Source organism: Lithobates pipiens, unplaced genomic scaffold, assembly GCF_037356315.1.
Source record: "Lithobates pipiens isolate NorthernLeopardFrog02 unplaced genomic scaffold, aLitPip1_a1.2 Scaffold_28, whole genome shotgun sequence".
Classification (NCBI taxonomy): domain Eukaryota; kingdom Metazoa; phylum Chordata; class Amphibia; order Anura; family Ranidae; genus Lithobates; species Lithobates pipiens.
The window spans coordinates 120,441,484-120,585,662 of record NW_027507789.1 but is presented as its reverse complement, the minus strand read 5'-3'; positions in this window follow the sequence as shown (position 1 = coordinate 120,585,662).

The following is a 144,179-nucleotide window of genomic DNA, read 5'->3' as shown; positions in this document are numbered from 1 at the left end:
ACTTAAAACATGTAACCTGTAGAATTTTTTAAATGTCGCCTATAGAGATTTTTAAGGGTAAAAGTTTGTCGCCATTCCACGAGCGGGCACAATTTTGAAGCGTGACATGTTGGGTAACAATATCATTATCTTTCACAATATAAAAAAAATTTGGTTAACTTACCGTTGTCTTATTTTTTAATTTAAAAAAGTGTATTTTTTCCAAGAAAAGTGCGCTTGTAAGACCGCTGAGCAAATACGGTGTGGCAGAAAGTATTGCAGCGACCATCATTTTATTCTCTAGGGTGTTAGAAAAAAAATGTATAATGTTTGGGGGTTCTAAGTAATTTTCTAGCAGAAAACCTGTTTTTAACTTGTAAACAACAAATCTCAGAAAGAAGCCTGGTCCCTAAGTGGTTAAAGTCCATTTAATAGGGTTGTAAACCCTCATGGGCTTTCACCTTAATGCATTCTATGCATTAAGGTGAAAAACCTCCTGTGGTGCTGCATCCCCCCCAAGCCCCCGTTTTACTTACCTGACCCCGAACCTTCACTCGTGTTCTGTCGAAGTGCCTGCTATTGAGAAGTGCCTGGGATGTACTACGCATGCGCCGCACGGAACAGCACAACAGCTGATTTGCCGATCAGCTGGGCTGACGTAACCAGGGAGCATGAGCACATTGTAGGAGGTATCTCTCAATGGGTGATACCATTTCAAATTTAACCACTTGCTTACTGGGCACTTAAACCCCCCTCCTGCCCAGACCAATTTTCAGCTTTCAGCGCTGATGCACTTTGAATGACAATTGCGCGGTCATACAACACTGTACCCAAAAAAAATTTTTTTTTCCCACAAATAGAGCTTTCTTTTGGTGGTATTTAATTACAGCTGGGAGTTTTATTTTTTGCTAAACAAACAAAAAAAATAAAAAATCATGTTTAATAGTTTGTTATAAAATTTTGCAAACAGGTAATTTTTCTCCTTCATTGAAGTGCACTGATGAGGCGGCACTGATAGGCTGCACTGGTGGGCACTGATAGGCTACACTGGTGGGCACTGATAGGCATAGTTAAGGCGGCACTAATAGGCACAGATAAGGTGGCACCGATAGGCACAGATAAGGCAGTACTGATGGGCACAGATAAGGCGGCACTGATGGGCAAAGATGGGCACAGATAAGATGGCACGGATGGGTGGCACGGATGGGGGGCACGGATGGGTGGCACTAAGGGGCACTGATAGGTACCACTGATAGATGGGACTGATGGGCACTGATAGGTGGCTCTGATAGGTGGCACTGCTGGGCACTGATGGGCGGCACTGATGGGCACTGATGGGCACTGGTAGATGACACTGATGGGGACAGATATGTGGCACTAGGGTGCAGCACTGTTGTTGAGGCAGATTGTGGGTGGCACTGTGGGCACTGATGGGTGGCACTGTGGGCACTGATGTGTGGCACTGTGGGCACTGCTGGGTGGCACTGTGGGCACTGCTGGGTGGCACTTACGGGGGGCACTTATTTATTCCTGAGGGGGGCAGGTGGGCACTGGTAAGCTGGCCGTGATCGGGACTGATGTCCCGATCACGGCCGCCGGTGATCGGCTCATTTTTTTCTCCTCGCGCTGTTAGCGCGAGGAGGAATAATAGCCGATAACCGGCTCCGTTGTATCACATGATCAGCTGTCATTGGCTGACAGCTGATCACGTGGTAAGGGGTCAGGATCGACCCCTTGCTCGGATCTGTGATCAGGCGAGTCTCATAGACTCGCCGATCACAGAGCGCGCCTCGCGCGCCCCTCAGGGGGCGCACAGGCCGCTCAAGCACGGGACGATGTCAATAGACGTAGTCCCGGCAAAGGAGGTCCGCGCTGTAGCTGTCATTTGGCTATAGCGCGGATCTCAAGTGGTTAAACCTATACAAACAGCAGGGGGAGACCGTAGTTCTCATATTGTGCATCGCTGCTGCTGGGGGGCGGCTAATGGCTGTGTTGAAGGGCTGGTTTTGTCTGTGTTGTAACTCGCTCTTTGACACAGGCAAAACCGACAGTTTAACACAGAAAACCCACCCTGTAACACAGACAAAACTGGACCATCAGCACACTGTAAAGCCGCCCCGCAACAGCGAGGCACAATGTGAGAACCACGGTCTCTCCCCGCTGTTTGTATAGGTTTCAATTGTGGCTGTGAAATGGTATTTCCCATCGAGAGATACCTTCTACGCCCTGGTCATGTCACTCCGGCTGATCGGCAACTCAGCTGGAGTGCGGTTCGTCCTGCGCATGCGTGGGCACTATTCGATGGGGGGCACTTCTCAACAGAACACCGATAGGAAACGAGCAGACCAGCTCTAGCTGGTGTCTCGTGTCCTGATTAGGTAGATTCATAGCAGCACAGCCATTGGCTCCAGCTGCTGTCAATCAAATCCATGACTAGTGTATAACCTATACTCCACTTACCTCCCCATTATATAATAAATAAGACCATACCACTTTTGGAGTAAAATAGGCCGTAGCAGCCATTAATTTATTAAACTGTATAAAATGTCCAAAAATATATAACTCTTTAACCACTTGCTTACTAGGCACTTAAACACCCTTCCTGACCAGACCAATTTTCAGCTTTTGGTGCTCTCACACTTTGAATGACAATTACTCAGTGATGCAACACTGTACCCAAATGAATTTTGTGTCCTTTTTTTCCCACAAATAGAACTTTCTTTTGGTGGTATTTGATCACCTCTGGGGTTTTTATTTTTTGCGCTATAAATGAAAAAAGACCGAAAATTTTGAAAAAAAACGCATATTTCTTTGTTTCTGTGACAGAATTATGCAAATTATTAATTTTTCTTCATAAATTTTGGCCACAATTTATACTGCTACATATCTTTGGTAAAAATAACCCAAATTAGTGGATATTATTTGGTCTTTGTGAAAGTTATAGAGTCTACAAGCTGGATCACATCTGATGTACTGGTGGCCTATCTCGCTTCTTGTGACCCGAACAAGCCAGGAAAGTACAAATACCCCCCAAATGACCCCTTTTTGGAAAGTAGACATTTCAAGGTATTTAGTAAGAGGCATAGTGAGCTTTTTGATGTTGTCATTTTTTTCCCACAATTCTTTGCAAAATTAAGATTTTTCATTTTTTTTATTTTTCTCCACAAAATTGGCATTGTAATAGGTTATTTCTCTCACATGGCATGTGTATACCCCAAATGACACCCCCGAAAAAATTCTGCTACTCCTCCTGAGTATAAAAATACCACATGTGTGTGACTTTTTCACAGCCTGGCCACATAGAGAGGCCCAACATGCAGGGAGCGCCATCACGTGTTCTAGGAGCATAAATTACACATCTAACTTGTTGACTACTTATTACACTTTTGAAATACCAGGACAATGACACGTGACACTGATGACAGATGGCACTGATACGTGGCAATGATGACACTTATACGTGGCACTGATGACACGTGGCACTGATGACAGATGGCACTAATATGTGGCACTGATGACAGATGACACTAATATGTGGCACTGATGACACGTGGCACTAATACGTGGCACTGATGACACGTGGCACTAATACATGGCACTGATGACACGTGGCACTAATACGTGGCACTAATACGTGCCACCGATGACAGATGGCACTAATACGTGGCACCGATGACGCGTGACACTGATGACAGATGGCACTGATAAGTGGCATTGATGACACGTGACACTGACAACAGATGGCACGCGACACTGACAGGTGGCACTGATGACAAATGGCACTGGTACGTGGCACTGATGACAGATGGCACTAATACGTGGCACTGATGACAGATGGCACTATGTGGCACTAATGACACGTGGCACTGATGACAGATGCCACTTATACGTGGCACTGATGACAGATGGCACTGGGGACAAATGGCACTGACAACAGGTGGCACTGGGGACAGATAGCACTGGGGGCAGGTGGCACTGGGGTGGGGTGGATTGCACTGGGGTGGATTGCACTGGGGTGGATGGCACTGGGGCGGATGGCACTGGGGCAGGATAGCACTGGGGCAGGATGGCACTGGGGCGGATGGCACTGGGGCAGGATGGCACTGGGGCAGGATGGCACTGGGGGAGGATGGCACTTTTTTTTTTACACTTTTTTTTTTTTCTGTGCACTGATGGCTGCTGCAGCCGTTCATCTCTCCCCTCTCACACGCTGTCTGTGTGAGGAGGGAGAGCGGCGCTGAGAGATGATCTCCTATGTTTACATATGAGATCATCTCCCATTGGACACGCCGATCACGCTGTAAACGGCCGCTGTGATTGGCCGTTTACAGCGATCTGTGTTTGCCTGTCCCCGGGGGACACGGCGAACACAGAACTTCCGTGATGCACGCCCGCGGCGGCGCGCATTGCGGAAGTAAACAATAGGACGTCCAGGGACGGCAAATTGCAGGAAAGCGCCTGCTCTAAGGCCGTAAATCGGCTATAGGGCGGGCGCGAGGTGGTTAAATAACATAAACCATAATAAAAACAGTAACAAAACAATAACATCAGTTATGACGAAAACATCAGCTCCCCCTAGTGTTGGTCTTTGCAGGTACACCAATAATCCTCAGGTTATATCCAAAAATGATGACACTGCGGTCCCTCTGACGTGTGTTTATTGGGCCTCAAGCCGACAGGCTGACTCAGAGACACCCACCTACCGCAATGCCCCCATAACCAATTACCAGATAACCTCCGTTAACTGGAGTACCACCCACAGGACCCGTACCACCGACAGATCCTGACTCTTCATTCAGAACTCTCTTCCTCACCCACAAAGACCAAACACCAGCCACTGCCACGACAGTCCACGTTCTAGTCCTGAAAGAGAAAAACACAAACACACAACACAGAAAAAAAAAAACACACCTCGACATATACAACCCAAGCTTAGGGAGGGGGGGTGGGAAACTTTTTTCTTGGATGCTGCCTCGTGGAGGGGGCAGGATCAATTTCTCTGCACTGAGTAACTCCCACCCTACTCCCCTCGGCCAATCCCCCGCCCCCTATCATGCAGGGCTGACATGCACTGTTCACACAGTCATGCCAGCCCTCTGCCTACGGGGTTTTGTTAACCCCTGCGGCGCCGGGCTTTTCTATGTTGCAGTCCGGCATTCTGTGAATGGACACAGATGCAGGACGCGGGAGAGCGCCCGCACAGGTGTCCACCGTAGGAAAGAGCTTCTCCAACGTGGACACTCGATGTGGGGAGGAGCCAGGAGCGCCGCTGAGGGACCCCAGAAGTGGATGTTCGGGGCCACTCTGTGCAGAATGAACTGCACAGTGGAGATAAGTATGACATGTTTTATTTTTTTTTAAACAACAAAGCTTTACAATCCCTTTAAAGTCACAGATATGTAAGGTAGTGTGGTGTTTCTTTCAGAGTCTTGGGCACTGGGAACAGGAGACCTGAGGAAACAGCAGCTCCTTTGAGGGGGGGGGGGGGGCACTACAGAAATAACTATCTATTGCTGTATGCAGTTGCACAGTACACAAGGCCTTTTGCACTCTGCTGATCAATAACCTTCTTTCTGCTTTATTGTATGTTTCAGTACATTGTGATGTTTGCTTAGGGCAGTGAATTTTATGTTAATTTGTGTCAAGACCTCTGCTTGCATGTCTGTGTACATAACTAAATGCAAACAGTGTACATCTGGGAGCACAATGGGGCTATGTGACACTTGGCCAAATGGAATGCACAGATTTATAAACAGTATTTAGTGCCTACCACAAAGTGCACTAAAAGTATTACAGTGGGGACGGAAAGTATTCAGACCCCCTTACATTTTTCATTCTTTGTTATATTGCAGCCATTTGCTAAAATCATTTAAGTTCATTTTTTTCCTCATTAACCACTTTCAGACCGGACCATTTTGCTGGTAAATGACCAGAGGTCTTTTTACACTTTGGCACTGCGCTGCTTTAACTGGTAATTGCGCGGTCATGCAATGTTGTACCCAAACAAAATTTGCGTCCTTTTCTTCCCACAAATAGAGCTTTCTTTTGATGGTATTTGATTGCCTCTGCGATTTTTATTTTTTGCGATATAAACGTAAAAAGACCGCAAATTTTGAAAAAAAATGATATTTTCTACTTTTTGTTATTAGAAAAATCCAATAAACTCAATTTTAGTCATACATTTAGGCCAAAATGTATTCAGCCACATGTCTTTGGTAAAAAAAAAAGTCAATAATTGTATATTTATTGCTTTGCGCAAAAGTTGTCACATCTACAAACTAAGGTACGTTTTCTGGAATTTACGCAGCTTTTAGTTTACGACTGCCTATCTCATTTCTTGAGGTGCTAAAATGGCAGGGCAGTACAAAACCCCCCCAAATGACCCCATTTTGGAAAGTAGACCCCCTAAGGAAATTGATAAGAGGCATGTTGAGCCCATTGAATATTTTATTTTTTTGCCTCAAGCGATTGAATAATGACAAAAAAAATAATTTTTTTTTTTTTTTACACAAAGTTGTCACTAAATGATATATTGCTCACACATGCTATGGGCGTATGTGAAATGACACCCCAAAATAAATTCTGCTGCTTCTCCTGAGTATGGGGATACCACATATGTGGGACTTTTTGGGAGCCTAGCCGCGTACGGGGCCCCGAAAACCAAGCACCGCCTTCAGGCTTTCTAAGGGCGTAAATTTTTGAGTTCACTTCTCACTACCTATTACAGTTTTGAAGGCCATAAAATGCCAAGATGGCACAAAACCCCCACAAATGACCCCATTTTAGAAAGTAGACACCCCAAGCTATTTGCTGAGAGGCATGTTGAGTTCATGGAATATTTTATATTTTGCCACAAGTTGCGGGAAAATTACAAACTTTTTTTTTTTTTTTTTTTTTAAACAAAGTTGTCACTAAATGATATATTGCTCATGCATGCCATGGGCATATGTGAAATGACACCCCAAAATAAATTCTGCTGCTTCTCCTGAGTACGAGGATACCACATATGTGGGACTTTTTGGGAGCCTAGCCGCGTACGGGGCCCCGAAAACCAAGCACCGCCTTCAGGCTTTCTAAGTGCGTAAATTTTTGAGTTCACTTCTCACTACCTATTACAGTTTTGAAGGCCATAAAATGCCAAGATGGCACAAAACCCCCACAAATGACCCCATTTTAGAAAGTAGACACCCCAAGCTATTTGCTGAGAGGCATGTTGAGTCCATGGAATATTTTATATTTTGCCACAAGTTGCGTGAAAATTACAAACTTTTTTTTTTTTTTTTTTTTTTTTTCACAAAGTTGTCACTAAATGATATATTGCTCACGCATGCCATGGGCATATGTGAAATGACACCCCAAAATAAATTCTGCTGCTTCTCCTGAGTATGGGGATACCACATATGTGGGACTTTTTGGGAGCCTAGCCGCGTACGGGGCCCCGAAAACCAAGCACCGCCTTCAGGCTTTCTAAGGGCGTTACAGTTTTGAAGGCCATAAAATGCCAAGATGGCACAAACCCCCCCCAAATGACCCCATTTTGGAAAGTAGACACCCCTAAATTTAGGGGTACACTAGTGAGACTAGGTAATAAATGGCGGGTGCCCTGAAACTATAAAAAAATAACTAACCAACCAGCGTCACCTGTAACAGTTATATGGTGATCACTGGTGAAAGGGTTAACTAGGGGGCAATTAGGGGGCTTTATGCGGTAGTATATGGGGGTCCCTGGCGCTATAAAAAGCTGCAGCGAACCTAAATACCTACCTGCCTAACTAGCGTCACCTGTGACACTAATACAGCGATCAGAAAAACGATCGCTTTTTAGGCTGGGTTCACACTGGAGCGATGCGGGAACGCCACGAATGCGCGGCGGGTTCCCGCATCGCATGCCTCCCGGCGGCAGTTCACACTGCCCTATGCGAACTGCTGGGAGTGTCAGTGAAATGTTACTGACACCCCCAGATCAGTTCGCATATCGCAGTGCGATCTGCAAACTCGGATCGCATGGTGTGAACACCCATGCGATCCGATTCTGCTGCGGGCCAAAAAAAGGGTCCCGTGCGAATTTGCGGCGGGTGCGGCGGGTGCGGCGAATGGCTGAACTCGAATCGCACAGAGATCGGATGTGCTTTGCACTGCAGTGCGGTGCGAATCACATCCGTTCTCATAAACCGCTGCAATGTGAACCCAGCCTTAGTGACACTGGCGACGGGGGGTGATCACGGGGTTAAACCTTTATTGGGGGGGTTAGGGGGGTACCTTAGAACTAAAGGGGGCTAACCCTAACTGCCCTAACAGTTATTAGTCACAAATGACACCCGCCGGGTGATCAGGGGGTTAAACCTTTATTAGGTAATAAATGGCGGGTGCCCTGAAACTATAAAAAAATAACTAACCAACCAGCGTCACCTGTAACAGTTATATGGTGATCACTGGTGAAAGGGTTAACTAGGGGGCAATCAGGGGGCTTTATGCGGTAGTATATGGGGGTCCCTGGCGCTATAAAAAGCTGCGGCGAACCTAAATACCTACCTGCCTAACTAGCGTCACCTGTGACACTAATACGGCGATCAGAAAAATGATCGCTTATTAGGCTGGGTTCACACTGGAGCGATGCGGAAACGCCGCGAATCCGCGGCGGGTTCCCGCATCGCATGCCTCCCGGCGGCAGTTCACACTGCCCTATGCGAACTGCTGGGAGTGTCAGTGAAATGTTACTGACACCCCCAGATCAGTTCGCATATCGCAGTGCGATCTGCAAACTCGGATCGCATGGTGTGAACACCCATGCGATCCGATTCTGCTGCGGGCCAAAAAAAGGGTCCCGTGCGAATTTGCGGCGGGTGCGGCGGGTGTGGCGGGTGCGGCGGGTGCGGCGAATGGCTGAACTCGAATCGCACAGAGATCGGATGTGATTTGCACTGCAGTGCGGTGCGAATCACATTCGTTCTCATAAACCGCTGCAATGTGAACCCAGCCTTAGTGACACTGGCGACGGGGGGTGATCACGGGGTTAAACCTTTATTGGGGGGGTTAGGGGGGTACATTAGAACTAAAGGGGGCTAACTCTAACTGCCCTAACAGTTATTACAGTCACAAATGACACCAATGCAAAAAAAAATTTTGGGGGGGTGATCGGGGGGTAAAGGGGGGGTGTGAGTGTGCCTGGCATGTTCTACTGTGTGTGTAGAGTGTTGGTGCAACTTACTGATCCGCTCTCCTCCGTGTCGGAACGAAAAATACCGACACGGAGGAGAGAATACATCACTTCCTCTCCTGTGTTTACATTACAGGAGAGGAAGTGATGTCACCGGGGATTTCTATTCGTCGGGAGCGATCGCGAGGGGGTGGCCATGAATGAATGGCCGTCCCCTCGTCCGGGATCGCTCCCGTACGAATACCGACCGCCGCAGGCACCGGGCGGGGGCCCGATCGGGCCCCCGACCCGCGGGAGGCAAGGGACGTACATGTATGTCCTTATGCCTGCCCGTGCCATTGTACCGACGTACATCGGCGTGCGGCGGTCGGCAACTGGTTAATGTACACACAGCACCGCATATTGACAGAAAAACACAGAATTGTAGTACAAGTGGTATAAAAAAAATTCAATTTATTTCTTTAATTTGGCCCATTTCTTCTGATCATCCTTGAGAAAAAAAAGGGGGGGGGGAGTTTGGGACTTTAACCACCTCCCGCCCGCCCTATAGCCGAATGACGGCCTTAGGGCAGGCGGGTTCCTTCGCCTGGCCGTCCCTGGACGGCCTGGTGTTTACTTCCGCAATGCGCGCCGCCGGGGGCGCGCATCGCGGAAGTTTTGTATTCGCCGTGTCTCCCGGAGAGACAGAGACAGCGTGTGAGGAGAGAGAGGAACTGTGAGTTGAAACATTGTTTCAGTGTCAGCCCCAGTGCCAATTGTCAGCCCCAGTGCCATCTGTCAGCCCCAGTGCCATCTGTTAGCCGCAGTGCCAGTGCCATCTGTCAGCCCAGTGCCATCTGCCAGTAGTGCCAGTGCCGCCAGTGCCACCTGCCAGCGCCAGTGCCACCTGCCAGTGCCACCTGCCAATGCCAGTGCCACCTGCCAGCGCCAGTGCCATCCGTCAGCCCCAGTGCCATCAGCCCCAGTGCCGTCAGCGCCAGTGCCGTCAGCCCCAGTGCCGTCAGCCCCAGTGCCACCAGTGCCACCTGCCAGTGCCACCTGCCAGTGCCAGTGCCACCTGCCAGCGCCAGTGCCACCTGCCAGCGCCAGTGCCATCCGTCAGCCCCAGTGCCGTCAGCCCCAGTGCCGTCAGTGCCAGTGCCGCCAGTGCCACCTGCCAGTGCCACCTGCCAGTGCCACCTGCCAGTGCCAGTGCCACCTGCCAGAACCATCTGCCAGCCCCATTTGCCAGAGCAATTAACCATCTGCCAGTGCCATCTGCCAGTGCCAGCCCCAGTGCCATCTGTCAGCGACATCTGCCAGCGACATCTGTCAGCGACATCTGCCAGCAACATCTGTCAGCGACATCTGCCAGCGACATCTGTCAGCCCCATCTGCAGCCCCATCTGTCAGCCCCATCTGTCAGCCCCATCTGCCTCCAGTGCCATCTGCCTCCAGTGCCATTTGTCAGTGCCACGTGTTGTCAGTGTCACGTGTTGTCAGTGCCACGTGTCGTCAGTGCCACCTGCCACGTCAGTGTCACCTGTGATCAGCGTCACCTGTCAGTGTCACCTGCCACATCAGCGTCACCTGTCAGTGTCATCTGCCAATTCAGCGTCACCTGTCAGTGTCATCTGCAAGATCAGCGTCACCTGTCAGTGCCATTTGTGATCAATAAAAATGTCACAAAGATTGTATTCAGCTGAGGAGGCATATGATATCCTTGCAGCCGACGAGAGCAACGGGGAGGCTTCCGCTTCGGATTCCTCCTCATATTCAGATTGTGACTCTGACGTGGACTACGAGCCTGTCCTCAGCAGCGGTACCATGACAGCCTCAGAGGAGGAAGATGATAGTCCGCCCGTCAGACGAAGGCGCACTGGTGAGGAGGCGGTACCATCCACCAGCACCGCAGAGCCATCCACCAGCAACCCAGTGCCATCCACCGGCACCACAGTACCTCGGCAAAGGCCACGTACAAGTGGGGTGTCAACTCGGCCCCAAAGGGTTAGGTCCCATGCCAGCCTTCCCTATTCCCTCCAGAACCCCTTGTGGCTTCCTCCTAACTCAGGAGAAGCTAACATTCCCCCTTTCACTGCCAACCCAGGAGTCCAGGTGGACACAGACAATTTTTCCCTGATGGACTTTTTCCACCTAATTTTTACAGAGGACATGCTTGAATCCATTGTGGTCCAGTCCAACCTATATGCCCAACAATTTATTGAAAGGAACCCAACGTCCTCTTATGCCCGTCCCTACAAGTGGAGAGCCCTAACAGTGGAGGAGTTTAAAAATTTTTTGGGCCTCACATTTTGTATGGGACTAAACAATAAAAATTAAATATGTGCATATTGGTCATCCCGCCCCATCTATCACATGCCCATCTTTTCCTCAATAATGTCCCGGACCAGATATCTAACAATAATGAGATTCCTACACTTTAATGACAATACCCAGTGCCTTCCCCGGAATGACCCAAATTTTGATAAACTTTACAAAATTTGGCCGCTAATAAATTATTTTTCTCAGATTTTCCCCAAGTTGTTTACCCCAGACCAACACATGTTCATGGGGGGTGTCGACTTGAACGACCAGATGCTCGAACCCTATCTTGCCACGAGAAGAACATACAAGTGGTATAAAAAAATTTCAATTTATTTCTTTAATTTGGCCCATTTCTTCTGATCATCCTTGAGAAAAAAAAAGGGGGAGGGGAGTTTGGGACTTTAACCACCTCCCGCCCGCCCTATAGCCGAATGACGGCCTTAGGGCAGGCGGGTTCCTTCACCTGGCCGTCCCTGGACGGCCTGGTGTTTACTTCCGCAATGCACGCCGCCGGGGGCGCGCATCGCGGAAGTTTTGTATTCGCCGTGTCTCCCGGAGACAGGCAAATACAGATCGCCGTGAACGGCCAATCAAAGCGGCCGTTCACAGCGCGATCGCAGCTGCCAATGGCAGATGATCTCAAATGTAAACATATGAGATCATCTCCCATTTCCGTGTCTCTCCCTCCTCACACAGAGACAGCGTGTGAGGAGAGAGAGGAACTGTGAGTTGAAACATTGTTTCAGTGTCAGCCCCAGTGCCAATTGTCAGCCCCAGTGCCATCTGTCAGCCCCAGTGCCATCTGTCAGTAGTGCCAGTGCCGCCAGTGCCATCTGTCAGCCCAGTGCCATCTGTCAGCCCAGTGCCATCTGCCAGTAGTGCCAGTGCCGCCAGTGCCACCTGCCAGCGCCAGTACCACCTGCCAGTGCCACCTGCCAGCGCCAGTGCCATCCGTCAGCCCCAGTGCCGTCAGCGCCAGTGCCGTCAGCGCCAGTGCCGCCAGTGCCAGTGCCACCTGCCAGCGCCAGTGCCACCTGCCAGCGCCAGTGCCACCTGCCACCGCCAGTGCCGTCAGCCCCAGTGCCGCCAGTGCCACGTGCCAGTGCCACCTGCCAGTGCCACCTGCCAGTGCCAGTGCCACCTGCCAGTGCCACCTGCCAGCGCCAGTGCCATCCGTCAGCCCCAGTGCCGTCAGCCCCAGACGTTCACCAGGGACAATTTTTCCCTGATGGACTTTTTCCACCTTATTTTTACAGAGGACATGCTTGAATCCATTGTGGTCCAGTCCAACCTATATGCCCAACAATTTATTGAAAGCAACCCAACGTCCTCTTATGCCCGTCCCTACAAGTGGAGAGCCCTAACAGTGGAGGAGTTTAAAAAAATTTTGGGCCTCACATTTTGTATGGGACTAAACAATAAAAATGAAATATGTGCATATTGGTCATCCCGCCCCATCTATCACATGCCCATCTTTTCCTCAATAATGTCCCGGACCAGATATCTAACGATAATGAGATTCCTACACTTTAATGACAATACCCAGTGCCTTCCCCGGAATGACCCAAATTTTGATAAACTTTACAATTCGGCCACTAATAAATTATTTTTCTCAGATTTTCCCCCAGTTGTTTACCCCAGACCAACACATATGTGTGGATGAGTCCCTGATCAAATTTTCTGGCAGGCTGGGCCTAAAGCAATTTATTCCCTCCAAAAAGGCCCGCTATGGGGTGAAAATGTATAAATTATGTGATCGAGCCACAGCGTATACATATTCCTTCATGGTATACGAAGGGAAGGACACCCAGCTACATCCCCCTAATTGCCTCGAATACATCGGATCGAGTGGAAAAGTTGTTTGGGAACTCATAAACCCACTCCTGGAGAAAGGCTACCATCTGTATGTGGAAATTTTTTTATACCAGTTTACCCCTGTTCCGCAACCTCCATAGAAAGCAAACTCCAGCATGTGGCACCGTAAGAACGAACCGGAAGGGCTTTCCTCAAAGCCTCGTCAACAAAAGGCTAAGAAAAGGCGAAGCGGCGAGTTAACGGAACGAGGAAATTTTGGCTGTGAAGTGGAGGGACAGAAGGGATGTCTACATGCTTTCTTCGATCCACAACAACACTTTTGTTGAGATCACCAGGAGGGATGGCCCAATACAAAAACCCACTTGTATCCATGAGTACAACATGTTCATGGGGGGTGTCGACTTGAACGACCAGATGCTCGAACCCTATCTTGCCACGAGAAGAACATACAAGTGGTATAAAAAAAATTCAATTTATTTCTTTAATTTGGCCATATACAACACATATGTAATTTATCGTAAGTCCACAGAAAGACCCATACCCTTCCTTGGCTACCAGGAGGAAATCACCACTGCCCTTATATACCCCAACGGCCCACCACAAAACATTCGATCCGATGTAATTAGCAGACTCTCTGAACGCCATTTTCCTGATAAAATCCCTCCCAGACCAACAGGCCGAAGACATCAGAAAAAATGTCGGGTGTGCAGCAAACGAGGAGTGAGAAGAGACACCACTTATCATTGTGCCCAATGCCCTTCCCAACCAGGCCTCTGCATAGGTGACTGTTTCCGCCGTTACCATACTTCAGTGAATTATTAGTGAAGTATGGTAACCATAACCCTCACTTCCTGCCATTTACCTTCAAACCCCTTATGCCTCTGCTTGCTCTGTAACTGACCCTGGCTTGTTATTCGACCACGCTTCTGCCTACTGATTCTGTTTATGCCTCTGCCTGATCTGGAACTGACCCTGGACTATTATTCGACCACGCTTCTGCCTACTGATTCTGTACATACCTCTGCCTGATCTGGAACTGACCCTGGACTGTTTGACCATGCCTTTTGCCTGCCTCTTGGACTGATCTTGTACCCTCTGTGGACTAGTGGGATTCATAACAGGAGTCTCACATATGTGAGGGGCTCCAGAATAGTTTTTTTGCATGAAGAAGACAATTTCCTTTGTTTTCTCATTCCTAGATTAGGGTCTGGAGACTCGGAGGCTTCAAAGAGATTTGGGTGGGAGAAGCCTCTACCCCTATCCCCATTCTGTCCTGAACAAGGCCCTACTTCTGCCTGCTGCCTGTAGGACCTATACCATCATGCCTCTGCCTGTCGCATGAACTGACCACACCACATGGATGGACCATGTTCCTGCCTACTACCAGGACCAATATTTTGGCAATGCTGACGATCTCTGCCTGCACTGACCTTGGACTGTATATGGACAGTATCCCTGCCTGCTGCCAATATTGACTATGGACAGTATACCTGCCTGTTGCCTGGAAAATTGTGTTCACTTTTGCTGACCAAGTCCCTGCCTGCTGCCTGGACCAGTGCTATCATCCTGTGGACAACTGCACTGCTAAAACCACAGGTAATCTTTTGTTTACTCTTTTCTCAGTAGAATGTATTTTGTGGTGTAATTCTTGGTATGTGCATGCTATGTGTCCCTGGAACACCTGATGGTGTTCCTTGCATGTTGGGCCTCTGTATGTGGCCAAGCTGTGTAAAAGTCTCACATATTTGGTATCGTTATACTCAGGAGGAGTAGTAGAACGTATTTTGGGGTGTCATTTTTGCTATGTACATGCTATGTGTTGGAAATATCTTATAAATGGACAACTTTGCGTAAAAAAATGCGTTTTCATTTTTTTTCCACATTTTTCCAAAACTTCTGGAAAAAAAATGAACCATTCAAACGACTCAATATGCCTCATAGATTATACGTTGGGGTGTTAGCTTTCCAAAATGGGGTCACTTTGTGGGCATTTCCATTGTCCTGGTGCTCCAGGGCCTTCAAAAATGTAATAGGTGGTTGAGAAATGAGATGTGTAATTTATGCCCCTAGAACGCCTAATGGTGCTATTTCAATATTGGGCCTCTGTATGTGGACAGGCTGTGTAAAAGTCTCACACATTTGGTATCGTTATACTAAGGAGGAGTAGTAGAACGTATTTTGGGGTGTCATTTTTGCTATGTACATGCTATGTGTTGGAAATATCTTATAAATGGACAACTTTGCGTAAAAAAAATGCGTTTTCATTTTTTTTCCACATTTTCCCAAAACTTCTGGAAAAAAAATGAACCATTCAAACGACTCAATATGCTTCATAGATTATACGTTGGGGTGTTAGCTTTCCAAAATGGGGTCACTTTGTGGGCATTTCCATTGTCCTGGTGCTCCAGGGCCTTCAAAACTGTAATAGGTGGTTGAGAAATGAAATGTGTAATTTATGCTCCTAGAACGCCTGATGGTGCTATTTCAATATTGGGCCTCTGTATGTGGCCAGGCTGTGTAAAAGTCTCACACATTTGGTATCGTAATACTCAGAAGGAGTAGCAGAACGTATTTTGGGGTGTCATTTGTGGTATACACATGCCATGTGAGAGAAATAACCTATTACATTGAAAATTTTGTGAGAAAAAAAAAAAAATCTTCATTTTGCAAAGAATTGTGGGAAAAAGATGACAAGATCAAAAACCTCACCATTCATCTTAGTAAATACCTTGGAATGTCTACTTTCAAAAAAGGGGTCATTTGGGGGGTATTTGTACTTTCCTGACTTGTTCCGGTCGCAAGAAATGTGACCAGTAGGCCATCAGTTGTGATAAATTTTTTATGATTCGCACCACAGCTTGTAGACTCTCTAACTTTCACAAAGACCAAATAATATCCACTAATTTGGGTTATTTTTACCAAAGATATGTAGCAGTATAAATTGTGGCCAAAATGTATGAAAAAAAAATTATAATTTGCTAAATTTTATCACAGAAACAAAGAAATATGCGTTTTTTTCAAAATTTTCGGTCTTTTTTAATTTATAGCGCAAAAAATAAAAATCCCAGAGGTGATCAAATACCACCAAAAGAAAGCTCTATTTGTGGGAAAAAAAGGACACAAAATTCATTTGGGTACAGTGTTGCATGACTGAGTAATTGTCATTCAAATTGTGAGAGCACCAAAAGCTGAAAATTGGTCTGGTCAGGAAGGGTGTTTAAGTGCCCAGTAAGCAAGTGGTTAAATGAGGTATAATTAAGTGGCTCCATCCCGATAATAGGTAAATATAAAGGGAAGATTGGGACTTTAGATGAAGCGATTTGGATAGTGGAGGTAAATAACATCATGTTTAAATTTCACCATTAAATGTTTAATTGTCAGCATAAATATATAGACAGAAAAGAATATCAATTTCATACACATAAAAATAACGTAGACATGGCAAAAGCATAGTAAAAAAGTATATATATATATATATATATAACAGCACATCATTTTGGTGGTAAATAGATAAATAGCATAGCACAGAGTTACCAACAACAATATGCCTAGCACAGACAAGTGCATCCACACAGTAAATATGCATCCACCAAATGAGAAACAAAATAGTATTTTCGGGTACATAAGATAGTTCAATAAGTATGATTCCATATGAGAAGTAGCTGGGGCATCAAAACAAATCTCGACACGTTTCGTGGATAATGTTTCCACTCATCAGGAGCTGATGCACCCAAAATTCCTATGGAATATATATATGAAGATATAATGAATCATACTAATATTGCAGAAGAGATAAAAAGATAAGTGGACATTTATAGATAGATAATTGACCAAGCGCACTCACCAACCCAGACAGAGAGTGCAGTGGGTCATGGTGGGCGCAAGGTGGACCAGGAACAAAACGGGCATATCGGGCAGAGTGAGGGGGTACACAATGGCAGAGGTAACCACAAGCAAGAATAGCAGGGCTCAACGCATGGGAACGGGGTTCCTGTACTTTTTCTACAACAGGAACTCAGTTCCCGTTAGAAGCCACGTCCTGCAACACTTTGAAGTATGCGAGCTGTATGGCAGGTGCTACACCAGCAGCCACCGACACAGCTCGCAATAGTAAGTGCCGCACACCTGACCATTCAGGCATTGCCAGTAGGGGGCCCCATGACAGCTTCAGCTTTGATCTACCTGTCAATCACAGCTAGCTGACTTGTAGATCAGGTCTAGGTCTAGCTGAAGGGCAGACCAGATATTCTGCTCACAGGACATGCAGGGAGAGAGGTGAGCTGAGGGAGGAACATCAATTTGGGGTGGTAAGCTGAGCACAATACCTGGCAAAGTTTAATGCCAGGAGGGAAGTTTATGTGGAAATATGTGAAGGGTTGGAATAGCAGCCAGTGTGTGTTGGAGCCCTGCAGAGTTTGCAGCCCCCCAAGCTAACATATATCTCCTAAGCAGGAACACATCACTATCTCCCTAAGCATTCTGTCCAGATAATGTGCAGTTCATTTATGACTTTTCCTTTTAACCCTGTGTTATCCAAACTCTGTTCAATGAAAAGTGTAAACTCAGCACATAAACGCTCTATATCCAAATTAAAATTCCCCAATAAAGATCAGAACACAATGTTCACATTTGCATGGAAGCACAATTGAATGAATGCTGATTATTCGTATTTATGTTTATTGAGGATTGTTTTTTTTATGTACAAAGAGTTAAGCTTCATACACACAATACGAAAATTGGATGAAAAATACCACTTTTGAGCGTGTCATTTTTTTTTTGGTGGGGGAGTGGATCTTGGGTGGGAGTTCCCACACTGTTTTCCCCAGGACTTGACCCCTGAAGAGTAGGGTGTACTTGTTGAAACAAGCACATCTGGGAACAAGACATTAAATATGTATCTAATTTATAATTGTAATATTTAGTAGGAAATAATAATTTTATATATATATATATATATATATATATATATATATATATATATATATAATAAAAATGCCATAAACTATCACCTATTTTGTAAACACTATAACTTTTGCGCAAACCAATCAATAATCGCTTATTGAGATTTTTTTTTACCAAAAATATGTAGAAGAATACGTATCGGCCTAAACTGAGGAAAAAATTTTTTTTTTATATATTTTTGGGGGATATTTATTATAGCAAAAAATAATGTGTTTTTTTCCAAAATTGTTGCGTTTTTTTGTTTATAGCGCAAAAAATAAAAACCACAAAGGTGATCAAATACCACCAAAAGAAAGCTCTATTTGTGGGGAAAAAATGATGTCAATTTTGTTTGGGAACCATGTCGCATGACCGCGCAATTGTCAGTTAAAGCGATGCAGTGCCAAATCGCAAAAAGTGCTATGGTCAGGAAAGGGGTAAATTCTTCCGGGGCTGAAGTGGTTAACAACAAAAGTAAATTGAACAAACGTAGTCAAAAAATAGTCAAAGTTCGGTAACTGGAATGGATAGTCAGACAAGCCAGAAAGCCAGAGATCAGCGTAGTAGAATAGCAAGTGGATTCTGAAGCCAGGAGGAATGTCAGCCATGTAAGTCTTTAACAGGAACGCAGGAGATAGTCTCTGTGATGTTGACCAAGTCGAAGGCAGAGATCCTCTGGGCTGAATGGCATAAGTAGTCAGGACTGACGAGCAGGATATCATCCACAGGTGAGTCACTGTGGAGAGATAGGAGCTGGCAATTGGCAAAGTTTGAACATTTTTACTGGGTTTAAAAAAGTTGCACACCCTGAAAATGTATGTGAAATAAGATGTAAAGTCACTCCCCATGGGATTTTTTAGCATCAAATTGAGAGACGTCAATAAAAAATTCCAAAATATTTTATTATTTGTTGGACACTAAGTGACAAATATATCACAATAAATAAACATAATTGGATTAAAATATGAGCTTTGGTGTAACAATAAAGATCCACAAACCTCTATATAATGATATTGAGTTTACAATTTTCTCCCAACTGTATGTCTCAATCAAAGATCTCTACTTGTGGGTTCCCAAATTTTCTTTGCATGTTTTAAAGAGACCACTTCGTATAGGGAAATACCCCAATGCATTTCGACTTGGAACTTATTTCTACCAATATAACAAGTGGATAATTAACATTCAATACAATATAATTAAATAGGCACCTATACAGATATCTCCATATATTTACCCTTTCCGTAAGTTACGTATATGCAAATCATAAGCTCTCACAAAAACATCCAATTCCGCTGGAGGCAAATCCGGACTGTCTCCACCCCGCTATCCATGTCCACAAGGTCTTCATGGGAGGAAAACGGGAGAAGGTAGTTTTCTACATGAACAGGGGGCCCTTTGGGACCTACAAGCCATCACAAAACTTTTGAGGCTTCCACCATCCAAACAGAGGAACGGAGAATTTCACCTAAGGGCGGTTTTGTTTAAAAAAAAAAAAAAAAAAAAAAATATATATATATATATATATATATATATATATGTATTATCTACAAGTATGGCATATTCATTATCTAATGTGTAAGGAGGAGGAAGGAGCAGACTATAGAAAAAGCAGAAAAATATATATATGTATATTTCGTGTGGCCTGTGTGTTCGATTCTAATACATTATTTAAGAATAAATAAATAAAATATTTTGTATCCATTTATAATGTGAAGTGATGTAAGTGTGTGTGTATGTGTGAGGAGCTGGCAATTAGCCGACAGCTGAGTGGCTAGCTCAGAGGAAGGAAGGGCTAAGCCCAGCTCTGACAGCTCCTTAATACAAGTTGGGCATCCCATAAATCGCTTCACCCCATCCAAGTTGTTACCCCTAATGAAAACCAAGGGACTGACTTCTTGTGTTTGGATGCAAGCGGAGAATGTGTGTTACCTGGCTGTCCAGGAGTAGGGGAGCCAGTTACCATCAGCCACTGCAGGTGTAGTGCTACAAAAGGTTCAGCTTTTTTTTTTAAATAACAAACATGATATATTTACCTGCTCCATGGTTTTGGACAGAGCTGCCCTGATCCTTCTTTTCTTGGGTCCCCTGCTGGCTCTCCTGGCTCTTTCCCCTTGACTAGTGTCCCTCAATAGCAAGCCGCTTGATGTGGGGGCACTGGTGCATGCTCGCTCCTGAGCCTTGCTCTATGCATCCATAAGACACATAGAGCCATGGTTCAGCCCACCCCCTGCTCTCTGCAGGACAGCTGAGGCTCTTGTGCACAACGCTGAATCGAGAGGGGCCCAGGTAATTATTAGGGGGGCTGTACGGGGGAGAGAAACGTAAGCCTTTACAACCACTCTAATTAATACATTTGTTAAATAGAGAGTGGATACTTACCACAGGTAATTACTACATTTGAGATATTTACCACAAATGTGATTGGTTACCGGTAGTGAATGTTACAGCTGAATATAATATTGCATGGAATATATTGCATAAAACAAAAATATGTCATGCGATAAGCGTTAGTGAATTGACCCTTGGATGTCAAACATATGGGAAGTTTCTGGTGTGGAAATTTAAAGGTATGAGGCTGGGTTCACACTGCAGCGGTGATGAGATCGGATGTGATTCGCACCGCACTGCAGTGCAAATCACATCCAATTTCTGTGCGATGCGAGTTCAGCCATACAGATAGTATGGCTGAATTCACATCGCATCCGGCTCAAACTCGCACAGGACCCTTTTTTTGGTCTGCAGCAGAATCGGATCGCATGGGAGTTCCTGTCCGAGTTTGCAGATCGCACTGCGATATGCAAACTGATCTGGGGGTGTCATTAACGTTTCACTGACACTCCCAGCAGTTCGCATAGGGCAGTGCCGGGAGGCATGCGATGCGGGAACCCGCAGCAGATTCGCATCGTTCCCGCATCGCTGCAGTGTGAACCCAGCCTTAAGGTATTAAGAGTTTGTGTATCTGACAATTTTTCTCCTCATAATCACAATAACAGACCTACAGGTGTACAGGAGCTGTCCATGGAGCACGTTAAAGTGATTGTAAAGGTATGTGTTTTTTTAATAATAAAGATGTTATACTTACCTGCTCAGAGCGACCCCAAACCTCCACCCGTCAGTCACGGCACTTGCCAGTAAAGAAATGGCACGGAGGGCCTGTTTCTTCACAGCTCATGCGCCGATGACATCTGCACAAGCGTATATGGTAAATATCTTCTAAACCATGCAGGTTTAGGAGATATTTACAGTACCTACAGGCAATTATATTATATTTTATATAATTATGTAATTATAGGCTTACCTGTAGGTACAAGTGGTGTAACTAGGTTTACAACCATGTTAAGCTCCATTTACACAGGAAACTTTTTCAATTTACTGCCACATCATTACCTGGCTGATGTCCTCTGTATAACCCCAACAAGATCATTTACGCAACTCCCTATCAGATTGCACATTTCCCCAATGACATTTTTCCATGTACACGCTTCACAATGAATATCCAAATTAATAAAGTGTGACATATTTTAGTAGCAGGTTTTTCTGATTTTCCATGACATTCCATATAAGAAAAACCAGTGATCTGAAAAAATTCGATAGCACCGCAGATTTTAACCCTTTCATGACTAAACCCCGTACACATGATCGGAAATTCGGCTAGCAAAAGACTGATGAGAGCTTTTGGTTGGAAAATGTGACCATGCATATGCTCCATCAGACTTTTGCTGGCCGAATTCCCGCCAGCAAAAGATTGAGAGCTTGTTCTCAATTTTTCAGTCAGAAAAAGTTCCGATCGGAAATTCCGATCGTCAATACCAATTTAACACACAAAATTCCTACGCATGCTCGGAAACAATTCAACGCATGCTCGGAAGCATTGAACTTAATTTTCTCGGCTCGCTGTAGTGTTGTACGTCACCGCGTTCTTGGCGGTCGAAAGTTCAGCAAACTTTTGTGTGACTGTGTGTATGCAAGCCAAGCTTGAGTGGAATTCCGTTGGAAAAACCATCCAGGATTTTTCCGACGGAAATTCTGCTTGTATGTATGGGGCATTAGCCTATTTCTGACATTTGGTGTTTACAAGTTAAAATCTGTATTTTTTGCTAGAAAATTACTTAGAACCCCCAAACATGATGTATATTTTTTTTAGCAGAGAATGTAGAAAATAAAATGCCGATTGTTGCAATATTTTATGTCACACGGTATTTGTGCAGCGATCTTTTAAACCAGTGGTCATCAACCCTGTCCTCAGGGCCCACTAACAGGCCAGGTTTGCAAGATAACTGAAATACATCACAGGTGATATAATTTGCTACACATTGATTGCAGTATTCTAGTCTGCATCTCCCCAAGGTAATACATAAAACCTGGCCTGTTAGTGGGCCCTGAGGACAGGGTTAATGACCACTGTTTTAAACCCAACTTTTTGGGGAAAAAGACACTTTCATGAATAAAACAAAAAAGAAACAGTAAAAAGTTAGCCCATTTGTTTTGTAAAATGTGAAAGATGATGTTACGCCGAGTAAATAGATACCAAACATGTCACGCTTTAAAATTGCGCACACTCGTGCAATGGCGACAAACTATGGTACCTAAAAATCTCCATAGGCGACAATTAAAAAAAAAAAATAATGGTTAGAGTTTCAGAGGAGATCTAGTGCTAGAATTATTGCTCTCATTCTGACGATCGTGGCGATACCTCACAGGTGTGATTTGAACACTGTTTACATATGCAGGTGCGACTTCCGTAGGAATTTTCTTTTCTGCGTCAGCTCGCGGGGACGGGGGCGCTTTAAATTTTTTTTTTTATTTCACTCATTTATATTTTTTTACATTGTGTTTTTTTAAAAAAATTATTTGATTGTTCTTATTGCTGTCACAAGGAATGTAAACATCCCTTGTAACAGTAATAGGTGGTGACAGGTACTCTTTCTGGAGGGATCGGGGGTTTAAAAGACCCCCAATCCCTCCTTTGCACTTCAAAGTATTCAGATCGCCAAAAATGGCGATTCTGAATTCTGTATATTTTTTAAAAACCGGCTCCATTGGCAGCCGAGTAAACCGCACGTGACATTGTGACGTCACTTCCGTGTTCACAGAGTGAAGACTGTCACAAAACCATTTCCGGCTTTGTGCCAGTCTGTCTCTAGCTGCCGCAAGTGGCGGATCGAAGATCGGGTCCCGGTAAGAGCGGCAGAAGGCGGCGGAAGGGTGGAAGGTCCACTCCCGCTCTCCCGGAATAACAACAGAGCGGCTTTTAGCCGCATCAGTTGTTATCCCTGGAAAGCTGACCGCCCGCTCTAAAAAACGGTACCAGGATGATGCCTGCAGCTGTGGGCATCATCCTGGTATAACCCCCTAAATCTGAGGCGGCATATATGTGTACGCTCGGCAGGAAGGAGTTACTGTAAGAAATGCATGCAGTTGTGGTTAGGGTTGGAGGTACATTTAACATTGGGGTTAGGATAAGAAGTAGGCTTAGTGTGGTTTACGCTAAGATTTGCTTAACAATGTAGGTTAGTCAAAGTACAGGATATTAAAAAAACAAAGATACATATTCAACTATGTGTGGTAGGGTTAGACTATTCTTATTAAAGCATTCTTTGAACTCCAAGAAAGTTCTGTGGACTGCAAAAAAAAATAAAAAGTGAAAAAAAAAAAAACAGCCTTGCAGCTTCTGTACTGCAGGGGGTGATGCCATTATCCTTTCGGCAAGATATAGGGAAATGTGGCATAGCCCAAATCTTGTAAAAAGATGCTTCAGCACAATCCAGGATCATGTTCTCAGTGAAATGGTGACAGCATCATTCTGACCTAGGCATCCAGGGCAAAAGCTGAAGGAAAGCTTACAATACTATATAACTTTTGTCCTCATGATTTTTTTAATAGTTTAATGCAGCATTTTAGCAAGAGGTGGAAAGTAAACCTAGACAGAGGATATAACCCCAATTTTCTTACCATCTGTGTCCTATTGGGGAGATTTTGCTTCACTTCCTGTTCCATAGCCAAAACAGGAAAACCCTCCAAAGTGAGGGAATCCTTGAACTAATGTCCCCATTGGCAGATTGTAGGGTTAATCGCCTTAATGAAGACACAGACAACAATAAAACCCAGATGAGTGCCTCTCCACTCTATCCAGAACTAAAAGATACATTTTTGCCTTTAGTTATGAGCCTGGCAGACTGGGTTCAGGGTCAACTGAAAAAAATACATTTAATACAATTAATAGTGCTAGTATGTTATAGGCCACCCAACCAGAAGGAAGAGGAGAAGCAGGACCTACTATCACAGTTAGAAATGGCAGCGAGGAAGGGAAATGTCATCATAATGGGGGACTTCAATTATCCCGATATTGACTGGGCAGAGGGGACAGCTCACTCATTAAAGGCCCATCGTTTCATGAATGTCTTACAGGACAACTTCATGTCCCAATTGGTGGATTCCCCAACTACAAAGAATGACCTGCTAGATTTATTAATTACGAACAATCCCAGTCTGATCTCAGATATGGAAATACAGGACAACTTGGGACCAAATCCTAGATACATTGAACACGGAAGAAAAATGGGAATGCTTTAGGTGCATATTAACCACTTGCCGCCCGCCCTATAGCAGGTACACGGCGGCATAGTGGTTTCAAAATCCTGACCGGACGTCATATGACGTGATCAGGATTTTGAGCCGCTGCGCTCCCCCTGGGGCACGCATCGCGGCGATCGTTGTTGCGGTGTGTCAGTCTGACACCCTGCAACTACGATCTCGGTAAAGAGTCTCTGACGGAGACTCTTTAACATGTGATCAGCCGTGTCCAATCACGGCTGATCGCAGTGTAAATAGGAAAAGCCGGTGACCAGCTTTTCATCACTCGCGTCTGTCAAACGCGAGTAGAGGAGAGCCGATCAGCTGCTCCTCTGACAGGGGGGTTTGTGCTGATCGATTATCAGCGCAGCCCCCCCAAAGATGCCCACACTGGACTGCCAGGGATGCCACCAGACCACCAGGGATGCCCAGCACAAGGTAATCCTCCTTAGACCACCAGGGATGCCAGTCAGTGCCCACAATGGATGCCAATCAGTGCCCTTAATGGATGCCAATCAGTGCCCACAATGGGCATCACTGATTGGCATGCATTATTGTTTGGCACTGATTGGCATCCATTAGTGCAGTATAATGTAATACAATGCCATCTATCAGTGCCCACCTGTGCCGCCTATCAGTGCCCATCCGTGCCACCTATCAGTGCCCATCCATGCCCATCTGTGCTGCCTATCCATGCCCATCTGTGCCGCCTATCCATGCCCATATGTACTGCCTATCCATACCCATCCATGCCGCCCATCCATGCCAATCCGTGCCAGCTATCAGTGCCCATCCGTATCGCCCATCAGTGCCACCCATCAGTGCCGCCTATCAGTGCCCATCAGTGCCACATATCAGTGTCCATCAATGCCACCTCATCAGTGCCACTTCATTGGTGCCACCTCATTGGTGCCCATCAGTGCTGCCTTATCAGTGCCCATCAGTATAGGCCCATCAGTGCCCATCAGTGAAGGAGAAAGCTTACTTATTTACAAAGTTTTGAAACTGAAACAAAAAAAACATATTCTTTTTCACAATTTTCTGTATTTTATTATTTGTTTAGCAAAAAATAAAAACAGTAGAGGTGATCACGGTGGGAAATTCAAAGTAACGTAGAGTACGTTACTTTGCCCAGCCGTGCCATTCTGCCACGTATATTTTCCGACAGCGGTCGACAAGTGGTTAATGACGGGATTTGTACCAGCTGTTTGGAGAAAAGCCAATGTGGTACCAATACTCAAAAAAGGACAGAGACAATTCCCTGGAAACTACAGGCCAGTTCAGAGACCTCAGTGCCGGATAGTCATTACAACCGCCACAATGTACCGTATATACTCGAGTATAAGCCGAGATTTTCAGCCTCTTTTTTGAGGCTGAAAGTGCCCCCCTCGGCTTATACTCGAGTCACTGCCGTCTGTCTACCCGATCAGCGCGTCGAGCAGACAGACGGCGGCCATTCAACTATTCAAAAGCCGCGCCTCCCTGTCTGTGATAGGCGGAACACTCAATTTCCCAGCAGTCAGTGGTCCGCCTATCACGGACATCCGCTCATCCTCATACTACGGACGAGGATGAGAGGATGTCCGTGATAGGCGGAACACAGACTGCTGGGAAATTGAGTGTTCCACCTATCACAGACGGAGGCGCGGCTTTTGAACAGTGGAATGGCTGCCGTCTGTCAGACGAGAAGAGCGGCGATCCTGGCATGGCCGCCGTATGTGCAGAAGCACACAGGCTCGGGACGCAGGCTCGGGACGCAGGCTCGGGACACAGGTAGGCTGGACACACAAGGCTGCACACACAGGGATGGACGGACACACAGGGATGGACGGACACACAGGGATGGACGGACATACAGGGATGGACGGACACACAGGGATGGACGGACACACAGGGCTGGACACACAGGGCTGGACACACAGGGATGGACGGACACACAGGGATGGACGGACACACAGGGATGGATGGACACACAGGGATGGACAGGCATGTCTCACCCTCGGCTTATACACGAGTCAATAAGTTTTCCCATTTTTTTGTGGTAAATTAGGGGCCTCGGCTTATATTCGGATCGACCTATGCTCGAGTATATACGGTAATCTGCAGGAGTGGACCTGGCATCCCAGCTTAGGATGTATCCGAGCATGTGGAGCGGGAAGTAGCTACAAAGAGGACGGGGTAAACTGGGATCGACTTTTGGTGCCGATCATGGACTTTCGATGGGAGAGAGCAAAGGGAGTGCAACCCAGCAGTGCTTAACCATCAGAACCTTTTCCTGAACTGATACCGGGAGGATTGCAGGAGTCAAAATAGGCAGGTGAGGCCTGGAGCTTCCAGCATCCACATACCACAATGTCTTTCAGAGCAGCATTGGTCAGTTCACTATAGGAAAGTACATGGGAACATAAATGGGAACCAGAGTTTAGAGGCAACTTATATCTCTAACAGCAATGTAACATTCACCAAGCAAGAAATAAAAGTTTTCAAAGTTTAATGTACTGCCTGCTGTTTGTGAAATTCGTGCAGGGGTGGAAGAAGGGAAGCAGTTAACAGAAAGGTATGAACACACCCAGTAGCTCCCAAGGGAGTGGTATGCTACATGTACATTAAGAATCTAATTACTGGGAGACTTTGGCAAAAGTTTTTTTGATGTCGCACCCAGGGTGGTCAGCGGTAAGGTGCATATTACTGCTGACTCATGGTCCAGCAGGCATGGACAGGGACGTTACCCATCTTTCACGGCCCATTGGGTCACTCTTCTGGCAGCTTTGAAGGATGCAGGACAAAGTGCAGTAGTGTTGGAGGTTGTTCCGCCACCACGCATCCAAAATGCTCGACTGGTTGTGACACACCTCTCTCCTCCACCCCCTCTTCTTCTTCCTCCATGGCCTCTTCCAGTGCTCTGTCCTCAGAACCAGCGGTGCTCCGTAGGCATTCAAGGGGCTACGCAAGTACGCAGGCAAAAAGATGACATGCCGTGCTTGCGCTAGTTTGTTTGGGGGACAGGAGCCACACTGGGGCAGATATTTTGTCAGCTCTGCAGGGGCAGGTCAAGAGGTGGTTGACGCCATGCCAGCTCAAGCCAGGAATGGTGGTTTGCGACAATGACACCAACCTCCTCTCCGCCCTCCGACAGGGACAACTGGCCCATGTGTACTGTGTGGCTCATGTCCTTAACCTGGTGATGCAGCGGTTCTTGGGCAGGTACCCGGGCTTACAGAATGTCCTGAGGCAGGCCAGGAAAGTCTGTGTGCATTTTCGCCGATCATTTAATGCCATTGCTCGGCTGGCTGAGCTCCAAAAGGAGTTGAACCTGCCCAAGAACTGCCTTATATGTGACATGCCCACCAGGTGGAACTCAACCTTGGCCATGCTGCAGCGGCTGCACACGCAGCAGAGGGCCATCAATGAGTACCTGTGTGACTACGGCACGAGGACAGGGTCAGGGGAGCTAGTTTTTTTTTCCCCACGCCAGTGGGGCATGATTAGGAATGCATGCACTGTCCTGTCACCATTTGAGGAGGCCACGAGGATAGTGAGCAGTGACAGTGCATGCATCAGTGACACTGTACCTCTTTTCCACCTGTTGGAGCATACGCTGCATGGAATAATGGACAGAGCACTTGAGGCAGGAAGAGGAGGACTTCTTTGCCTCTCAAGGCCCTCTTTATCCAGACAGTGTTCCTGCTGTCCCACCCATCACACAGGAAGAGGGCGAGAAGGAGGAAGAGGAGGCTTGTGTCAGCATGGAGGTGGAGCCTGGCACTCAGCAACAGCAGCAGCAGTCTTTTAGGGATGATTTACAGTCCCCAGAAACATGTGGACTTGTACGTGGCTGGGAGAAGGTGGCTGTGGATCATGTTGTCCTTAGTGACCTAGAGGACTCCGGACCGAATGCCTCAGCTAACCTATGCTGCATAGGCTCCCTGATCCTGCAATGCCTGCGGAAGGATCCTCGTATTCTTCGGATCAAGGAGAGGGACCATTACTGGCTGGCCACTCTTCTTTATCCACGGTACAAGGGTAAGGTTGCGGACCTTATCTTGCCATCGCAGAGGGAGCAGAGGATGAAATATCTCCGGGAGGCCTTGCAGAAAGGTCTGTGCAACGTGTTCCCAGAGACTGGGAGGTTACAAACTCCTGGTCCTGGACAACGTTTTGCTGAGGCTTTGGTCAGTTACAGAAGGAGCGTTTGATTTACATGGTGCAGGAATACCTAGGGGCAAGGTCAGACTTGGACATCTTTCCCACCGAAAATCCTCTGGCTTACTGGGTCTTGAGGATGGATCACTGGCCAGAGCTTGCACAGTATGCAATTGAGCTACTGGCCTGTCCTGCATCCAGCATTCTTTCGGAACGCACCTTCAGTGCTGCTGGTGGCTTTGTAACCAATCAAAGGGTGCGCCTGTCCACCGACTCGGTTGATCGACTGACCTTCATAAAGATGAATCAGTCTTGGATCACCACCAGCTACCAAGCACCTGATGCTGATGTAACCGAATAATTTTTTTTGAAATGTCACATCCCTTCAAGACTGCCTATGCTGATGCTGAGTAACTCTCCTGTTATGTTGACTGACTATCCTCTTCCTCTTCAATGATCCTTCTGATATCGTGAAGAACATTTTTGGTTCTGGGTGATGCCAACAGCCCAATTTTTCAGCCCCTGTTCAACAAGGGCGTGTAATTACAATTTTTGATGCAATGCTTTGCAGCAGGGCTCATTCCTGCACTCCAAATAGAGTATATGGGAGAGGTTGCAGTGTCGTGGCACCAGCACCAGTGCCTAAGGCCCAATTTTTTAGCCCCTGTTTAACAGGGGCATGTAATACAATTTTTGATGCAATGCTTTGCAGCAGGGCTCATTCCTGCACTCCAACTAGAGTATATCGGAGAGGTTGCAGTGTCGTGGCACCAGCACCAGTGCCTAAGGCCCAATTTTTCAGCCCCTGTTTAACAGAGGCATGTAATTACAATTCTTAATATAATATTTCATAGCAGGGCCCGTTCCTGCACCCACCGAGAGTAACTGTGAGGAGTAACTGTTGTGGCACCGGCACCACCACCACAACCACCAAAGGCCCAATTTTTCTACCGCTGTTCAACAATGGCATGTAATTACAATTCTTGATATAATCGTTCACAGCAGGGCACTCCAGCGCCCATCAAGAGTCACTTTGAGGGATTACAGTGTTGTGGCAACAGCAATACCTTAGGCCCCCATTTCTGCAGAGCATATAGGGCAGGCCCCTACTTTCAAACATCCAACTTACAAAGTCTCCTACTTGCAAACAGAAGGAGACAACGGGAAGTGAGATGAAAAAAGACGGATGGCCAAAAAAATTATACAGGGGTGATAACCCTTCCCCATGTTTTCCAAAAAGCTTAAAAATTGATTTTTTGACTGGAGCTACACTTTAAAAATGTACCAGTTCAAAATTACAAACAGATTCTACTTAACAACAAACCTACATAGTCCCTGTCTTGTTTGAATACTGTATACTGCTGTTCTGAGTATATAGGGCCTGGGGCCCCACGCCTTTCCTTTTTTTTGGGGGGTACGGGGTTCCCCTTAATACCCGTACAAGATCCACAGGGGCTGGTAATGGGCAGGGGGGGCTACCCATGCCATTTTTCTCAATGATTTTCATCCATATTGCCGGAACCAGATATTACATTAAAACCACAAGCAGTTTTAAATGATTTTTTTCTGTTAAATGTCATTTTGTGCAGGGACTGCTCTAAACACGGGAAACACGTGCCACTTCACAGGCATACTATACTTTTTTTTCCACTTTAATCGTCATTAAAATCAGTGCTCCCGAAAAAACTTCAGTTTTTAAAAATAATTTAGGCATTGACCCAAGTCCCCTGGGGCAGGAGCCAGGTCCCCAAACCCTTTTTAGGACAATATCTTGCATATTAGCCATTAAAATTAGCACTTTTTATTTTGAACGTTCGAGTCCCATAGACTTCAATGGGGTTCTAAAGTTCGCACAAATTTTCGGTCCGTTCGAAAGTTCCGGTGCGAACCGAACGGTTCATCCCTAGTCCCCATCAGTGCCAGCTTATCTGTGCCTATCAGTGACGCCTTAACTGTGCTTATTAGTGCCCATCAGTGCACCTATCAGTGTCCACCAGTGCCGCCTCATCAGTGCATATCAATGTAGCAGAATAATTACCTGTTTGCAAAATCTTATAACAAACTATTAAACATGATTTTTTTTTTAATTTTCCATCTTTTTTTTAGCAAAAAATAATAACCCCAGCTGTGATTAAATACCACCAAAAGAAAGCTCTATTATGGGAAAAAAATTTAATTTGGGTACAGTGTTGTATGACCGCGCAATTGTCATTCAAAGTGCGTCAGTGTCGAAAGCTGAAAATTGGTCTGGGCAGGAGGGGGTTTTAAGTGCCCAGTAAGCAAGTGGTTAACAAAACTCGTGGCCACTCATTAAAATTAGAAGAAAAGAGGTTTAATCTTAAACTACGTAGAGGGTTCTTTACTGTAAGAGCAGCAAGGATGTTAAATTCCCTTCCACAGGTGGTGAACTCAACAAGGGGCATCGATAGCTTCAAGAAACTATTAGATAAGTACCTGAACGACCATAACATACAGGGATATACAAGGTAATACTGACATATAATCACATACACAGGTTGGACTTGATGGACTTGTGTCTTTTTTCGACCTCACCTACTATGTAACTATGTATGTAACCTGTGTGTGTGCGCTTTTACAGTTGTGCTCATAATTTTACATACCCTGGCAGAATTTATGATTTCTTGGCCATTTTTCAGAGAATATGAATGATAACACAAAATCTTTTCTTTCACTCATGGTTAGTGTTTGGCTTAAGCCATTTATTATCAACCAACTGTGTTTACTATTTTTATATCATAATGGCAACAGAAACTACCCAAATGACCCTGATCAAAAGTTTACATACCCCAGTTCTTAATACTGTGTATTTCCCCCTTTAACATGAATGACAGCTTAAAGTCTTTTGTGGTATTTGTGGATGAGGCTCTTTATCTTCTCAGATGGTAAAACTGCCCATTCCTCTTGGCAAAAAGCCTCCAGTCCCTGTAAATTCTTGGTCTGTCTTGCATGAACTGCATGTTTGAGATCTCCCCGGAGTGGCTCAATAATATTGATGTCAGGAGACTGAAATGGCCACTCCAGAACCTTCACATTATTCTGCTGTAGCCAATGACAGGTCAAGTTGGCCTTGTGTTTTGGATCATTGTCATGTTGGAATCTCTAAGTATGTTTCATGCGCTGCTTCCTGGCTGATGAATGCAAATGTTCCTCCAGTATTTTTTGATAACATACTGTATTCATCTTGCCAACAATTTTGACCAAATTTCCTGTGCCTTTGTAGCTCACACATCCCCAAAACATCAGCAATCCACCACCGTGTTTCACCGTAGGAATGGTGTACCTTTCATCATAAAAAAAATTGTATATATAAAGTTGCGCTAAAATTACATGAAAGATGGAAGTGAGAAATCTAATACAAATCGATGAGATTACAAATCAAAAAACATCCTGTGTAAAGTTCAATCAAGAAAGAAGGAGTCTTTTGTAATAAGGGGCTCTCTGTTTCCAAGAAAACCAATGAATAGGGAAACCGATCCTTTTTACGAATTCAGTGTAATCTTCTTACAAATCCAGAGCTGAAAAAAGTTTGACTCTTACCACAATGGGTGGACTCCCAGTCAATGGAGTCGTTAGCACGAGCAGACAGCGTGTAATCCATTCCGGTGTGCTACTAGACGCATGGATAGATGTGGATCATTCGGAAGTAACCAGCCTAGATTACAACAATTCCGTACGTCCTCCTTCCCTTCTTGAACATCGTAGATAGTGGCTATCCGATCTCTCTGTACGTCTGGAGTTTGTTTATAGCTCCCCAGCGAATCGTCCAATGTCAAGGTTTTTCAATACGCAAACCTGTAGTAAAACACAAGATACTCGGGCCTCTCGGCCACGAGTAAAGGGAAGGGGAAAAAAAAGAAGAACTCCGATCGTGAACGTACCGTTAGGCAGTCAGCAATTTTATTAAAATCATTTTTTCTAACATACAGCAGACCAAAAATATGACCGAATCGGTCCGATTCTAACAAGTAAAAATAAAAATATGCATAAAAAAACGGTTAAAAATAAGAACAAATATACACCCGTGCTAGGGAATATTCTAAGCGTGGTGGTATCAGCACAAACAGCCCGACATGTTTCGTAAAAACTTACATCCTCCTGGGGCACAGGTGATATGCTGATCCATCACATTTAAATAGCGTTACGACTAAACCAAGCCTCGATTGCGTTCGAAAGAGGTGAGGGTCGGCATTCCGGCCGAACCAAGCCTCACTTCCGAACGGCTACCATTTTTTCGAAGGTTATAGAAATGAACCGAATCCCTCGTCTCACAAATCATTGGTCCCGCCCAGGTCGCCATTTTCATGGAGACCAAACGCGGTCCAGGTCTAAAACAAAGCGTTACGACTAAACCAAGCCTCGATTACGTTCGAAAGAGGTGAGGGTCGGCATTCCGGCCGAACCAAGCCTCACTTCCGAACGGTTACCATTTTTTCGAAGGTTATAGAAATGAACCGAATCCCTCGTCTCACAAACCATTGGTCCCGCCCAGGTCGCCATTTCCATGGAGACCAAACGCGGTCCGGGTCTGAAACAACGCCCAAGCTCGAGCACTCTTTTCTTATGGATTGAACCTATATCTGAACTGCACACCTCTGAGTGGAAAGCACATATCGAAAAGTGTGTGACTACTCTCATTCGAATGGCCCACGGTGTCCAATTCCCATTAGGAAACCATTTTTCAAGAATCTAAATAGAAGGAAGTGGTCTGTCCTCATTTAGTTCAAAAAATAAGAGGAGACACAAAAAGCATATGAAAAAAAGGAACAAAAATAAACAAACAAAAATAAATAAATAAAACGTTCCCCCAAACAGACACATTTATATTATATATCGACTGTAATTCATAACCCCTCACGCGTTATCTATAGATGGATAACGCGTGAGGGGTTATGAATTACAGTCGATATACAGTCGATATATAATATAAATGTGTCTGTTTGGGGGAACGTTTTATTTATTTATTTTTGTTTGTTTATTTTTGTTCCTTTTTTTCATATGCTTTTTGTGTCTCCTCTTATTTTTTGAACTAAATGAGGACAGACCACTTCCTTCTATTTAGATTCTTGAAAAATGGTTTCCTAATGGGAATTGGACACCGTGGGCCATTCGAATGAGAGTAGTCACACACTTTTCGATATGTGCTTTCCACTCAGAGGTGTGCAGTTCAGATATAGGTTCAATCCATAAGAAAAGAGTGCTCGAGCTTGGGCGTTGTTTCAGACCCGGACCGCGTTTGGTCTCCATGGAAATGGCGACCTGGGCGGGACCAATGGTTTGTGAGACGAGGGATTCGGTTCATTTCTATAACCTTCGAAAAAATGGTTACCGTTCGGAAGTGAGGCTTGGTTCGGCCGGAATGCCGACCCTCACCTCTTTCGAACGTAATCGAGGCTTGGTTTAGTCGTAACGCTTTGTTTTAGACCTGGACAGCGTTTGGTCTCCATGAAAATGGCGACCTGGGCGGGACCAATGATTTGTGAGATGAGGGATTCGGTTCATTTCTATAACCTTCGAAAAAATGGTAGCCGTTCGGAAGTGAGGCTTGGTTCGGCCAGAATGCCGACCCTCACCTCTTTCGAACGCAATCGAGGCTTGGTTTAGTCGTAACGCTATTTAAACGTGATGGATCAGCATATCACCTGTGCCCCAGGAGGATGTAAGTTTTTACGAAACATGTCGGGCTGTTTGTGCTGATACCACCACGCTTAGAATATTCCCTAGCACGGGTGTATATTTGTTCTTATTTTTAACCGTTTTTTTATGCATATTTTTATTTTTACTTGTTAGAATCGGACCGATTCGGTCATACCTTTGGTCTACTGTATATTAAAAAGTTTTCTAGAATCGGACCTATTCGGTCATATTTTTGGTCTGCTGTATGTTAGAAAAAATGATTTTAATAAAATTGCCGACTGCCTAACGGTACGTTCACGATCGGAGTCCTTCTTTGTTTTCCCTTTCCCTTTACTCGTGGCCGAGAGGCCCGAGTATCTTGTGTTTTACTACAGGTTTGCGTATTGAAAACCCTTGACATTGGACGATTCGCTGGGGAGCTATAAACAAACTCTAGACGTACAGAGAGATCGGATAGCCACTATCTACGTTGTTCGAGAAGGGAAGGAGGACGTACGGAATTGTTGTAATCTAGGCTGGTTACTTCCGAATGATCCGCATCTATCCATGCGTCTAGTAGCACACCGGAACGGATTACACGCAAAAGAACCCTGCAGAGGGCTGTCTGCTCGCGCTAACGACTCCATTGACTGGGAGTCCACCCATTGTGGTAAGAGTCAAACTTTTTTCAGCTCTGGATTTGTAAGAAGATTACACTGAATTCGTAAAAAGGATCGATTTCCCTATTCATTGGTTTTCTTGGAAACAGAGAGCCCCTTATTACAAAAGACTCCTTCTTTCTTAATTGAACTTTACACAGGATGTTTTTTGATTTGTAATCTCATCGATTTGTATTAGATTTCTCACTTCCATCTTTCATGTAATTTTAGCGCAACTTTATATATACAATTTTTTCTGAGTTTTTCCATATCTTGATATTAGATGGTTTTTAGTTGCAGCTTTTAGGTTTACCCCAAGCGCGATATTTTTGTTTTTTGTTTTTTATACCTTTCATCATAGGCCTTGTTGACTCCTCTCCAAATGTAGCGTTTATGGTTGTGGCCAAAAAGCTCAATTTTGGTCTCATCACTCCAAATGAGCTTGTGCCAGAAGGTTTGATGCTTGTCTCTGTGCTGTTTGGCATATTGTAAGCTGGATACAATGTGGCATTTGCATAGTAATGGCTTTCTTCTGGTGACTCGACCATGCAGCCCATCTTTCTTCCAGTGCCTCCTTTTTGTGCATCTTGAAACAGCCACACCACATGTTTTTAGAGAGTCCTATATTTCACTTGAAGTGATTTGCGGGTTTTTCTTTGCTTTTCGATAGGACTTTATTAAACATGTTGGGAACTTTGACCCCAGACAAGAAGCAGGATTGGGGGAATCACATAGCAGCACTAGTGCATGCCTACAATTGCACCGAGAGTGATGCCACTGGTTATTCTCCTTAACATCTTATGTTTCGGAGAAAAGCTTGACTTCCTGTTGACCTGGCTTTTGGCACCACCCTTGATGATACCCCTTTAACATCACACAAGGTATACGTAAATAGACTGCAGAAGAACTTACGACAAGACTACGAGAAAGCCATGGAACATGCTTTTACTAGAGAGTCTCGAAATAAGCTGTGACTCAAGAGTAAAGATTCAGGACTCGCAACCAGGTGATCGGGTGCTATTGAAAAATCTGGGAGTACCTGGGAAACACAAGCTGGCAGATTGGTGGAGGCCACAGCCTTATATTGTGTGCAAACAACTTCCTGGTTTACCTGTGTATCAGATCAGACCTGCTGGAGAGAAGAAACCAATGAAGATGTGGCACAGGAACAACTTGCTACCATTTCAGATGCAGTGAGGGTGCCTCAAGCACCTCTATTACCTCCCTCAAAGCCAATTGCACCTCGCACATGCTCACAGGACTTGCTGACAGTAGCTGAGGTAACAGAAGAAGAAGAAGACTGGGAATTTGGAGAATTATGTGTATTCCTGAACCTTTAGTCCAGTGTCCTCTCCAGAGGAAAAAAAAGGTTGATGAAGATGAGGAATTTGGGGAAGATTATGTGTATTCTCGAGTTCCTAGTCTGGTGTCTTCATCCTCATCAAGAAGAAGGAGGATTGAGAAGGATGATATGGTGACGGTGCCTAGCTGGTTTTGGCCTGTGGAAGAAAGTACAATAGCTAGTCTTTTGAAGAGAATACAGGAGAGAATCAAAGAAATGGAAACTATTAGAGCATTGACACCACAACCAAAAGAAACAGTCAAAATGGTACCCCAACAACCAAAAGAAGCAGTCATAGTGGTACCTCAACAACCAAAAGAAGCAGGCAATGTAGTACCTCAGTGGCAAATGGAGACACTAAACAGATGGTCCGTAGGCCCCTTGGGCCAGAATTTCAGAAAATGAACCTCGGTAGGATGTGGAAAGAACCAAGGTTGTAGAAAAAGAAACAATCCCCTGTGTGGTGGACTTTTAAGGCATGAACTGAATCAATGGAGTTTAAATAGCATATATGGGTAATTTCAAAAGGTTTATTTCGAAAAATACAAAGAATAATATGTATAAAAACATGAAATGTCAGAACATCTCTTAGAACCAATACACCGCCATACATGTGAATATACAATACAGTTTTAGGTTTCTCACACCCGACGCATTTCTGAGTATGTAATTTCCTCCTTCTTCAGGGATGAGAATAAGGAGAAACCATATATATTGTTCTTTAAGTTTTTCTAAATAAACCTTTTGAAATGACCCATATACGCTATTTTAACTCCTTTGATTCAGTTCATGCCTTAAAAGTCCACCGCATAGGGGATCCTTTCTTTTTCTTGTAATACTGGCCTAACAATCTCTTCCAGGCTGTAGAAGTTGTTCCCGAGCAAAAGACTAGAGATTTGATAGACTTCTCCAGTGAAGTGTTACCAATTCCTGATGTTAAGGAGCCATCATTAGTTCCTGAAACTGCAACTAGAGGCCCCTCCATTGAGTGTTCAGACTGATTTCAAAGAAGGAGCCAAGGACTCCACACAGCCTGCTGGGACCTATTCACCCATGTGGTTGAGGCGGGATGTGCACCCTCCCAAGAGACTCACATAGGACACACTGGGAAAGAGTTCTAAAGAGCTGATTCATACCATTCGTAGGCCAGCTCCTGAAGCTACGCCTCCGACTATTAATTGGGTATGGGACGACTCTGCCCCAACCTCTGGCACCAATGGGTGGGACATGGAAATTGCCCTGGCCTGTTCAAAGACTGATTATGAACTTACTGATAGTATGTACAAATGGTTCCAAAGAAACCCAGAAGTGTGTCAGTATTTGTTAAATTTGAAATGTGATTAGAAAGAAATCATCAATAATTTACTCTTTCTTTTCAGCAAGTTGAAGTGCTGATCTTCATGTCTTTGGGGACCAAAGAGTTTAAGTGAGGGGAGTGTGTAGCCAAGGGTTTGCTAATATAAGGCATTACAGTAGCTATGGTAGCAAATGACTTTGGCTCCCTTTAGTGCCCTTTTAATGCTGTTAGGACTTTTTTTTTAATTCCAGAGAATCAGCGTTGCAAAGCATTGGGGGAGATATGGTTTGGAGGAGGAAGTGACTTTGTTACCTGTATCAGCCCTGAACTACAATACAGACAATGCAAAGCATGCAGCACTGCATGCTGAGAGCAGTAATGAAAGGAACAGCGTGGCCATCTTTTGGCCTCTCTGGATGCCATTCAATACCTGCCAGCAGGAGGTCTGTGTGTGTGACCAGGAGACTGCGGCCTATACAGTGTGGAGCAGGATCGCCAGCCTCTGAGAAACTTCAGAGTACAGCCCTGCCAGCTTAGCAAGATGATCAGTGTGCAGTGCTGGGACATCTGTAAGTTTATTGCATCACAACCATCCAGAGGAGCGGTACAGCGTGGCAGTGCCATCTTTTCATCAGACTGAAACATCAGGAGGGGAGTTCGGATGGAGCCTCACAGAGTCTATTGTGGTGAGATGGCACTGCCCATTTCAGTAAAGTGCATTGTTTGCTAAGTGAGTTACTTACAGACTGCTGATGAGACTTGTAGTTTCACAGAAGTGATTCTACTTATTCACAGGCAACATACAGCTGAACTCTGGGGTTTGTTATTCCCTGTGCTGTAAGGTCAGTACTGTATTACACTCACAAATAAGGAGGAAGTTACAAGTGCCATTTTTATTCAGTTACACAGTTATCAACATACCATTTATTCTACAGTTTGCTTTCTCTCATTTATCCTGTTGGATTACAAATACTGCAGTTTAAACTATAGGCTAGCTGAAGATATCTGGAGTCAAAGAACTTTTATCATCTTCTGCCAAGCAAGTTTGAACATTGAATTACAATCTAGGGGGAGCCCTTGAGTATAGGTTAAATATTGTATTGCATTATTGAATATAAGTAACATTATATTGCAATTTGGTGTGTGTATTGAGGCCTCGGTGCCAAGGTGTAGAATTTTGAACACTTGTCCCATTGTACATCTGTCTACATATACTCCCTACGGTGATTATGGAATCCACAGTTCTCATATCTACACTGATTGTTATCAACTGTCATTTATTGTTTGTATTTAATCACATTGTTCATTGTGTTTAATATTTACTCTAGTAAACTTTCTGAGTGGTTCAGTGATATTGTGTGAGTTTCTCATTAATAACATCCCATTACAGAATGGAACACAAAGTGTCAGAGGTAAGAGAGGATCTGCAGAGTCAGGGTAGCCAGTGGGGTATAGAGTCAATCAGCAGCCCTCACGGGGGTACTGCTTCATAAGTACATTAGTAGAGGATTATATATGCACATGTGAATAACATGCATATAAATGATGTGTGCGCAACCCCAAAGCCACTCAAGGAGAAAGGGGAAAGGAAAGAGAAATAAAACAGGAAGGAAAAAAGAAAACGATAAAATAGAGAAAAAGGGGAGAAAGAAGGAAAAGAGAAAAAGGAAAAAGAAGGAGAAAGTAAAAAGACAGGATTGTTTCTTTAGTGTAATATCTCATACCTCATTTGGTAGATATACAGTATAAAAACCTGATAAATCCCACAAATATAGGGAACCAGAGGGTCAAAGACTAGGAAATTGTTGCTGGTTTGTCTAATCTACAAATTACAAAGACAGTAAAGTATTGGTATAAAGCGGACAACGCACATAAATATGCACATTATTGATCCACAATATCAGAATTCAACATAAAAGAATAGGGATATATAAATATATCAGCTTACTTCGGAGTAGATGTTACAGGGGGCATAGTCTCCACTGAGAGGTATATAGATATATTTGGATATTTAAAAAATATGTATATTGCTTGTCTGGAGACTAAACTTTTGTCTAAGTCCTTGTACACATGGTCGGAGATTCCGACAACAAAATCCGTCGGAGTAATTCCGACGGATTAATTCCGGAAGAGGTCCGGAAGTGATGTTGCATACACACGGTCGGACTAAGTTGTCGGAAAACATGATTGTACATAACGTGATGATGTTATTTCGTTATGACGGGACTACGTTCAGGCTAGTAGCCAATAGCTTTGGTCTAGGAATTTGATCTGAGCATGCGTGGCACTTTGTCCGTCGGAGTAGGCTACACATGATCGGAGTATGTCCGATAGGAGCATTTTGTCGGAAAATTTTACCGGCAAGTTGGAAAACTTGGTCCGTCGGATATTCCGACGGAAACAGTCCGATGCAGACCACACACAGTCAGAATATCCGACAAAACGGTCCGATAGGAAACATTCCGTCGGAATCTCCGACTGTGTGTACAAGGGCTTACTTTATGTATGCATATATTCTTTAATCATTGTTTTTCTTTATGAATTGTAGATACCATATATTACTCATACCACTTTCTCCTGATGAAGAGGAATAACACATGACCTTGAAACACATTGAGTATCACTCTGTCAATTTATACATGGGTGATGTAAGTGAGTGTTTTTTTGGATCTCTCTGTGAACAGCATGTTATGTCAATTGTAACTTTGTAGATGGTCAATGCAGCAAAGCTGTGTCTGTTTTTATATTTTGCATTATTACATTTGTAACTTTATCTATTTTGGCATATGTTTTTTTCTGGAGTAATTGCTCCTTAAAGTCCCCCCAGTGGGTTCTTTGTTGTTTTCTATGTCTTACATTAGGAATGTGGGCAATGCCTCATACAGCCCACTAGAATTTAACTAATTCATCTATATTGTGGGGCCACCAGTATGATCTTTGTACATTGAAAGCATATCCCCTCTCAAGTGTTTCTTCTCCAGAGAGAATAAGTTCAGTGCTTGTAATCTTTCCTCATAACTAAGATCCTCCAGTCCCTTTACTAGCTTTGTTGCCCTTCTCTATACTCTCTCCATTTCCAGCACATCATTTCTAAGGACTGGAACCCAGAACTGGACAGCATACCCCATATGCAGCCGGACCAGAGTCTTGTATATTGGAAGAATTATCATTTTATCTCTGGAGTTAATTCCCTTTTTAATGCATGCCAATATTCTATTGGCTTTGCTTGCAGCAGCTTGGCATTGCATGCCGTTGTTGAGCCTGTCATCTACTAGGACCCCCAGGTCCTTTTCCATCCTAGATTCCCCCCAGAGGTTCTGCCCCTAGTGAGTAGATTGCATTCATGTTTTTGCCACCTAAATGCATTAGTTTATATTTTTCCACATTAAACCTCATTTGCCATGTAGTTGCCCACCCGATTAATGTATTCCGATCTTCTTGCAAAGTTTCCACATCCTACCGAGAAGCTTTTGCCCTGCTTAGCTTTGTATTGTCTGCAAATACTGAGATTGAGCTGTTTATCCTCCAGGTCAGTTATGAATAAATTAAATAGGATTGGTCCCAGGACAGAATCCTAAGAGACCGTACTTTCCACATTGGATCATTCCCAGTAATCGCCATTTATCACTACCCTCTGAACTCGCCCTTTCCAGTTTTCAATCCAGGTGCTCACCCTTTGGTCCATGCCAACAGACTTTAGCTTGTATAGTAAACATTTTTTGGGGAACTGTATCAAATGCATTTGCAAAATCCAGATGCACTACGTCTACAGGCCTTCCTTCACCTAGATGGCAGCTCACCTCCCCATAGAAGGTTAGTAGATTTGTTTGGCAAGAATGATTTTTCATGAATCCATACTGATTACTGCTAATGATACTGTTTTCATTACTAAAATCTTGTATATAATCTCTCATCATCCCTTCAAAGAGCTTGCATACTATTGATGTTAGGCTAACTGGTCTGTAGTTCCCAGGGATATATATTTTGGTCCTTTTTATAAGATTGGTGCTACATTGGCTTTTCTCCAATCAGCTGGTACCATACCAGTCAGTAGACTGTAAAAATTTCCTTAAGGACCCTTGGGTGCAAGCCATCTGGTCCCGATGACTTATTTATGTTAAGTTTTTCAAGTCTGATTCTGATTTTATCCTCTGTTAACCATGGTGGTGCTTCCCATGATGTGTCATGAGGATAAACATTGCAGTTTTGGTTACTGAAGCCCCCTGTTTGCCTCGTGAAGACTGAGGAGAAGAATACATTCAAAACCTTCGCCATCTCACCATCCTTTGTAACCAGAATTCCTTCATCATTCTTTATGGGGCCAATATGATCTGTCCTCCCTCTTTTACTATTTATGTACTCTGCTACTGTATGTGCCTTTTGTGTACTATCTTAGCCACCCTGATTACATCCTTGCATTTCTTATTGCATTCTTTCTACAGTTGGAATGCTGATGATGTTCCCTCAGCCATGTATTTTTTGAAGGCCCTTTCCTCTGCTTTATATGAATTTTTATCAGCTCTTTTAAATGTATTACCCTTTGGGATGCACTGGCTAAGGCCCTTATTTAATATGCTCCGAAAGCACACCAATTTTTCCTCCGTGTTCTTTGTTCCTAAGATTTTATCCCATTTAGTATCTTCTAGCAAGGAGCTTAATGGGGAAAAAAATCATGCTGGATATCTATACTGATATGGACTGGGTAATGTGCTAGGAAGGAAAGGATGCCACATTGTTTGATGGAAATGAAAATGATCAACCTACAGAGGGCTAAATTCAAAGACACACCCAAAAATGAAAGTGAAAAAATTATGCAGCAGGTTAGTCCATTTTGCTGAAATTTCATTGCAGAAACTCAAAATAGTACTCAGTAGTTTGTATGGCCCCCATGTGGAATTCACGAGATCTGTGATGAAACCGGTAATGGAAACCGAAAAATGTAAATGTAAGTTGAATGTAATTTGAGTGTTTTTAAAGATTAAACATTTCTCAGATGGTATCACACTATAGTATGCCTCTATCATTTTCATTATGTGACATTTGTGAGGAGGCTGGTTGGAAGTGACCAAGAGATACTGATATCCTTTGAAAGCTGGGCTTTTATCCGGAGCAGGAGGTGACCAGTGTGGAGTAGGGATGAGCCGAACACCCCCCGGTTCGGTTCGCACCAGAACTTGCGAACGACCCCCGCGTTCGGTACGAACGTTAGAACCCCATTGAAGTCTATGGGACTCGAACGTTCGAAATGGAAAGTGCTAATTTTAACGGCTAATATGCAAGATAGTGTCCTAAAAAGGGTTTGGGGACCTGCCTCCTGCCTCAGGGGACATGGGTCACTGCAAAAAAAAGTTTTAAAAACTGCTGTTTTGGCGGGAGCACTGATTTTAATGACGATTAAAGTGAAAAAAAAAAGTGAAATATTCCTTTAAATATGGTGCCTGGGGGGTGTCTGTAGTATGCCTGTGAAGTGCCACGTGTTTCCCGTGTTTAGAACAGTCCCTGCACAAAATGACATTAAACGGAAATAACACCATTTAAAACTGCTTGCGGTTTTAATGTTATATCTGGTTCCTGCAATATGGTTGAAAATCATTGAGAAACATGGCATGGGTAGCCCTCCCTGCCCATTACCAGCCTATTTGGGTCTTGTACGCATATTAAGGGGAACCCCGTACCCATATTAAAAAAAGGAAATGCGTGTGGCCCCCAGGCCCTATATACTCAGAACAGCAGTATACAGGCGGTGCAAACAAGACAGGGACTGTGTAGGTTTGTTGTGTTAAGTTGAATCTGTTTGTCATTTTCAAAGTGTAGCTCCAGTCAAAAAAACGATTTTTAAGCTTTTTGGAAAACATAGGGAAGGGTTATCACCCCTGTATAATTTGTTTTGTCGTCCATCTTTTTTCATCTCACTTGCTGCTGTCTCCTTGCGTTTGCAAGTAGGAGATGTTTGTAAGTTGGATGTTTGAAAGTAGGGGCCTGCCCTATATTATAGCGGTATGTACTGGGTACAGAGCACGCAGATAGCACGCACTATCTCCTAACACTACTGACTGCAAGCTCTATTATTAACCACTTGACCACTGGGCACTTAAACACCCTTAATAACCAGACCAATTTTCAGCTTTCGGTGCCCTCACATTTTGAATGACAATTACTCAGTCATGCAACACTGGACCTATAGGAAATGTTTGTCCTTTTTTCACACAAATAGAGCTTTCTTTTGGTGGTATTTAATCACTGCTGGGTTTTTTATTTTTTGTGCTATAAAAGAAAAAAAGACCGAAAATTCTGCGAAAAAATGAATTTTTCTTCGTTTCTGTTATAAAATTTAGCAGATTAGTCATTTTTTCTTCATAAATTTTGGCCAAAATTCATACTACTACATATTTTTGGTAAAAATAAGTACAAATTGGTGGATATTATTTGGTCTTTGTGAAAGTTATAGAGTCCACAAGCTATGGTGCCAATATCTGAAAATTGATCACACCTGAAGTACTGACGGCCTATTTCCTTTTTTTTTTTTTTCCACAAAATTGTCATATTATCAGGTTATTTCACACACACAGCATATGCATACCACAAATTACACCCCAAAACACATTCTGCTATTACTCCCGAGTACGGCGATACCACATGTGTGAGACTTTTACACAGCGTGGCCACATACAGAGGCCCAACATGCAGGGAGCGCCATCAGGCGTTCTGGAGCACCCAGGCCAATTCTGACATTTCTCTCCTACATGTAAAAATCATCATTTATTTGCTAGAAAATTACAGAGAACCCCAAAACATTATATATATATATTTTTTTTTAGCAAAGACCCTGGAGAATACAATGGTGGTCGTTGCAAATTTTTATCTCACACGGTATTTGCACAACAATTTTTTAAACGCGTTTTTTGGGGGGAAAAAACTGTTTTGTGCTTAAAAAACAAACAAAAAAAACAGTAAAGTTAGCCCAATGTTTGCATAAAGTGAAAGATGAAGTTATGCTGAGTAAATAGATATCAAACATGTCACTCTTCAAAATTGCACATGCCCGTGGAATGGCGCCAAACGTCGCTACTTAAAAAATCCCCATAGGCGACGCTTTAAATTTTTTTTTACTGGTTACATGTTTTGAGTTGCAGAGGAGGTCTAGGACTAGAATTATTGCTCTCGCTCTAACATTCTCGGCGATACCTCACATGTGTGGCACATGCGAGCACATGGGGACATGGACGCTTTAATTTTTATTTTATTTTTTTATTGTTCATTTTACTTTATTTATTTTAGTTTGACATTTTTTTCCCCAAAAATATATTTTTGATCACTTTTATTCCTATTACAAGAAATGTAAACATCCCTTGTAATAGGAATATGGGGTGACAGGTCCTCTTTACAGTGAAATCTGGGGGGTCAATATGACCCCACATCTCACCTCTAGGCTGGGAAGCCTGAAATAAAAAATAAAAAAAAGATTCTGGCTTTGATCGTACTGGCGAGTTGGTAGAAGCACCGGAGGGCGGTGAGGGGTGGGGGGCGTCTATGGCTGGGTATTTCAGGGTATCACCGAGTATGGCTGGGTATCTCTGAGTATGGCTGGGTATGGCAATTTATGGCAGGGTATTACAGAGTATTGGCGGGGTATTGGCGGGGTACTACAGAGTAATAGCAGGGTACTGCAGAGTATTGGGGGGTACTACAGAGTAATGGCAGGGTACTGCAGAGTATTGGGGGTACTGCAGAGTAATGGCGGGTACTGCAGAGTATTGGGGGTTACTGCAGAGTAATGGGGGTTACTGCAGAGTAATGGGGGTTACTGCAGAGTAATGGGGGGTACTGCAGAGTAATGGCAGGGTACTGCAGAGTAATGGGGGGTACTGCACTGCAGAGTAATGGCAGGGTACTGCAGAGTAATGGCGGGGTACTGCACTGCAGAGTAATGGCGGGGTACTGCAGAGTAATGGCGGGGTACTGCAGAGTAATGGCAGGGTACTGCAGAGTATGCACTGGTATTGCAGAGTATTGGCAGGGAATTGAGGGGTTAAATTCGGTGAGCAGCGATGTGGGCACTGCAGATGCAGCCCACATCGCTGCTGACACCGATCTCTTTCCCCTCCGCTGTACCGATCGGTACAGAGAGGGGAGGGAGGAACCGGCGTCATAACATGACGCCGGTTTGTTTCCAAGTGATCACTCCGTCATTTGACGGAGCAATCACGTGGTAAACGGCCGCTATGAGCGGCCGTTTACCGTGATCTGTGATGTGCCGGGTCCTGTGGACCCGGCGGTCACGGATGCTCTCGAGTGCGCGCACCTCGGGGCACGCGAGAGCAGAATTCTGGGAGGCCGTTAATTAACGGCCTCTCAGAGTTAAACAACCGCCCTGAAGCCGTTAATCGGCAATGGGCAGTTGTTAAGTGGTTAAAGCTAGATCACTAGCTATATAGGTGAGGTGAATATAGTGGTGTATACTGCAGTCAGGGCACAGACAACAACCACTACACAGCAGCAAGATAGGAAATCAGCCAAAAACGATTGGTGTGTACTGTGTTGAAGGTACACAGAACACCCACTGCTTCAGATGCTAAGTAACACACTACACGAGGCCGCCTCAAAGGCGGCCTTATATAGTGTGGGGCGTGCACTACACAGCCTGAGCTAATCATGGCTCTCCTCGCTGCCGGCGCTGCGATTGGCCAAGCATGCGGGGTCACAGTGCATGCTTGGCCAATCATGGGGCAGCAATGCACTGCGCCACCGCAGTGCATTGTGGTCCGCGCGCGCGTCACTCGAATTTTGGCGCGAACGGCCCAAACGTTCGGAATTCGCCGAACGGCCGAACAGCCGAACAGCCAATGTTCGAGTCGAACGTACGTTCGACTCGAACACGAAGCTCATCCCTAGTGTGGAGCATCAGCTTACAGCAGCCAGTATATTAATAGGTGACATAAGGATGATCCCAGGTAACTGCTGATAACAACCATAGGCTTACTTAAGGTGAGGGTACAACTGAAGGGGAAGTAATGCACAGTGCCGGAAGACACCTTATCACTTTATTTATATTCATTTTTATGGACTTTATTTATCATCTTTATATCATTATGGACTGTGTGTGATTCACGGAGCATGAGCACTTTATATTTATCTTTTATTGCAAGACACTTTTTTATGTTACGCATTTATATTGTTTTATAGCACAGGTTTTATTAATTGCTGAGTATTAGTAGCACGGCACAGTATATATATTATAAGGACCTTCTATGGCCCTGTCCAGCTTTCCTAGACTGCCTGTCTCCTGGAATCTTCTCCATGCTCTTGAGACTGGGAGACAAAGCAAACCTTCTGCCAATGGCACATATTTGGGGATGATCTGGAGAAATATATCCAGAAGATTGCCGGGGGGTAAAACCATGTTGTTACCGGTCAAAAGGAAGTAAACCTCCTTCATTTAGATGTTCTCTGTCCCCAACCCCTGGAGCCTCATCCTCAAGGCAGTGGCGGCGGCCTCCCAAATCAAATACTAGGGGAAAGGTCCAAGGTCAAGGGCAAAAGAAACCTTGGGGTCCAAGATCTGGTAAACAGAACCCCAAAGCCCCCCTATGAAAGGGTGCCCCCGCTCGGCCAAGTGGGAGGAAGGCTGCTGCAGTTTGCAGGTGCCTGGCAGGAAGAGATTCAGGACAGATAAGTAGTCTCCACAGTGTCTCTAGGCTACAAGCTAGAGTTCCAGGAGCTTCCGCCATCTTGTTTCCTAAGGTCAAGAGTCTCCAAGGATCCAGAAAAAAAAGAAGGCTCTTACTTCTGGCCTTAGAATGTCTGTGGGTGATTATAGAGGTGGCCCCGGAAGAACAAGGCTCAGGGTTCTACTCAAACCTCTTTACAATTCCAAAACCAAACGGAGATGTCAGACCTATTCTGGATCTAAAAGACCTGAATCAATTTCTAGACATTCGTCCTTTCTGCATGAAGTCTATCCGCTCAGTAGTCTCCACCCTTCAGGGGGGAGAATTCCTGGCATCAATAGACATCAAGGGTACATGTTTGCATGTGCCGATATTTCCCGTTCACCAAAAATTCCTAAGGTTTGCGGTGGATCGGCGCCACTTTCAATTTGTGGCCCTTCCTTTTGGTCTTGCTACAGCTCCTTGAGTGTTCAAAAAAGTTCTGGCCCTACCCCTGGCAAATCTAAGGGCCCAGGGCATAATATCAGGGAAGTAATTTGGATCAAACTCACCATCTCCCTGTGCAAAGACGCACACAAATTCGCCATGGATCGGCGCTCCGGCCTCACGCACATTTGCGGCCCTACTGAGAGGCGTGTGCGAGTGCAAACAAGCACACGCATAACGTGAATTCCATGACCAGCCTATAAAAGGAGCCTTAGCACACAGACAAGTTGCAGGTTTGTCTCAGCTCACCTGTGTTCCTTTGCTTCCTGTTCCTGTTTGCCGATTCTCTCCTGACCTGACCCCTGGCTTGTTTAATGGACTTCCTGCTCTTAGCCTTGCTGCCTACCGGACTGATACCTGTGTTTGACCCTCGGCCTTCCTCTGGATTAACCTTTGTCTGCTGCATTTAGCCTTGCTGGCTCTCAGACTGATACCTGTGTTTGACCCTCGGCCTGCCTCTGGATTATACTCTGCTGCACTTAGCCTTGCTGGCTCCCAGACTGATACCTGTGTTTGACCCTCGGCCTGCCTCTGAATTATCCTCTGCACTCAGCCTTGCTGGCACCTGGACTGATTACTTGTGTTTGACCCTCGGCCTGTTTCTGCACTTTTCTTACCTGTTTTACAGACTTGCTTGCTACTTACCTTCTGGTCCGGTCCATCCTGCACAATCCCTCTTCCAGACCTTCACACAAGTCAGGTATCCCGCTGGAGGCTTGTGCCTCTTGGTGCAACCCACTCCCTGTATCATCTTCAGGGGTGGTGTGCGCTGAGTCGCAACAGCCACCGCTCTCTGCATCTTGGCCTCGGTGAGTACCTCTTTGCTGATACATAACTGTAACAGCTTATCTGGACGATTTGCTACTCATAGAACAGTCCATAACACGCCTAACACACAATGTGCTCTGTACTGTAAAGTACTTAGAGTACCTAGTCTGGGTCTTCAATCTAGAGAAATCCTCCTTGCAGCCCCTAAAAAGGCTGGAGTATTTGGGCATGCTCATAGACACGGTCCAAAGCAGAGTGTTCTAACCCAGATCAAAGGCCAGGGCCATAAAAGATTTGATCCAGGTAGTCTCTGCAAGGAGAAATCCCTCCATACAACTATTTATGAGACTATTGGGGAAAATGGTCACCTCTTTCGAGGCTGTCCCTTATGCTCAGTTTCACTCGAGGCCTTTACAAAGCAGCATCCTCTGTGCCTGGAACAAGAGGGTTCAGGCCTTGCATCATCCAATGAGCCTATCCCCAGGGGCACGCCAGAGCCTCAATTGGTGGTTACTAACCAAGAATCTTCTAAAAGTAAAGTCCTTTGTCCCAGTTACTTGGAAACTCATAACCACAGATGCCAGCCTAATAGGCTGGGAAGCAGGTTCTGGAAGAAGCTTCCACCCAGGGAAGATGGTCCAGATCCGAAAGGCTCTTGCCCATCACCATTCTGGAAATTCTGGAAATTCATCAAGCTCCTCAAGGTCTGGACTTTGAGACTACAGGGTCATCCTGTCCGGATACAGTCTGAGAATGCCACGGCTGTGGCTTATATCAATCACCAAGGAGGCACCAGGAGCCTGGATGCCCAAAAGGAGGTGAATCACATTTTTTTTCTGAGCAGAAAAGCATATTCCTTGCCTGTCTGCGGTCTTTATTCCAGGGGTAGTAAATTGGCAGGCGGATGTCCAGGAGACTGGTCTCTACACCCCACCATATTTCAGACCATATGCCAAAATTGGAGTACCCGGATATAGACCTGTTTGTGTCCAGGTTCAACAGAAAACTGGACAGCTTTGTGTCAAGAACAAAGGGTCTGCTAGCATAAGGTTCAGATGCCTTAAAGAGGAAGTAAACCCTGATGGGTTTACTTCCTCTTTTTTTCCCTGCAAAGGTAAAGCATAATGGACTACTATGCATCGCATAGTAGCTCATTATGTGTCACTTACCTGACACAGGAGCCAGCGAAGTCGCCGCTGATCCCTGTAGTCCGCCGCGTCCATCTTGCTGGTGGCGTCTCGCAGCTCCGACCAATGACAGCGGCGAAGCCGCGATGACGTCACTCCCGCGCATGCGCACGGGAGTCGCGTCTCGCAGCTCCGCCGCTGCCACTCGGCGAAGCCGCGATGACGTCACTCCCGCGCATGCGCACGGGAGTCGACAAATTTAGCAAATCCATTCTTGGATTTGCCGCATTTAGTGCGCATGCGCGCCGCTGTCTACGGCGCATGCGCCGTAGACAGCGGTGCCCATTTTCGGGCAAATATCTCCTAAACCATATATGTTTAGGAGATATTGCTTGGACCTACAGGTAAGCCTTAATCTAGGCTTACCTATAGGTCCAAGTTGTTTGGAAGGGTTTACTTCCTCTTTAACAATTCCATGGGATCAGTACTCTCTGATTTATGCCTTTCCTCCAATTCCACTTCTTCCGCGGTTCCTTCAGACGGTCAAAAGGGAAACAAAGTCGGCTTCTCCGCAGTTTTGGTATGCAGAGATCGTAAAGATGACAGTGGGAAGACCTAGGTTTCTTCCGCTGCACCCAGATCTACTCTCACAAGGTCCAATATTCCATCCTGCCTTATGAAGTCTGAATTTGACTGTTTGGCTGTTGAGACCCACATTCTGAAAAGCCGTGGGCTCTCGGAATCAGTCCTTTTCACTCTAATGCTAGGAAGCTGGCCTCCAGGCTCATCTACTACAGAATCAGGAAGGCATATGTTTCCTGGTGTGAACCCAGGGGTGGATACCAAAAAAGTATGCCATTAGCAGGATTCTTACTTTTCTTCAATTAGGCATTGAAATGGGACTGGCTTTGAGCATTATCAAGGTCCAGATCTCAGCCTTATCAATATTCTTTCAAAGGCCACTTGCATCACATTCTCTGGTCTGTGCCTTTGTTCAGGGAGCACTGCGCTTGAATCCGCCAGTCAAACCTCATATGTGCCCATGGGATCTGAATTTGGTTTTGTCTGTTTTGCAAGAACAACCCTTTGAACCATTGCACCATGCTTCTTTAGTTCTTATTACAAAGAAACTGGTATTTTTGGTAACCATTTCCTCGGCTAGAAGATTATCAGAATTAGCAGCTCTCTCTTGTAAGGAGCCATATTTGATTATTCACAAAGACAAGGTGGTGTTGTGTCTTCACAAGATTTTCTTAAAGCGGTAGTAAACCCGCACATTTTTATTTTTTTTTAAACCTGCAAAGCAAAAGGCATAATGAGCTAGTATACTTACCTTAGAACGAGGCCCCGACATCCGGCCCGATCCACGCCGAGGGAGCTGACATGCTCCCTCGGCGTTTCTTCCGGGTATCGCGGCTCCGGCGCTGTGAGTGGCCGGAGCCGCGATATCGTCACTCCCGCGCATGCGCGCAGGAGATTTCAGTCCGGCCGCTCGGCTGCTGCCGGATTTTGACGGCGAGAAACCCCTTGTGCGCATGCGCCGCTGCAGTCAGCGGCGCATACCGAGGGGAATATCTCCTAAACCGTACAGGTTTAGGAGATATTTTTTTTACCTACAGGTATGCCTTATTATAGGCTTTCCTGTAGGTAAAAGTTAAAAATGTGGGTATACAACCACTTTAACTAAGGTGGTTTCAGGATTCCATCTGAATCTTGAGGTGCTAAAATGGCAGGGCAGTACATCCCCCCTCCCCCACAGCACAGCACTGCACCGTCTGGAAACAGAAGGGCTGTGAAGATCTCTTCCTGGAATTTAAGGAAGGATCCTGTTCGTCCTGAAGCTTTGTATAGCACAAAAGCATTCAGCAGAGCCAATTGGAATAAATATACAGACACTTTTTTTGTACCAGTGTCCAGGCAATTAGGTACGGCACCAAGAACTGGTTGTTGAGATCCATCCCTCCCATATTAAAGTTATATTCCTGGACACAGAGGGGCTTCTCCACAACACCAATCGCCATAGGAATTTGGACCGTCGTGTCTGCGTGAAGGGAGGACAAAAAGAAAACATTCTTATTATCCCTCCACCTCACAGCGAGCAAATTATTACATCTCAAGCAGGCTCTCTCCCCCAGCCTAAGATGGGAATCTACAAGCCACTGGGGTAAGCCCCAGCAATTAGATCGCATGGTGACACATGCGTCAATTTAATGATCAAACAAGTGACTAAAATGTGTCACGCTTGTGTAATAATTGTCCACATACAAGTGGTACCCCTTTCCGAATAAAGGTGACACCAAGTCCCACACAATCTTACCAGTGCTCCCTAAGCAGTCTGGGCAGTTCTCCAGCTCTACGTAACTATCTCTTCCCTCCTAAACCATCAAACTATATGTATAGCCTGTGGCCCTGTCACAGAGCTTATACATCTTGACCCCGTATCTGGCATGCTTGCTGGGAAGATACTGTTTGAAAGACAAGCGGCCAGAAAACTTAATCAGGGACTCATCAACGCAGACAACTTGATGGGGAGTAAACAAGGCTGCAAAACGTTGGTTAAAGTGGTTTACCTGGGGCCAAATTTTGTACAGCCGATCAAATTCACCCCAAAGACAACAGAGTTCATTATCGTGGAAATGCATGAACCGCAAGATCTGCTTGCATCATGTCCTGGTCATGGATGTAGAGAACACAGGCGTATGGTGAATTGAGTCAGTTGATCAATATGACCGCAACTCACTCTTTTTGGTTACACCCATGAGAAGGGATAGGCCCCAGAAGGTCTTAAATTCGGAAACCGTAATTGGGTTGCATTCTCATGGCAAGGGTCAGCTGGGGATTAGCGGCGATGAATTGACCAGCATATAAATCGCTTTGGTCCACAATAGATCTATAGAGATCTTCGGTGAAAAACAGTGAATAAAAATCAAGTGACATAAAATCAACTGTTTCCACCTGAATTCTGGGTCTGCCAGTGAATGGGGGAAGTACAGGTGCTGCAGAAGTGGTTGGCTCCCAATTAGCGATTGATGAATGCAGCAGGAAGGGCACTTTGGGCTCAACAGGCCTGTCTTTGTCTTCTTCTTGGTGGCAGCGGGACACTACTTGTGCTTGCCACCTCGCCAGCTTGAACTGCACTTATGGGACTCGCCACGTCACCAAGTGATACTGTAGTGCTGGATGTACGACCAGGGTGTACTAGGCCGCTGGTGTTTGCCAGTTCACTAGAAGGATGAGCGGCGTTAGTACTGGCTCTCTGCTCCATATGAGGGACCTGCGGTTCTTGCACCTCAACGACAGCAGAAGAAGAATGAGGTCTGGTATGTGTGACCTTGGCAGGGACCACAACTCCATCGTCAGAGCTATCTGTGATGGTGCCGCTGCTATTTACAGGTTTGTATCCTGAGCCTGAATCAGACAGATGAATAACTTCCTCTTCACTATCTGTCATGCTGCCTAGGGCGACGCAGACCCTATCTGATGCTAAAACCTAACTTTGATCACCCGTCGGGTGATCTGGGGTTAAAACTTTATTGGGTAAAATATGGCGGGTGCCCTGATGCTATAAAAAAATCTAGCTAACCTGCGTCACGCGTGACACTTTTACAGTGATCACTGGTGGCAGGGGGTGATCAAGGGGTTAAACCTTTATTGGGGTGGGTCCCTAGACCTATCTGAGCCTACCACTAATTACCCTTTAAATAAAAACACAAATTAGTGTCACTAATGACACCAGTACAGCAATCAAAAAAAAAATCTGAATGCTGCACTGACACAGTGACAGGGGGTGTAGGGGTTAACTGGGGTGGGGGGGTGATCGGGGGATGAAATGTGTGCCTACGTAACCTGGTTCTCTCCTCGGTCTGGAATGGAAAAGACCGACACGAGGAGAGATGACTTCACTTCCCCTGTCAGTGTTTACAGTTACAGGGATCTCATTCTCCCGGAGCGATCACCGGGCCAAGGCCAGATTTCATTGGCATGTGCCTGGGGATTTATCAGTTCTGGATTAAATCCAATCATCATGGCCGCCCAAGGGGAGCGAGCGTGCACCCCCCTAGGTGGTCACTAGCCCGTTACATAACGTCGATTTGCTTGCCCCTTGCCATTCTGCCACAGTAAAACTGCAGAAGCTGGTCGGGAAGCGGTTAAGTTAACTGAAACATGTTGACGCACAGTGGTGGCCCGTAATGTAGGATGCAAAAGTGCATGGATTCCAAACAGGGTTTCTTTTTTTTAAGCACGTGATTAGAGCTTGAGGCTCTAATAGGCTTCAAAAAAGGGTGGGTCATCAAGTTGTGTGATAATAGCAAATTAATGTCATACTGATTCTCCTCCTGGCCAATAAGGAAGTGGGTCTGAGATCTGTTTCCCAATTGGCCGAAAGGAGAAGTGTTCCAATTGGCCTAGGAGGAGGAGGGAGCGAGGAGACGCATGTTGGAAGCCACCTCCAGTTGTCTGGAGGGAAGTACTGCCTGCGGCATAGATAGAGTAGGTGCCAGGTTCTTAACTGACCGATCGGCGGGGGATGAGGATGACCCGGCCGACCAGACCAGGGGGTGTCTGTGGGCGCACTGTTTACCTCCCCCCAAAAAGTATACCACCAGCCACCACTGATGATGCATCTAAATTTGGTTTGGGCTTTCAGGCTTCAATTACCTCCAGTTATGAAGGAGTTAGGAATAGAGATATACACAGTTCAGCAGCCTTAGACAATAAACCAAGTGTCTGTTGAGTTAATTATTCTAGGAGAGATCTCCTAGAATAATCTCTCCAAAGATTTAATTAAATAAGCAAGATCAAACTGAAGACTAGGAATGAGCCGAACACCCCCTGGTTGGATTTGCAGCAGAACGTGCGAACAGGCCAAAAATTTGTGTGCAAGTAAAGACAGAACATGAAAAAACTAAAGTGCTCATTTTAAAGGTTTGGGGACTCAGGTACTTTCCCAGGGGACATGTATCAATGAAAAAAAAGTTTTAAAAATGGCCTATCTCGTTAGATGCTGCCCAGCCAAGTTGGACAAAATTTGTCTCGTGTGGTTAGACTCAGGCATCACAAATGCAACACAATAGGATCTAAATCCCTTTGTTTACTTTAACAAAATGTCTTGTAGCTCTGACGACCTAATTCTGCTGATATTTGATGGTTCACCTAGATGAGTTTCCCCCAGCCTCAGCATCTTTCCCTGAAGTGGTCACATAAAGTATATGATTCATTATCTTCTCCCAATATCCCTTCCAATTGATAGCACGAACAGTTTAAGTTGTAGTTGTAACAATAGAAATATTAGAAATGATAGGACTGTTACATTGTGTGTTGTTTAAGCCGGGGTATGCCCAGAGGCTTTGTTATGTAATTAATTTTTTTCACACAAAAAATCTATAAAAAGTATTTTTTTTTAAATGCCGTTTTTAAGGAGCAGTGATTTTAATAATGCTTATAGTGAAACACTAAAACCTAAATATTCCTTTAAATATTGTGCCGGGGGGGGGTCTACTTAGTCTGCCTGTAAAGTAGCACATCTTTCCCATGTTCATAACCACAGCAAAATTACATTTCTAAAGGAAAAAATGTAATTTAAAATTGCTCACGGCTGTAATGTGTTGTTGGATCCCGGCAATATAGATAAAAATTATTTTAAAAAACCCCACGCCAAAATTGAAAAAAAAATGACGTGAGGATACCCTCAAAATCCATACCAGGCCCTTCAGATCCAGTATGGACATTAAGGGAACCCCGCTCCAAAATGTAAAAAAAATTGCATGGGGGTCCCCCCAAAATCCACACCAGACTCTTATTCAAGCACGCAACCTGGCAGGCCGAAGAAATAGGGGGGGGCGAGAGAGCCCCCCTCCTGAACTGTACCAAGCCACATGCCCTCAACATGAGCGGTGCTTTGGGGTCCCCCAAAACATCTTGTCCCCATGTTGATGGGGACAAGGGCCTCATCCCCACAACCCTTGCCCAGTGGTTGTTGGGGTCTGTGGGCGGGGGGCTTATCGGAATCTGGAAGCCCGCTTTAACAAGGGGACCCCCAGAACCTGGCCCCCCCCCCATATGAATGGATATTGGGTACATTATACATCTACTCATTCACCAAAAAAGTATCAAAAAAGTATATATAACAGGAGACAGTTTTTGACAATTCCTTTATTAAAAAAAAAAAGTGTCCTACGATGTCCATCCATCTTTAATCACAGCGCAGACAGACCGAATTTTTTTTTAACCGGGTGACCCTGCCCCCTTCTGACATCATGTGACGACACGTGATGTCAGAGGGGGTGGGGTCACCCGTTTATGTCACTGGGTGGCCCTGCCCTTGGATATATAAGAGCTGTCATCATGAAAAAGGCTGGAGTCAGTGGGACGCCTCCCATAGAGGCAGAGTTTTTCCATTTTTTATTCATCGCGCAGTGATTTAAGATGGATTTACATTGCGGGACACTTTTTTCTTTTTTTTTAATAAAGGAATTGTCCAATACTGTCTCCTGTCATTTTTACTTTTTTGACACTTTGGTGAATGAGTAGGTGTACAATGTACCCGATACCCATTGACATAGGGGGGCCGATAAGCCCCCGCACAAACCTGAAGGGCCTGGTATGGATTTTGGGGGGACACCCACAGCATTTTTTTTCTAACATTTTTTCTAACATTGTGGTGCAGGGTTCCCCTTAAAATCCATACGAAACCTGAAGGGGACCCCCAAACCATTTTTAAAAAAAATTTTGGTCGTATTTCTCAATGATTTTTATCTATATTGACACAATCTGACTATACATTACAGTTGCGAGCGGTTTTAAATGACATTTTTTCCTTTATAAATGTAATTTTGCTGCTCTCATTCATTACACTATGTACAGCCGCTATGTAAGCAGCCTTACATAGTGTGAATCGTGGACTTAGCCCCCTGAGCCATGATTGGCCAAAGGTACCCTGACCTTGGTCAATTATGGCTCTCTCAGCAGAGCGCACTGTGATTGGCCAAAGCATGCAGGTCAGGTGCATGCTTTGGCCAATTGTAGGATGCCAATTCACTGCGATCCTGCAGCGCATTATGGGGTACTCCGCAGTACTCAAATTTGCCACGAACGCCCCATAGTGTTCAGTATTTGCCAAACTTACATTCCACTCAAACATCAGGCTCATCCCTACTGAAGACGTTAGAGAAAAGTTGACGTGTGCAATAATGAATTTCAGCAGTTAAAAGGGACTTTGCTTTAAAATCCTAGATCTGCTGATTTGCCTGCACCCCCACTGTTGCCAAACCCTGCATAACAGAAAACAAAAACACATTGGGTGTCACACATACCTGTTCTATGTTCCAGCACCAGGTCTTTTCATCTGTGTGTGCTGCTAGGTTCCTGTTTCTGCTGGCACCCCAGCCAATCACAAATTGTACACTGATCTGCTCTATAGGAAGGGCCTCTATTTTTGAGGAGGCTGAGGTCTTATAACATCTGCTGGATGATGCTGAAGATATTTTATGAGTCAAATGCTGGGGAAGCAGGCTCAATATGACCGACACCAACAGACTCAACAAACTGATTCACAAGGCCAACGATGTTGTCAGATTAGAGTTTTTACAGTGTTATGCCGCGTACACACGGTCAGAGAATCCGTCGGAATGCGTCTTATCGGACCGTGTCGTCAGATAATCCGACTGTGTGTGGTATGCATCGGACTGATCCCGTCTGAATCTCCGTTGGACCCAATTTTCCAACATGTTGGAAATATTTCCCGACCAACTGGGCCGGTCGGACGTAATCCAATCATATGTAGAGAATTTTGATCGGACCAAGTGCCACGCATGCTCAGATCAAATTCCTACATCAAAGCTATTGTCTACTAGCCTGAATCTAGTCCCATCGTAACGAAATTACGTAATCACGTTCTGAAAGATCGGATTTTTCGACAACTTAGTCCGACCGTGTGTATGCAACAGTTTCAGACACAATCCGTCAGACTAAATCCGACGGACAAAATCCGACGGATTTGGTTGTGAAAATCTCCGACCGTGTGTACAGGGGCTTAGAGAGGAGAATGGAGTACCGTAAGTGGTAGATTGTTACAACCACAATGCACCACAGATCGACACAGGAAATCTTTTTGTTTGTGGACATCAAATTATATAATTCTTCTCTGTGAGCACTGGACATAAGGGTTTTCTAACTTATGATCCAGATATTTATGTAGTTTTTATATTATGTTGGTATTAGGTTAATTATGATTTTTGGGTAATGCTAGAGAAAGTGGTGTTATATTTTCATTTTGGTATTTGACTTCTGTTACTCTGTGTTATTTATTTTACATAGTATTTTAATAGGATGGTGTGGTTTATTAGAGTATAGTATAAATTTAGTTTTATTTGGTATGAATTGCTTTTATTTGTAATGTTATTGTTATCGAGTCTGGTTTCTGTTCATTATTGTAATTTTATGTTATCTTCGTTGAATGTAACTATATTGTAATAATTTTCAATTTGGGATTAATAAAGTATTCTGAATCTGATCCCCATTTCCCCCACATCCTTCCAACCTATATCCAACTCCTGTGTACCTCCAGCAATCCCCGTTGCTTCTAGCATCTGTCCTGACTTTATCCTGTTCTAACGTGGCCTTATACACTCAAGCCCATACCCTCTTTCAGTGTGACTCCCTGTGCCCTGCTTAAAGGACCCTGTGCACTCCAGCCTGTATCCTGTTCCATTGTGACCCCGTGCACACCAGCCTGCACTCTGCCCTAGTGACCCTGTGTATGCCAGCCTATATCCAGCGTTAAGACTCATCTCTGTTTTCCTGCCCTTGGCAACCCGTCCAACCATAGACTACCTACCAAAGTTCCCAGTGCTGCAAGAGACTCATCCCTGCATCTTGATACCCCAGGAACTGCCTGCTTGGGTAAGTCAGAGGGAGGCATCATCAGCAAAAAATCACTTGCAGGGTGCTTTAGTGCACTGGGGAAGACCAGATGGCTCCTTAAGCCCTACACGCTGGTCCTTCTAAAAGCTCCACCTTTGCCCAACGTGCGGCACACTGAGTGCTATATCTTCGATGCCTCTTTCTCCAAGACTCTGTGCTCCATGTGTCCTTCATGGCCTACACCACCATTGAATGAATGAAATACTTGTATAGCGCACAATGCGAACTGAATCACCTCTAGGCGCTGTGGCGAGCTTTGATCATCTGCTAAAAGAGGAAGGTCTTCAGTTTTTTCCTAAAAGCCAGGTGATTTTCTTCCAGGCGGATGTTGATTGGTAGAGCATTCCATAGCCGAGGCCCTTGGACAGCAAATCTCCGATCCCCCTTAGATTTATACCGGGCTTTGGGCACGAGGAGGAGGTTTTTGTTGGCTGATCGAAGACTGCGGTTTGGTGTGTAATGATTTATTTTCTCCATTTGGTATTGCGGAGCTTCTCTCTGCACGCATTTGTGGGTGAGGCAAAGGGTCTTGAACGTGATCCGATTTTTTACGGTTAGCCAATGTAAGCTCCTCAGCGAAGGAGAGATGGATTCCCTGTTATCAGCCTTGCCACCGTGTTTTGGATCAGTTGTAATCGCGCAAGTTGATATTGTGGTAATCCTATGTAAAGTGAATTTGCGTAGTCCAGTCGTGAATTAATGATTGTTCCAACTACCACTGCTTTGTCATTCTATGAGATAAAAGGGATGAGTCTGCGAAGCATGCGCAGCAGATGGTGAGATCCACTGACTACTGCTCCTATTTGCGCATCCATTGACATTTGTGCGTCTAAAATAACCCGAGACTCTTTGCTTTGGTCTTTGGGGAGATAGTCTGCCCAAAGACGGTTGGTGGAGACCAGGAGGTTTTGGTTGCGGGCTTATGATTTGGGTGTAAGATAAGAAGCTCTGTCTTTGATTGGTTGAGTTGGAGGGAGTTAGTGGTCATCCAGTCCAGTTTTCAAGTTGTTGTTGGTGATCTTTTTTTCCATTGATCCGGAAATAAAGTTGCGTGTCGTCAGCGTAAGAGTGGAAGCAGAGATCTGAGCATCTGATGATTTGAAGGAGTGGGCGAATGTAAATGTTGAAGCCCTAGCTGTCATACCCAAATCATGGTTAGGCAGTTTGCTCCCTATTGAAAACAGACTTCTCTCCGTGACACTGGGAGAAATTCATGAAATATACTTAAACTAGTTTAAGGCTTCCACTGGGCTCACCTAGGTGAGGTGATTTCACTGGGTTTTCTTGCAGGGTCCTAGGAAAGTTGGGGATCCCATATGGCACAATATTATACACCTGTAAGGTGCAGTGGCATTCTTTTGCAGAAATTCTGTAATGCAGTGTGTTATTAACAGGGGGTGGGAGCAGCCACAAATGCTTTAATAACAATAATTGTTATTGTTTTTTCAGTCTGAGCAGAATTTAGGCATCACTTGTCATCTTGCTGGGCAATCAAAACTTGTCCTTTCACATATTTGTGAAGAATGCAGGCAGATGGAGTCCCTGAGACCAGCCTCCCCCTTTCCTGTTGGCAGCAGGAGAATCAAAAGGTGTCTGGTGAGTTTCCATCATTGATGCGCAGTGAAATTCCAAAAGACCTCCCATAACTGGTGTACAGGGGGATTCTGAAAGTAACCCATAGCATTGGTGTTAATTCTCTTACCTCTGCATAGGCTCCATGTCCCCCACCTCTTCTTATGATGTAATGTCTGGTACTATACAAGCAGGAGGTTACTTCACCTGACACTGATTGATACACTGCTGGTTGTGCCCTAGGCACCCACTGTCACTGTGCAATCAGCAGAATACAATGGCTGGATGCTGAAGAAAAGCATCCCCACAACATGATGCATAGTAGTTAGTCAGGTTGAAAAAAGACACAAGTCCATCCAGTTCAACCATAAAAAAAAAAAATAATAATATCGTACAATCCAATATACACAATTCTATACTCACAGTTGATCCAGAGGAAGGCAAAAAACCCCAGCATAGCATGCTCCAATTTGCTACAGCAGGGGGAAAAAATTCCTTCTTGATCCCCCTCTGAGAGGCAACCGGATTTTCCCTGGATCAACTTTACCTATTTACCTATGTTAGTACCCAGTTAGATTATGTGCATTTAGGAAAGTATCCAGGCCTTTCTTAAAGCAATCTACTGAGCTAGCCAGAACCACCTCTGGCGGGAGTCTATTCCACATTTTCACAGCTCTTATTGTGAAGAAACCTTTCCGTATTTGGAGATGAAATCTCTTTTCCTCTAGACGTAAAGAGTGCCCCAGTGTCCTCTGTGTTGACCTTATTCTCCTCTTCTCAAGAGTGAATTAATTCAGTTCCTCTAATCTTTCCTCATAGCTGAGCTCCTCCATGCCTCTTATCAGTTTGGTTGCTCTTCTCTGCACTTTCTCCAGTTCCCCGATATTCTTTTTGAGAACTGGTGACCAAAACTAAACTGCAAACCACCAGTGCACTGTTCGTTTTCCATCACACATAGCATTTTGCTCTTAGGCCAAAAAGCTATATTTTGGTCTCATCTGACCAGAGCACCTTCTTCCACATGTTTGCGGTGTCCCCCACATGGCTTCTCGCAAACTGCAAACAGGATTTCTTATGGCTTTCTTTTAACAATGGCTTGTATGGGGTATTGCCCAATTTCAGTCTACTTGCCATCTACCCATTCCCCATAACCACCATTATCCAGACCAGACAAATTTGTTGGGTTTTAATGGCCATAGCGGCATTTTATTTTTAAACATAAACAGAAAAAATATTTTACAACATCTTAAAACCTCTGTAAGATCTTCAACGTGTATAGCATTTTTGAAGGCACCATTGACTGCATCTGTATCCGGCTCCACCTTGCCTCTTTCCCGGCCCCTAGCCTTGACTTACGCCAGCACAGGGACAATTGTTTGGCAAAAACACACCAGCCGATACAGCCACCTCTTACATTCGCCCTTATTAGGGCAGATCCACTCATCTGTGAGATGGGCCCAGCCTATTGTTCTCCAAATCACATCACCATCCCCGCCTTCAAAAACCCTACAGCCACTGCCACAGATGCCCGGCGTGACACCTTACGCCTGGGTGGCCCGCCACACACCAAGAGCTCGCTAGATACCATCCTGTAGGCCCAGAAACCACGTCAATCCCAATGGCATTCAAATGAACACTGTCAGCATATCATAATTAATATCCCTGCAAAGCTTCCTGGAATCCCTGAGCCCCAGATCATTACCCCCAACATGCAGAATCAGAACGTCCGGAGGCCTATCCAGCCGCGCATAATGATGCACTTCTGGGAGGACCCGGGACCACAGCATTCCAGGCACCCCAATCCATTGGATCCTGACCTGGTTCCTCCGAAAACCCAACTGCCTCTCCTCTGGCCTAACTTCAGCCCGCTTAGCCCCCAGAACACATACGATTGTCCCAGGATCCACACCAAACACTCCGAACCTGTAAAACAAAACAACAAAAACAACCTGAAAACCCATTAAACACGGAACAGAACAAACACCACAACACCCAACATAGACCACAAGCACATAGAACACACACAAAAACACACTATCAACTGAACTAAAAAGTCTCTTGCCTTAACCTAGCCCCACAAGGAGGACTACAGCCACCTAAAGTAAATGGGGTCGCACGTACAGCTGAAAACGGCGCAAATCCAAACGCCCAATTTTTTGCACTGCCCTATCCTCCAGACCCCAGCGAGCCGCCTCCGTGGCCACGCCAATCCAGAAGGAGTGGGAGGAATAGTCCTTCACCTCAAAACCAGCAGCCCGTAAGCTTTTGTGAAACACCGACCCAAATTGGAACTGAGACAATGCCAACCCGCAGAAATGCCCCGATTCCAAGCCCCTAACCCCATACCATTCTCGGACCGCCCGCACTGGACACAGAGGCGACCCCAGTACAGCACCTAAGGCCACCCACTTACCTTTGCCAACCTGATTAATTTTCGATTTCTTAATAAAGAGGGAAAGGACCTCCTCCTGTAACACCACATCCACCAAGTCCAAACCCCCACCCCCCTGTTTTGACTCGCACACCAGCTCACCAACGCGGAACGGCCCAAAAAACGCCACCCTGAATAGTGCCGCCTCGTAACCCGAAGAGCACGCTCCAGCCAGAACATCAGTAATGGCACCCAGCATTGAAAAAGATACCGGGCGAGTCCCGAAGTAGCCCTGCTATGTCCCACAAGTATTCCAGGCAAGGAACTCCGTGCTGCTCCACTTCCAGCACCAACATTCGGAATCTGTATTACTGCAGGCGAGACAACGCATCAGCCACATTGTTATGCACACTGGGCACATGGACAGCACAGACGTAACAATTCAAACTCAGACACAGAAACACCAAATGCCTAAGGAACCTCACGACCGGAGGTGAAGAAGCTGACACCTTATTGACAGCCTGCACCACCCCCAAGTTGTCACAATGAAACCGAACGCATTTGTTTTGGAAGTAATGCCGCCAAATTACAACCGCCAGTACTATTGGAAATAATTACAACAGTACCAGGTTGCCGAACAAGTCCACCTCCCGGCCATCTGCCAGCACTCCACTGCTTGCCGAAGATAGCTCCATAACCTATGGCCCCTGCTGCGTCTGTAAACAGCTCCAAATCGCAAGACGAAACCAGTTTTTCCATCCATACTGAAATGGATATTTTGATGATAGGCCATTGAATTGTTCCAAGAACAACAGCCATACTCGCAAATCGGCCTTGTGTTCCTTAGACAAACGCACAAAATGATGTGCCACTCCGACCCCTGGCGTTGAAGCCGCCAATCTCCTACAGAAAATCCTGCCCATGGGAATAATGCAGCACGCAAAGTTCAGTTTGCCCAGCAGCGACTGTACAACACGCAACTGAACCATGTTGCCAGAGCCGCTGAAACAGAAGCCTGTAGGTCCTCCACCTTGTCCAGTGGCAACCGGCACTCCATCAGCACCGCGCTGGTCATGATCCCAAGGAACTTAATCGGCGTAACTGGTCCTTCCATCTTGTCCTCCGCCAGCGGCACACCGAAGGACCGGAACACATATTGCAACGTGGTCAGAAGAGTATGGCACACCCTGCTCCCTGAAGGGCCAACCACCAGAAAGTCGTTGAGGTAGTGAAAGACACGTCCTTCACTACGCACTCCAGAAAGGAGCTAAACATCTTGAAATACTAGCAAGACACCGAAAAGCCCATGGGCATGCATAGATCTATGTAGTACTTACCTTCCCACATGTACCCCAGCAGCAGAAAGCTGCCGGGGTGAACAGGCAAAAGGCGAAAAGCCAACTCAATGTCGGTTTTGGCGAAGAGGGCCCCCCTGCCAAATCTGCGGACCCACGCCACCGCCTTAACAAAGGAAGCGTATGAAACCACACAAAACTCCCGGTCAATAGCATCATTGACTGAAAGGCCCTTAGGATAGGATAGATGGTGTATCAACCGGAAGGAATTAGGTTTCTTTTTAGGAACCACCCCCAACGGCGGCACAACCAAATCGTCCAACGGTGGTGCTCTAAAAGGCCCTGCCATCCTGCCCAACGCCTCTTTGGCCAGTTTAGCCGACACCATCTCCGGGTGCCGCTTTGTGGAAAGCAAATTTGCAGGGACTGGAGGAACGCTGGCCAACGCGCTAGGAATCACAAAACCCACCGAAAACCCCCGTACCAGCAATCCCACCGCCGCTCGATCCGGATACCTACTTAGGTAAGGAGCCAATCTTTCCACCCTCACCGGCCACCTCCCTCTTTCCAGGCTCACCGGACTTACCTTTGTTCTGTTTGAAACAATTTGTGTGCGGATGTGATCCCCCGCAGCCGCAGCACTCGTGGCAGAAACGGCATGAACTTCCGAACTTGCAGGTCCGGTCATTGATCTACCAGCAGAAACCTTTCCGTTTTCCGGCCAATGGCGACGAGGTTCCTGCACCACCACTGGCCCCCCTGGAAAGGGGTTGTTAGAAGCCTGCACCTGGGTCATCAATTTCATCCTCAAACTTATATCCTCGTGGTCCCACCAAATTGATGGCCTGACCACCTTCCGCTGCTGAATTGCTCATCATATCGCAACCAGGACACACCACCGTACACCCGATGCGCTTCTCCAATCGCGTCCGCATAGCAAAAAAGTGCAGAGCACTGCTCAGGAGCCTTCTCGCCAATCACGCTGGCAAGAATATTGAACGCTTGGAGCCAATTCCCAAACGTACGCGGAATAAGCCGATAACGCCGCTTCTCCTCCTCTTCTTTTTTGCTTTTATCTGGCTTGACCTTGTCCAGATAACATTTTTCCAAGGGCAAGAGTGAAAAAATGTCAACATACTCACCCTTCCAGATCCGCTCCCGCACTTCAGGCTTCAAATGCGCCCCCAGCGGACCTTCAAAACACACGTAAACCTCACACTTGGCAGCGTCTGCCAGTCGCACTCCATCCGCGCCCCCGTCATCTTTTTGGCCGCATCCGCTGCCTTGTCCTGGGCCAGGGACGATCCGCCACCGGAAACTTGATCCCCTGACGGTGCTTCCCGCCAAAGGATACGGGACCCCAGTGCCCCGCCCACCTGTCCCGAAGGTGCCGCCGTACCCCCCGGGCCCGTACAAAACCCCTGCGGAGCTCCAGGGTTCGGCGCTGCCATCCATGCTGCTGCCGGAGAAACGCCCCCCACGAGCCCCGCGCCCACTTCACACCCGGCCAGTGACTCGCTGAACCCGGACAAAAATTACTGCAAAAACTGGGCAACCCCCCTGCAGCAGCCGTCACCGGTACTGCCTGCTTCGGATCCCGAGCACTGTCCTCTGGCTTCTCCGGGCTCCAGGTCGTCATCTGACTCAGACAGCTCCCCCTCTGATCGGCGATTGTCCTCCAGCCTGCCGCCGACCTCTCTCCACTCTTCAGCCGCCCTGGGAACTCCCAGCCGCTGCGCTGCACACAGGCTCAGATCCTCTCCCCTGCTGCGCTCTCTGCTTATGATCCCTGACAGGAGTGGTACGCTGGTCCCGATCAGCTGCCACAGCCCCCCTGAATCTTACAGGCACCTCTCTTCTTCTTCTCCCGGCAGTCCCGGCCGCTCCAGGCATCAAGCCAGCACTGGGCGAACGTCCTCTGCCCCGCTGGGCCTCTCTAGGGGCAGGTCTGGACCCTGCACCGGCCGCATGCTCCGGTAATTCCAATGAGGGGGGGCGGGAGCGGGCAGAAGACCAGCTCTGCCCCCCAGGGGTACACCTATGATGGGGATTCCTCCCAGCCCCCCGGCCTGAGACGGCGTTCTCTTCGCCAAGGAGGCTGAAGGGTCCACAGCGTGGTGACAACCCCGTGGGGTCAACTGAGGGCTCAAACGCTTAGGAGGCCATGACCTCCAAGCACGCTGACGTGACTGCTACACCTGCCCCGACCCCGGCAAAATACCTGTCAGTTGGGCACGCAGCCAGTGCCGCCCGTTGGCAACCGCAGCCGCCCGGATATTGTTCAGCATACTCTCCAAGTCCTCCATCACAGAATCTACAATCTCCTTGCTTTGCTGTCCCCAGACGAGTGATCCTCAAATCCAACACAATTCCTAGCAACCCCTCGGGACCACCCCCACCACACCCTACCACACCCCATTATCCTCCAACAACATGACCTTCCTTAAGACCCTCCTTAACCCCACTCCTCCTCATAATGTACTTATTATTTTAACCCCCACCTTACTGTAGCCTTCCTGTACAAACCCCATCATGTAAGCCCTCCACTTAAAGCTGCACTCCTGCTACTGGCCTCTCCTTTCTTGGCTTTCTTGCAATGCAGGACTAATAGTTGTCCTGTGAACAGATTCTCCCACCTGAGCTGTGGATCTCTGCAGCTCCTCCAGAGTTACCATGGGCCTCTTGGCTGCTTCTCTGATTAATGCTCTCCTTGCCCGTTATGTCAGTTTAGGTGGACGGCCATGTCTTGGTAGGTTTGCAGTTGTGCCATACTCTTTTGATTTTCGGATGATGGATTGAATAGTGCTCCATGAGATGTTCAAAGATATTTTATTAAAACCTAACCCTGCTTTAAACGTCTCCTTAACTTTATCCTTGGCCTTTATGATGCTGTTTGTTCACTAAGGTTCTCTAGCAAACCTCTAAAGGGTTCACAGAACAGCTGTTTTTATATAGAGATTATATTGCACACAGGTGGACCATACTTACTAACTATGTGACTTCTGAAGGCAATTGGTTCCACTAGATTTTAGTTAGGGGTATAAGAGTAAAGGGGGCTGAATACAAATGCACACCACACTTTTCACATATTTATTTGAAAAAAAAAATTAAAACCATTGATCATTTTCCTTCCACTTCACAATTATGTGCCATGTGGGTGTTGGTCTATCACAAAAAAAAACAAAAAACAATAAATACATTTACGATTTTGGTTGTAACATGACAAAATGTGGAAAATGTCAAGGGGTATGAAAACTTTTTCAAGGCACTGTACACTATATTGTACGTTACAGACTCCTTCGTTATATACAGTATATATATATATATATTACATATGGCTTACCAAAATGTTTATTGTCTCAACAGTTGCTGATTGCTAAGCAGTTTCTGATTATTTTAATGAAGTTCTTCTATAAGGTAGGCTCGGATAAAGTGTTAGCTCTCTGTCTGTATTCAGTTTACAAAAAAATATATTTAATATACTGTATGTGGCAGTGTTTCATTTTTAAAAGGATTGTGCTGAGGTTTACACATGCCTGTGAGACTCTTGTCGCAGAGCAATCTAAGTATATTTTATGGGCACAGGAAGACTTTTGTTTTATGTCACCAAGCCCCTTTAAGCCCCTCCCCCTACTAACAGAATTTTGCCACACCCACTGTTCACAACAGCGCAATATGCATGCCACATTACTAATCTAATTGAGGTGCCCGAAGGTGTCCCAAGCTTTCTACACCTCTTGCAACCACCCTGGCGAAATGAAAAAACATGGAAAAAAGAGGAGGGTTAGGGACAAGGATAGTCCCAAAAGAGGTTCGTACCGCAAAAGAGGAGTGGGAACTGTCAGAGGTATACTCAAAAATACTTTATTCAAAAATCACAAAATTTGACAGAGAACAATTACAATAGGAAACTGCAAAGGGTTAAAAGACAATGTTGTCTGTTAAAATGCACATCTCTGGGATCCCAAACATGCCAAACCATTCAAAGCAACTGCATAGACTGTCACACCTATAGTAGGATAAGAATGAGGTCACTGAGGGTCCTAGGAAACCGCACTATCCACTAGCCAATAAGGTGCTGTGTGCCTTAGTAGCGGACATCTAAACCCACATAGGACCAATACATAAAAGTAATGAAACCAGTCAGGCGATTCAGTAATTAAATGCAAATGAAAAACCATGCCCACTCTTCACCAAAGCACACTAAGCATGCTGCTTTTTTCTTTTATCAAATGAGGCTCAACTTATTATCTTGCACACATTCCCACTGGTTTCATAAAATGCCCCTGTAATTAGTGTTTGGCTTTCAGCACTGTCAAAAGTTTTCTTTGTTATTTTAGAGACCATTGGTGTCATACTCCTTACGGTAATTAATTTAGTGGCTATAATCTGGTTTTGCTGTGCTTCATACATTTCCTTAAAGACATTCCTTTCTCCATTATCACCTAAAAGGTGTGATTCCTTGAAGTCTCCAAGTCTGCTAAGTGTCTGAGCTAGCTGCTTTATTTTTCAAGGAATCACCTTTTTTTTCTTCATAGTTTTGTGTGCAAACAAAGCCCTCTGTTTTTAACGCAAACTGTTAAAAGGACTAATTTGGTTGTTTTGCAGGCTGGTTGGTGAGTGGGGATTTTTTTTTTGTTTGAGATGTGCATTGCCCTTCCATGTGCACCTTACTGAAAAGGCTAGTTATAGGTTGGGGTGCTTGCCATTTTTTTGTACAGTTGGTTGAATTAAGTGTAGGTATGCAATGGGTGCCTCAGCTGCAATTGTGTTATTGCTGGGCATCACGTACTTCCCTGTGACTTTAAGGAGGGGTAGGCTGCCAACAGGCACACGTATCCTTAACCTACCCATTGATACATGTGCTCCTACCATGGAGGCTCTGGAAATTTTAGATTTCGGACTGCAGGCTGGCGAGTGTGCTGGGAAATCTTTTGTTTGTTTGAGATGTGCACTGCCCTTCCATGTGCACCTTACCAAGTTCCTCTTGACTTCCATTCAAACTGTAATGCAGCTGCGAAAGAGTGCCACTTACAGTGGAGAAAGTAGACTGCGCCTGACTACATGCAGACTTTTAAAGTTACTAAAAGGTCCACCGTCAACATTTTGTCTGAAGGTAGAGTTCAGCTTTAAAGCGGGGTTCCACCCTAAAGTGGAACCTCCGCTGATCGGAACCCTCCCCCCCTCCGGTGTCACAATTGGCACCTTTCAGGGGGGAGGGGGTGGAGATACCTGTCAAAGACGGGTATTTACACCCACTTCCGGGCATAGACTCCTGTGGGAGTCTACGCCATTTCCTGTCCTGCCGCGCTGTCTGCTGGGACACACACGGGTCTCAGAGACAGCGCGGAGAATTCCTATTGCGCTGCGCGACTCGTGCATGCGCAGTAGGGAACCGGGAAGTGAAGCCGATTCGCTTCACTTCCTGATTCCCTCACCTAGAATGGTGGCGGCAGCAGCCGAGGGCCGAGCGATCGATCGGCCTCGACTGCCGACATCGCTGGAACCCGGGACAGGTGAGTGTCCATTTATTAAAAGTCAGCAGCTGTAGTATTTATAGCTGCTGGCTTTTAATATATTTTTTTTTGGTGGAATCCCTCTTTAAGACCACCTAACAGCTACAAGGTAGAAATAAACCATGATATAAAAACATAAAGTGTAGGGTTGTAAATCTAAGGCATCATTATATTTAAAATGTCATGAATTCTTATTTAGGAATATTCATAAAAATTAATGAGGCTTGAACACAACTATGAGATTTATAGTATCTATGAGATACTATGAACTTACCTTCCTAAACAAAAATCAGGCCATGAACCAAGTTTAATGAGTGTGTTTCAGTCATGCTTAAAGAATGCATCAACTAAGAGAGGAATGAACAAAATTTTCTTCCAAATAGTAAAAGTGTTTTCTTGTCAAAAGCAAAATGGAGCTTCATTTGAACTGCTTTTACTTTGAGGTACAACAAAATCACTTCATTTAGTTGCCAAAAGTTACCAAGAGAGTTTAATGGAAAATGCCTTGTAAGATCCAGTTTAAACAGTCATAAAATATGTTTTTGCTGTTAGGTTGTTGGCTGACACCTTTGTAAACGTAAGTCTCCTAGTGATGGATCATATCATATCTCCTTTCTGTTTATGTGGACCCGCTCATTTGTCTAAGGTATAATGACCCTTTTATGATGTGGAATAGAGCTATGTTGTCAAGAGTTCTAAGTATGTTGATGACCCTGTTGACAGTAGTCCCTTATTTGTTTGAAGATTTGGCGGCCATGCTAAAGGCACACTTACAAATTTCAGTAAAATGTAGAATGGAAATTTACATAACCAATAACAGCTTCGCACATTTCATTCTAAGATGGGCAAAACAGAATTTTGTAAATTACTGGTAATATCATTCAGATAGAGTCCTGGAGCCCGAATAACAGGAACATTCCAGAATAAATATGGACGTAGAGCGGACCTGGAACTGAGTCTGACTGCAACAAGGTAGTCAATTGAGAACACCGACCCTGAGTAAATAAAAGAGCCTGTGACAGTCCTTTGCTATATTGTAAGACCCACCAAATGTCAAGCTTTGGATTTTAACAGTATGTAAATTTTGGGCCAGAGATGAGTGTAGTAATCTAATATAAAACAGTCAGAGGCCTCCATGTTATATTTTCTGCAAGGGCTCACAAGTTCTTCTCAGTGGCACTTACAGGAATCTGCTTTCTAAATGTTCTTGTTAAAGATTCTAATTATTTTTTTGTTAAAATGAAATATACTATTGTAGCACACCCCCTAAGGAGCCTCAGATGAACCCATCCTACACAGCCAGGCACATAGAATTTTCACAGGCATTCCAGAGACAGAGAACAGGTCGTGACTTTGTTTTTGGGGTTTATTGAGGGTTAATAACTTGGATGAGGATGGGGGGGGGTTATGGGATGCCCACTTGACTTCAGCAACAAAACGTTGGCAACAACTTCAGAGGCATCTTTCTATATACAGTCTATATACAGTTTATATGCAGTCTCCTTGACACTCCTCCCGCACTTTACTTTCTTGCAGTCTCTAGCTGGATCACTGTTAATAGATCTTACAGGCACAGTCAGATTTAGCAACGGGCCTTTTGCAGGCAGGAACTCGAATCCCATTGTTGTGTATAGTGATCAGATTGTCGTTTCGCTCCCGTGGCTACTGGTCCCAGCACCACCTATTCAGGCACTGCCAACCCAGCTGGCTGCAGCTGACCCTTTCACTAGCTCTCCAGGCTAACTTTCCTCCACAGTCCTCCAGACTGACTCTCACGGGAGATCTCTCAGGGAAGGGATGAAGAGTTGGCACACCGCTGTCTTCAGAAGGAACTGACTACATGTGGAAGTCTCTCACCTTGTATGTCCCCAGTAGTGCTGCTCTACTCACACTGTCCTTTCACTTGCTCCCATGCCTCCAGGAAAGGCTTCCTCCATGTGTTTTGGCAGGATCATTCCAGCACCCAGGCCCTGTCCCAAGGTCACCCTCCCAGACTAGGGGACAGCCTTGAAGGCCACGACAGCCTCCACAGCACTATATCTATAACTTCCACCCGACTGCCCCTGATGACATGGCCTATGTCTATTTATGAGGTAAGCCTAGCCCCCTGCCAGTCCTTTACTGGGGATTGGCTGAGGCCCTCAGAAATATTCCAGACAGCTCCTCCTAACCTAGACCCTAAGTGGGTCTAGGTTAGGAAGGGACAAAGTTTCTACAACATTTTAGCCCGGGGAAGGCGCTAGAGGAGTTGTGAGGATGAGTCATCCAGCCCTGACTCACTGAACCCTGACCCAGATTCACAGCTCATGCCTAGCCCTGAGCTGACTAACTACCTACACTAACAAACCCACACTAACAAACCTACACTAACAACTAGCACACACTAGAGGGTGCCACAATATAAATAAAATATCCTATAAAATATCTTTATTTGCATAAATTCTCTCGAAAACCCAAACCCCTTAATAAAATTTATTAACATAATAACAACCCCTGGGAGGAATTGATGAGTAGAATTGTAAGCCTAGCAATCAAAAAAGAAGAAAACATATATACAAGCACTAAAAAATATATACAGATATTATATATGTTAAACACAAAATTACAAAAAAGCAAAAATTGACTACTTATGAGTTCCTCTTACTAACCGAATATGAGGCATGTCTACGTAAAGAAAATCCCCTTGCCTGTCACACCAGAAAAATGAAATGCAATAAATAATCTGAAAGTGAATTAACCTAACAGAGTTTTACATTATTTTAGTATTTTCATCTACAAAGACCTTTGTTTTTGTTTTCTGATAAAGTACCCCCCATGAATTGCAACTTCTGCAAGAGATAGCATCACTGTTAAATCTGCCCATAGTTTAACAAGTTGTAAATGGATTGATATGAGCTCTGTTTATATATAAAATATACATCCCTTATTACTTTAAAGTGGTAAAAAGAACCTTATTTTTTACTTTTTTCTACAGGTAAGCCTATAATAAAGCTTACCTGTAGGTACAGTGAATATAGTTACATAGTTACATAGTTAAGCGGTAGTAAACCCGCACATTTTTAATTTATTTTTTTAAACCTGCAAAGCAAAAGGCATAATGAGCTAGTATGCACCGCATACTAGCTCATTATGAAATACTTACCTTAGAACGAGGCCCCGACATCTGGCCCGATCCACGCCGAGGGAGCTGACATGTTCCCTCTGCGTTTCTTCCGGGTATCGCGGCTCCGGCGCTGTGAGTGGCCGGAGCCGCGATATCGTCACTCCCGCGCATGCGCGCGGGAGATTTCATTCCGGCCGGCCGGCCACTGCCGGATTTTCAGGCCGAGAATCCCCTTGTGCACATGCGCCGCTGCAGTCAGCGGCGCATATCGAGGGGAATATCTCCTAAACCGTACAGGTTTAGGAGATATTTTTTTTACCTATAGGTAAGCCTTATTATAGGCTTTCCTGTAGGTAAAAGTTACAAATTTGAGTATACAACCACAGGTTGAAAAAAGATGCAAGTCCATCCAGTTCAACCAAAAAAAAAAAAATAATAATAATAATAATATCATACAATCCCATATACCCAATTCTATAGCCACAGTTGATCCAGAGGAAGGCAAAAAATCCCAGCAGAGCATGATCCAATTTTCTAAAGCAAGGGAAAAAATTCCTTCCTTATTCCCCGAGAGGCAATTGGATTTTCGCCAGATCAAATTTACCTATAAATGTTAGTACCCAGTTATATTATGTACACTTAGGAAATAATCCAGGCCTTTCTTAAAGCAATCCACTGAGCTGGCCAGAACCACCTCTGCAGGGAGTCTATTCCACATTTTCACAGCTCTTACTGTGAAGAAACCTTTCCGTATTTGGAGATGAAATCTCTTTTCCTCTAGACGTAAAGAGTGCCCCCTTGTCCTCTTTGTTGACTGTAAAGTGAATAACTCGACACAAAGTTCACTATATGGACCCCTTATATATTTGTACATGTTGATCATATCCCCCCTTAATCTCCTCTTATCAAGAGTGAATAAATTCAGTTTCTCTAATCTTTCCTCATAGCTGAGTTCCTCCATGCCTCTTATCAGTTTGGTTGCCCTTCTCTGCACTTTCTCCAGTTCCCCGATATCCTTTTTGATTACTGGTGCCCAAAACTGAACTGCATATTCCAGATGAGGTCTTACTAATGATTTGAACAGGGGCAAAACGATATCTCTCTCTCTGGAGTCCATACCTCTCTTAATACAGGAAAGGACTTTGCTCGCTTTGGAAACCACAGCTTGGCATTGCATTCTATTATTGAGCTTATGATCTACCAAAACCCCCAGATCCTTCTCCACTATGGATTCCCCCAGTTGTACTCCCTCTAGCATGTATGATGCGTGCATATTCTTAGCCCCCAAGTGCATAACTTTACATTTCTCAACATTAAATCTCATCTGCCACATAGTCGCCCAATTAGACAGAGCATTGAGGTCGGCTTGTAAATTGGAGACATCCTGTAAGGAGGTTATTCCACTGCATAGCTTGGTGTCATCTGCAAAGACGGAAATGTTACTTTTGATCCCAGACCCAATATCATTTATAAAAATATTAAAAAGTACGGGTCCCAGCACTGAACCTTGGGGTACACCACTGATAACCTTAGACCATTCAGAGTAAGAATCATTAACCACTACTCTCTGAATTCTGTCTTTTAGACAGTTTTCTATCCATTTACAAACTGATATTTCCAAACCTGTAGGTTTTACCTTGCACATGAGCCATGTGTGCGGAACTGTATTGAACGCTTTTGCAAAATCCAAGTATACCACGTCCACCGCCACCCCTCTGTCCAAGGTTTTACTTACCACCTCATAAAAAGAAATCAGGTTTGTCTGACAACTTCTGTCTTTCAAGAATCCATGCTGTCTGTTGCTTAAAATATATTTTTCCTGCAAGAACTTGCCTATGTGGTCTTTTATTAATCCTTCCAGTATCTTCCCAACTATAGAAGTTAAACGAACAGGTCTACAGTTACTTGGTAAAGACTTTGTTTGTTTTTTAAATATAGGCACCACATTGGCCCTGCGCCAATCCAGTGGTACTATTCCTGTCATTAATGAGTCCCTAAAAATTAGATACAATGGCTTTGAAATTACAGAGCTCAATTCTTTTAGGATCCGTGGGTGGATGCCATCAGGTCCAGGTGCTTTATCCACCTTTATTCTGTCCAAATATTTCTGGGCCATATCACTCTTGAGACATTGTGGATTTGGGGCTGCGTCACTACCACCCCCATTATGGACATGAGCTCCCCCATGCTCCTTTGTATACACAGAGCTGAAGAAAGTATTTAATAAGTAAGCCTTCTCTTTGTCCCCAGTCACCCACTCCAGATTATTTTGTAAAGGGCATACATGCTCAGACTTGACCTTTTTACTATTAATATATTTGAAGAATTTTTTGGGGTTTGTCCTACTATCTTTTGCAATCTGTCTATCATTTTAAATTTGATTTAACTTGACTTGACTTGACTTGATTTCCTTTTTACATATTCTGTTATATTCCTTGTAACATTTAAATGACACTAGCGTTCCTTCATTTTTATATATTTTTTAAAAGCTCTTTTTTTTTATAGTTTATAGCTTTTTTAACTTTGGCTGTGAGCCACATCGGTTTTATTTTAGCCTTTTAAACTTATTCCCCATGGGAATATACTTTGCTGCGAGATCACAAACAGTCTTTTTGAAGAATTCCCATTTCTGTTCTGTGCCCATTAATGCCAATATTCTCTCCCAGTCTAGGTCCTGGAGAGCAGCCCTCATCCTTGGAAAATTTGCTCTCTTGAAATTAAGTGTTTTTATCTTTCCCGTATGTGATTTTTGCTTACAGCTAACATCAAATGAAATCATGTTATGGTCACTAGTACCCAGGTGTTCCTTTATCTGAACATTAGTAATACGTTCTGCATGGTTTGAGATTACCAGGTCCAACAGAGCATCATTCCTAGTTGGGGCATCAATAAACTGGACCATAAAATTGTCCTGTAATAGGTTCATACATTTTTGCCCTTTAACTGTCCCAACAGTGCCATTACCCCAGTCAATTTCTGGGTAGTTAAAATCCGCCATTATTATCACTGTCCCATCCCTTGCAGCCCTTTCTATCTGTGTAAGGAGCTGAGTCTCCACCTCATTAACATTGGGTGGTCTATAACAAACTCCAATGATTAACTTTGAACTACGCACATCTGTATGCAGTTCCACCCATAATGCTTCAGACTCATCACACTCTCCGTCCACCAGGTCCTCTTTCTCACTCGCTTTGAGATGACTTCTCACATACAGACAGACCCCTCCACCTTTCCTTTTTACTCTGTCTTTCCGAAAGAGTGCATAGCCAGGAATATTAATAGCCCAGTCATGTGAGGAATGAAGCCAAGTTTCAGCAATACCGATTACATCATAGCTCTCCTGATGCACCAGAGCTTCCAACTCACCTATTTTGTTTGGCAGACTTCTGGCATTGGTGAACAAACATTTTAATGCATTAATATATTTTGACCGGTCACATACTAACCTCTTGGGTGTTCCAAGATTACAACTAGGACTTGCTACTATATTTACCTTGGGTTTATGTGCTTTGGTTACCCTACCACTAATGCCTCTAATATTACCCTCTGGAATATGCTCGACGCTGACTATCTCTATCTCTGGAACCTCCCCCCCATTGCCTAGATTTAAAAATCTGCACAGTTTAGAAGATATTCACACTGCATGCAACCGGTGATGTCACCAGAGCATGTGCTCTGACAGAACGGCATACCTGTGCCATTCCTTTAGAGCTCATGCACGCAGGAGTGAAGTCATTGTGGTGCAGTCAGAGGGCCGGTGGACACAAACCCAGAAGCCCTGTCAGTAGCGCTAGTGCTGGAGGGCTTCATTCTAAGGTAAGTATTTCATAATGTGTTAGTGTGCAATGCATAATAGCACATTATACAATTGTCTTGCAGGGTTAAAAAAATAAATGTGGTTTACTACTCCTTTAAGCAGTGGGTATCCTCTTATCATGGTGTTAATGAATTGACACACCCTAGTGGTTTATATATATATATATATATATATATATATATATATATATATATATATATGTATATTGTGGCAGCACGCAGGTAAAATCACCTGGTTGTATCCAGGATGGGAAATATGTGTGCCCTAGATTCAGGCTTTATGCAGACTTGTACAACTAGAGGGGAAGAGTTAATGAGCCCAGCTGAAGTAAGTGGGCTCATTAAGACCTCTACAAAAAACCCCAGCATGCTTAGGGAGATGCTCCATCCTGGAACCAGTTTTGTGTGTATAGACTGGGGAGTGTGATACCTGTTCTGTGCGGTGAGTTAACGCCTGTGTGGCAAACCCCTACAACAGAGACAGGGACTGGGGCAGCACAAGGCTGCACTCAGTTGTTAGATAGGGAGTCTAAGTGTGTAATTAGAGGTCAAGCTGACCAGGATTTATTTTCATGTTTTATTTTTGTTTGACTGTTATATGTTTCACTGCATGTAGCATAAATAAACTGCATCTTTTGTTTTTTTGCACCTACAACGCTGTCTGCTGTGCCTAATTTTGTGTTGTGAACCCATCCAGGGGGTCACACACACCCGCTGCCGAGCTAACCCCTCACAGTTGGTGGAGAATTTTGGCAGTTTTTTTTTTAGTTTTTTTTAAGGCCAGCATGGAGGAGATACTGAGACAGCAGCAGGCAAATGCAAATCAGCAGCAGACAAATGCAACTTTGCAGCGGAGTCTGGAAGCTCAGCAGCAGACAAATGCAACTTTACAGCAGAGTCTGGAAGCTCAGCAACAAGCCCAGCAGCGATCTGAAGCCCACTTCATAGACCTGTTGCAGAAGCAAGAGCAGAATTTTCAACAGAAAATAGACACATTAATACAGCAACATCCGCAGACCAATGAAGCAAGTGGTTACAATAATACCGCATCCTTTGGTGTGAGCCGTTTACTGACAAAAATGACTGGAGAGGATGATCCGGAGGTGTTTTTGACCACATTTGAAAGGACTGCTGAAAGGGAAAAGTGGCCTAAGGAGCAATGGGCTGGACTAGTGACCCCTCTGTTAACTGGGGAATCGCAGAAAGCTTATTATGACCTAGAGCCTGACCAAGCAAAAGACTATGTGGTGCTAAAAACAGAAATATTGGCACGGCAGGGGGTCACCCTGGCCGTCCGGGCTCAGCGTGTGCATAATTGGACTTTTCAGGTTGGAAAACCTCCCAGGTCTCAAATGTATGATCTCATTCACCTGAGCAGGAAGTGGCTGCAGCCAGAGACTTTGACCGCACCAAACATTGTGGAACATGTTGTTATGGATCGTTTCCTGAGAGCTCTTCCTACTGCCATCCAAAAGTGGGTAAGCCATGGAGACCCAGAAAATGCAGATAAACTTGTGGATCTGGTTGAGAGGTACTTGGCTACAGAGAACCTGACCACTTCTTCCAGGGACTCACGGACTTTCTACCCTAAGACCAGATCATCCCCAGTGGCGGGTAAGATGACTCCAAGGGTGAGGGTGGAGAGAGTGAGAGGGTGGGAGTTCTACCTAAGGTCTGGCGGGAGCAGCCCAGGAAGCCCATGCTGCAAGAGGCAGCGAAAAAGATTATTTGCTACCGCTGCCGGCAAGAGGGACATATTGCAGACAATTGCCCTGTTGTGGATGAGCCTATGCAATGTGACTTTATAAGGGAGAGACGTCAGTCGCTGTTTGCGACAGTTGCATGCACTGCCATTCAGGGACCTGAGAAACATTTATGTAAAATGTGTATTAATGGTAGAAATGTTGATGTGTTGCTGGATTCAGGTAGCCTGGTAACATTGATAAAAGCTGAATTAGTTACTACAGAGGTCTCTGGGAAGAACAAGGTGGCTGTTATTTGTGTGCATGGGGACACCCGAGAGTATCCTGTAACCTCAGTGTTTTTTGAGACCCCCAAAGGTAACCTCTCTCATCAGGTGGGGTTAGTGTCTCACTTACCACATGATGCTGTTGTGGGAAGGGATTTTCCAAAGTTCTGGGAACTCTGGGATTGTCCTGAGCCCCCCACTGGTGCCCCTATAAACCAGGAAGATGACCAGAATTCCTCTGGGAGTGGTGAGGACTCTCCTGAATTTCCCTTGTCGGTATTGGCGGGGGAAACTCGAGAAACTGGGGAGGAGCCAACATCCTCAGATGAAAACATGCCGTCTGTGGAGTTTTCAGATCTTGAGGTTCACAGGGAAAATTTTGCCACAGAACAGTTAAAAGACCCCACCCTAATAAAGGCACGGGAAAATGTGGTGAAAATAGATGGCGAGTTAGTGAACCCAGATAAGACTTGCACTTACCCGTACTTCACTATGGAAAGGGACCTGCTGTATCGAGTGGCTCAAAGGGCAGAAGAAACCATTGAGCAACTTGTGGTGCCCAAACCTTACAGGAAGTTGGTGTTAGAATTGGCCCACGGGCACATTCTGGGAGGTCATCTGGGGACAGAGAAAACCAGAGGGAGGATATTGCAGAGATTCTATTGGCCTGGGTTCATGAAGGAAATAGAAAATTATTGTTCCTCCTGCCCTGTGTGTCAGAAGTCGGCACCTATGCCACATTTCTGTAACCCGCTGGTACCTCTTCCTATCATTGAGGTCCCCTTTGAAAGGATCGCAATGGATTTGGTAGGTCCGATAATGAAGTCCCCTAGGGGGCATCAGTACATTTTGGTTATATTGGACTATGCCACCCGTTATCCGGAAGCAATTCCTCTTCGAAATACCTCGGCCAAAACCATAGCCAAAGAGCTATCTCTTGTTTTTAGCCGCGTGGGTATTTGTAAGGAACTGCTTACGGACCAAGGTACACCCTTTATGTCCCGGGTTATGAAAGAACTATGCAAGTTGTACAAAGTGACACAATTGCGTACATCTGTGTATCACCCCCAAACAGATGGGTTGGTTGAAAGATTCAACAAAACCCTTAAACAAATGTTAAAGAAGGTGGTGGATAGAGATGGAAAGAATTGGGACTGTCTAATACCCTATCTGATGTTTGCCATTAGGGAGGTACCCCAATCCTCTACGGGTTTCTCACCCTTCGAGTTGCTCTATGGGAGACACCCAAGAGGGCTGCTGGATATCGCCAAGGAAACTTGGGAAAATGAGAGTTCTCCTCACAGGAGTGTGATTGAGCATGTCGCCCTGATGCAAGATAGAATTGCACAGGTAATGCCAATTGTAAAGGAACATTTAACCCAAGGGCAGTTAGCACAGCAGAGAGTGTACAACCGTGGGGCCAAGACACGTACTTTTTCCCCGGGGGATAGGGTCTTGGTGCTAGTCCCTACGGTTGAAAGCAAATTTCTGGCCAAATGGCAAGGTCCATATGAAGTAATTGAAAAAATTAGTGAGGTGAACTACAGGGTTAGACAGCCAGGAAGGCGAAAGCCGGAGCAGATCTATCACGTCAATCTGCTGAAAGCCTGGAGGGATAGGGAATCCCTAGTCGCAGAGACTTTGTCACAAGCACAGCCTGATTGCTTAGTTCCTGAGGTTGGAATAGCAGACACCTTATCGAAAGCCCAACAACAGGAGGTTAAAGAGTTTGTACTTCGTAACAAAGAGATTTTCTCTGAGCTGCCGGGACAAACATCTGGCATAGAGCATGACATTATCACCCCGCCAGGAGAAAGGGTAAAACTAAAACCTTATAGAATACCAGAGGCCCGACGGGAGGCAATACGTGGGGAGGTTCAAAGGATGCTGGAATTGGGTGTGATAGAGGAGTCCCAGAGTGACTGGTCCAGTCCTATCGTACTAGTGCCCAAACCTGATGGGAGCTGGCGGTTTTGTAACGATTTTCGACAATTAAATAAAGTTACAAAATTTGACACCTACCCCATGCCGCGTATAGATGAGTTGATTGACCGGCTGGGAACAGCCCGATATATGACAACTCTTGATCTCACCAAAGGGTATTGGCAAATTCCCCTGGCCGAGTCGGCCAAGGAGAAAACTGCGTTTGTAACCCCAGATGGGGCATTCCAATATAAGAGAATGCCGTTTGGGTTACAGAATGCACCGGAAACATTCCAGCGGAAAATGGATAAGATTCTGAGGCCCCATCAGAAATATGCTGCAGCTTACCTGGATGATGTGATTATCCATAGCACAGACTGGGTCTCACATTTGCCAAAAGTACAAGCGGTCCTGGACTCTATACGGGAAGCTGGGTTTATGGCCAATCCAAAGAAGTGTACCATTGGACAGGAGGAGGCCAAATATCTTGGGTACACTATTGGGAGGGGGGTGATAAAACCCCAAGTTAATAAAGTCGAGGCCATACAGAGTTGGCCACGTCCCAACAGCAAGAAACAGGTACGAGCCTTTCTGGGAATCGCTGGCTATTATCGACGATTCATTCCCCATTTTGCTTCTTAGGCTGTGCCCCTCACCAATCTGACAAAAGGGAAAGAGTCTGTTATGGTTAAATGGTCCCCAGAGGCTGAAGAAGCATTTCAGTCCTTAAAAACAGCCTTATGTAGCCAGCCAGTGTTGTACTCACCAGACTTCTCTAAGGACTTTGTTGTACAAACTGAGGCATCAGACGTTGGGTTAGGAGCAGTGTTATCCCAGGTCTGGAACGGGGAAGAGCACCCAGTCATTTACCTCAGCAGGAAGTTGAAGTCCCATGAGGTAAATTACTCCACGATTGAGAAGGAATGTTTAGCAGTGAAGTGGGCTCTAGATTCCCTTCGGTACTATCTGCTAGGTAGGCACTTCGACCTGGTGACTGATCACGCTCCTTTAAAGTGAATGGCTCAGAACAAGGAGACCAATAGAAGGGTAAATAGGTGGTTCCTGGCCCTACATGAATTTAACTTTACAGTTAAGCATCGCCCTGGTGTTAAAATGGGGAATGTGGATGCTTTGTCTCGGATACATGCGTGTCTGTCTGCTTGTGTTACAACCCCAAGGTTGAAACAAGAGGGGGGGGTATGTGGCAGCACGCAGGTAAAATCACCTGGTTGTATCCAGGATGGGAAATATGTGTGCCCTAGATTCAGGCTTTATACAGACTTGTACAACTAGAGGGGAAGAGTTAATGAGCCCAGCTGAAGTAAGTGGGCTCATTAAGACCTCTACAAAAAACCCCAGCATGCTTAGGGAGATGCTCCATCCTGGAACCAGTTTTGTGTGTATAGACTGGGGAGTGTGATACCTGTTCTGTGCGGTGAGTTAACGCCTGTGTGGCAAACCCCTACAACAGAGACAGGGACTGGGGCAGCACAAGGCTGCACTCAGTTGTTAGATAGGGAGTCTAAGTGTGTAATTAGAGGTCAAGCTGACCAGGATTTATTTTCATGTTTTATTTTTGTTTGACTGTTATATGTTTCACTGCATGTAGCATAAATAAACTGCATCTTTTGTTTTTTGCACCTACAACGCTGTCTGCTGTGCCTAATTTTGTGTTGTGAACCCATCCAGGGGGTCACACACACCCGCTGCCGAGCTAACCCCTCACAATATATATATATATATATATATATATATATATATATATATAGTATTAGTTTTGTTATGTAAGGCACAATGTGTATGTCACAATTTCATGTGACAAGTGATCAGTGTTTTATTGTATTAGTTGTTGAATTGGTATATTGTGTTATAATAGTACTCATTCTTTGTGTGAGGGATTCTGAATGCCTGAATGCCTGGCAGGAGAAAAGCATTTGGGCATTCATTAATTCCATTTGCCATAATATTAATGTATTCTGGCCATTAAAATGAATGAACACTCCAATGCTAAATGTACCTGGCATGTAGGCATGTGTAGACGTGTTTAGGTGCATCGGGCATTTTTTTCTGCAAAAAGCTCTTCTGGTGAGCGTGAAAATGATGGGATTTTTTTCTGCCTCTAAAGGCCCCTACCTCTAAATGTCGGTAAACGCCTGTGTGTGTGCATGGACACATAGGTGAATAAAAAAAGGATATAAAAAAAAACAAAATGCCCTTAAAAGCGGTGCTTTTGATGGCCAGTGTGCATGAGGCCTAAAAGATGAGAAACATTTAACAGGTGTGCTCCTAGGTAAAAAAAAAAGTGAGTTATAGAATACTTAAAGAGGAAGTAAACCCTGATGGGTTTACTTCCTCTTTCGTTCCCTGCAAAGGTAAAGCATAATGGACTACTATGCATTGCATAGTAGTCCATTATGTGTCACGTACCTGACACAGGAGCCAGCAAAGTCACCGCTGTCCCCTGTAGTCCGACGCATCCATCTTCTCGGTGGGTCTTGCTGCTTCGCCGCTGTCATTTGGCGATGCCGCGATGACATCACTCCCGCGCATGCGCAGGGGAGCCGCCACTCGTGATATATCGCCGTTGACCGCGCCGCGTTCAGTGCGCCTGCGCACCGCTGTTGATGGCGCATGCGCCGTCTACAGTGGTGCATGTCTTTCGGCAAATATCTCCTAAACCGTGTAGGTTTAGGAGATATTTCTTGGACCTACAGGTAAGCCTTAATCTAGGCTTACCTGTAGGTCAAAGTTGGTTGTAAGGGTTTCCAACGACTTTAAAGATTTGATTTAGCCCCTCCTAAAAACCCAATGACCTCCAGATTGTTGGCTTTTTCACAACTTGATTCATTGTGGAAACTGCAGGTTCTGAGGAGTTATTATCCCACAAGGTTTGCCCAAAATTGATCCAAAGGGCAGTGGCCCAATAAAAGTAATGCTGATATGGGGCAACAGATGTAAACATAATCCATGAAATAACACACAGTGAGCTTTCTAAATGTAAAAATATTGAATTTACCTTCACAGCTGCAGTGGGATTAATGCTTAGATCTATATTAGGTTTCAAAATCTTGGTCTGTATCCTCGTCCTGCTCTGAAATACTTCCAACTGATGCAAATGCCAAGTTCCTGCACTTCCATAGATAACTCTGCTCTGTATGTACCTATGGCATCATTCTCCTAGCATTCTATTCATTAGAGTGAGTTGCAAGACCTAAGTTGCAGCAAGACATAACATGATCAGCCAACACCCCAATTTTAAACTGATCTATAGCCATAGGTACAATGCCTCAATGACTAGAATAGTGTTTTTTTTTTTTATAATAAGCTTTATTGGGTTTTAAGAAAAGTACATTGTAGTAAAGTGTTCAGGAGAATAAGTGAACAAGAACAAGTATATTCATCATTTTGTAATTGTTACAGAGCGATAGACAATAATAAACCTTGGTGTATTGTAAATACTACATATAGTAACAAATATAAACTACCAGAGGGAATGGATTGAAGATGAGATAAGAGATGTAACTTTCCCTTTTAAATTTTCCAGCTAGCCAGTGAAACTGGGTGATGGGAATGGGGTTATGAGAGAAAAGAGGGGGGGGGGGGGGTACTACTGAACTAACTAACTGCCGGGCAACTAGGGACAAGAAAGATGAGAAATTATCCTGACTAAGGTGATGTGAGAAGTTGAGGAAAAATGGGGCAGGAAGGGACTAAGGCGGTACAAAATATAGTTGGAGTGACGTCTAGTGGAGCTAATGGAGACATGGATGTTCTAAAAGTCAGAGATATGAGGTATCTGTGGGGGAGGTCACCTTCCCCCATCCGCAAGTAGGGGGGAGGGTGGAGTCCCCCGGGATAGGGATTCCCTGAGGTGCCGGTGTACCAAAAACCAAAACCAACTGACATGTCATTACACACCAAATATATAAAATATTATATATATATATATAAGAAGGCTATGGGAGTACCTCATCTCAGATATCACTTAAAACAAAAACAACCAGAATGACGGACTATATCGATACCAGTGAGGAACTCATATGCAATATAATTTTTACAAATTTATTAGAAAACATATCTTTAAATAAACATAAAAAAAAAAAACATGAGGGATGTTCTCGCAGAATGCAACAATACCAGTAACAATATATATCAGAGACAAAGTGGTTAATGAGTTTTGCAGACAGCTTTTCAAAACCACATGTCTGTGAACCTAAATCTGGAGAACCTTAAATTAAAAAGGGAGAGAAAGAACACTCATTAGAAATATGCCCCACGTAAGTGTGTAAATTCCTTTATCATCACTATACCCATAGTAAGCTAAATGCATTTATGGACCAATTACGGGCCTTCAACTCCACTTACATGTTTTTAGTCCCTAAGACAGAGGACCAGAGATAAAAACCTAGAGATTAGAAGCGATGGACCCCTCCTAGCCAAAAAAGCAGAACTAAAAACATGTTCTCCAGATTTAGGTTCACAGATTTGTGTTTCTGAAGAAGCTGTCTGCGAAATTCGTTAACCACTTTTTCTTTGATATATATTGTTACTGGAATTGTTGCATTGTGCGAGAACATCCCTCATGTTTTTTTTTTTTTTTTTTTTATGTTTATATAAAGATAGGTTTTCCAATAAATTTGTTAAAATGATATTGCATCTTTTTGTTTTAAGTGATATCTGGGATGAGGTACCCCCATAGCCTTCTTTTATATATTTTTTGTCTATAATAAGGGCTGAAGACGCCCATTTGTGGCTAAGGGTAATTTCCACCAAATTTGGTGGCGAGGACTATTAAATAATTAATGTGAACTAGTAACTGTATTTCAGTGTTGTTTGTATACATATATTGATTGTTTTTTTATTATTATTTGCAAGTGAGCAGATCTTGGGTGGCATATAATAATGACGGATTATACAGGATCCGAGTGGGAAGGACTGATGTCTAATGCCGCGTACACACGATCAAACAAGCGGGTGGAAAAGTCCGGCAAACTCAAGTCCACCAAACAATCCCCCCGTGTGTAGCCTCCGGCATACTTTTTTGACCCGAAAGTACGGCGGACTTAGAATGTAGTTTTACACTCCAATCTTCCCGCCGGACTCACATTTCGGCGGACAATCCGGCCGTGTGTATGCCAGTCCGCCGTACTTTTGAAATGAACAGACTTTTCCCGCCCGGAGAAAAGTCCGCTCATTTCGAGCGGGTCTCCAGGTAGGCGGGGCCCTTAGGAGATGTCGCTGGCCCCGCCGCCTGGTATGGACTTAAAGGGGAACCCCAACGCCGAAAAAAATCGGCGTGGGGGTCCCCCCAAAGTCCACAACAGACCCTTGTCCGAGCACACTACCCGGCCGGCCAGGAAAGGAGGGGCGAGCGAGCGCCCCCCTCCTCAGCCGTACCAGGCCGCGTGCCCTCAACATGGGGGGTGCCTTGGGAGCCGTGCGGCCCCCCCACCCCAAAGCACCTTGTCCCCATGTTGATGAGGACAAGGGCCTCTTCCCGACAACCCTGGCCATTGGTTGTCGGGGTCTGCGGGCGGGGGGCTTATCGGAATCCGGGAGCCCCCGGATACCGGCCCCCCACCCTATGTGAATGAGTATGGGGTACAATGTACCCCTACCCATTCACCTGTAAAATAAAGTACAAAAAAAAACACAACACACAAGATAAAATAATTTATTGCACAGCTCCTGGGGTCTTCCGTCTTCGGGGGTCTTCTCGCCGGACTCCTCCGCTATCTTCTTGTAGCTCTTTTACTAGCGGAGGAGCCCGACTTTCTTCTTCGTCGCCGTGGCCTCTTCTTCCGACTTCGGGGGTCTTGTCCCCCTCTTCGTTTCTTCTGCCGGGCCACCGCACCTTCTTATAGCTCTTTTAGAGGCGGTGGCCCGGTCTTCTGTCGCCGCCGCCGCCGCCTTCCGTTCTTCTTCTTCTCCTGGAGATGTTGACTCGACGTTCTCTCCAGCTGCAATGCCAGGGACGCGCTGCGCTGCCACTTATATAGGGACAAGGGGCGGTGTCACATGGGTTGATGTCACATGGGTTGGTGTCACATGGTGACCCCACCCCCTTACGATGTCACAGTCCCGGAGGATGCTGGGACTGTCGCCATGTGACATCAACCCATGTGACCAACCCATGTGACATCAACCCATGTGACACCGCCCCTTGTCCCTATATAAGTGGCAGCGCAGCGCGTCCCTGGCATTGCGGGCCCCGCCTACCTAGGGCGGATAGTACGGCGGACATAGTACGCCGTATTAGTCCGCTGAAAAAGTGCCGTGTGTGGGCAAGTAGCTCGTTCGGAAAGTCCGACGGACAGTCTGGCGGGAAGTCCGCCAGACTAAGTACGTCGGACAGACGGCTACGTGTGTACGCGGCTTATGATTCACAAAGAATGTGGAGACGATCAAGGTATTGAACTGGAAATAGAGGTATTGATAACTAAACTGAGGCAGGCATTAGAATGGAAATCTAATCTATTCTGGCAAGTGAAGTTCCTGGAAAAGCATGAAAAAGAGGGCATAAATCCACAGGGCCTGAGAATCCAGGTATTTCCAAATCTGTGGGAAGTGAAGAATGAATTTAAATCACAATGGGAAGCAAACCTGCAGGAATGTATGTCCAAAATGATGACCTTTTTAATTGAACATTACAATAAGCATATTAAAGTTTTGGATAATGAGATTATCGAATTTCAGAGGCAGAATGTATCATTATGTGCCCATCCGAATTTTTTGGAAAAAGATAAATTACTTAAAGAACATTTAGAAAAATATAACAAAGATCTGATATATAAAAAAAATTATTTGTGGGGGCGCATGCGCGCAGCTCGCGCTCTTTCACTAGAGCTCCGCATTCCCCGCAGCGGTTCCGGGACTGTATAAGCTACCGTCAGCGAATTCAACATCCTCAACGCCGGTACAGCTCACCGACACAGCCGAGCACAGTCTTAACGGGGCATCGCGGTAAATCTAAACCGAAGCCTATCAAGGAGGCGCTCGCGCGGGCCTCCTCCAAGATGACGGCGAAAGCACAGGCGGCTTCACAAAATCCCAGCTCCCCCTCAGGCTCAGCCGACCCGCACAGCGACGACGAGGAGGAAGAGTGTGGACCCAGCTCAGAGGACTTCTCAGCGCTACCAACCCCAGGTATGTCGCAAATAGACTTCCTCTCCCACATAGAGAAAATGCTTAATAAGGCCCTCAAAGTAACTTTTGAACAAATCACCAACAAACTGACACGTGAAATACGTGAACTGGGGCAGCGCACAGCTGACCTCGAAACTAGGGCCAATGATATGGAGCTCACACTCAGAGAACATGCTCATGAGCAATCCGCCCTCCGTGAGGAGAACTCCACTCTAAGACGTGGAAAATTGCTCCAGGAGGTCTAATTTGCTCCTCCGCGGCATCCCAGAATCAGTGATAGACCTGCAGTCTTTTACCACGGCCCTATTTCAAGAGCTCTCCCCATCGATCCCGATCGAACGCCTGGAGTTTGACAGGATCCATAGGGCCCTAACGCGCCGTCAGCCTGATGGGCCACCGCGAGACATCATTGTAAAGCTCCACTTCTTTAGAACGAAAGAGCAACTTCCATCAGCTGCCCGGAACAAAGAGGACACTGTCACCTTTCAGGGCCACACATACCAACTGTTTACTGATCTGGCTCCTCTTACAATTGCAAAGCGCCAAGCCATGAAGCCGCAACTACAAATCCTTATGCACCACCAGGTTAAGTACATGTGGCGGTTCCCGTTTGCTCTACAGTTTACCTATAATGGCCAGCAATACACTTGTACTTCCCCCGGAGGCCTTGCAGCGCCTCCTTGAGTCTCTCCACCTGGCAACCCCTGCACAACAAGCGGAGACTACATTGCCATGCACCCCAGCCCGCCTAACTCCATATCCTCATGTGGCCACCCCCAAGCGAGACCCCAGAGACCTGCAATCACCGCGCTCCATCCGGAAGAGTACTCCAGTGAGGGCTCCTACCGTAAGCCTTACTAGCCCTAGAGTATTTGTACCCCGCTGAACTGTTCCAGTCTCCTCACCATTGGTTTCTCCACCTTGAGTAGGTTCCTGGGAACCTTGATCCACCGGCCAGTATAGCTTTCCACGTTAAACAGACTGCTGTGTGCATAGAGAAAACTGTGTTTTTTTTTTCTCTTCCCCCCCCTCAGTTTCACGACCTTATGTGGCTCTCAAGAGACGTTACCACCTGCTCTCTATTCAGAGCTTATGGCCCTAAGTTATAATGCGCATGGGAGGGTCTATGTACTGTATCCATTTTCTCTTTTTTTATGCTACCTCTAATGGTGATTTTGCTCCCCCCCCTTTCCCCCTTCCCCCCTTCCTCTCCCTCCCCTCCCCCCCTTCCCCCCCTTTTTCCCTCTCCTCCCCTCCCCCCCTTCCCCCCCTTTTTCCCTCTCCTCCCCTCTGCCCCACACAGAGTCTGACAATAATGCTATTAGGTTTAATGTCTCTATTTTCTATAGAGTTGATTGTAGGTTTAATGTTTCTATTTTTTATAGAGTTGATTTATACTGCAATGCTATTTCAAATGCTCTTATTGAAATTGTAACATTTTTTCCCGGTGTGCTGCGGGGAATAGTCACTGCTCCCCCCCCATGCTAGTGTGCCTTCTCTATGGCAGGTTTCCCAGTTGTAGAGACCGCGCACCATAAGGTCGGGCGACTCGGATTTCCCCGCTTCGCAACAGCCTTTCTGTGCTTCGCCTTACGTAGTTGTTCTTTTGTTTTTCTGTTCTTCCCCCACTTTTCTTGTTCTTTCTCTTGTCCTCCCCCCTCTGCCTTCACCCCCCCCCCCCCCCTCTGGTCGGTTGGCCGGGCGGACCCCGGGTTCGGATATAATTCCTGCCCACAAATTTACATATGGCCCCCCTGAACATACTAACGTTAAATGTAAAAGGTCTCAACTCCCCAAATAAGCGTGTTAAAGCGTTTCGCACTTTTGTATCTTTAAAAGCTGGTGTGGTGGCACTCCAAGAGACGCACTTCTCCACTCATAATACCCCCACATTTTTCAATAGCAAATATCCTTTAGTATATACGGCCTCGAAACAGCGGGGTGTCCTCCTGGCTTTCCACCACTCTCTTCCATTCACTCTTGCCTCTGAAATTAAGGACCCGGAGGGCCATTATATAATTTTAGTAGGCTCTCTCCAAGAGTCCGGCGTCACTTTCGTCTCTTATTATGCCCCCAATTCGAATCCAATTCCTTTCTTCTCACACCTCTTTCAGGTAATTAAAACCCACTTAAAAGGCACTTTGATCATGTGCGGTGACTCGAACTTAGTCATTCACCCATCCCTTGACCCCCCCTACACTCCAGAACGCCAATCACTATCAGTTCAATTTCGATCCCTGCTTCAACAATCTTCACTATTAGATACTTGGAGAGAATGTAACCCTATAAAGAAAAATTACTCCTTTTATTCCAACCCCCATAAGTCTTTCTCGAGGATAGACCACATTTTCATCCCCGTAGCATCTTCCCCAATACTGGTTCAATCTTGTATACACCCGATTACTTGGTCTGACCATTGTGCAGTGATTACTACCATCTCTTCGCTCATACCACACTCCAAGGAAAGATCTTGGTACATGAATGACAAACATTTGACTAACCAATCCTTTTGTCTTGACGTTGAAGTAGTGCTGCAGGAATACCTCTTGCACAATGCCACTCCTGAGACCCCTCCCATTCTCTTATGGGAAGCCCATAAGCCTGTCATCCGGGGCAAATGTATTTCCACTGCTACCTTCCTTAAGAAAGATAGATTGGAACGTCTTCAACGCTTAGAAACTGAATACCAACATCATTTTCTGCAGTTCTAGACTATCCCTTCGGAAACCAATAAGTCTAATATGGACAAAACACGACTGGAGTAAGACTTACTCCTGTCAGATGCGGCAGACAAAACCCTGCGCAGAGCCAATCATACCATATATACAAAAGCTAATAAGCCAGACACCTTTCTGGCACTCTGCCTTAGACACCCTGAGCGAACGCACAAACCAATTAGACTTAAAGTGGACAAAGGGGCCCATACCAGCAACCCAGTTAGAATAGTGACTGAATTTAGCAGACGCCTGGCCAAATTATATGAACCTGCCACCCCCTTTTCCCAGGAGATGGCCGAGACACTATTCCACGACTTGCCGATCCCCTCGCTACCCACTCCAATTCGCGCCATCATCGACGCAGAGATTTCGCCCTCTTGAGGTACTCCAGGCTATCAAGTTGCTTAAACCCCTTAAGAAACCTGGCCCAGATGGGTTTACAGGTCTATATTACAAAAAATTTGCCGGCATCCTGGCCCCTCTTCTGGCGAACTCGTTCAACGCGCTGTTAAAAGGGGGTACTTTTGGTAGTGAAACACTCACGGACTCCGTCTCTATGATACCGAAGCCCAATACCGACCACACCGTCTGGTCTAATTATAGGCCCATATCGCTCTTAAATGTTCATATAAAACTTCTAGCGAAGATCTTATCTACACGTTTGAACCCACACATCGGAGGGCTAATTCATAGGGACCAAGTGGGTTTTATCCCTAAGCGCCAAGCGAGTGATAACATACGTCGGGTTATCCTATTACAGCACCTAGCCAAATCACGGGGCATACCCATGCACCTCCTATCCCTCGACATACGCAAAGCTTTTGACACTGTGTCCTGGCCCTACCTTACATTTATACTACAAAGATGGGGATTTGGTCCGCACTTTCTCCGCTGGATAGACGCTCTATATACTCGCCCTCAAACCTTTGTTCGTTACTCCAGTTTTAGTTCAAACAGGTTTCCAATCCAACGTGGCACTAGGCAGGAACCCCTAGCTGCCCTGATTAGATCAAAGCCAGATATCCAAGGATTAGAGATAGCTTCCACGACACATAAATTATATCTCTTTGCAGATGATGCCCTCCTTTTTATCACTTCGCCCCATACTACCTTGCCAAATTTTCTTAAGGTTCTTGACGCGTTCTCAGGACTTGAGGTAAATCAAGCTAAATCTAGAGCCCTTGATGTGTCCCTCCCTGTGGAGACTCTCTGCGCGAAAACTACCCATTTCAATGGACCACATCTCATATACCCTATTTAGGAGTTAAATTGACTAGTAACCCAGCCCAATCATACCAAGCAAACTACTTACCTATGCTGCGTAATCTCTCATCACTTCTTAATACCTGGCAGCCCCTGTGTGTCTCCTGGTTGGGATGCATTGCGGCTACAAAAATGTCCCTACTACCCAAATTGCTATATTTGTATAGAGTACTCCCAGTCACGGTCCCACTATATTTCCATAGGGCTATCCAGAGTCAAACTCTTAAATATATTTGGGGTAACACGAGGCCTAGGATTTCTAAAACTGTTCTCTTCTGACATAAACTTAGAGGGGGCTTGGGGATACCAAATTTTAAAAATTATTATTACGCTGCTCAATTGTCGCAAATGGCCCTATACCACGCTACATCTGAAATCCCACTGTGGGTTAGTCTGGAAGCGGTAGAGGCTCACCCCATATCAGTCTCAAATTTACTTTGGCTCCCCTCTCAGACATGTAAACTACTCACTAATCCCGTTACCTGTCATTCCCTCAAAATTTGGCGCACGGTAGGCATTCCTTTTAAATTGCAATCACCTCACCTGCCCTTGCTCTCGTTTTTGGGTCATCCGAACTTTTATCCAGCCTACGCGGAGCCAAATGCCTTTTTGGTATGGTCCCGCACAGGCCTAACCCGAGTGTGTGACCTGTCTTCAGGTAACTCCTTCACTGCGTTCCCTGATCTGCAAACCCAGGCACAATTACCCCCTAAAGAGTGTTCTCGCTATCTCCAGATAGTTCACTTCCTCCAGACATGCGTCAAGCCCAGTCCCAACCTTAGCTCTCTGTCCCCATTTGAATCCGTATGCTCCTCAGACCCGCACGCCCCAGGCATTATCTCATGTCTTTATACATGTCTCTCCTCTGCATCTGAAGACCCCCCGCGATACGCTTCTCTGTGGGCCACAGACTTGTCAATCAACCCCGATGCAGAGTCATGGACTGATATATGGGCCAATACAAAAAATTCCTTGCAGAACGTCGTTGCCTCTGAAGCCAACTATAAGGTCCTGATGCGTTGGTACTTGGTCCCTTCTAGAATTGCTAAATTTGTACCTAACTACTCACCAGACTGTTTTAGGGGCTGCAAGGATCGGGGAAATCATGTCCATATATGGTGGACTTGTCCTGTAGTGAAGAGTTTTTGGGCCACAATTTTCCAAATACTATCCTTATTGATGCAATGCCCCATAGAGCCTGACCTTGCAATGGCTTTAATGAACTGGTTGCCCCAGGACTTTACTAAAGCCCAAAACCGGCTTTTTCTCCAAGTAACGACCACTGCCAAACAAACTATTGCGAAAGCCTGGAGGACACCCTCTCTGAATATATCCGAAGCGAAGCATAGAGTCACGCAGGCTATGATCCATAGTAAGATAGAGGCAGTTATCCTGGACAAAATCCCCCTATTTAATAAAATATGGCAACCTTGGGTAGAAAACTTTCTACCAAAAGATTTCGACACCCGTCTCATGGCTCCCTAGCCCAGAATGGGCGCAAAAGATACTGCCCGGGGTTCGTACGGGCTATCCGACCATTCCCATTCCTTTTCACTTATTCTACCCCCTTCTCCGGTACTTCCTCTCTCCCCTATAAGTCCCTACTCTTTTTTTTTCTAACTTTTCCTTCCTCTCCATCTTTTTTTCTACATGTAAAATTTGACATGCGGAACTTGACCGTCTTCAGTTACCTCTTGTGATAGCTCACATTTCGAAGATGTTGATTATATGATTCTCCTCCCTTTGGGTTCATAAGTTTGCTTCAACCCGGTTCCCCTGTTGGGTACTTCATAACCAATATGCTCTGTGTATAAAAGGTTTTCGGACCTGTTTTGGATCTTTCCGATGTAACTATTCCCCCAAACTTAAAATGCAGTATATCTGGTTACTCTTCGATACTGCTACTATTGTAAAATGTTCTGCTTATTCTGTTTTGTATTATTTGATTTCTTAATAAAAATTATTTGAAAGAAAAAAAATTAATTTATTTGGGATAAGATGGCCTTTAATGGGAAATATGCATATAGATGGCCACAACAGGGAGGGAGGGAAAAAATTGAAGAAATTTTACAAAAAGCTTCAAATGAGTGATCGAGATATCAGGGACGGTACAGACTCTGATTATGCTACTGTTTCTTATTCTATGTATCCCTCCCAATTTGCTCAACCCATTGGAGGAAGAGGGAGACAAAAAAGTTCAAGGAAATGATAGACAACTGGGGGTGCTGGTAATGTTGGGGGAAAAGATAAAAGGAGTAAAGAGCATTAAAAGGATGAAATTATGACTCAGATCGACCCCTGGATAATAGAATGGGGATTGATCCCCAAGGTGAGGAAACTCCAAGAGGGGCATCAGGATCAAGTATCTTAACAAGAGGCAATATAACATTGATATATCCCATTCAATTGACCCATGTACACCCGAATACTCCCCGAAATTTGGAAGCATTTCCTAAGGGCAGTAAGGAGAAGGATTTTCAATGTTTTCTCTCCATTCAGGATCCCCCCAACAGACAGCCTGTCCCTCAAAGTCTGGAGAGGTTTGCCTACAAAAACAAATAGAGAACAAGCTGCAGGTAATTAATCTCTCACAAAAAGCCCTCTCTCAGATGGAATGGAAGTACTTGGCCTAGGCCTAAGTTTTTGCCCTTCCTCCAATACTGATTGTTTTGAAGTGGTAAAAGATTTGAATTTATTTGCTAGACGTCTCACTTATAAGTATATGTTCTATGATGAAAGGAAGGAAGAAACAGAACTTGTGGAGAGGGATCAATGGAAGGAGTTTACAGTTCGAGATTTTATGGCCTTAAAAGATTTGATGGATCTATTAGATGAAAGTGAGGGATCCGTGGAAGATCTTGCTGATGGGGACCCCCCGTCAGCGACGGGGGCTCTCTCTCAAGTGATTCCACCCAGGGAAATACCTAAATTCCTTAAGAAATCCACTAACTTTCCCCCCTTTAAAAACCAATCCAAATGTTTGGACATTTCTGCAACAGGTGACCAGTGAGGTCAAAGGGCTAAATTCCAAGTCCAATAGGGATAGGAATATTACGCCCCAGCAGCATCGGGCCATCATCCAACTGCAAAATAATAAGGAAATCACTATCAAAATGGCAGATAAGGGGGGGGGGAATGTTTTGGTGATGGACACTGCGAAATACAAGCAAATGTATCTTGATATTTTGTGATACTGCCTCATTTATATGGACAACATACATGCCTTCAATAATGATTATGAAATAATCATTACTGAAGCGTATAATGATGGGATTATTGACAAAGAGATCTTTGAGGCCCTAAGAACTACCCATCCGATTGTTCCATTATTCTATTCCCTGCCAAAGACTCATAAAAACATTTTGAACCCACCTGGACGCTCAATAATCTTGGGCATTGGAGCTAAAAGTGAGAAAGGGAGCCATTTGGTAGATGCTTTCTTACGACCGTATGTGACAAGGCTTCCTTCCTACCTACAGGACACTATGGTATTATTAAGGTGTTGCTTAATAAGCAGATCCAGGCAGAGAGCATTTTGGTATCGATTGATGTAGAGGCGTTATACTGTAGTATACCTCACTCTCTGGGCCTCGTGGTAGTTGAGAGTTTCTTTAGTGAGAGTGGTGAGGTTGTGAGACCTTATAACGCCTTTGTTATGAAGCTATTGCATCATATATTGACAAAAAATGTTTTTTCTTTCGATGGCTCCCACTACCTCCAGGTGCAGGGGTGGCGATGGGGACATGTTGTGCCCCATCATATGCCAACCTGTACCTGGGGGGGTGGGGCCATGTTTTCGGATAGTTCTTTGTCGAGATATATGACCAGCATTTTATGCTGGTACAGATATATTGACGACATTTTTGTGGGCTGGAATGCGAGTGCAGAGGAGCTAACAGCGTTCATGGACAGGTTGGCTAGTAATAGCTTTAATCTGAAATTTACAATGGAGTATGATTATAAGTCCTTATCATTCCTAGACATAACTATTACGAAACAGGATGATCGAACTATTAATACATCACTTTTTAGAAAGGCCACTGCCAGAAACACTCTGCTCCATGCGGCAAGTTCCCACCCCCAATCGTTAATTAAGAGCACTCCTTATTCTCAAAATTTACATTTGAGGCAAAATTGCTTAACGGAGGAATATTTTAGGACTGAAGCAAATCTACTAAGAACAATGCTCAGGGAGCGAGGATATAGTAAAACGATCCTTAAGAGAGCCTTCAAAAAGGCCCTTGATAATGACAGAGTACAATTTGTTTTTGATGAAGAAGGACATCAGAACAAACAAACAGATACTGTTAGAATAATAACCACTTATTCCAGCAACCATGAGGCTATACGGAATGCAATTAAAAAGCATTGGCACTTACTAACAGGCGACCGTATTATTAAGAAATACATTGGAGATACTCCCCAGATCACTTATAGAAAGTGTAAATCGTTGAAAGATAAACTAGTCCATAGTCACTTTCCAGAATGAAGGGAGTAATAGTAATGATAAAGGACAAGAAATGTTTAAGTGCAATAATTGTGAGTACTGTGATTGGATGATGGAAGGCTTTATTTGTTGCCTAATGGAGAAATGTACAATATGCAATTTCATGCAAACTGCCAAACTAAGGGGATTGTATATATGGCTTTTTGTAAATGTGGCACGTTTTATGTTGGAAAAACATTTGAGAATTTTTGGAGATGTGTATATGACCACATTTACTACATTGGGAAAAACTTATTGTACACCCCTATAGGTAGACATGTCGCATTGCAATATAGAAATGATACGTCTATGGTATGCTTTACGGCCCTGGAGAGCGTAATGCTGTATACACATGATCGGACTTTCCAGCAGACTTGGCCGACGAACCTATAAATAGAACATGTTTTAAATCTTGGTCCGCCAGACCAAGTTCCTTCAGGAAGCCCTTTCGTCTGTATGCTGGTCCGACGGACCAAATACAACGCAAGGGCAGCTACAGCACCTGCCCGTGAGAATGTTTCCAGTGCGATTCTATCGCGCTGGTTCTTGGCTACAGGGTACTGTACACCAGGCCCTTAGGTCTGGTATGAATTTTAAGGGGAACCCCCTATGCCGAAAAAATGGCGTGCGGTCCCCCCAAAATCCATATCAGACCCTTATTCAAGCATGCAGCATGGCCGGTCAGGAAAGGGGGTAGGGACGAGGGAGCGCCCCCCGAAGTGTACCAGGCTGCAGGCCTTCAACATGGGGGTGGGTGCTTTGGGGAAGGGGGGCGCCCTGCGGCCCCCCGCCCCAAAGCACCTTGTTCCCATGTTGATGAGAACAAGGGCCTCTTCCCGACAACCCTGGTTGTTGGGGTCTGTGGGTGGGGGGTTTATCGGAATCCGGGAGCCCACTTTAATGAGGGGGCCCCAGATACCGGCCCCCCACCCTATGTTAATGAGTGTGGGGTACATCATACCCCTACCCATTCACCTGGGGAAAAAGTGTCAATAAAAAACACACTACACAGGTTTTTAAAGTAGTTCATTAGGCAGCTCCGGGGGTCTTCTTCTGACTTCGGGGGTTTTCTCCCGACTTCTCCATGCTTTCCGGTTCTTCTTGCCGGGCTTCTCCACTATCTTCTGCTCTTTTGCCGCTCTTTTGCTAGCGGTGGCCCGTCGTCGCCGTTGCAGTTATCTTCCTCTTCTGTTATTCCGAGGTTGACATGACACTCTCTCCCACTGTCATGCCGTGGACACGGTGCGCTGTGAATTATATAGGCATAGGGGGCGGGGTCGCCAGGTGTCATCCGGTGACCCCGCGCCTTATGACGTCACAGTCCTGGGGGTGACATCACCCGGTGACCCCACCCCTTATGCCTATATAAGTCACCGCACACCGTGTCCACGACATTACAACGGGAGAGAGTGTCGTGTCAACATTGGAAGAAGAGAAGAAGGAAGAAGGATCATAATAAGCCCCCTGCCTGCAGACCCCGACGACCAACGGCCAGGGTTGTCGGGAAAAGGCCCTTGTCCTCATCAACATGGGGCATGTTGAGGGCATGCGGCCTGGTACGGTTCAGGAGGGGGGCGCTCGTCCCCACCCCCTTGCCTGACCGGCCGGGCTGCGTGCTCGGATAAGGGTCTGGTATGGATTTTATGGGGACCCCACGCCATTTTTTCGGGGGTTCCCCTTAAAATCCATACCAGGCGACGGGGCTCGCAAGGTGTCAATCTCGCCGATGAAAGCGGCGAGATTGAGATCCCTTTCTAGTTCCGTTGTACCTGGAGTTACGTTCAAAGTGAATGGAGGGGCGAGTTCATTCATTTTGAAAGTCCGTCGGGAAGTCCGTCAGACCTAGTCTGCTGGAAGGTCCGATCGTGTGTATGCAGGTCAGCTCGTTCGGAAAGTCCATTCGGACCTCCACCGAAAGTCCGTCGGAAAGTCCGTCGGACCTAGTCCGTCAAAAAGTCTGGTCGTGTGTGCATAAGGGAAGATCCACGGGGTGGGAATATCGATCAAAGATTACTCCAATGTGAAGCCAGATGGATTTTTAAATTGAATCCCGTCAGAACACTTGGCCTTCATGACTCGCTAAGTTTTAGGTCATTTCTTTGATGGAGGGAATTATACTGTACTGTAGTCTCTTGGATAATCCTCTCCTTTTCCTTTTTTTTTTGATCTATAGGATGGTCTGTCATATAGATATGTACTAGAGATATGCTGGTTTGTTTAAACACTTGCCTACTGGGCACTTAAACCCCCCTCCTGCCCAGACCAATTTTCAGCTTTCGGTGCTCTCACACTTTGAATGACAATTACTCAGTCATGTAACATTGTACTCAAATGAATTTTTTGTCCTTTTTTCATTTGGTGGTATTTGATCACCTCTGGGTTTTTATTTTTTGTGCTATAAATGAAAAAAAAAAGAAAATTTTGAAAAAAAAACAAATTTTTCTTTGTTTCTGTGATAACATTTTGCAAATTATTCATTTTTTTCATGAATTTTGGCCACAATTTATACTGCTACATATCTTAGGTACAAATAACCCAAATTAGTGGATATTATTTGGTCTTTGTGAAAGTTATAGAGTCCACAATTGTATTGGTGGCCATTTCTCATTTCTTGCGACCCGAACAAGCCAGGAAAGTCCAAAAATACACCACAAATGACCCCCTTTATGGAAAGTAGACATTCCAAGGTATTTAGTAAGATGCAAGTTGAGGTTTTTGTGTGTTTTCATTTTTTTCCCCACAATTCTTTGCACTATGAAGTTTTTTTATTTTTTTCCCACAAAATTGTCATTGTAATAGGTTATTTCTCTCACATGACATGTGTATACCACAAATAATGTCCCAAAATACATTCTGCTACTCCTCCTAAGTACTACAATAACACATGTGTGGGACTTTTTCACAGCCTAGCCACTTAGAGAGGCCCAACATGCAGGGAGCACCATCACGTGTTCTAGGAGCATAAATTACACCACTAACTTGTTGACTAACTATTACACTTTTGAAGGCCCTGGAGCACCAGGACAATGACACGTGACACTGACGTGGCACTGATGGCAGATGGCACTGATATGTGGCACTGATGGCACGTGACACTGATGTGACACTGATGACAGATGGCACTGATAAGTGGCACTGATGGCATGTGACACTGATGACAGATGGCACTAATACGTGGCACTGATGAAAGATGGCACTAATACGTGGCACTGATAAAAAGTGGCACTGATGACAGATGGCACTAATATGTGGCACTGATGACAGGTGGCACTAATAGGTGGCACTGATGACAGATGGCATAAATACGTGGCACTGATGACAGATGGCACTTATATGTGGCACTGATGACAGAGACAGATGGCACTAATACGTGGCACTGATGACACCTGACACTGATGACAGATGGCACTGATACATGGCACTGATGACACGTGACACTGACAGGTGGCACTGGGGACAGATGGCACTGATAGGTGGCACTGGGGACAGGTGGCACTGGGGACAGGTAGGCATGTGTGTGTGTTTCACTGTGTGTGCGTGTTTCACTGTGTGAGTGCTAACTTACTTCTCACTGACGCTGCAGCTGCAGCACGGAAGCTCTCCCTCCTCACACGCTGTCTCTGTGTGAGTCGTCAGATCTCCATAGCAACAGCTGCTAGCACTAGGAAAATCTCCAGCTGATAGGGATATTTGTAATGATTCTGGGTGGAGCTTTGGTGCCATGAGCTCTATTTAAACTAACTGGATTTGTTTGATAAGCGGTGGATATGCTGAGCGATTGATATGCAAAGGTAAGGACAACTCATGCGGCGTACACACGATCGGAATTCTCGTCGGAAAAAGCTCTGATGGTTTCCCCGACGGAATTTGGCTCAAGCTGTCTTGCCTACACACGGTCACATCAAATTCCGATCGTTTATAACGCGGTGACGTCCAACACGTACGAGGTGACTATAAAAAGGAAGTTCAATAGCCAGTAGCTAATAGCTTTTGTCTCGTAGTTGAATCTGAGCATGCATGATTTTTGGCGTGTCGGAATTGCATACACACGATCGGAATTACCAATAGAAAGTTTTTCCATCGGGAAAATTGAAAACATGCTATAAATTTTTGGCTGGCGGAAATTCGGACAGCTAAATTCCGATGGCGCATACACACGGTCGCATTTTCCGATGAAAAGCTCCCATCGGTCTTTTTCTGTCCGGAATTCCGATCGTGTGTACACGGCATAAGGCTCATAAACTTTGGACTATAGGGATATTATGTGATAGCATTAGGTCCTAATGGCTGAACACTGACTGGTAACATCGCTTATATATTTTCTATTGTTTTTCATTGGCTCTAGGTGCCTAGCTGGGCTTATTTTGTTGTTTGTTTTAAAGCTTCAAGATGCAGCACTAACATGCCCCTGTTATACTGCAGTGCTTGGGTGATAATTGGTGAAAACCCTTACTGACAAAGGAGGGAAGCTTCCTGATAATAGTCATTAGGTAATTATAGTTTTTCATGTAGTACCTACAGAGTCCCCCTAGTGGTTGATAGTCACATTGCTCATAGGTGTGCATTTATAGTTAGGATGTACTGATGCTTGCTTTAATGAAGATTTTCAAGTCTGGGTGACTGTTTCCATTTGAAGTTGGCTGATTGTCAGTAGTAAGTATTATGGCTGTATGGTTCACAGGCACCTGTTCCCGCTTCTATTCCCCTTATGGGTGTTTTTGATATTTTGTCAGTTAATGTTTTTGCTAATAAGCAATTACATTTATTATGTTTTGTAGGGGATACTCTAGATCAAATCCTGCTCATCTCTGATATCATCTGTCCGCCCGCTTTTTTTGGCTGGGAGGGGCCCATCGCTTCTAATCTCTAGGTTTTTATCTCTGGTCCCCTGCCTTAGGGACTAAAAACATGTTAGTGGAGTTGAAGGACCGTAATTGGTCCATAAATGCATTTAGCTTAAACTAAGGGTTTAGGTATAGTGATGATAAAGGAATTTACACACTTACGTGGTGCATATTCCTAATGATTGTTCTTTCTCTCCCTTTTTAATGTAAGGTTCTCCAGATTTAGGTTCTCTCACTACACACCATAAAGAAGAAATACCTAGTTATAAGGTAATGTAGCACACATCAAAATAAAGGGACTAGGTGACGAAGGAATGAATTGGAATGAATAAAGTAGTCCGTTGAGTTTTTCCAACAACGGCTGAGCTTCAGTGTAACAGAGACAGTAAAGTCATCACCAGGGAGGACACTTTTATTAGTGTTTGGGAGGTTGGGGGAGCCTCCTGAGTCCTGAAGAGATCAGAAAGCTATCCTGGCCTTTAATAGGGATGATTTTTGTAATAAAGTGGACCATTTATTTTGGAAGCAGGGCCATGATCCATGGTGCGACAGCCCCACATCCAATTTTTCCTTTCGTAATAGATTCACGAGTTCATGTTTCACATCCAAAAGAGGTGGGGGGGGGGGGGGGGGTAGTGGAGGCCCAACTCCACTACCCAAGGAGGCCCAATTGCACATCTAGCAATCATGAAAGAGGTCAATAGCCAGGCTTTGCTATGCTGTGTAATAAAAGTGTGATAGTATTTGGGAGACCTATAGAGGTAATCTTGTAGAGACATCAAAAAGTAGAGCAAACCTATGTAGCCCATGGGAGGCCTACTCAGCATAACCAGTGTGTTGTAGCATCTGGGGGAAGCAAGGGTTTCCATGTATGGGGAGATGATTGGGTACCTGTAAAGTGTCACGAATTAAGAGAATTTGTTTAAGAGCTGGAGGGAGGGACCTTAGGTTGCAGTGCAAAGCAGTTAAGCTGATTGGGCCTGTCATTTGGGATTCCAATTCATGGTTGGAGTACTTCAAGCTTTGCGATAACCATACCCTCATTAAACAGGATAGATTATATTGGGAAGATTGGCTCCCCCCTCGCTCCTGGGAAGACAGAGTTTGAGCAGTGAAATGCGGGGAGGATGCCAGTGCCATAGAAAATTTGACAGAGCTTTATGTATTTTATGCACGTCTATATGGCGTAATAGTAGAGGGATAGTCTGCAAACAGTATAGGAGTCTTGCGAAGCTGATCATTTTAAAAAGGTGACACCTACCAAGGCGCGAGTGGAATATCCACCCACGTCTCCAGTTCGCCTATGATCTTGTTAATAACTAGAGAGAAGTTTAAGTGTTAAGGGATGAGGGTACTTTGCAGATCTTTATACCCAGATAAGTAATATGTTGTTTAGCAACAGTGAAAGATGAGGCATTTACCCACGGAGGGGACCAGGGTGGTATAGGGGGAGGAACTCACTTTTGGAGCAATTAATACGTAGGCCTTGGCCGGCTCAAAAGGAGGTAAAGATGTTTTGGATAAGGGGCATATCTGCTATGCGGTTAGATGTGAATATTAGAATGTTGTTGGTGAATAATGCTAGATGGATTTCTTGATGTCCTACAGTTATGCCACATAAATTGTATAGAAATAGCAAGAATTGGGATAATGGTTCCAAGGCCAGATTAAACAGGAGTGGTGAAAGGGGACAGCCATGTCTGGTTCCCTGATTAATTAGGATACTTCCTGAGATGTGTCCAGCCGCAACTATATTTGCCCTATGGGCTGAATAAATTGTGGAGACCAAATGTAAAAAGGGACCAGAAAATCCGAACCGTTGAAGAGCTAGCGACAGCCAGATAAAACTAACGTTATCAAAAGCCTTCTCCGCGTTGAGTGAGATTTTGGCAAAATCCCTATCGGGGTTGGCTTTAGCGTGTTCAAGGGCTGTAATGACCTTGCGGATATTGGAAGATGCCAAGCGACCTTAGGTAAATTCAGCCTGTGAGGGCTGCATAAGGGAGGGCATTAGTTTAGCTAGTCTGTTGGCTATAATTTTTGGGAATATTAAGAGTCTATAGGTTAAGGAGGGATATAGGCCTATAGGAGCTTGGTTCTGTGTGGTCTTTGTCGTTTTTGGCGATTAGTTTAATATGTGCCTGGTAACCAGAGGGTAGATATTTACCCCCCACTAGGATTCCCTGGTAGACCTTAACCAACGAAGGCACCACAATGTCCGCCACTGTTTGTAAAATGCAGGGGTATAACTATCTGGGCCTGAGCTTTCCCATTGGTTAGAAAAGATATAGCTTTGGAAACGTCCTGGTCCGTGATTTGAGCGTTTAGTAGTCAGAAGAGGGGAATTTAATTGGGAGAGGGAGATTTGGTCTAAAAAGGCCCGAGCCGTGGCCATGTCTATTGGGTCTTCACCGTATAGTGAGGCAGAGTACTGTTCTAAAATCATGATGATATCTTTAGTGGATGAAGTGACAGTTTCTTGGGTGTCTTTGAGGAGTGATATATGTGTGGGGGCATGGGCGCCCTTGCATAGCTTGGCTAGTAGTTTTCCGGGATTGTTACCAAATTTGTGGTATGTCAAATCAAGGTGGGATTTGTGGATTCTTTCCTGTGTGTCAGCCCACAGGTTGAAATTTTGTTTGGCTTCTCGGCATAGTTTTTAGTTTGTGGGAGAGTTGACATGCTGCAGTTTTGATTGGGACGAGAGCAAGCGATTGCTCACTTCACGATATTTTTTGAGGCCATTCTTAATTTCAATAGTTTTTTATTGAATGTCACAAAGTCATAATAACATACAAAAGTCAAACATTTATACATTCAGAATTTACAAGAACTCAGTGTGGGGTAGCAATCAGAAATGTACAATAACACAGAAATTTTGAAAAGAAAGTCAAGAAAATTTAAATAAAAGTAGAAAGAAAACCGGATGCATAGTAAATTTTGTTTTGTTCCACTTAAGTTGGATTTGTTGCCTCACAGGAAATATATACTATAATTAGAGTATGTATTTAAAGACATAGGATATCAGAGGCCATTCTTTTATGGGTAAGATGAGAGGGAAAACTCTAGGTGTTTGCAGTAGCAACTGTGGTGAAAATGTAAAGACAGACGGATATGGGGCTGTGATCTAAGATTGCAATTGTATGTAAGTTTCAGATGTGATAGTGAGAAGTGTGGAGTTGCACAACAAGTAGTCAATTCTAGTTAATGTATGATGAGGAGGGGAATAAAAAGTGTATTCTCTGCCTTCCGGATGTGTCAGCCTCCTAATGTCTAAAAACTGGAGAGCTTCTGCGACGGTTGCAAGAGTGAAGCATGAGGGGATGGGATGTGAGGGGGATGTTAGTTTATCCCGGGACTTATCTTCTGAGGTGTCCATAACTGAGTTGAAATCACCTCCTACTATAAGAGGGAGGTGTAAGTAAGGAGATAAGTGAGAGGATACTTTTTCAAAGAAAGTTTTAGAGGGGGTGTTGGGGGCATACACAGTGATGACTAGTTATCTGTTGCAGATGCATAAATATATAGTGAGAAGGCGACCTGTGTCATCCTGCTTCACTGATAGAGATGGACGGGACGTTTTGCGAACCATGAACGCGGCAGAAAGTTCGCGAACCACAAAGTTCGCGGCGGGCCCCATTGACTTCAATGGCAGGCGAACTTTAAAAACCTACAGGTCATATTTCCAGCCACAAAATAATTACTAGCTGTGCACACATAGTCCCACCACATGGCCACTGACATAACACATTTATGAAGTGAATCTGGGATCAACAACTACAAGCATTCTTTTTTTATATGTGAAATTTTGACAATTCAGGACTCAGGAGCACACAAAGGCAATGGAGGAGAGGAAAGGTCAGGGTAGGCTATGACGAGGGTGCAGGAGATGATCACCAGCACCGTGATATAGAGCACTGACACCAGCACCATGATATAGAGCACTGACACCAGCACTGTGATAGAGTGCACTGACACCAGCACTGTGATAGAGTGCACTGACACCAGCACCGTGATATAGAGCACTGACACCAGCACCGTGATTGTAGGGAAATTCAGCTTCTAGGACCACCCAGATAGGTTCAGGTAATGCAGGAAGACTTTCGTAGACCCCCAGGCCCGGAGATATCAATAAGTGACACAGGAGACCAGTGTACAACCGTTCACTTTATGATTATCTGGTTTAGACAAGGCCACAATGGTACTTTTATGCAGTCTTGAGATAACAAAGGAGGAGTTTCTGAAGTGTTACACGTATACAGAAGAAATAGCTTCAGTCAATATTTTACTTATTAGCTGATGCCATGAGCCAAATTTTTACATCATCTTTACTACAAAATATATGTATTCTTGAACAGATGTCATTATCTTATCTAAAACAAACGTAAGCCTGAGCTAAGTCAAACTCCACAGTCTTAATATATATGTAAAAACGACCTCGAGAACATTTCTATAGATAACACTTTAAACATGTGTGAGTTTCAACTTAAACTCATATCTGAATTCAAGAGTTGTCATGTAACACATAAAATCTAATACAAAATGGAGTCTATCTTGCTATCGTTCTTTACAGTTCCCCTCTTTGAGACATTTATATGACTCACTACCTTTCACAGTTATGTAATCTTTCTTCTATCATAATACATACTAAGATAAACTCTATTAGCAGCAGCAGGATCAGGGGTTCGGGATGCCTTAACAATTATGCACATTATAAGCTTATAACAGGCATATAGGAACAAAACAAAAAGAATAATCATAGTTATAGTTATGGCAGCACTATTTAACCATGTAAGTATTCCTATTCCAGAACTTAGGTTTGCAAAAGGATCCCATGTCTTAGCAATGTTTCTAGCTTCATCTTGTAATTTGCTTACTTCTTTCCGGTGTTGTGCAATTATATCATAGTAATCCGGTACCTCAATACTTGTGTTATGAAACCAGGTACAACACTCATAATCTTCTGTGTTTTCACATATCCCTGTTAAAGCAGCACTCATGCTTTCTATGGCTAACTCGTGTAGTTCTAATTGTTTTCTAATTGCCCTAGTTTCTATATTTAATTTAGTAATATCCTCAGAATTCTTTTCCATTACTTCATCAATGATTCCAGTGTATCTATTCAACCTTTTCATGAAGTCTATTCCCCACCCAGTCCATGAGGGGAACCAAGCCCATGCCATATCTTTTTCAAGAAATAACTCCCTTTTATTGCGGTGTTTGAGGGGGTACCTAGGATGCATGCTAGCTTCAAGGAGGTGTCTTCCCTTGCTATCTCCTACTACGCCCATGATGGGGACTAGGGCTGCGAGATAACACCATCCTTGGGGTTCAGTGGGGATCCAAGGGTGACAGATTTTTCCACAACAAATATAAATACTGTTTCCTAGAGCTAAAGATCGTTTGTTGAATATTGTCATCATTTCATCAGAAAGACTGGAAAAGGTTAAACTCGACAATAATTGTCCTACTGGAACTGGAACTGGAGCTAAGAAAGTTTATCAGAGTGGTGTTTAGGGCAGGTTCTGAAGTGTGAAAGAAAGGACTTTCAATTGATGTCATTGAAAAGTTAATTTTAGCTTGTTGGCAAACTTCAGCTCCGTTTGTGGAGTTTCCCAACCTGAAACACCAGTCTGGGAAATGACTTCTACCAATAATTTGGAAAGTAAGGGTATTATTTGAAAGCGTTCTTGTGACATTTGTAAGAACGACAGGAGGAGTGCCATTAAGGAGAGGGGTGAAGTTTAGAGGTACTGCCATTAAGGGGATCCTAGCAGTGCTAGGATGGAGTTTACTACATATCCAACATTTTTCAAATCCAGACTTCTGGGCATAGCTATATTTAAACTTCAATAATAACATTTTATCGGTAAAACTTTCTGAGTATTCATTTCTCTTGTGTCTGTTATGTGTATTATTCATATTATTCTGTTGTAGAGTGTTAGAGGCTCCACAAATACTCTTTATGGGTCCCAAATCTTCAGGATGATAAATACAGTTAGTTATCAGCAAAGTTGGCAGGAACACAATCAGGGCAGCACAACATAAGAGGCACAAGGCCTTCCCAGAAGTCAGTGGTGAAATAAGCAAAGTCATCTTGTTCAGAGTCTTGACTATCTGCTTCACTTCTCTGTGCTTTATCTTTGTCTTTGCCTTGCTTCTTAGGGTCCTGGTTGACCTTCTTTACACGACTTGCATGAATCCAGGCCTGTTGTCCCTCTACCAGAATAGCTGTGCGGGTAACTGCGATCACTGTGGTTGGGGGTCCAAAGGGATACTCCTGTTTCTTGGTTTCAATTGCTGGACCACCACGGTGTCACCCACCTGAAAAGGGTGTGTAGGTTCCTGTGAAGAAGAAGGAGAGGTGCGAGCAACGTTCCTTTCAACTTGATCCAAAGTTTCAATACGTTTTTTTACATATTCTTCCTGAATAAGATCTAGGTCCCCTCTTTCTAACATAAGTGGCTGTCTGGCCCATGGGGTGGGGAATGGCCTACCCATTAAGACTTCAAAAGGAGAGTATCCTGTCTTTTTAGAGGGTGTCATTCTTATCTCGGCTAGTACAGCTGGGAGGACCTTCTTCCAATTTGCATACGTACCTCCAGTGGCCTTCCTGATCTTATCCTTAATGGTTCTGTTCATCCTTTCCACTATACCTGAACTCTGGGGGTGGTAAGGAATATGAAATTTCCATTCTATTTTCAGTGTTTTTACCAGGTCTTGACAAACTTTGGCCACAAATGCAGGGCCATTGTCAGAATTGATCTGTAGTGGGCAACCCCACCTTGGAATAATTTCTTGTATCAGAATCCTCACTACTGTTTGTGCATCTTCCTTTGTAGTTACAAATATCTCTAACCATCTTGAAAATACGTCCAAAATTACGAGCAAGTATTCTTGTCTTTTACCTAGTTTGGGCATGTGTGTAAAATCTATCTGCAGATGAGTGAATGGTGTAGATGGATATATCAGATGTTCATGTTTTACTTTGTGAGGGTTCCTAGGGTTATTCCGAATGCATGTGATGCATCTGGAAACATATGCCTTTACAAGAGAGGGAAGACCTGGAATGTAAAAATCCTTATCCAAAAGTTCACATGTGACTTTCCACCCTCTGTGACCTATCCCATGGTATTGTGAAATAAAAATGGGTGCGCTGGCTACAGGGATACATGGTCTCCCCTCTTGGCAGACAAGGTCAGTTTCTGGGCTTGTCTGCACACCTATGGAGTTCCATTGCTGGATGTCTTGGTCTGTGGCATATGCTTGGAGATCACGCAATGTTTGATCCAAAAGAGGAATTTCTGGTGAGAGTAATGGCATTTGTGTGTTTGCAGGCTGTGTGAATGCTGCTTCTCTTGCTGCTTTGTCAGCTAAGGCGTTGCCTTTGGCTATGTCATCCTGTTGCCCTGTATGTGCCCTACAGTGTAATATAGCTATGGACCTTGGCAATTGTATAGCTTCTAGCAGACTTGTGACAAGCGTGGAGTGTGAGATGGATTTACCATCTGCTGCTATGTAGCCCCGCCTCTTCCATATAACTCCAAAATCGTGTGCAACGCCGTAAGCGTACTTGGAGTCTGTGTAAATGTTGACATCCTGCCCTTCAAAAAGCTGACAAGCTCTAGTAAGAGCTATAAGTTCTGCAGCTTGTGCTGATTGGAATGGGACAGGGTTTGCTTCCAGTATTTTATCAGGCAGCTGAACAACAGCATACCCTGCATGGTATGTATTATCATTTGGTCTTGAACAAGACCCATCCACAAAGACATTCTGTGCTCCAAGGAGAGCAGTGGAAGACATGTCTGGTCTCGGGGATGTGTCTTGGTGGATGAGGTCCATGCATTCATGTTGAGGCACTACCTCATCTTCTTCACCTTTCAAGCCTAGCAAGGCATTCAGGATTGGAACTGGGCCAGAAGTGGGAGAGGCATATTTTATCTCAAGTTTTGGGTTAGAAAGTAAAATGACTTCATAACCGCTCAGCCTCTGGGCTGACATGTGCTGGGTATGGATGTTTTTTAGTAGAATGGATACATTGTGAGTGGTATGCAGTGTGGTGGCATGTCCTAGAGTGAATGATGTAGCCAATTCCACAACCATGGCACACGACGCAAGAGCTCTGAGACATGCGGGCATGCCCTGTACCGGCATAGGCACAACCTTTGAAAAAAACGCAATAGGGCGGAGTTTGCCCCCATGCTCCTGGGCCAGGACCCCCGCCAAAGTTTTACAATTGTCCCTTGCAAACAAGTGAAACATTTTCCCATATTCAGGTAGTCCAAGTCCAGGAGCTGTGACCATTGCAGTTTTAAGATACACAAAAGCATTGTACATTTCATCATTCCATTTCACACAATCTGGCATGTCAGTACCTGTGGCTTGCCTCAGGAGATTATCATAGTAGGAACAATCAGGTATCCATTGGCGGCAGTAACCAATCATACCAAGAAAGGATAGCATGTCCTTCTTAGTAAGTGGGCGGGGCAGACCCACAAGAGCCTCAGCTCTCTTGTGACTGATTTTCCTTTCTCCTTTGGAGAGTACAAAACCAAGGTATTCAACAGTTTCCTGACACCATTGTAGCTTTTTCTTAGAAACCTTGTGACCATTGTCTGCTAACCAATGTAACAGATCTAAACCATCATTTTTACATGCTTTCTGGCTTGGACTACACAACAACAAATCATCAACATATTGAAGTAGGACGGAACCATGGCGGGGTGCCCAGGACCGCAGGGTTGCTTGGAGGGCCACTGTATATACTACAGGGGAGTCTACATATCCCATTGGCATTCGACACCACGTCATTTGCCTATTTCTGAAATTGAACGAGAAGATAGGTTGTGTCTCTTCGTCAACAGAAACTGAAAAAAATGCATTACAAAGGTCAATGACCGAAAAATACTCTGCATCGGATGGTATGGAGGTTAGGAGTGATGGCACGTCAGGCACTATGGGAGCAATGGGTATCACTAGGTTGTTTATAGCTCTGAGGTCTTGTACAAACCTGTAAGAGCCATCCGGCTTCTTTACTGGGTTAATGGGGGTGTTGTAGGGTGAGAGTATCTCTTTAAGAATTCCTTGCTGCAGGAACCTTTCTACCATTGGAGCAACTCCTTCCTCTTTTTCTTTTGAAATGGGGTATTGTTTGTGATAAACCGGCTGTGCCCACGATTTTAAAGTTGCCTTGTATGGGGTACAAGAAATAAGACCTACATCCAAGGAGCTTTTAGACCATACCGGATCATCTGGTGGAGGGAGATCACTATCCTCAGTGTAATATATTGGTATTACCTTGGAGTGTACGAAGACCCCTCCTTTAGTGGTCATTTTCAGTGTTATACCCAATCTTCCCATCAAATCTCTTCCCAAGAGGTTCACGGGACATTTTGGTATAATACTGAAACAATGATGCAAGACTGTTGCACCTTCCCCTTCAACATCACTTACTGGTAAAGGCGGTGTTTTGTATGTTTTGGTAAGTATCCCATTAATTCCCATAGAAGATTCAGCAATTTTGGTCTCACCTCTGTAGTAGTCCTCACTGAGGGTGCTCCGAGTCGCTCCTGAATCGGTTAAAAACGGAACAGGCCTATATTTAACATATAAGGTCACAATTGGTTGCTCATTGTAAGAGTGTGAGATCAAGGGAAATGCTGGGATACTACCTTCTGGGCAGCTTCATTTCAGTTGTTGTTGATTCCACTGTATAGGGAATCGGGGACCCTGTTGTTTTGGGGCAACTTGATTCTGTTGGCTAGATTGGGGTCCCTGTGTATGCATTTGATCTTGATCTTGAGTATTCGGGTCATTCCATTCATAAGGACATTGATTTCTCCAGTGCCCCTCCTGTCCACAGTTAAAACAACATGTGCGTGACTGCTGGGGGGGTCTGGAAAAACCATGCCCTTTCCCTCTTGTTTTTCCTCTTCCTCTGCCTCTACCTCTATTTCCACCGTCCCATTGTCCACCATTAACTTGGGGAGGCTGGGCTTGCACTCCACCCTGATAATGGGTACTCACTGCTTTCTCTTTTATTACATCGAAACACCCTGCTGCTTCTTTCTGTATTAAAGTTTCCTGAAATTGGTCAATCGTCTGTGTGGTCCATTCCGATATCATCTGTTTGACCACCAAGGCAAACTGGGGTTTTAGATTATTCATATAAGTTTGAATAAACAAAGCTCCCACATCAGTAGTTGTAGCTAATCCAGCTTCTGTTGTCCAATTTTCATGAAACCTTTTCCAGAACTCAACTACAGTCTCTCCTGACTTTTGTTTGCATGCTATGGCAGTAGGGAGGGAACTTTTATTTTTAAATACTCTCATCATTTCAGTCTCTAATTCCGTCCACATGGTGTCCCTACCTGGTACTGTGTTTAACCCATATGCTCCCGCATTTCTAGTGTCAATAGTGTTTATAGTTGCAACATTTGCCCAGTTCCAGGAACTGGTGTGTCCTATGATGCCATCAATGATAAGACGCATATCTTCCTGTGTGTAATTTCTACCCTTACAGGCCTTTTTTAAGTAAGTTAAAGTACCTCCTGCAGAGGCGGTGGGTTTGGGGCAATGTTTTACTATCCTGTCAATGTCCTCAATGTGTATTGCCTTTTTCAATATTTCATTTCCAATGGTCATGAAAGGCGCTTGAAGATTAGGGTTACAATATACAGCTCCACTCTTTGTTTTAGGGGGACTGAATATTCTATCCCTATCAGCGTTTTCCTGTTCTTCCTCCTGCTCCTGGCCAGGTGGTGAAACTACCTCTCCTATAGCTCCCTGATCTTCTGGTTCAGCTACCTCTATTTGGGCTCTCGCTTCTCTCCTCTGTGGGTGCTGTCTATCTTGTTGTGGAGCAGGAAAGATCTGCTGTTGTGGTTGTGGAGTGGGAGGGACCTGCCGTTGTCTGGTTGCATAATGTCCAGCCAGAAGATCAATATCTTCCTTTGCTAAACTTGGATAGAGATGTACATATGCGGGTGGAGGATGACTGACTGTTGGCAGGGATGGGGCTGTTGGGTCAGGGAAAACTCTCTTTCTATCGGCTTCTTCTCTATGTTTCTGGTCATAATCTTCCTTACTTAGACATTTGGTGGGCTTTTTCTGTTTCTTATTTTCCCTCTCAAACCAATATGGGGCGTATTTTAACCAGTTCTCCCCTCCCTTTTCCATATAATCCATATCCCATTGGGGATCCCCGGTGTACCAAGGGAAAGTTCTCTTATCTCCTAAACACAATCCTTTAATCATATCCATATGAAAATCATCATTGTTACCATTCCGGGAAAAGGGGTCTACACTGTGCATGGTTTCGGTCCAGCCCGCTAAATTTGAAACCCATGGGACTATAAATTCATAATTAGTACCACAAATTCTGGCTACAAAATCTTTACATGTTTCTCCTGGGTTGGGAAGAGGGGGAGGATCTTCTTTACCTTGTTTCTGACCCATATTGACAGTGGGAGCCGACTGTTTTACCACGCAGCCTTCTGACCCACACAACAGATAATCTTATAGTTTCTAAGCGATAGAAAGAAAAAGCAAAAGATTTTGGGGTCACCGGAGTCTATTTCCTCATTAACCTTCTCATATTTCTTCCCAAAAGAAATGTATCTATATATGTGTATGCAGTACTGCTTATCTTTGTGGATTTCCCAAAAACCCTCCAATATTAACCTCTGGCGTGATCCTATCCCCTACTAATTTACGGGTCTAAAAAAGCATTAAATCAGAGCTGGGGTAAGGAATATTTTGTCAATAAAGACAAATTAAAAACTTACCCTTCAGCTGACCTTTGCTTATCTTTTTTCTAACCCGGACGAGGCCCCCAGTTGTAGGGAAATTCAGCTTCTAGGACCACCCAGATAGGTTCAGGTAATGCAGGAAGACTTCCGTAGACCCCCAGGCCCGGAGATATCAATAAGTGACACAGGAGACCAGTGTACAACCGTTCACTTTATGATTATCTGGTTTAGACAAGGCCACAATGGTACTTTTATGCAGTCTTGAGATAACAAAGGAGGAGTTTCTGAAGTGTTACACGTATACAGAAGAAATAGCTTCAGTCAATATTTTACTTATTAGCTGATGCCATGAGCCAAATTTTTACATCATCTTTACTACAAAATATATGTATTCTTGAACAGATGTCGTTATCTTATCTAAAACAAACGTAAGCCTGAGCTAAGTCAAACTCCACAGTCTTAATATATATGTAAAAACGACCTCGAGAACATTTCTATAGATAACACTTTAAACATGTGTGAGTTTCAACTTAAACTCATATCTGAATTCAAGAGTTGTCATGTAACACATAAAATCTAATACAAAATGGAGTCTATCTTGCTATCGTTCTTTACAGTGATATAGAGCACTGACACCAGCACCGTGATATAGAGCACTGACACCAGCACCGTGATATAGAGCACTGACACTAGCACCGTGATAGAGTGCACTGACACCAGTACCGTGATAGAGTGCACTGACACCAGCACCGTGATATAGAGCATTGACACCAGCACCGTGATAGAGTACACGACCTTTGTGGACCAAGTATCTAGTGATTTTCAGACTGTACCTCAGTCCCTACACTGATAAAGGACTGCTGCAGAATAGGGCAGCAATCTGCAGCAGTGCACTACAACCCTCCAAATAGTACACCTATACCAGTCCTTACAAGGACCTTTGTGGACCAAGTAGCTAGTGATTTGCAGACTGTACCTCAGTTCCTACACTGATAAAGGACTGCTGCAGAATAGGGCAGCAGTCAAGTATAATATTCTTTCTATATTTGGAAGAAAGTATATTATACGTGTACAATCCTATATACTGTACACCTATACCAGTCCTTAAAAGGACCTTTGTGAACCTAATAGTAATAGCTAGCTATCAATTAAACTGACTGTCCCTACTGCACACAGCGTCCTGTCCCTCCCTGCGCTGACAAAAGACAGGCTGCTGCAATTACCAACACAGCAGTGCACTGAACCCTATATACTGTACACCTATACCAGCCCTTAAAAGAACCTTTGTGGACCTAATAGTAATAGCTAGTGATTAAACTGACTGTCCCTGCTGCACACAGCCTCCTGTCCCCTCCCTGCACTGACAAAAGACAGGCTGCTGCAATCACCAGCACAGCAGTGCACTCAACCATATATACTGTACTACACCTATACCATACCAGTCCTTAAAAGGACTTTTGTGGACCTAATAGCTAGCGATTTGTGTCACTACAGTCTCTTCCTGCTCCACACAGAGTCCTGTCCCTACACTGAAATAAGAATGTAAAATGGCTGCCAGATCAGGTCTATTTATAAGGTAGGGGGAATGTCCAATTGTCCATGTGCTGAAATGTCTCAATTGGCTGTCTTGTACCCCATGATGGATGTGTCATCATGGATCAAAGTTCTTTCACTCTGTAAACACATATGTCCGCCGGGCGAACAGCGTTAATAGTCCGCCGAATGGGCGAATTGCGAACACGCAAAATTTGCCATGAAACGCCCGCCGGGCGAATAGTTCGACCATCCCTATTCACTGAGATCACCTCAAATGGTAAATTTTTGTGGATAAGTATCAGTACATCTGCCTTGTTTTTTACTGACGCAGAGCAAAACACTTGGCCCACTCAAAGCTTTCACATCCGTACAAAACCCTCAGAGGGGCGGTGAGTCTACTGGAGGAGAGCAATGTCCATTTTAAGTAGCTTTAGGTGGCAAAGGATCGCCGCCCATTTATGGGGGGAGTGTAGGCCTTTGATATTCCAGCATGTGATTCTTATGGTGCTAGTAGGACCTTGGAATGGCTAAATGGGGAGTGTAAGAGCTGCTGTTTACAGATGAGTGAGTGGTGGTTTCAATAAAGGATATTGAAGTGTAGTCATGGTATCCAGGAGAAGGGGGAGGGGGGATCAGAGAGTAGAGGAGACTAAGCCAGGCAAGGGTAGGTGGTGAAGATAGGAAAGGGGGGGAGCAGAAAAGGAAGATAGATATGTCTGAGGTATCAGACCACTAGAGAAATAAAATACTAAACAAACTTACAACAATAGAAGCCTGGACTTCTCTTTCCTCCACACATAGTACTACCTTTACATGACGGCGTAAATGGAAAGGGGAGAAGGTACTTGTTGACCAAAGGTTGCTTCTTATAGGACACAAGGGGTGAAGTGTGGGGGGAATCGAGAAGAAACCCTCAAGTCCACTGCATTGGGGAGATTCGCCACTTCTCCAGTGAGGCTGAAAATATAGATCAGTTGGTGTTGCATTAGGCAAAACAAAACAAGTTTCAACAAGTCATAATTATGCACACGTTCCTGGAACTCAGTAAGTGGCTACGTATAAACTCAGAGAGGGTCTCACTTTTGTCCATCCAGTTGGAGTGCACAGACATTTCGGAAGGATTTTAGAATGGCTATCGGACAGTGATTAGGCATGAGGTACGGTGTTCATTGGAGGGGGTTCCTATGTGGTGGGCTCTTTCCGCTATACATGGGGACGCAATCCCCAGGGCTACAGGGAGACATGTGGAGCAGAGATTCACCAGCGGCCCAGAATTGTAGGTTTCAGGGAGACCAATGATACACAGGTTATTCCTGCAAGAATGATTCTCTAAGTCATCCAATTTCTCTAACATATACTGCTGGGTCTGGGAGGCTTGCAAAGTTTCAGTGTGTGAGCTCTGGAGTTTTTCCTCCAGAACTGAGATGCGGTGCTCCACCTCTGAGAGCCTGCCAGCATGGTCTCTCATCTCATTGCGGAGTTGATCTGTCTGGAGCAGCAGCGGTGTTTAGAGTTGAGGAGCTTGTTGCAGGGAGAGCCATGCCGTCGGCCATCTTGGCTGTCTGTGGCTTCGATGGTAGCTGAGAGGGGACAGTGCCTGGATCAGTGCCTGGTCCGGTGTGGATAAGGAAGCAGTCCATCCGCTGCGAAGAAGGCAAAGAAGAGTCTGCCACAACCTGTGGGGGGAAGTGGCTGGCTTTGTATCTGTCCCCTCTGGATCCGCTGTCTGTGATGTCAGAAGGGGGCGGTGCCGCCAGTTGCCATAGCCAGGTGGCCCTGCCCCTTACCTATATAAGAAATGTCAAAGCACATAGCACGCTTTCGGCTGGAGGATTTTTATTTTTTGGGTCGACGGGTGGCGTAATTGACGATGGATTTACATCGAGGGACAATATTTTTTTATTTTCTATTTTTAGGTAAAGGATTTGTCAAAACTAGTCTCTTGTTTTTATTACTTTTTTTACTTTTTTTGGTGAATGGGTAGGGTTAACATGTACTAGACTAGGGATGAGCCGAACACCCCCCAGTTCGGTTTGCATCAGAACATGTGAACAGGCAATACATTTGTTCAAACATCCAACACCGTTAAAGTCTATGGGACTCGAACATGAAAAATCTAAAGTGCTAATTTTAAAGGCTTATATGCAAGTTATTGTCATAAGCACGCAACCTGGCAGGCCTCAGGAAAAGAGAGAGGGAAGAGAGAGCGCCTCCTCCTGAACAGTACTAGGCCACATGCCCTCAACATTGATGAGGACAAGGGCCTCATCCCCACAACCCTTGCCCGTTGGTTGTGGGGGTCTGCAGGCGGGGGGCTTATCGAATCTGGAAGCACCCTTTAACCCCCAGACCCCCAGATTCTGGACCCCCTGATTGAAATGATAACGTGCACCCCATTGTACTCCTACCATTTCACAAAGTGTAAAACACACAGACACAGACACCGTTGGGATAAGTCCTTTATTAAAAATAAAAAAAAGATTCCAGCGGTGGTAATCCACTCTCGGTATCCTGCGATGGATGATCATCTCTCTGGGATCCGGCGATGGATGATCTCTCCACTCCAGGTCCAGGGTCCAACGCAGCGCATCCTGTCTCCAGCGGAGACACTGCGGGAATACTGGCAGCCTGACAGGTCTCATAGCTCCCCTCTCACGCAAGGGCAAACCCAGGCTTCCACAGTGATGTGCAGGTGACCCGGCCCCCCTCTCATGTAACAGAACCCTGCGTTCTGAGCCATCATCTTGTCTCTAGGCACCATTTTGTTTTCCTTTTAAGTGAATTCAATCTTTTCAGGTTTAGCTATTTTTGTACTTTTTTACATACTTTTAAGTGAAATCTCTACTTTGCACTGAATTTTCTAACTTTAACTGTGCGTTTTTGTACTTTTAGCGTTGTGTTATTTTTATTTTTAATTATTTTGGAGTTTTCAGAGGGCAATTCATGCCCCTGCCCACCCACTGTTTTGGGTGTTATCACTTTAGAAGTTCAGGGGAGATTAAACTAGGCTTCCCCTCCCCCTCCCTCTTCCTTTTCATTGATATTTAAATGGTGTGACTGGTGTTTTGTTGACCAATCAGAGGTTTTATTCTGCTGCGGAGTGAGGGTTGGGAAAATTACCTTTTTTAATATGGGAGTGGGAGACTGGTACTGGTAGTCGATGGGAGATTCAGAATCGGACAAAATAGGAATGTTCGTTGATATTGTTTTATTATCGTCATAATAATTTCGATTATTCGTTATGATGAAGTTAAAAACCCAGAAAGTCAGCACAGCACAGGGATGGTGGGAGCCCCTCATAATGAGCTCAGCACAGGGATGGTGGGAGCCCCTCATAATGAGCACAGCAGGGGTACAGCCCCAGGAGGAAGTCAGCACAGCACAGGGATGGTGGGGGCCCCTCATAATGAGCACAGCCCCTACTGTGCTCATTATGAGGGGCTCCCGCCATCCCTGTGCTGTGCTGACTTCCTGGGTTTGTACCCCCGCTGTGCTCATTGGGGGGCTCCCACTATCCCTGTGCTGCGCTCATTATGAGGGGCTCCCACCATCCCTGTGCTGTGCTGACTTCCTGGGGCTGTACCCCTGCTGTGCTCATTATGAGGGGCTCCCACCATCCCTGTGCTGTACTGACTTCCTCTGGGAAGTTCTGACATTCTGAAACAAAATATTTCAGTGTGCACATGTCTACTATGTACTTGATACTCATTCACATGGGAGGGCAGGACCTGGGATCCTCTTTGTTAAAGGGGACTTCCAGACTTCGATAAGCCTCCTGCCCGCAGACCCCTACCACAACCGGCCATGGGTGGCACTTGTGCAAATGATGGGGCAGGTTTGTTTGCCTCCCCCCACTGCATTACAGTGATTGTCCATACAACTAAAGTGTTATAGCAATGAAGTGTTGTCATTAATTAACACTGGTGATGTGTGCATATTCTGCAGGACATCATGGTGTTGCACAATCAATCAAATTTTGGAAATACTGACTTTAGTGGTGAACTGTATAAAGACACCATGCTAGAATTTTCATAATTCCTATTACTATGAATGGGAGTTACTTCTCATAACCGAGAACCAAATACACCATGTTCTGTAATGGGAGTGCTTAGGTTTATTACACATGCATGCTTCTGTGGATTTTATGTCTAGCCATTACAACACTTCCTAAGCAAGAGACACAGATCAGATAATTGAGTGTTCTCTGTCAATGACCTGACCTGTCCAGGCATAGGTGTTTCTCTTATATACAGAGATACTTACAAACTAATGATGACATAGATACACAAGGTCTCATTCATAGAACTAAGACTTGTAAAAAATATCCCCCTAATAGCCAATAATGCTTTTGTTTTTATTTGCACAAGATTACTTGCTAAACTACAGAAATTAACATCTAGAGTCTGCTGAGGAGAGGGTAGTCACTTTTATTTATAAACTAGCTGTTTATAAACTTTATATTTAAATTTAATTTTTTTATATTTAGCTCATATTTATAAACTTTAGATGTGTATTTAATTTATATTTATAAACTTTTATTTATAAAACAAAAGTAGTAAAAAAGTCGTTTTCATTTTATTTATGTTTTTAAACAGGTGTTTTAGATCTGTTTTCTACTAAGTAAAGTCCTGTGCAAATGTGAAAAAATTCAGTAAGGGAAGGATGGCTTGACAAAAAAAAAAACAATAAATTAATAGTTTACATTTTTATTATTATAAAATGTACTATCATTTGACAACCTACAAACTGCATAAACAGAGAAAGCCCAATGTCAACCATGGATGGTTTGATTCTCGAGATTCATACCATGTGTGGGCATGCTGAATGTACCAAGTTAATTGATCGATCAATTTGGGTACAACCAGCCAGCCGGATTCACTTGCAATTACTGTTGTAGTAGTGGCTGCTATAGCAATAAACACTGTCTTATCCCGGAGGGACAGCTTCACCCGATCACTGTCTAGGAATTTGCACTGTCTATGGCCAGGCTAAGTCTCATTATTATTTGGTGTGTCCACCTTTTGCCTTTAACCACTAGGCGTCCGCGCTATAGCCGAAAGACGGCTGCAGCGCGGATGCCAATTGCAAGGAGGCCGTCCCTGGACGTCCACCTGTTTACTTCCGCTTTGCACGCTCCCGTGAGCGCGCTTCGGAAGTTCTGTGCTGGCCGTGTCCCCTGGACACAGCCAGTCGAGGATCGCTGTAAACGGCCAATCACAGCGGCCGTTTACAGCGTGATCAGCGTGCCCAATGAGAGATGTAAACATATGAGATCATCTCTCATCGCTGGCTTTCCCTCCTCACACAGACAGCGTGTGAGGAGGGAGAGATTAGCGGCTGCAGCGGCCGTAAGTAATCTGTCCCCAGTGTGCCAATAAATCTGTCCCCACTGTGCCATCTGTCCCCAGTGTGCAAATAAATCTGTCCCCAGTGTGCCATCTGTCCCCAGTGTGCAAATAAACCTGTCCCCAGTGTGCAAATAAATCTGTCCCCAGTGTGCCATCTGTCCCCAGTGTGCCACCTGTCAGTGCCATCTGTCCCCAGTGTGCCACCTGTCAGTGCCATCTGTCCCCAGTGCGCCACCTGCCAGTGCCATCTGTCCCCAGTGCGCCACCTGTCAGTGCCATCTGTCCCCAGTGTGCCACCTGTCAGTGCCATCTGTCCCCAGTGCCACCTGTCAGTGCCAGCTGTGATCAGTGCCACGTATAAGTGCCATCTGTCATCAGTGCCACGTATAATGCCATCTGTGATCAGTGCAACATAGTGCCACATAGTGCCATCTGTCATCAGTGCCACATATCAGTGCCATCTGTCATCAGTGTCACGTATCATCAATGCCATGTATCAGTGCCATCTGTCATCAGTGTCACATGTCAGTGCCACATATTAACGCCATCTGTCATCAGTGCCACATATCAGTGCCATCTGTCATCAGTGTCACGTGTCATCAATGCCACATATTAGTGCCATCTGTCATCAGTGTCACGTGTCATCAATGCCACGTATCAGTGCCATCTGTCATCAGTGTCACGTGTCAGTGCCACGTATTAGTGCCGTCTGTCATCAGTGCCATCTGTCAGTGCCATGTATTAGTGCCACGTGTCATCAGTGCCACATATTAGTGACATCTGTCATCAGTGTCACGTGTCATCAGTGCCACATATTAGTGCCATCTGTCATCAGTGTCACGTATCATCAATGCCACGTATCAGTGCCATCTGTCATCAGTGTCACGTGTCAGTGCCACGTATTAGTGCCGTCTGTCATCAGTGCCATCTGTCAGTGCCATGTATTAGTGCCACGTGTCATCAGTGCCACATATTAGTGACATCTGTCATCAGTGTCACGTGTCATCAGTGTCACATATTAGTGCCATCTGTCATCAGTGCCGTCTGTCAGTGTCACGTATTAGTGCCACGTGTCATCAGTACCATGTATTAGTGCCATCTGTCATCAGTGTCACGTGTCATTGCCCTGGTGCTCCAGGGCCTTCAAAAGTGTAATAGTTAGTCAACAAGTTAGATGTGCAATTTATGCTCCTAGAACATGTGACGGTGCTCCCTGCATGTTGGGCCTCTCTAAGTGGCCAGGCTGTGGACAAGTCCCACACATGTGGTATCGTAATACTCAGGAGGAGTAGCAGAATGTATTTTGGTGTGTAATCTGTGGTATACACATGCCAAGTGAGAGAAATAACCTATAACAATGACAATTTTGTTAAAAAAAAAAAAAATCTTCATTTTGCAAAGAATTGTGGGAAAAAAGGACAACACCAAAAAGCTCAAGATGCCTCTTACTAAATACCTTGGAATGTCTACTTTAAAAAAAAGGGGTCATTTGGGGAGTCTTTGTACTGTGCTGGCTTGTTCGGGTCGCAAGAAATGAGATCACCAGTACATCAGATGTGATCAATTTTGTATGATTTGCACCACAGCTTGTGGACTCTCTAATTTTCACAAAGACCAAATAATATCCACTAATTTGGGTTATTTTTACCAAAGATATCTAGCAGTATAAATTGTGGCCAAAATTCATGAAAAAAAAATTCTTTGCAAAATTTTATCACAGAAACACAGAAAGATTTTCGGTCTTTTTTCATTTATAGCGCAAAAAATAAAAAACCCAGAGGTGATCAAATACCACCAAAAGAAAGCTCTATTTGTGGGAAAAAAAGGACAAAAAATTCATTTGGGTACAGTGTTACATGACTGAGTAATTGTCATTCAAAGTGTGAGAGCACTGAAATCTGAAAATGGGTCTGGTCATGAGGGGGGTTTAAGTGCCCAGTTGTCAAGTGGTTAAGACACCTTACACACTGGGCTGTTTTCAGGTGCTTTAGTGCTGGAAATAGCATATGCTAAGCGCTTAAAAAGCGATTCATTCAAGTGTGACTTTTCACACTCGGGCGGTGCACTTGCGGGATGTTATGAAAAGTCCTACAAGCAGCATCTTTGGGGCAGGTTGTATTTGGCGCTCCCAAAACGCTGCCCATTGGAACGAATCGGCAGTGACTTCCGAAGCACCTGATAAGTGCTTCGGAGGTGACACGACATGGGAGTTTTTAACCCCTTCTTTGGATTTTCCGCAGACAAAACATCAGACTTTAGTCCTAAGGGTGTTGGCCAGGAACTTATCTTGCATACAAATGGCACACAATTGTCGGCCAACAAACACAGACGTAGTGACATACTACATGGATTTTCAACTCTTTAGCACCACCCTTTGGGCACGTTCTGCTAATGTTGTGTTTGGTGAGCATTGATTCCGAGCATGCGTGTTTGTACTTTGGACTTTTGTCTGATGGACTTGTGTACACACGATTGGAAAATCTGACAACAGACCGTTGCCCACGGAAAATTTGAAAACCTGCCATTCAACATTTTGTCCGTGGAAAATCAAACGCTAGGATTTTCCGCCAACAGTCTGTCAACACACAATTGTAAAATCCGATCGTGTGTATGAGGCTTAAGATGAGGCTTAAGATGTACTAGCAGATTTAAATGGACTTGACTAACAAATTATAGCCAAACTCCAGCTAAAACTTTAAAAGCAGTTACAGCACACAGTTTTTCTTCTTTTAGGAAAAAGTTTTTACATAAATGAATAAAAGCTGATCATCGTAGCCTGTCAGTGCTGAAAAGCAAAAAAAAAATCTGTGCTTGGAAAAAACAACATAAAAAAAAAAAAGAAGCAAACTAATTTCAGTCTCGATATTTGCTCTAAAAGTGCAGCACTAAATCAAAGGAAATATTAAACATAACTTCAAATATACAAAAATAGACTAGTACATATAAATAAATAGTGAATAAAGACATATTTTATGTATTCTTTGTATTTTCTTTAATGTCTAGTTTTTAGCACTGAGCCTCTGAAACGCATTGGCTGTTACAAACTAAAAATCTTTAAAAAATGTCTGTACAAGCTGGTGTGGCCCTCCTATCCTTTCAAAACTTCATTATATATCAAACAAGAAGCATCATGTGACCATAAAAATAATGATCAATCAACTCTCTATGGAGCGTGGAGAAGAGAAAGAGCAGCAAAGAATTGTCTGAGGATTTGAGAACAAAAATTGTGGAAAAGAATGGACAATCTCAAGGTTACAAGTCCACCTCCAGAGATAATAATGTTCCTGTGTCAACTGTGCCCTACATTGTCAAGAAGTTTCAAGCCCATGGCACTGAAGCGATTCTCCCTGGACATGGACGAAGGAGAAAAATTGATCAATGGTTGCAGCTAAGGATTGTTCAAATGGTGGATTTTTGTTTCTTCACTTCACACCCCTCACATTTTTGTAAATATTTTATTATATCTTTTCATGTGACAACACTGAAGAAATTACACTTTGCTACAATGTAAAGTAGTGAGTGTACAGCTTGTATAACAGTGTAAATGTGCTGTCCCCTCAAAATAACTCAACACACAGCCATTCATTTCTAAACCGCTGGCAACAAAAGTGAGTACACCCCTAACTGAAAATGTCCAAATTGAGCCCAAAGTGTCATTATTTTGTGTCACCACCATTATTCCCCAGCGCTGCCTTAACCTTCTTGGGCATGGAGTTCACCAGAGCTTCACAGGTAGCCACTGGAGTCCTCTTCCACTCCTCCATGACGACATCACGGAGCTGGTGGAAGTTAGAGACCTTGTGCTTGGCCACCTTCTGTTTGAGGATGCCCCACAGGTGCTCAATAGGGTTTAGGTCTGGAGACATGCTTGGCCAGGTCATCACCTTTACCCTCAGCTTCTTTAACAAGGCATTGGTCATCTTGGAGGTGTGTTTGGGGTCATTATCATGTTGGAATACTGCCCTGCGGCCAAGTCTTTGAAGGGAGGGGATCGTGCTCTGCTTCAGTATGTCACAGTACATGTTAGCATTCATGGTTCCCTTAATGACCTGTAGCTCCCCAGTGCCGGCAGCACTCATGCAGCCCCAGACCATGACACTCCCACCACCATGCTTGACTGTAGGCAAGACAGTTATACAAGCCATACCCTGACTATTTTACATTGTAGCAAAGTGTATTTTTTTCAGTGTTGTCACATGAAAAGATATAATAAAATATTTACAATAATGTGAGGGGTGTACTCACTTTCGTGAGATGCTGTATATATTCTTGTGCAGTGCAGAGATCCACTCCCAGGGTTTATTGCAAAGTCCTGTGGAGATACAGAATACTCCCTCCTTACCATAGATCCATAACCCTCTGATTACTTAGTAGCCACATGCGCTTGAGGGATCAAATCATTGTATAGCCAATAGCAGGAACAGTTTCAGACCGGGTTCACACTATTGCAAATTGGATGTGGGATCCCCGCAACCAATTCGCAATAGCAGGAGAATGTTACTGAATCTCTATGGTGCTGGTTCACATATCTCCTATGGGGCCCCGGTGTGAATTTGCACAGGAGCCCTGTGCATCTTTTGGTCCGTTTCAGGTCGAATTCAGCTCAAAATTCAGTCTGAAATCGGACCTGAAACGGTAAACCAGGACGCACAGGACCCCTGCTGGGATCCAGTGTGAACCGAGCCTCATACTCCAATCAATATTGGCTCAGACCATAGAAAATATAAAATGCGGACCAAACCTCTAAGCCCTTGTACACACGGTCGGACATTCCGACGGAAAATGTCCAATTGGACCGTGTTGTCGGATAATCCAACCGTGTGTGGGCTTCATATGACTTTTTCCGTCGGAATGTCCGACCAACATTACACCTTCCAAGTCCTTCCCATCCCTCCCCTCTTTCCCTCTCTTCTTTCGAGATGCACTGTATTCGTCTGTTTTCTCCTATTTCTCTGAGAATTGCAGCAATTTATCAGCCTCCTGGACCGGTGTCGCGCTTTCTTGATGACTTTGCTGCCTGGCTACCCTACTTTCTCTCTTCTGAAATACCCACGATAATTCTTGGTGACTTTAACATTCCTGTCAACGTTAACAACCCAACTACAGCTAAACTTCTCGACTTAATGTCACGTACCTTCTAGTAGCGAGCCCGGATTGCGGAGAGAGGCCTCCCTTACGACTCCCACTACCGGTTTCCTGGCAATGTAACAGGGAACACAGGAGTAAGGAGGGGTACAGGTGCCTGGCAGGATCAACAGATGGGTAGGATGGGTAGGTGAAGTTCAGTGGAGCAGGTAATCACAGTGAATGGATCAGCAGGTAGTTTATAGCAGATAACACAGTTCAATGGAGCAGGTAACTTGGTGATAAGCAGTGCAGGGAAGCAGGCAACTTGTAGCAGGTGAACAGTGCAATATACACAAGTACTTGCAGCAGATAAACAGTTCAATATGAGCAGGCACTTGCAGCAGGTGAACAGTTCAATAAGACAGGTGACTTGAAGCAGATGAACAGTGCAATATGACAAGTGGCTTGAAGCAGACAAACAGCGCAATATAAGAAGGCACTTACAGCAGGTGAACAGTTCAATACAAGCAGGGTACTTGCAGCAGATGACACAGTTCAGTATAAGCAGGTTACTTGCAGCAGATGACACAGTTCAGTATAAGCAGGTTACTTGCAGCAGATGACACAGTTCAGTATAAGCAGGTTACTTGCAGCAGATGACACAGTTCAGTATAAGTAGGTTACTTGCAGCAGATGACACAGTTCAGTATAAGCAGGTTACTTGCAGCAGATGACACAGTTCAGTATAAGCAGGTTACTTGCAGCAGATGACACAGTTCAGTATAAGCAGGTTCACCTTTAGCAGACGGATGGTCAAAGCAAGCCGGATCGGATATCAGACAGGAACGAAGTACAAGGGAACAGGCAGGAGAATCGTCACAACAAGCCGGGGTCGGGTGCAGGCGGATAGCAGATGGGTCACAGGCAGGCCGGGTCAAACAGGAACAAACAATACGGATCAGGTCTCACAGGTATAACGCTGTAGAGCAGACAGCAAAGACTATTGGCAAGAGGCTAGTTTAAATAGGCTGTTTGGCGCCAACACGGACGCACGCACGCGACCACGCACGTGCCCGCGCACGCGCACCTGTGTACGAACGTAAGGGCGTTCGTACGATCGTGCGTACCCGCGACGATCGTAAATCAGAAGATCTGGAGGACAATCTCTTCATGCGATTTTCATGACACTTAACTTCATCTTTTGACCTAACCCAATGGACACATACTTCCACTCACTCCAATGGTAATATCCTTGACCTTGTATTCTCCCATCTCTGCAATCCTGACAACCTCACCAACACCCCCTTTCCTCTCTCTGATCACAACCTCATTAGTTTCACTGTATCCTTGCCTCCAACCACCCATCCTTCCAAGCAGCAAACAATTACTTGTAGGACCTTCGCCACCTTAAGCCTTCTCTTCTCTATTCTGCTACTGACCACCTATATGAAATAATCTCTCCCCTGTCCTGTCCTGACCTTGCCATCTCTGTCTACAACAGTTCACTCTCATCATCACTAGATTCACTTGCTCCTCTAACCACACGCAGAATCAGGCCCCGACCGTTACAACCCTGGCAAACTGACAACACTAGAAATCTCAAGAGACATTGCCGTGCTCTTGAACGGCTGTGGCGTAAAACCAAATGCCTCCAAGACTTCACCATATATAAATCTGCCCTTCTAAAATACAATTCGTGCCTCCATGCTACTAAAAAAGCCTACTTTGTTTCTCTTATTAATACTTTGTCATCCAGTCCCTGTCGGCTCTTCTCAACCTTTAACTCTCTGCTTCGTCCCCCACCCCCTCTACCCACTAACTCACTCACTGCCCAAGAGATTGTCAATCACTTCAAAAACAAGATTGATGCAATTTGTGAGGACACCTCTGCTGTGCGTACATCTTCCCCACCCAACATACCTGGCCTAATAGCACTTTCAACACTCTCCTCTTTTGAATTGGCTACTACTGAAGAGGTTGCAAAACTTTTCTCAGATGCTCACCTAACCAATTGTCCCTTGGATCCTGTTCCCTCAAAACTATTAAGGTCACACTCTAATTCTATCCTATGCTCCCTCACTCACATCTTCAATCTCTCCCTCTCAAGTGGCACCTTCCCCTCCTCTCTAAAACATGCGCAGATCACCCCCATACCTAAAAAACCCTCACTGGACCCCACCAACCTGAACAACTTAAGACCTATCTTATTGCTCCCATTCACCTCTAAACTTCTAGAACGCTTAGTCTACAACTGTCTTAGCTCCTACCTTAGTGAAAATAACCTTCTTGACCCATTACAGTCTGGCTTTCGCTCGCAGCACTATACGGAAACTGCCTCTAAACTTCTAGAACACTTAGTCTACAACTGTCTTAGCTCCTACCTTAGTGAAAATAACCTTCTTGACCCATTACAGTCTGGCTTTCGCTCGCAGCACTATACGGAAACTGCCTTACTAAAACTCACTAATGATCTACTAACTGCTAAAACCAACAGCCAGTACTCCATACTCCTACTACTTGACCTCTCTGCTGCCTTTGATACTGTTGACCACCCGCTCCTCCTCAATAAACTACATTCCCTTGGCCTCCGAGATTCTGCTCTTTCCTGGTTCTCTGCCTATCTATCACAGCGCTCCTTCAGTGTCACGTACAACTCTGTCTCCTCCTCTCCATTGCCTCTTTCTGTGGGGGTCCTCCAAGGCTCTGTTCTTGGACCCCTTCTCTTCTTTATCCCTTGGTCACTTGATAACCGCCCACGGCTTCCAATACCACTTATAGGCGGATGACACCCAAATCTATCTGTCTACTCCTCACCTCACTCTTTCAGTCTCCTCTCGCATTACTAACCTGCTAACTGACATATCAGCATTTATGTCACACCACTTCCTTAAACTAAACCTCTCTAAAACTGAGCTATTAATATTCCCCCCTGCACATGCCCCCCTCCATGACTTTTCCATCAAAATCAACAATGCAACCATCAGGCCCTCCCCTCAGGCCAGGGTACTAGGTGTAACCCTAGACTCTGACTTGTCATTTCAGCCCCAAGTCCAATCGTTGTCAAAAGTTTATAGATTTCACCTCCGTAACATCTCTAAAATTCGCCCATTTTTAACAAATGAAACCACCAAGCTCCTCATTCACTCCCTTGTTATCTCGCCTTGACTATTGTAACTCCCTTCTCATTGGTCTGCCTCTCCATAGGCTATCTCCTCTTCAGTCTATCATGAATGCTGCTGCCAGACTTATCCACCTTACCAACTGCTCAGCGTCTGCCAACCCTCTCCTCCAATCCCTACACTGGCTCCCAATCACCCAGCGAATTAAATTCAAAATACTAACCACAACATACAAAGCCATTCACAACTCTGCCCCGAGCTACATCACCAATTTTGTCTCCAAAAATCACCCAAATCGTCCACTCTGTTCTTCTCAAGACCTCCTACTCTCAAGCTCTCTCGTCTCCTACTCCCATGCTCGTCTCCAAGATTTCTCCAGAGCCTCTCCAATCCTCTGGAACTCGCTACCTCCACTGGTCCGGCTATCCCCTACTCTTGCTATCTTCAGGCGATCCCTGAAAACTCATCTATTCAGGGAAGCCTATCACGTCTCAAACTAATCTCCTACCACTTCCATGAGCTCATTCCCGACAGTTATAACCTTTTGTACCACCTGCCCCACCCTATTATTTTGTAAGCTCTTCTGAGCAGGGCCCTCTTAATTCTCTTGTATTTTATTGTATTGTAACTGTATTGTCTCCTTTTTTATATTGTAAAGCGCTGCGTAAATTGCTGGCGCTATATAAATCCTTAATAATAATAATAATAATTTTTAGCAAAATATAGCCTTACTACTTTCTTGGGGGGGGGGGGGGGATCCAAGCACTCCCAGGTTCTGGGGAGTGCAGGGTGTGCTGGGGGATATAGTTGGTAGTAATGTTCTCTATTCTGTTTGTTTTGCTTGCACATTATGGGGAAGATGCTGTGTAAGTGGGCCCAAGTGTATTCAATGTATACTGGTCCAGGACCGATGGGATTCTGTCAGAATTGGTCAGGTGATTTTCCCTCCCTTAGTTCCCATGGCTCCTCTCACTATAGTTTACTGGAACGTTCAGGGGCTTAATGCTAGGATAAAATGCTACCTGTTTTTTACATATCTTAAAAAGTATCATCTCCAGATTTTCATCCTACAGGAAACCCACCTGGTGGGTAGTAAGGTCCGTAGCCTTAAAAAATCATGGGTGGGCCACTATTATCATGCCACATATTCAACCTATGATAGGGGAGTTAGCATCCTAGTACAGAGAGTAATTATGTTCTCTTATATACGCTTATTGATTTTTGAAACATGGTGATTTTGGGAGTTTACTTTCCCCCGCCAGTTTAATCCTCCCACTTGTATAGATTGTACTCCTTACTCGCTGCTTTTCTCACAACTAAATTTGTGGCTGTTGATTTTAATATTCCCCTGCTGTGGATAAACTTAACCCTAATGTTACTAGAGATAGTGCATTGTCTAAGTGAGCGGCTCTGTATCGGCTTCAGGATGCCTGGCACTGGAAACACCCAGTTGTAGAGTTTTTGGATTTATGATGAAAAGATAGAACCTGGCCCTTGAGGCGGTGCAGGCTTATTGGCCACTAGGGATGAGCTTTCTGTTCCAGTCGAACATGAGTTCGACTCGAACATCGGCTGTTCTATCATTCGATGAAGAGTGAACATTATGGGGAGTTTGCGCTGAATTCGAAGTGGCGCGCCACACCCCATAATGCAATGCATTGCTGGCTGATGATTGGCCAAGCATGCACTATGACCCGCATGTGTGTATGTATCCAGTTTAGCTAGATCTCACTGCAGTCCGTTCCTGGTATATTGTTTCTAATATACTTCAGGCAAGCAGTTGATTCAGTAAGCTGAAATGTATTAAATAAATATATATATATATATATATATATATATATATATATATATATATATATATATATATATATATATATATATATACATCTCGGCATTGTGTGTGTGTGTATATGTGTGTGTGTATATATATAGAAAGGCCAGTATGGTGGCCTGAAATTATGGGAGGAGCCCGGTGGAGTATATAACCAGCCCGTTCGCCTGTCTTCCTCGTCGGTTCCGGTGCGCGATACCTGATACGTCAGGTATCAAGGGCCGACTATCCAGACCAGACGCAGTGAGCCTGTTCGTCAGTTCCCGCATTTTTCGTCCCCGTCTTGACAACTCGTCTTCTCGTTCATCAGCGTCCGTCGGTTTCGCCGTCGGAGTGTCGTCGTACCCATCGAATTTATCGTCACACGTCGGGCTGGCTGTCGCAGGTAGGGCTTCGGCACCCCCTTTTCAATTCATGTATTTCGATGTACCGTCAACATTCCCTGTGCTCACGAGCCGCTCGCTGCTTTCAAATCGAATGTTTTCTGCGGCCCTCGTGCGCATGTCACTGTTTTCTACTTTCGATGTAGTCGTTATCACCTTTCGACACGTTCGATTACGCCACGTCAGGCGATTCATTCGCAGGTACGGCATTCGAAGCCGTTCGACTGCCCGAGCATTTCTATTAGTATCGGTCGAATCGTTCGACTCACAGCCGTCGGCTTGTTACGACAAGGCAAGCAGTCCGCACGTTTCGCTTGGTCTGCTTCAATTCGAATATATCTCTTCATTCATGCAGTTATGTTATGTATTTTATTTCATCTCATTCCAAGTCATTTCAGTCCCAGTCATTTCTTCCGTTTCGAATCATTTCTGTCACTAGTCGCGCTCTGGCGCGAATCCTGTCGCACCTCTGGTGCACCGATTCGCTTTGAAGTGCCCCAGGGTTTGGCCTCATTTCTGTACATGCTCCAGAGACTGAATCACTCGCAGGTTCACGCACGATCCCTGATTCTTGTCTTTGTCATGGCATATCATTTCTGTCACTTATTACGCTCCAATTCGAATCCTGTCGCATTCTTCTATGCACCGATTCGTCTTGGTGTGCCCAGCTGCTACGCCTCATTTCGGTACATGCTCCAGAGACGGATTCTTTGTAACCTACAGTCCAGTCGTTGAATCCTGTCTCTGTCATGGGATATCATTTCTGTCACTTATTACACTCCAATTCGAATCCTGTCGCATTCTTTTATGCACCGATTCGTTCTGGTGTGCCCAGCTGCTACGCCTCATTTCAGTACATGCTCCAGAGATGGATTCTTTATTGTTACCATCAGTCCAGTCGTTGAATCTTGTCTCTGTCATGGGATATCATTTCTGTCACTTATTACGCTCCAATTCGAATCCTGTCGCATTCTTTTATGCACCAATTTGTTCTGGTGTGCCCAGCTGCTACGCCTCATTTCAGTACATGCTCCAGAGTCGGATTCTTTGTTGTAACCATCAGTCCAGTCGTTGAATCTTATCTCTGTCATGGCATATCATTTCGGTCACTTATTACGCTCCGATTCGAATCCTGTTGCATTTATTTATGCACCGATTCGTTCCGGTGCGCCCAGCTGTTACGCCTCATTTCAGTACATGCTCCAAGGACAGGATTCATCTGTTTGGTTCAAGGGCTCGTCCTCTGATTCTTGTCTTTGTCATGGGTTTCATTTCTTTTCACCTATCACGTTCCGGTACGAATAGTCACATCTGTGTACCAAATTCACCCCGGCGTGCCCCAGGAATGGCCTCATTTCAGTACATGCTCCAAGGACAGGATTCATCCGTTTGGTTCAAGGGCTCGTCCTCTGATTCTTGTCTTTGTCATGGGTTTTCATTTCATTTCACCTATCACGTTCTGGTACGAATAGTCACATCGGTGTACCAAATTCGTCTCGGCGTGCCCCAGGAATGGCCTCATTTCAGTACATGCTCCAGAATCCGTTTCGTGCTCAGTCGCAAGTTGTGGCATGGCGATCCGGATCTCTGTCATGGCAGGTTCTCTCATCTCACTGTCACATGCCGCTCCCCGGTTTGGGTCCAGTTGATTTTTCAAGGTTTGGATACCTACCAGGGGGGCCTTGCTCCTCGGCCTCATTTCATTATAAAGTTGCCTCAAAAGGGAAGAACACAGCTTCGTTTAGGCGTGTTTCATTGTGTTTCTCCACATACAAGCGTAGACTTCGTGCAATCATCGTAAATACACATCCAAGCGTAGACTTCTTGCAATCGTTGCAAGCACGCATCCAGAGATAGACTAATCGCAATCATTGTAGTCCTCTCGCACTCATTGCAAGCACGCATTCGAGCGTAGTCCTCTTGCAGTCGTTGCAAGCACGCATTCGAGCCTAGACCTCTTGCACTCGTTACAAGCACGCATTCGACCATAGACCTCTTGCACTCATTACAAGCACGCGTTCGAGCATAGACCTCTTGCAGTCGTTGCAAGCACGCATTCGAGCATAAACCTCTTGCAATCATTGCAAGCACGCATTCGAGCATAGACCTCTTTCAATCGTTGCAAGCACGCATTCGAGCCTAGACCTCTAGCGATCATTGTAAGCACGCATTCGAGCGTAGACCTCTTGCAATCATGGCAAGCACGCATTCAAGCATAGGCCTCTTGCAATCATTGCAAGCTGATGTCCAGGCACAACTTATGGCAATCATTGCTGGCAGGCACTTCTGGCTGCTCAATAGGTTGCTTTGGGGAAAGCCTGGATACCTTCCTAAATGTTCGTTGTATTACAGGGTACTTATACTTATAGGCATAGTTGATCCAGGGAAAATCCGATTGCCTCTCGAGGGGTCAGGAAGGAATTTTTTCCCCTACTGTAGCAAATTGGGCTATGCTCTGTTGGTTTTTTTTTGCCTTCCTCTGGATCAGCTGCGGGCGTAGAATTGGGGTGTCGGGTGGTGTGATACCTTATTATTTTGATTTGTGGTTGGACCAGGATGGACTTCTGTCTTTTCCGGCCTGGCTACCCATGAAGCCTACTGTAAATCCTTGCAATCGTTGCAGGCACACGTCCTAGCATAACATCTTGTAATCATGGCAAGCACGCATCCTGGGTAACATCTTGCAACCATCGCAAGCACGCATCCAAACATACATGCAAGCACAACTCCCGCAGTCTTCGCAGTGCACATGCGGTAACACGAATTACTCACAGTCACCACGTACACGTCTCCTGTGACAAACTCCCGGGCAAATTGTCGCAAGCACACGTTCAAACACAACCTTTAGTCATGCCAAGCCTCGCGACTTAGCATAACTTCTTGCAATCATTTGTTGCAAGCACGTTCTCAGTGACACGCTAACTGGCTACACGTCATTTTCAGCAGCTCTTAATTGGCCACTCGTCTCCTGTGGCTTTTCTTACTAGCCACTCACTGTCGCCTGTCTGTCCGTCTCTTCCTTGGGACAGTTGAGTTCTACTTCCGTCCACACCAGGATCATGTTGACACACGCGACTGGCTTCTTCCTGTAGCACGCCCAGGCTATTTCTAGCCAGCGTTCAACATTTCTTATCCTTACAATGCTCGGAGAGCCATCTGTTGTTACGGCCCATACAGCAAGATCCCCACTACGAGGCGTCCAGAGGCATCAGCCCATAGCCATCGGCCAGTGCTCGCCCATTACAACTGCCATCTTTACGGACATATAATATCCTCGCATATTCCCCAGTTTAGTCATCCGAAAGACACCTACAGTCCCTTCACGGCATGTCAAGCGTCGCTATGCACATCATCCCTCAGGGGTTGCGCCTTTGTGTCACGCCTATTGGTCTTACTGTCCCTCTCACAGGATCCAGAGCAAGTCCTCAGCCGAGTTCCCGCGGCAATAGCAGTCCTTGCTATGCGGGAGGAATACCTATCGTCTGGGAATGACGTCTCCCTGTTCATTCCCTCCGTGTCTTCCCTTTCTCCCCAGGTGATGACCGACGCAGCGGCCTCCACGGGCTTGCGGCTGTTTTTTTGGCCACCTCTGGCTCGCAGCTCCCTGGCCTCCCCAGTTACTGGCAATTCCTGGCTGCGCCAAGGCGCCCTCCCTGTTGGTTATGTCCTTCCTACGTCGACTGGTCCAGCTCTTGTTGTTGTTTCAGTTCAACATCCATTCTTCCTTTATCCCCGGTAAAGTCAATCAGGCAGCGGACGCCCTCTCCCGCTTTTAACCTTGTCTCGTTTTCGTTCAGGTACCCGGAGCCGGACTAACATCAGCAGCTATCTCGGACTGGTCTCAACTGACCCTGGATTAGCCCCTCACCTCCTAGCGGCTACCCAACTCAGTTGATCACTCCCTTTCCCGCAATACCCTCAAAGCCTATCAATCAGCCTGGAGGGCCTTTAACCAACTTCATCACGTATCACAGTACAGAGACGTCCCGTGTCAAGCAAGTCATAGCCTTCATTGCCTACTGCCACTCGCAGTTGGCGTTATCCTTTAATACGATCCGGCTATACCTGACCGGTGTACAACATTTCACGTCCCTCCAGGACCCTACCGTACCCTTCCTATTTTACCACGCCGTTCGGGCTGTTATGTGCGGTATCCAGAAAGCGCCAGCCGATGGCCGGCACCAAAACGACTGCCTGTTACAGGAGACGTTTAGAAATATGTCAGATTTCCTGGCCACTTCACCTTTTCGGTCTCCACATTAGTGTCATTTACAAGCAGCCATACACCTGGCCTTCTACGGCTTCTTACGGCCAAGCGAGTTTTACTTGTTGTAGCCTCACAGCACGCATGCTGTGCGAGCACCACCTGGTCCGATACGAAGACCATTTCGTCTTACACTTAGCAGTCTCCAAGACGCAGCAGCTTGGCTCGGGTTCGGACATACACCTCTATAAGTCCAACAACCGCTGGTACCCGGTCGCCATTCTCACGCGCCTGTCGGCCCCTTTTTTGGCTGATCAACCAGGAGTTAGTCCTCTTCTGCCATTTCTCACTAAACCTCTGAACGCTGCCCGGTGGAACGTGTCAGGATACTCCCGGGTATCCTTCACCTCTGTCCTACTCACATTGTCAAGAAGTTGGGCAGATGGAGGTCCACCTGTTTCGCCCGCTACATACCCAATCCGCAAGCGGAGATGACCCAGGCCTTTGTCGAGCTCACCCAGTAAACAAACTTGGATCAATAAAATGCAACCCCTACCTGAATGTTTTTGCCCCCTTATTTTGGTATACCGTACGTCAGACCAGGGCACACTTTCAGGTCCATTTCAAGTAAGCGAGTTTATGTTAACCTTGTTTGTCATCCTTAACCGTATCGGTCAGAGGGCTCCACACCATAAATAGAAAGGCCAGTATGGTGGCCTGAAATTATGGGAGGAGCCCGGTGGAGTATATAACCAGCCCGTTCGCCTGTCTTCCTCGTCGGTTCCGGTGCGCGATACCCACCCACCCATCCCCTTTTTCAGGGCATTTCTCAAGCATCATACTCCTCATGAGAGTACTCATTTCACTCCATTCATATTCATTCATTTATCACCCACTTTCTATCTAAGGTATGCCCCCTTATTTTGGTATACCGTACGTCAGACCAGGGCACACTTTCAGGTCCATTTCAAGTAAGCGAGTTTATGTTAACCTTGTTTGTCATCCTTAACCGTATCGGTCAGAGGGCTCCACACCATAAATATATATATATATATATATATATATATATATATATATATATATATATATATATATATATATATACAGTCCCGGACAAAAGTCTTGTCGCTTCTCTATTTTGTAGAAACTCCTGCTATAAACCTGACTTTTAATTAATCAATTGGTGTTAGAAATAGCTCATATGAAAAGCTAAAGCCCTCCCAAATGATGTTTAATGCACTGAAATAAATTCGTTTCACTGAAAAAAGATTTATAATTTAATCAAGACAGACAGGTCAAATTTGGGGAAGACAAAAGTTGTGTGGCCTATACAGAAATTGAACAACTTTACTGAAAATTCAAAAATATATCAGCAAATTAAGTAGTGGTGCTGTGAGATCCAAATGTAATATCTTTTATGACTTCCATGAGCTTGAAGGACAGTGTCCATGCGGTTTGGCAAGGATTCATACAATTTATTGATGAAGTCATCAGGAATAGCAAAGAAAACAGTCTTGCATGCCTCCCAGAGTTCATCAATATTCTTTGGTTTCGTCTTCCATGCTTTATCTTTCATCCTACACCACATATGCTCAATGATGTTCATGCCTGGTGACTGGGCTGGCCAATCCTGGAGCATCTTGATCTTCTTTGCCTTAAGGAACTTTTATGTGGAGATGGAAGTATGCGATGGAGCACCATCCTGCTGCAAAATTTGGCCTTTTTTATGGTTGGGAATATAAGAGGTAGCTAAGATTTCTTGGTATTTTAGACTATTGATGTTGCCTTCCACCCTGCAGATCCCTCACACACCCCCATACTTGATGTAACCCCAGACCATGATTTTGCCTCCACCAAACTTCACTGTTTTCTGGGTAAATCTCGGCTCCATGCGGGTTCCAGTAGGTCTCCTGCAATATTTGCGGCGACTGTGGTGTAATTCAACAGAAGATTCATCTGAAAAATCCACCTTCTGCCACTTTTCCAGAGTACATCATATTTGGCAGGCTTTGGCCTTTGGTAAATGCCGCACGGTTTTTCAATTGTCTTTTGTTTAGTGCTGGCTTATGGGCACTGATTTGACCATGGAGGCCATTTCGAGACAGAATCCAACAAACTGTTCTGGTTGACACAGGGACTTCAGGTGACCAGGTCTTGTGGAGCTCTGCTGCAGTGGAAAATGGGCTGGCCTTGGATTTTCGAGCCAACAAACGGTCCTCTCGAGCAGTTGTCTTGCGGGGTCAGCCTGACCTGGCCTTGTCCAAAACATCTCCAGTCTTTTCAAATCTTTTTGTTTATCCTCTAAACTTGACGCTGAGACACATTGCAGGTGTCTGCCACATCAGCAGTGGATCTGGTCTTCAGCCTCTTGATAATCAACACTTTAGTCTCCGGGTGAATCTTAGGCATGTTTGCAGAGGTCTAGTTGCAGTTGAGAAGGTCTAGTGTACTGGTGTTCTTTTTATACACACCTGAGACCTAATTGATCCATTATTAGTCACAGGTGAAGCTCATATAACAAGGCGACAACACTTATGCCTTGGCAAAAATTGACTCAATGGGCTTTACCAAGCTGTGAATATTAGAATACTTTTTGTCAGTTTCGTTTTGCACTGAAACACTATTACAAAAGTTGTTGGGATTAAAATGACCCATTTCTTGTAACAAAATCTTGATTAGAAATATATTTTAGCGGCACTTCAGGTCAATTTGTACACAAGCGACAAGACTTTTGTCAGGGACTGTACACACACGCTGTATCCAGTTTAGCTAGTGATTCAGTGATCTGCAGTGCATTAAATATATATACAGTCTCCAACATATATATATCCACTGCATCCCAGTCTAGCCAAGCCTATATCTGACTGCAGGCCATTGCTGGTGTACGTCTTCAAATACACTTGCAGTGCTATATATATATATATATATATATATATATATACAGTCTCCTACATATATATCCACTGCATTCTAGTCTAGCCAAGAATATACCTGACTGCAGGCCATTCCTGTTGTAATTTTTCTAGTAAACTTCAGGCGGTGTTTTGCTAATCCAATTTTACAGCATGTCTAGAGGGCCACCGAGGGAAGGCTGCAGATGCTCTCAGGCCACTAAAAGAGGGCAAGCAGACTCTGTGTCTACAGCCAACAGTGCTGGTTGTGGACACGATGCATCCTTATTATGTGGCCGTGGGGCGTGCTTGTCCTTTTTTCCGTCAGCTGGCCGATTTGAGCCACAACGTGCAGAAGAGTTGGTAGAGTGGATCACAAAGCCTTCCATCCTCCTCATCCTCTGTCATCCAGGCTAAGACAAGTTTGGCTGCGAATGCAGCTGCCAAAGTGGCCTATTCCATCAGCTCAATGGCGTCAGTCACTCCTTCCCTAGCCCCACCATCATGTGCTGAGGAGTCCCCCGAACTGTTCAACCACAGTGTTGGGTACATGCTGCAGGAGGATGCGCAGCATTTTGAAGGCTCCGATGATGGTACCCAGGTTGAAGATGAAGGCAGTAACATGGGTCCAGAGAGAGGAGGTGCCCAAGAAGGACAGCAATCTGGCATGTTCCCCCAGCTGCAGCATACTGCCAGGTTTGCTCCAGTGGCGAGGAGGGGGGTTGATGAGGTCACTGTCTCTACATCGGTGCCTGATAGAAGAGATGAAGAGGAGTAGGAGGCACATCTCCAATGAGGCAGGATGCCCTCCTGGGGCCAGCTTAAGGACAGCCAACCGACTGCATCACACTACAGAATTATGCATGTGCAGAGCGCTGCTGACTCTGCGTGTTTTTTCAAAAGTTCTTTGGTGTGGGCCTTTTTTGAGACATGTGCAGCAGATTGGTGTTTACAACATATGTCTGAAGTGTATCAAGCGTGACCAAAACAGCAACCACTTGGGCACTACATGCTTGACCAGACATATCTCAAGCTGCCATGCAGTCCATTGGCAACAGTACTTAATCACTCGCCTTACGCAGATATACTGTGGCAGAATGGCATGGGCAGGCAGAGTAATGTATGGGTGTGTTACTCGTGTCCCATGTGCAGGGTGTGCGTCACGCCCCCCCCCCCCCCCCCCCCCCAGTGCCTGAGGCGGTCGGCATCACTCCAGGAGCGATCCATGCTGAGGGAGAGGCCACTGATTTATGGCCACCCCCTCGCGATTGCTCCTGGCAAATGGCAAGCTTCCTCTGCTTCTGAAATGTAAACAGAAGCAGAGGAAGTGATGTCATCTCTCCTCATGAAGCCTTTTTCATTCTGGCTTCCGTGGAGAGAAGGCCTCCAAGTGAGTTTGCACCAACACTACACGTACAGTAGAACAAGCAGGCACACTAATCACCCCCCTGCACTCCCTTTCATAGTGACACCAATAGCAGTTTTTTTGTTTTGTTTTTTTTAATGATTACTGCATTGGTGTCATTTGTGACTGTTAGTAGTAGTGGTAGTTGTAGGGCAGTTAGTGTTAGGCCCCTTTAGGTCTAGGGTATCCTCTAACTCCCAGAATAAAGGTTTAACCTCTTGCTCACCCCTGTTGCCAGTGTCACTACGCAATCTTTTTTCTGATCGCCATATTAGTGTCACAGGTGATGCTAGTTACTTGCCGTTTATTACCTAATAAAGGTTTAACCCCCTTGATCACCTGGTGGGTGATAAAAGTTGGATTTTATGGTCAGATAGGGTCTGCTTTGCCCCAGGTAGTGTCAGGTTAGTGCCAGTACCGCTAACACCCATACACGCAGCATACACCTCCCTTAGTGGTATAGTATCTGAACGGATCGATATCTGATCTTATCAGATCTATACTATTGTCCCCAGCAGTTTAGGGTTCCCAAAAATGCAGTGTTAGTGGGATCAGCCCAGATACCTGCTAGCACCTGCATTTTGCCCCTCCGCCCAGCCCAGCCCACCCCACCCAAGTGCAGTATGGATCGATCACTGTCACTTACAAAACACTAAACACACATAACTACAGCGTTTGCAGAGTCAGGCCTGATCCCTGCGATCACTAACAGTTTTTTTGGTAGCGTTTGAATCATTCGCTAACAGGAGCTTTTTTACCTGTGAATCCCACTAGTGTACCACTAAATTTAGAGCCCAAAATGCCAAATTGAAGGTACATTAGGGAAGAGGCCTACATGTTTCTGAGCATGACAGATAGTGAAGAGGAAGTCACTCATCTGTCAGATTCAGGCTCAGAATACGATCCTGTAGACGACAGCGGCTTCATGACAGATAGCTCTGATGATGGAGTTGTGGTCCCTGCCAAGGTCAGGTGTACCAGACCCCAATCTTCTTCTGCTGTTGTTGAGATGCAAGAACCGCAGGTCCCTCCTATTGAGCAGAGAAGTACTAGCGCTGCTATTCCTTCTGGTGAACTGGCAAGCACCAGTGTCCTAGTACATCCTGGTCATACATCCAGCATTGCAGTAACACTTGGTGAACGTTGTGGTCATATTGGTCCACTGACCCAATTTATCATAGGCCTGTGTTCTCTGCCTCCATGACCAGGGCACGATACAAGCAGATCTTGCGGTTCATGCATTTCAACAACAATGAACTGGAGACCCTGGATACGATCGGCTCTACAAAATTTGCCCCCTCGTAGACCACTTCAACCAACATTTTGCAGACTTGTTTACTCCCCATCAAGTTGTCTGCGTTGATGAGTCTCTGATTAAGTTTTCTGGCCGCTTGTCATTCAAACAGTGCCTTCCCAGCAAGCGCGTCTGTCAGGGAACTCATCATACGTATGCCCGTCCCCGTATAGCGACAGTTTCCCTTCGTTCCAGGCGGCATGCGCGGTGTCCCCGTCAGAGGCGTACGAATTCCAGGACGAACGGACGTATGCTAATCCGAACACGTGGACGTACGCCAATCCGAACACGTGGACGTACGCCAATCCGAACACAAGAAGACACCCGCGCAAACTGAACGGATGTACGTATTCACGCACGGACGGCCACTTCCACCAATCCTGGCTCACTCCCCTCTATATAAACAGGATCCTGGCCTGACATCAGTGCTGGATCCTCTTCAGCTACTCCTGTAGACCTGATCGTTGCTCCTGTGACCTTGCTCCTGTGACCTTGCTCCTGTGACCTTGCTCCTGTGACCTTGCTCCCGTGATCCTTGTTCCTGTGACCCGTTCCTGACACCCGCTCTTTGGATACCCTGTGCTACTATCTCCTGGACTACCTTTGACCCCGGCTTGGACTTCGACTTTGGCTTGTCTCCTGAATCTGTACCTCGTTTGCTTGCACGTTGCCAGACCCTTGCTTGTTCCTGATTACGCACCTGCCTCCTGTTATTGTACCGCATTGCCTGCCAGTTGCCGACCTTGCCTGTTACAGACACGCAGTGCTTCCTGCACACCTGCTGATCTTCCGGTGCCTACCTACAACATCTCTTCTACCGTGAGGACCCAGCATCTCCAAGGTCTGCTACCTCCACCTTCAGGCACCTGCACCCTTTCGTGTCCTCACGCGCCCTGTCCCCATCCTCAGGGGCGTGGAGACCGGAACCGTGCGAGAGGCCACCCTCAGCAGTCTGACTCCACTGTAAGGTACGTGACAGTACGATCCAGCCAGAAACATGGAGTCGGACAGGGGGGCCTCACCTTTGGAAGCTCTGTGCCAACAAATCTCTGCCCTTACCCAAGCAGTTCAAGGCCTGCAGGATGGTTACCATCAACTCGAGCAGAGGGTGGAGACATTAACTCCAAACACTACTGCCTCCCAAGGGGCTACAGCATCTCGGTCCGCCAGTCCGGCAACCCCAGCATCCATGCCTGCAATAGTGGTGCCATCCCCGGAGCCTCGAGTTCCTACTCCAGAGCGATTTTCCGGAGATCGCAGCAAATTCCGTGCTTTTCGTAATGCATGCCAACTATACTTCCTGCTACAGCCTCGCACCTTCTCCTTGGAAAGCACAAAAGTAGGGTTCATCGTCTCCTTGCTTCTGGGGGAACCTCAGACCTGGGCCCATCGCCTCTTGGAACAGGCCAGCCCTTTACTTGATACCATGGACTCTTTTCTGGATGAGATGGCTAAATTATATGACGATCCTCAGCGTGCCACAACTGCTGAGGCCAGTCTCCATGCCCTGCGTCAGGGTCGCAGACCTGTAGAGGATTATGTGACGGACTTTAGGCGGTGGAGTTCTGACACTCAATGGAACGACGCCGCCCTACGTTACCAATTCCGCATCGGATTGTCTGAATCATTAAAAGACGAGTTGGCCCGTATCGAAGTTCCCAGTTCTTTGGAAGACCTCATACAGGTATCGATCCAAATTGACCGCCGTCTTAGGGAACGGAGGTCTGAAAGAGTTGGCCAGTTTCGCCCCACTTGGATGTTACCCAAGGCTCCGAATTATCCTCCTGCTTCCACACCTGCTCCCATTTCCGAAGCTCCAGAGCCAATGCAATTAGGGCTACTTCGCTCACCATTGTCTCCTGAAGAGAAGCTACGCCGGCGCCAGAATAACCTTTGCCTTTACTGCGGGGAAACTGGTCACTATGCGAATACATGTCCAAATAAGATTCGCAAGTTCAAAGACTCACCTCTTGTATCCAATGCATTACCTCTGACAAAATCAATTCATATAGCTGTTCCCTTTTCCTTACAGCTTCCAGGAGGAACACTCCAGGTCCAGGCTATAATTGATTCGGGCGCCTGTAGTTGCTTCATTGACCATACTCTCATTCTACAACACAACATTCCATTGGTACCCAAGCAACGCCAACTTTCTATAAGGTTAGCAGATGGATCCAACATCAGATCAGGTCCTATTACCCATGAGACTCAGCCACTACTTGCCAACATTCTATCCGATCACCAAGAATTAATCTGCCTGGATGTCATTTCTTCACCACTCTTCCCAATTATTTTAGGAATGCCATGGCTACAAGCCCATAATCCCCAAATAAACTGGATAACCGGTGAGGTCGTGTTTCGATCCACTTACTGCCTCCAAAATTGTGTCAGGACCTCAAACCACCTGGTTCCGGTCATTGCCTGTTCGGGTTCTACATCTGAGCTCCAGAGGTTGGTCCCAGTCACATACCACAGATTCCTGAACGTGTTTGACAAAAGAAAGGCAGACACACTCCCTCCTCATCGGGTCTACGATTGCCCAATCGAGTTACTACCTGGAGCCGAAATTCCATTCGGGAGGATATTCCCTCTATCGGAACCTGAACTCATGGTCCTCAAAGAATACATCAATGAGAACCTCAAGAAAGGATTTATTCGACATTCCTCTTCCCCAGGCGGTGCTGGAATATTTTTCGTTGAAAAGAAAGATCATTCGCTCCGCCCATGTGTGGATTACAGGGATTTAAATAAAGTGACGATTAAAAATCGCTACCCCCTTCCATTGATTCCAGAATTATTCCAGAGACTTCGATCAGCCAAAGTATTTACGAAACTGGATTTACGAGGGGCCTATAATCTAATCAGAATCCGTAAGGGGGACGAATGGAAAACGGCCTTTCGGACACGTTTTGGCCACTTTGAGTACCTGGTCATGCCATTCGGACTCTGCAACGCACCAGCTACTTTTCAACATTTTGTTAATGACATTTTCAGGGACTTTTTGGATTTGATTGTAATTGTTTATTTAGATGACATTTTGGTATTTTCAGACTCTCTAGAAACCCATCGTGACCATGTGAAACAAGTTCTCCTGAGGTTAAGACAACATGGGCTCTACGCCAAGGCCGAGAAGTGCGAATTCGAGCGACAGACCATTCACTTTCTGGGTCTGGTAATATCAACGGAGGGAATAGAGATGGATCCTCAAAAGGTTTCAGCCATTTTATCCTGGCCACCTCCAACTGATAAGAAAGGGGTACAGCGCTTCATTGAATTCTCTAATTTTTATAGAAAGTTCATTAAAAACTTTTCCAGTGTTATAGCTCCCATCACGCAACTCACCAGCAAACAAAACCGCTTCTGATGGTCCATCGAGGCCCAAGCTGCGTTCGACAAACTAAAAGGGCTATTCACGTCGGCCCCAATACTCAAACACCCTGATCCTGCTCTACCTTACACTCTGGAAGTGGACGCTTCAGAGAACGCTGTAGGCGCCATTCTGTCCCAACGCCAAGGACCTAAATCATTAATGCATCCTGTAGCATTCTTTTCCAAAAAACTAAATACGTCAGAAAAGAACAACGATGTGGGAGATCGGGAGCTCCTGGCAATCAAACTGGCTTTAGAAGAATGGCGGTACCTACTTGAGGGGGCAACACATCCAGTATTAATTTTTACAGATCATAAAAATTTGGAATATCTCAGAACAGCTAAGCGTCTCAGGCCCCGGCAGGCAAGATGGGCTCTCTTCTTCTCCCGTTTTAATTTTCACATAACCTACAGACCAGGATCCAAGAACAGTAAACCCGACGCATTATCCCGTATGTTTTCCGAAACCGAAGCCTCATCCCCTCCAGACACCATTTTGCAAGCCGGGAACTTTCTATTAACACAAACCAGTTTTCTGTCACAGGTTCGGCAGTCGTCTCAAGGTGCATCAGTCCCTCCAGATATTAACCTCCAAGAAAAAGATGGTCTTCTCTGGCGAGGAAGTAAACTATTCATTCCTCAAAATCTTCGCACTTCCGTTCTACAGGCTTGTCATGACTATCCCCTGGCGGGTCACTTTGGGGGTCACAAGATGATAAGTTTAGTTCAAAGGCATTTCTGGTGGCCAAACCTTGCGAAAGATTGCAGGAACTATGTTAGCTCTTGTTCAACCTGCCTCCGGAATAAAAACAGCAAGAATAAAGCTTGGGGATTGTTGAGGCCATTACCTATCCCTGAAAAACCATGGGATAAGATCGCAATGGACTTTATTGTTGAGCTTCCCCCCTCTGAAGGATTCTCCTCTACCTTCGTGGTGGTGGATCGCTTTTCCAAAATGGCACATTTCATCCCCATGAAGGGAACTCCATCTGCAACCGAGACAGCCAGAGTATTCATTAAAGAAATTGTCAGACTCCATGGAATTCCCGGTGATATTGTCTCTGATCGTGGAGTCCAATTCACGTCAAAATTTTGGAAATCATTATGTGAAGCTCTGGGTATCAAGTTAAATTTCTCTTCAGCCTA